Source organism: Panthera tigris, chromosome E2 (assembly GCF_018350195.1).
Source record: "Panthera tigris isolate Pti1 chromosome E2, P.tigris_Pti1_mat1.1, whole genome shotgun sequence".
Classification (NCBI taxonomy): domain Eukaryota; kingdom Metazoa; phylum Chordata; class Mammalia; order Carnivora; family Felidae; genus Panthera; species Panthera tigris.
This window is the reverse complement of record NC_056674.1, coordinates 9,509,119-9,632,989: the sequence shown is the minus strand read 5'-3', so window position 1 is coordinate 9,632,989 and position 123,871 is coordinate 9,509,119. Positions and strand designations below refer to the sequence as shown.

Here is a 123,871-nt window from a genome sequence, read left to right as displayed (position 1 = left end):
CCTTCCCTTCTCAGCCCCCGTCCTCTTTCCCTCTCACTCTTCTTCATCTTCCCCCCCGCCCCACCTCTCTGCCTCGCATAGAAGGAAATGCAGAAAAAGAAATACACAAGGATTAGGAGAGTCACGACAAGGAATTTCAAGTTGTTTCCACAGCCACAACCATCCAGGACCCAGAAGCAGTATAGACTTACCCAAGTCTTGGATCTTACATGGGCTTTATATGGGTCTTTGAAAGCCAGGCCCAAGGACTCCCCCAGAGAGGCCCAGGGAGGCTGTTTGGAGACGTAGATTTGCTCCCGGATACAAGCATCCCTGCGCACGCCCCATGAACCTTTGGTGCGGGATTCTGCTCTCTGGAGGGCCATGGAGATCCACCCAATGGGCCACAGGTGGCTTTGCAATTCTGAGGAATAAGCAACGCCACGTGTACGGGTCCCCTACAGTTCACAGCTCTGAAAAGTAAGACTGAATTCTGAAACACAGTCTCCGACAGTCTCTATTAATATCCTTTTTAGAAAATGTTTATATATTTATTTTTTTTAATTTTTTTTAACGTTTATTTATTTTTGAGACAGAGAGAGACAGAGAGCATGAACAGGGGAGGGGCAGAGAGAGGGAGACACAGAATCCGAAACAGGCTCCAGGCTCTGAGCTGTCAGCACAGAGCCCGAGGCGGGGCTCGAACTCATGGACCGCGAGATCATGACCTGAGCCGAAGTCGGCCGCTTAACCGACTGAGCCACCCAGGCGCCCCTATATATTTATTTTTGAGAGAGAGAGAGAGATAGAGAATGAACAGGGGAGGGACCGAGAGAGAGAATCCCAAGCAGGCTCCCAGCTGTCAGCACAGAGCCCAGTGTGGGGCTTGAACTCATAAACCATGAGATCATGACCTGAGCCGAAACCAAGAGTCAGACTAACCAACTGAGCCAACCAGGCACCCCTTCATTAATATTTTAAGTTGAAAGTACATCCATCATGTTGCCTCCTTTCTACTCATCAGTAAAGACGAGGATTTCTTTTGGAACCAATGACAAAAGAAAGGCTTGGCCTCAAATGACAGCCACCAAAATGTCAAGAGCCAGCAAATCAGAGGCTCTTAACTGGTGGCTTCTGCTCTTGCCCAATAGATTTTATGTTCATTTTTCAAAAATTTTAAAGACTTTTAAAAAAAGTAATCTCTGCACCCAATGTGGGGCTCCAACTCACAACCCTGAGGTCAAGAGTCACTCGCTCCACCCTCTGAGCCAACCAGGCTGCCCTGGGTGGTTCGGTCGGTTAAGCGTCCGACTTCTGCTCAGGTCATGATCTTGCTGTCCATGGGTTCGAGCCCTGCGTCGGGCTTTGTGCTGACAGCTCCGAGCCTTCAGCCTGCTTCGGATTCTCTGTCTCCCTCTCTCTCTGCCCCTCCCCCCGTTTGTGCTCTCTCACTCTCGCTCTCAAAAATACATAAACATAAAAAAATAAATGAAATAAAAACCTACTCAAGAGCTCTGAATTCCAATTCTAATTGGGAACAGTTGCTGCGTTTGCTTATTTCTAACACTGGTGTGTGTGTACACTGCTTCCTACAGTCACTTGAGAAAGTTTATCCCCAAATCTTGGATCGACAGATGTTCCCGTGGAACAATGCAGTTGGCATCTGGGGATTCCTATCGGCATCCACACACCTATTTCATGAAAACCACTCTCTCTTCTTCCTGGGACTTGAAACTGTACATTTCCCTCCAAGGAATACTTCCAATCTCAGAGCACAGCAATTTGTCACATCCTCGCCTCTGTTGTACCCGGATGACCGTCTCTGCAAGGTGGTGGCAGCCGTGGGTGGTTTTCCCTTTGTGATCCAGGGAGCCAGGAGATACTGTGTCCAGTGTCTTTGTTGTGTACGTAGCCTGCAAACGTGCAATAACCACTTCGTCTCCTTTTTGGAACATCTTTCAGCAAAATATGATAAGGCAGTTCTAGAATATGTTCCACAACATAGTGGTTGGTCTTTGGCTAAGAGTGGTTGGTCTTTTGGCTGTTGTTTTGCTAAGAGAGTCGGTACTTTAAAAAAAAATTTTTTATTATTATGTTTATTGATTTTGAGGGGGGTGGGCAGAGAGAGAGAGGGAGACACAGAATCCGAAGCAGCCTCCAGGCTCCAAGCTGTCAGCACAGAGCCTGACACGGGGCTCGAACTCACAGACAGTGAGCTCATGCCCTGAGTCAAAGTCAGACGCTTAACTGAGTGAGCCACCCAGGCACCCCTGAAAGTTCTTAATAAATAATTTTTTATACAAAACTAATGGTTTTCCAGATTCTTTCTCTCTCAGGTCTCTCTCTCTTCTCTACCCCTCTCATGCTTTCTCTCTCCCAAAAATAAATTTAAAAAAAAACATTAAAAAAGAGGGTAGATCTCATGTTGAGTGTTCTTACACACAAAGCAAAAACACAAATACAAAAACAAACAGAAAGAGACAGGAGGGAGCTTTTGGAGGTGATGTCATTACCTAGATTGTCGTGATGGTTTCACAGGTATATGCAAATTTCCAAACTTGTAATCGCACAGTAAACTATGCCCAATTCTACCTCAATAAAGCTGTTAAAAAAATACAAATGCTAATAGGTCTAGGCTGGAACCCGGGAGTCTGTATTCTTAAAAGCTCTCTGGTGATTCCAGTACACATTCCTATTTTAAAATAAATAGGTTGAGGGGCGTCTGGGTGGCTCAACCGGTTGAGAGTCTGATTTTGGCTCTGGTCATGATCCCAGGGTTGCGGGATCGAGTGCCACGTTGGGCTGCATGGAGCCTGCTTCAGATTCTTTCTCTCTGCCCCTTTCCCCACCACTCATGCATGTGCTCTCTTTCTAAAAAAATAAAAATTAAAGGGGCGGCTGGGTGGCTCAGTCGGTTGAGCTTCTGACTTTGGCTCAGGTCATGATCTCGTGGTCCGGGTGAGTTTGAGCCCTGCATGGGGCTCTGTGCTGACAGCTCAGGGCCTGGAGCCTGCTTCAGATTCTGTGTCTCCTTCTTTCTCTACCCCGCCCCCACTCATGCTTTGTCTTTCTCAAAAATAAACATTGAAAAAAATTAGAAAAAAATAAAAACATAAAAATTTAAAAAATAAGGAGCGGTTGAGGAAGAAAGAGAGGCAGGCTGATGGACTAAAAAAAAAGAAAGAGGAGGGGCAGAGCCACATGCACGTATTTATGGACACACATAGACACTAACACATACATGCCCATAAGTGTATACATATATATGCATACATAGTGAGACATTCAGGTCAGAATGACACACAGAGAGAGAACAAACCCAGAGACCCAGGGAGATAAAGAAGAGGAAAAAGCAGACAGGGTGGGAAGAAAAAGGGAGAAGGGGAAGAAAGATGGTACAAGAGGTTGTGGGAGAGTGGATCTCCAAGACACAGAGAAAGAAGGACAGATGGAGACAGAGACAGGAAGTAGATGATAGGAAGGAGGCAGAGACAGGAAGTAGATGATAGGAAGGAGGCAGAGACAGGAAGTAGATGACAGGAAGGAGGCAGAGACAGGAAGTAGATGATAGGAAGGAGGCAGAGACAGGAAGTAGATGACAGGAAGGAGGCAGAGACAGGAAGTAGATGATAGGAAGGAGGCAGAGACAGGAAGTAGATGATGGGAAGGAGGCTGTCAAGTCAGGAAAGGAAGACCTCAAAGCCTCTTATCTAGAAAACTCCCAAACCTATGCAATGAGAAACTGTCACCAAAATGACAATAAAATGAGACCCCAACCTCAGCTGCTCCAAGTCCCACTGTCCCCGCCTGCTTGCTATATGGCTTTTGGCAAGTCCCTAGGCACCTCTGTGCCTCCATTTCCTCATCTGTAAAACCAAGGAGTCCTACCTGTGATCAATTGCAATATTTGGTAAATCTCTATGGTGTCAATCCTGAAAGATACCAGGACAGGGCTGTGGACTTCTTACAGAGTTTTCAGAATGGTAGGATAGAATTTAAAAGTGAAAAATTAGGGGCACCTGGGTGGCTCAGTCGGTTAAGCATCTAACTCTTGATTTTGGCTCAGGTCATGATCTCACCATTTGTGAGTTTGAGCCCCATGTCAGGCTCCACGCTGACAGTGCTTGAGATTCTCTCTCTCCCTCTGTCTCTGCCCCTCCCCTGTGTGCTCTCTCTCTCTCAAAATAAAAAAAGAAACTTTTAGAGACACCTGGGTGGCTCAGTGGGTTGAGTGACTGACTTTGGCTCAGATCATGATCTCACTGTTTGTGAGTTCAAGCCCTGCATGGGGCTCTGTGCTGACAGCTCAGAACCTGGAGCCCACTTCAGATTCTGTGTCTCCCTCTCTGTCCGCCCCTCCCCCACTCACTCAAAAACAAATAAACATTAACACAAATAAAACATGAACAAATAAACTTCTTAAAAATGAGGAAAGAGTAGATGACGTGTTTCAGAGAGCTGGTGTTTTTGATTCTCCCACGCTTCCTTTCTCACTGGAAAATTCTAAGGCTCTTCGTTTTTCATTATTCAGGTAAAACCTGTCCACTTCCTGGTAGCCTCATATTCAGGGGCACTTTCTTCTCTGTTCATTAATATTCTTGCCCATGACCCCGTCCCTGAAAGATCCCATTAATAAACACATGATTGAATTTTATGGGCCTCATGGATATGCATGAGCTCATCTTGGGGCATCATTAACCATGGGGCTATTTCATCCAAACCACCCTGATTGTAATCACTTGCAGAAAACCCTCTTTGGGGAAGCTGCGGTGTCTTCCTACCGACAGGTTGGGGCCAAAACAGTCGGGCCAGTCCCCAAATAATCCAGAGATTTGGTGAGCAGAACCTTAAAGAGGGCTCGTGGAGACAGCTAGGGCCAAGAAGGACTCTCTCAAAGGTACACCTCAACCTAGAAACTTGGGAGGGGTGTGAGAGGCGGGACCTGGGAGCTCCCACAGCAAGGAAGGAAGGTTTAGAACAGCATTGTCCCCTGGAGAAAATAAAACGTAAGCCATAAATATCGTTGTAAATTTCATAGTAGCCACATTAAAAAAAAGAGTAAGAACAGGTGCAGTTTATTTTAATAATGTATTTTGTTGAACCATGATAGCCAAAATACTATCATTTCACATATGATCAACACACAAAAAAAATTCTTTGCTTTTCCATACTTCATCTTCAGATCCCAGTATTTTATGCTTACAACATGGGGCAATGAGAACTCACCACATTTCCAGTGCTCAAAAGCCATAGTGGCTGGTGGCCGCCATACTGGAAGGTGCAGTTATGGAGCTCTGTGAAAGAAAGGCCAGGGAAAGTGGGGAAGGAGGCTGTGGGGGCAGATTCCTTTCTCTGTAGAAACTCAAAGGCGTAGGTGAAGCCAGACCGCCTGACCAATGTAATGCTATGGAAGGCTGCCTGTACCCCAACTTTGGGGGAAAAGAGATGGAAGAAAAGAGAACTAACCTGGACAAACTGCCTAGTAAATTCCTGGTAGTCAACTACTATCTTCATGGTCCCATGAATATTTTTTGGCACCATTCCTCTAAGGTAAGGCTCACTCTGCCTGTTTCATGAAGGAGAAAGCTGAGATTCAGAGATCTTCCTGAGGTCCTGTCATTGCTCCCTCCAAAGACAGCCTGAATGCATAATAGAAGAGGTGCATTTGCATGTTTGTGAGGGGGTCTCACACTGAGGTTTTGTTTCACACTTGGAGACATCTGCTGCCAAGGAGCAGAAGGACTCAGTATTTTCAAGCCACACTAAACTCCAAATGCCTAGGCCCATGAGCTCCTATAATTCCCACAATAGCTTCCATAGTTGGATTTTTATCTCCACTTAACAGATGAGAACTTGAAAACTGGAAATTGGAGAGGTGAAATGACCTTCCCAAGGCCACCCAGCAGATAAATGGGAGAGGTGGAGTTTGAACCTGGGTTGATTGGGTGCCATTCTCTTCTCATGGGTCCATTGTGACATTTTTTGCTGAAGAGAATCAGTGAGTTGAGGCGGTGGGCTAAGCTGCCTCCTGATGACCCTCTCAGCACCTTCATACTACCTGGTGGCTGTTCTCACTTCCCATGTTGGGTGATAGATATTTGTGCCTATGTCCCATCTCTGACTTTTTTTTTTTTAATTTTTTTAACGTTTATTTATTTTTGAGACAGAGAGAGACAGAGCATGAACGGGGGAGGGGCAGAGAGAGAGGGAGACACAGAACCGGAAGCAGGCTCCAGGCTCTGGGCCATCAGCCCAGAGCCCGACGCGGGGCTCGAACTCACTGACCACAAGATCGTGACCTGAGCTGAAGTCGGATGCTTAACCGACTGAGCCACCCAGGCGCCCCCCCATCTCTGACTTTTGAGGCCAGAAATAATGTCCACTTCCTCTTAGTAGTTGCCCCAGTTCTATATGGATGGCAAGGTTCTAGAATACTTATTGGATGGATAGACAAAAAGTGGATGGTGGAAGAATGGATGGATGGATGGATGGAAGGATGGAAGGAAGGAAGGCTGGATGAAAAGACGGATGATGGGTCAAAAGATGGATGAATGGATGGATGGACGGATGGATGGAAGGATGGATGGATGGGTGACAGAAAGATAGATGAAAACAATGTTAACAATGTGGAATATTATTAAGCAAGGAAAGCATTTACTAGAAGATAACATTTTCCGAAAAGTTTGGAGGACGATAAATAACAAAAAGTAAAGGAAAGAAGAAAATCAGAACATTTCCAAGATAAGTTTACTTAATGAATTAATTACTGAGAGCCTAGCATGGTGAAGAGAAGACTGGATGTTACTATCATCATCATCAATATTATCAGTCATCACCATCCTTAGCATTAATGGCCAACATTTATTGTGATCTTCCTTTATAGCAGACACCATACTAAGTATTTTATATCTTTTGTTTAATTTGGTCCTTCCAACAAATGCGTGGAATAGGTATGATTCCCATTTTATGGATGAGTAAGCTGTTAAGTGCCTTGCATAATTATTGTTTTTAATTATGAAATCGTGTACACCTATGGAGAAAAATTCAAATAGGGAGTCTTGCAATTAGCCTTGATTGTTCATTCCCACTTCTCAGAGATCTTACCAGCCAACAATCTTGTGACAGTGGCAGGATGCCAGCCCCAACTACCCCACGGCCCAGGACAAAAGGTCCTCCACAAGCATTTGAATGTGCCAGTGATCAAGGAATGACTTGGTCCTCACTTGAATGTTCCAGACGTGGGTGTCTGGCTGTTGAGGCTCACTTCACAGTTCAGTCATTGTCTTGAACCACCCCCAAATATTTTCTATTAATGTCCATGGCTTGATCCAAGTAGGCTCATTAACATTCCAGAATATCGGTCCTTATCAACTTCTTACATTTGCACGGTGTCCTTCGTGGCACAAAGAAGCAAACCATGCAGATACCTGGGGGGAAGCATCCAGGTGGAGGGGAGAGCAAGTGTAAAGGCCCTGAGATGTAAGTAAGCTCAGCCGGTGCTGTGCTGGAAACAGCAAAGAGCCTAGTGCAACTGGGGCAGATCGAGGGAGAACAGAGTGATAAGGAATGAGCTTGGAGGGGAAGGCCGTGGTATGGACTATGGATTGTGTTATAAAAGTGACAGAGAAGTGTGTGGGAGTTAATGGATGCCACTTGTCCCCACTTTAATCTCTCCAGTGGCTTCTGTTAGCGTTTAGAATCTAAGGAAGGCTCTGTAGGGGTCCAGCACCATCTGCCTCGCCAAGTACCTCTTGGGCCTCGCTCCTCCCTGCTCGCACCTGTTCTGGTTGTTTAAATACATGTCAGCTTTTTCTCTCATCTTGCCTCTCCTGCCCAGATGAGCAAACCCCCTCCCCTGGTTCCCCTCATGCCTACATCCCACTCTTCCTGAGGGTCTGTTTACAAGTCATTTGCTTGCAAGAGCCTCGCCGGCCTCCTGTCACCTTGCCCCAGTTACTCTTTGTCTGTAGCCTTGGTCCTTCCCCTTCGTCACCATGATCATGAGTAAGAGACACATGCTTGTCTCTGGTTTATTCCCTTCCTGTCTGTCTCCTTTGTAGGCAGCCCAGCCCCATGAAGGCAGGGGCAAGGCCTGTCTCCCACTCTGCTGTCTCTCATCCCCTAACCCTGCAGCCCACGCATTGTACAGGCTCAGGAAATATTTGTTTCTGAATGAATGCTTGAAAGCAAGCACCAAGACCCCTGTGGACAGGACAGGGGAGAGCCTCGAGGCCAGGACATCGGTGATGGAAAGTGACAACTATCTGGGGGATAGAAGGTGAAAGCCTGAGTTTGCAGGAGCAGGAGAGACAGAGAGAAGGTGATGCGTTCACGAAGCCATTCGGAAAGCAGAAGCCACAGGGTTTGATGACTGATAGGACGTTAGGGAGGAGAAAGCTTTACTGTTGGGGTGACAACTTGAGGGGTGGGAAAGAGCATTGTCTTAGCATTTCTTTTTCGTGGTTCTGAAGGCTGGGAAGTCCAAGACTGTGGTACCCACAGATTCAGGGTCTGGTAAAAACCCACTTCCTGGTACACAACCATCTTCTCACTGTGTCCTCACGTGGCGGAAGGGGCGAGGGGACTCTTTGAGGTCTCTTTTACAAGGGCACTAGCCCCACTCATAACGTGTCACCCTCATAACCTCATCACTCCCAAAGACCCCACCTCCTAATGCCAATACCTTGGAGGTTAGGATTCCAACATATGAATTTGGGGGAGACACTTGAGCATCTGCCTCTTGATTTCAGCTCAGGTCATGATCCCAGGGTCATGGGATTGAGTCCCTCGTTGGGCTCTGCACTGAGTGTGGAGCCTGCTTAAGATTCTCTCTCTCCCTCTGCCCGTGTTCCCAGCTCTCACTCTCTCTCTCTCTCAAATAAAAGAAAGGGGGAGAATAAAATAGAATTTGACATTCAGAAGTTTGCCTGGAGAGCTCTGATATGAACAAGGATTTGGGTGGACATTTCTGGACTACTTAGACAGTGTCCCACAGCAGCTGAGAGCCCAGTCTCTGGTGTTAGGGTGTTGGGGTTCAGCTAAAAGCCCCAGCACTTATGAAGTTTGTGATCCTCAGCAAGATGCTTAAGCTTTCTGTGCCTCAACTTCCCCAAATGAGTAATGGGGGTTATATTAGTACCTCCCTCTTTGGGCTACTGTCAGGATCATAACGAATTTAGAATAGTGTATAGCACTCAATGAGTATTACCTGTTATTGTTTATGATCTCAGTTAATCATCATCACAAGCCTAAGTGGAAGTAAGGTTAGCACCCCCATTTTTTTAGAGGAGGAAGCTGAGGCTTGGAGAACTTAAGTAACTTCCCAAGGTCACCCAGGTGGTAAATGGTGGAGTCAGGATTTCAGTCAGGACCAGCTAGTTTCTGCAGTCAGAGGTGGGTCCAATTCTAGAGTCTGAACCACCAGCCAGAGTGAGAGCCATGAGTAGGTGGGCAGTGAATGAATGAGATATCGCTCAGGAAAAAAGCAAGTTTAGGGCTTGGTGCTGTGGTTAAGAATAACAAGAGAAATCAGAAAGACATCCCAATGTGTAGCAGGAAGGCAAGTGAGAGAGTGTGTTCTGAGACCCAGGTGCTCAGTAATGCCACCTACCTGTTCAAGGACCTGAATCGATGGCTTTGGGATTTTTTTCCCCCAATGGACCATTCAGATTTGTTATTAAGAATTGGGGCCATCTGATGTCTTTCCTGAGCTGCCTTGATCTTTGCCTTAATTACTCATAAACCCAACTAACAATTTACAATGGAAATGCCCTTTCACCTCAGCATCTCATCGGACCCTCACAGCCTCTCCCGGAGGCAGGAATTATTAACCTACACTTCTGCAGGCGAGGGAACAAAGGCCCATAGGAGGGAAGCGGTTTATGAAGCTTGAGAACTCTGAAACTTGTGTAGACAGGTCTGCAGTGGAACCCGAGATCTGTCCCTTACCATCTGTGGTGTTTGGGCAAGTTACTCAACTTCCCAAACTGTGTTTTCACTCTACCGTAAAGCAAAAATAATCACCCCTGCTCCTTAGGTTGTTAGAAGGTGGCATATAGTAGGTACTTAATAATTCGTAGCCAGCAGAGAAGCAGTGATAGAAGCAGAGCCTCAAGACAAAACCAGGTCACCAGGTCCAGCCCTGGGTTGTTTCTCTGGCGAACAGCACATCTTTCTTTCCTGTAAGAGTGAGTTACTCTTCACTGCCCTCTGGGGGTAGAAAGTAAAATGGCATGACACCAAACCTGGCAGTTAGTGGAAGAGGAAGGGGCCCCGCGGGAGCAAAATTTTTGTTTTCCTTCAGTCCAGAAAGAAGAGGCCAGTTGCGATGAACCGATGGTCCAGTTACCTGCTGGGATGGATGACCTTCCTCTACATCTGGGAGACAAGTGGAGGTGAAGGTACTGGGAAATGTTGGGGAGGATTTGGAAACCGGAAAGAACGAATGGGCCAAAGAAAGATTCCTGGATTCAGGTAGGGAGGAGATAGAGAGTCATCTGCTTCTGGACTACCTTGACCGCGGATAACTGAAACTATGGAAAGAGAGACCGTGGTTAAGCCGGGGACTGCTGTGCCCAGGACACAAGCACCTTTTGAGATGCTCAGCACGTGGTAGGGAAATGCGAATACGTTCATTGAAGGGGGGGGGGGCTCCATAATTCCAATGGATTGAGTCCTCAGACTGCATCTTGGACCCTCCCTTTCCACTCTTTTTCTTAAATCGAGGTAAAATGCACAGAACATAAAATTTCCCCTTTTAACCGTTTTGAAGTGTATGGCCAAGTGCACAGTTCAGTAGAAGTACACCCACAGCGTTGTACAACCAATAACCATGATACATCACCTGTACTCATTAAACAATGCACATTTCCCCCGCCCCCAGCCCCTGGGGGCTGCTTTCTGACACCATGAATCTGACTGTTCTACATACCCCACAGAAGTGGAATCAAACAATACTTGTCCTTTTGTGACTTTTATGTCCCTTAGCATAACGCCCTCAAGATTCATCCATCCATTGTGTAGCCTGTGTCAGAATTTCCTTTCCTTCTAAGGCTGAATAACTATTCCACTGTGTGTGTGATACATACTATGGACCTACCACGTTTTGTTTATCCATTCGTCCATGGATGGACGTGGATTGTTTCCACCTCTTGGCCGTTGTGAACAATGCTGCTGTAAACATTGGGTGTTACAAATACTTCGCGGGATATAACGAGGAGTGGAATTGTTGGGTCACATGGCAATTCTACGTTTATTTTATTTTATTTTATTTTATTTTATTTTTTGAGGAACTGCCATACTATTTTCCAAAGCAGCTGCACCATTTTGGATTCCCATCTACAGTGCACAAGGGTTCCAATGTCTCCACATCCTTGTCAATACTTGTTGTTTTCTGTTTAAAAGAAAAAAAGGAGGGGCTCCTGGTCGGCTCAGTCGGTGTGTGACTCTTGATCTCGAGCTTGTGAGTTCAGGCCCCACATTGGGTGTAGAGATTACTTAAAAATAAAATCTTTAAAAAATTTTTTAAATATTTTATTTATTTTTGAGACAGAGACAGAGCATGAACGGGGGAGGGGCAGAGAGAGAGGGAGACACAGAATCCGAAGCAGGCTCCAGGCTCCGAGCCCCCAGCACAGAGCCTGACACGGGGCTCAAATTCACAAACCGTGAGATCATGACCTGAGGCGAAGTCAGACGCTTGCCCTACTGAGCCACCCAGGTGCCCCTTAAAAATAAACTGTTTAAAAAAAAAAGTAGCCATTTTAGTGGATGTGAGCCTACGTTCTCAATACATCTAAGAATCTAACCACCTCCAGATGGTGTGGTAAACATGGAAGGAGAACAAAGAGACACCCTGTGTCATAGTTCACTTAAGCTATGGCGAAACATTCTCCACAATTAAAATCCTCTTCTGCCTGATGAGCCCTCTCCCTTCAATAAGGCTCAAGAAACACTTGTTTTCATGCCCTTTAATTCCATGAAGTCCTTTTTGAATGACCACATTCTGTATTCCAGAAATTCCTAAGGTGAGGTCACTGGGCTAGCACTAGAGTTCATGAAACCCTGGCTCCGTATTTCAAAGGGTATGTATTTATCAGGGTAGTGAGGATAGCTATTATAACAGAGAAGCTCCAAACTATTAGCAGCTTAACACAAAACATTTTATTTCTTGTTCCTACAAAATCCAATGAGGGAGCATCTGGTTAGCAAGGATCCATGCGCCTTCCACCGTGGGGCTCCACCATCCCCTAGGGTTCCAGGGTCCTCTGTGGATTCTTTGCATGGAGCTGGTAGACAAGGCTCAAGAGTCTTATGATCTTGAAGGAGAAGGGTTTTTTGTTTTTTGGGTTTTTTTTGGGCCAGGAAGTGATACCCGTCACTTTCTCCCACTTCCATTGGCCAGAACTCACAGGGTGCTTAGCTGCAAGGGAGTCTGGGAGATGTAGTTTTTAGCAGTACCTTTGAGAGGAAGATGACGCTGGTTTTGAACACCCAGCAGTTCTCTGCCACAGGGATGTATGGACATTTTCCTAGAGAGAAGATCTGGGTTCTCAAAAGAACTGACAAGTCCTGAAAAGGCTAAGAAGCCACACTTTATTCAGACAAGGAACAATGCCAGCTTTTCCAGTTAGGGTCTCTTTCTGGTCATACCTTCCTGAGACCACACCCGTATTCCTGTGGTGAAACTTGGTATCCCTAAGTCTCCTCTGCACATAGTTATGGACTAATTTATTCAACACACATTTGCCGAGTGGTTCCCGAGTGCCAGGCACTGTGCTATGGGCCAGAAACATAGCAATAAATAAAACTCATGCCCTGCTCTCGGGAGAGCTCACAGCAAATGGGAGTGATAGACACATAAGCAGATAATTATATTCTTTAAATATTCGGTAAGTACATTTATAGAGATCATCTCAGAGTATTATAAGAATGTGGAAGAGTATTAATCCAGGCTGAACCAAGTCGTATGGATGAGAAGCAGGGAGTAAAGCTAGGGACAAAGAAAAGAGCAGGATGAAGGGCATGAGCCAAACGTCGAAGACGAGAAAGAACATGGAGGAAGGTCGAGGAAATGTTAATCAGGCAGTGAGAACAGAGAGGTCAGCAGGGCCCAGATTATGGAGGATTTTAACCCAGTGAAGAAGATCAGACCATCTGCTGGATTACTTTGCAGATGGCTAATAGTATCTATTATGTGTTGGTTTGTACTAATAAGTCCCAAGGATAATCTTAATCCTGTGTACAGGGGCATCTGTCTTCCCTCCCCTCGTCACCAGCATCACACATACTGGTGGTGCCCATGACTGAGCATTATTGATGACGATGGTGATGGTGATGGTGATGATGACAGTTAACGTTGGTCGAGGAGCAGCCATGTTCCAGGTCCACTTCTAAACACTTTCCAGATATTAACTCGTTTCAACTTGGTCTTCAACCAAGACCACACAGTTCTGAGAGCCAGGGGTGGACAACGCAATGTGACTTAAGGACCTCCACTTGCCTCAGCCCATTGGCGAAGCTCAAAGATGGCAGTCTGCCTTTTCTGCTGTCTCCCAGCCTCACCCCTGTGATGGCCCAGGTCAGATTATACAGGATAAGAATCTGATCCAGAGCAAGAGATGGAGGTTCCAGGTTGAAGACAGAGATGATGTCTGGTTCATCTGTATTAGTAATAGACTGACTATCCCTAAATGTCAGTGGCTGAACTCAGTAGGGTTCATGTCATCTAGAACTTCAGTGTGGATGTTTCATGGGAAGCCACTTGTGTTGTGATTCAGAGACACAGACCCCTTCTGTATTGGGGCTCCACCATCCCACAGGGCCTCAGCATACTTTGCAGGGTCCTCTTTCTCAGACTTTCTCAACCTGGGCACTGTTGACATTTGGGACCAGATGACTCGGTTCTGGGACGTGTGCATGGTAAGGTGTTTAGCAACATCTCCAGCCTCTACCCAGTAGGAACCAGTGGTGCAGCTTCCAGTTCGCCCCTCTCCCAGTTGTAACAACCCGAAACGTCTCCAAACATTGTCTAATGTCTCCTCCACTGAGAACCACTGCTCTATGTCCAGCTGGAAGAGGAAGTAGGGAGCATAGGGTTCACCGGGGACTTTTCGTTTATTATTATTATTATTATTTTTTTTTAAATGTTTATTTTTGCTTGAGAGAGAGAGAGAGAGAGAGCATGAGCAGGGGAGGGGCAGAGAGAGAGGGAGACACAGAATCGGAAGTGGGCCCCGGGCTCTGAGCTGTCAGCACAGAGCCCGACGCGGGGCTTGAACTCACGGACCGCGAGATCCTGACCTGAGCTGAAGTCAGCCGCTCAACCGACTGAGCCACCCAGGCGCCCCCACCGGGGACTTTTCTAAGCGAGGAGCTGGAGAAGGTCATTTCTACCTACATTGCATGAGTTGCAACTGAGTCACGTGGCCCCACCTATTAGAGAGGCTGAAAAATGGGTTCATTTCTACCCACATTCCATGAGTTGCAACTGAGTCACATGGCCCCACCTAACTATTCAGCCGAAAAATGGGTTCTTGCTAGGAGTCCAGAAAGAAAAAAGAAGATAGGTTTGGCGAGTCCATGGAAGCTTTGCCTCACCATCTTTGGAACATGAGCACACACACACATGCACACACGTGTATGCACGCACATCAATAACCTATCAGAATATCTTAGTCATAGTATCCATAATTATGTCTTTGAGGGAGGGAGAAAAGAGGGAAGGAGGGAATGACATGATGAAGGGAGGGAGAAAAGCTGTGATCCTGGACCAGTAGATAAAAAAATGCTAGTTCTCATCCCAGTTCTGCTCAAAAAAGGGTGAAAAAAAGGTATTAAGTTGAAATGATTCCTTATCTTACATGGGTATTCACTTTCTCCTCCACAATGTGGGCTAGAATAGCATTTCTTTCCATTTTTTTAAATGTTTTATTTATTTTTCAGACAGAGGAGGGGCAGAGAGAGAGGGAGACACAGAATCTGAAGCAGGATCCAGGCTCCCAGCCATCAGCACAGAGCCCGACGCGGGGCTTGAACTCACAAACTGCGAGATCATGACCTGAGCCTAAATCGGACACTTAACACACTGAGCCACCAAGGCGCCCCACTTTTCCTTTTTTTAAAAAGTTTGTTTATTTATTTTGAGACAGAGAGAGAGAGAGTGGGGGAGGGGCAGAGAGAGAAAGAGAGAGAGAGAGACTCTCAAGCAGGCTCCACATTGTCAGTAAGGAGCCCGATTCTGGGCTCGAACTCACGAACCAAGAGATCATGATCTGAGCCGAAGTCTGATGCTTAACCAACTGAGCCACCCAAGCACCTGTAGAATAACATTTCTTAAGAAGTGTTTCAGGGAGGGGGACCTGGGTGGCTCAGTCGGTTAGGCACGGGCTTCGGCTCAGGTCATGATCTCACGGTTCATGAGTTCAAGCCCCACACCAGGCTCTGTGCTGACAACTCAGAGCCTGGAGCCTGCTTTGGATTCTGTGTCTCCCTCTCTCTCCGCTCTTTCCCCACTTGTGCTCTGTCTTTCTCTGTCTCTCAAAAATAAATAAACATAAAAAAAAGGTGTGTTTCAGGGACCATTAGTCTCCAGCACTATTGAGGAGTGGGGGGAAAGGACAATTCAATATAGTCCATAGCCTCCTGCTAATTCAGCACTCATTTGCATACTGACCCTTCTGATGAGTCCTTTGTTAAAGAAACGGGTTTAGCTTTCTTTCACGTGGCATTTTCCGAGCTCATTCCATTCTGTCAGTTCTTTCTGAAGCATCTACTATGAGCAAGTCACAGTTCTAGGTTCTGAGGATACGTTGTGTCAAAGACAAAGTCCTGTCCTCACACAGAAGAATACAAAAAGCACCCTGCAGTATTTGCCACATCTGCATGCCACCAGCACTCTCATTTACCCAACCTTCTTGAAATGTACTCTTTGACACCTTTATCTTCACTCTAACACCTTTATCTTTAAAGAATAGTTAACATTAGCTCTGTAATCTGTAAGCATTACTAACTTGCCATAAATAGAAATTGCACACAAAAGTAAATGCTATGAAAAGGAAATCTGATTCCTAAATTCTATTGGGTGCAACAATAAGGCTTTCAGCCTGGGTCCTGCCCTGTTTGTTGTTGTTGTTGTTGTTGTTGTTGTTGTTAAAAAGGGAGATTATTAAAAATTAGAGGCATGGTAGAGAAATACTCGCATTAAATTGAAGTCTTCTCTTTTGTGTAATCAGAAGGATTGAAAAAAGCATTGAAATGTGAGATTGTTTTCTGGTCTGTGTTGCAGCATTATTTGACGCGTGTCGCTCCATTACCTACTGTGATGTCATGACCCAAGAGTGTCTGGTGTGACATTGACGGTGCTCTAATGGTCTGGAGGAAAACTTTATTCCAGTTGCCTTTATGATTTATGAGACTCTTTCCCTGTGCTCTTGGTCTCCACGTAAACTGGACACACCCTTATTTGTCACAAGAAAGTTGGATGCCAACACTGCATGTGTCACCTTCAGAACCGCCCACGAGAACCAAAGCAAGACTCACCCTTGGCTCATTCATTTGTGATGAAACCCTTCTATTTGTCTCTCTGTCCTCCAGGTCAGAAGGATTCATGTGTCTTTCCCTTCATCTACAAGGGGTCTACTTACTTCTCTTGTATCAAAACCAACAGCCTGTCCCCTTGGTGTTCGACAAAAGCCGTTTACGATGGGCAGTGGAAGTACTGTATGGAGGAGGGTGAGTGATGCCATGCTGTCCCCTCAGCCGACCTCCTCAAATGATGGATTATAAAAGAGAATGTGTGGACGTGTAGAATGTGATCATATTTTTGAAGACGAGTTACGACATCTGTGTGTGTGCATAGAAAGTGCGGAGGCCACATACTGGATGCTAACAATGGCTAATAATACGACAATGATAGTGTTAAAAATGGTGCTTTCTGAATGAAAGAGAGGTTACAAGACCACAGGGAACCACTGTATTCTTTGTCTCTTTCTTAATTTTCTAAATTAATAAGGAAAAACAGACAACAAAGTGTAACAGAGAAGGGATTTGACAGACTCTGTTTACTGCTTCTGAAAGCCCAAGACATTTTTGACAATTAGATGATTTCTAACTTTTCTGCACAGGACAAAAGGCATTTTGTTTGTTTTAACCAATATCCTGTTGTTGGACATTTTAATTGTTCCTACGAGCAGCCAGATTTTGAATATTTAGGGTTTTCTTTTCATTTGTATCACTGTTCTTGACTCTCTTAGATCAAAGGCTCCCTTTGATAATAAGTATAACAACCCTTTCACTATACTGAAATAAAATGTATACATAATGTTACCTACTCCAAATTCATAATTTCAGAATAAATCAACACAATCCCTTAGCTGCAATATAAGACAGAAATAAAAGAGTAAATTGATAATAAAAAGCACCATGATCATAACTAACCTAAAAAGATATTAAAAGGTGGCCAGAGGCTCATACCTCCAAGCAGAATCTCTTTGATTATAAGAGCTAAAAATGACTACAAAGAAGCCCCATTACACTGGGGGGTGGGGTGGGGAATAAAAACACAACAATAAAAACAAAAACCCAAACTTGGAAGCAATACCACCTCTAGTTGAAAATATTGCTCTAGTTTAAATGATGCAAATCAGGATCTACTGGTTGAAATTGAACCCAAAAATTAGAAACAGACTTTTTTTTTAATTTCTAGAAAAGAGGTCCCCAAACATGCTAAGACACACAAGAGGAGTCAAAACTCTGCCCAAAGTGCGGGTACAGACACAATCAGGGCCTAGAGATTTAACAACCTGCATCTGATTAAACCTCTTTCAGCCAATCACAGAGGGCTCCTGTATAGATGGTTTGCCATTGGCATCTCCTCCCTCATCCCTGGCTTCTGAACTAAGAACTGCTCTTTGGACCCCTAGTGGTGGGTTTCTCACCACCTGTGAACAGCCCCAATTCTTTCCCTCCCACCCCTCATGTAATCCACCAATTAGCCTGTTAGTTCTACCTTCAAAAATCGATTCTAGCTTCAGTTTCTGGGAAGGAGCTGCCTCCACTGCTCCCATCCTTCTCCAAATCACCATCAGTTCTCCCCCCCCCCAAATTTGTTAACTGGGCTCCTCAAATCCCCCCCACCTCCCTCCAAATCAATTCCCCACACATCAGTCAAAGTAACCTTTTCGGAATGTGAAATCTTGCAATGCTACTCCCCTGCTTGTGCCCCTGCATGGCTCACCAGCACACTTAGAAGGATATCCTGAGCCCGAAGAGCCAACACAATCCGAAGAAAGGAAAACAAAGCAGGAAGCATCACACTTCAGACTATATTACACAGTTACAGTAATAAAAACAGTATGGTATTGGCATAAAAACAGACACATGGATTAATGGAGCAGATTGAGAGCCCAGAAATAAACCCATGCATATATGGTCAATTAATTTATGATAAAGGAACCAAGAATATGCAATGGGGAAAGAATGATGTCTTCAATAAGTGGTGTTGATAAAACTGGACAGCCGCATACAAAAGAATGGAACTGGACCCCTCTCTTATGCCATACACAAGGGTCAACTCAAAATTATTAAAGACTTGAATCATAAGATGCAAAACCCCAGAACTCCGGCAAGAAAACATGGGGCTAAGCTGGAAGACATCAGTCTTAGTGACGATTGTTTGGGTTTGACACCAAAATCAAAAGCAAAAATAAACAAGTGGCACTACATCAAACTACGAAGCTTCTGTGTAGCAAAAGAAGCCATCAATAAAATGATAAGGCAACGCATGGAATGGAAGAAAATATTTGCAAATGATATACCTGATAAGGGGTTAATATCTGAAACGTCCCAAAGAACTACAACTTGAGGAAAGGAGAAGGAGGAGAAGGAGAAGAGGGAGAAGAAGAGGGTGGAGGAGGGGGAGGAGGAGATGATGAAGAAGAAGAAGAAGAAGAAGAAGAAGAAGAAGAAGAAGAAGAAGAAAGAGAAGGAGGAGAAGGAGGAGAAGGAGAAGGGGAAGGGGAAGAAGAAGGAGAAGAAGAGGAAGAAGGAGAAGGAGAAGAAGGAGAAGAAGAAGAGGACGAGGAGGAGGAAGAGGAAGAAAGAGAAGGAGGAGAAGGAGAAGGGTAAGGGGAAGAAGAAGGAGAAGAAGAGGAAAAAGGAGAAGGAGGAGAAGAGGAAGAGGAGGAAGGAGAAGGAGAAGGGGAAGAAGAAGGGGAAGAAGAAGGGCAAGAATAAGAAGGAGAAGAAGAAGGAGAAGAAGAAGAAGAAGAAGAAGAAGAAGAAGAAGAAGAAGGGGGAGGAGGAGGAGGAGAAGGAGAAGAGGGAGAAGAAGAGGGTGGAGGAAGGGGAGGAGGAGATGAAGGAGAAGAAGAAGAAGAAGAAGAAGAAGAAGAAGAAGAAGAAGAGGAGGAGGAAGGAGAAGGGGAAGAAGAAGAAGGAGGAGAAGAAGAAGAAGAAGGAGGAGGAGGAGGGGGGGAGGAGGAGGAGGGGGAGGAGGAGGAGGAGAGGGTGGAGGAAGGGGAGAAGAAGAAGAAGAAGAAGAAGAAGAAGAAGAAGAAGAAGAAAGAAGGAGGAGAAGGAGAAGGGGAAGGGGAAGAAGAAGGAGAAGAAGAGGAAGAAGGAGAAGGAGAAGAAGAGGAAGAAGGAGAAGGAGAAGAAGGAGAAGGAGAAGAAGAAGAGGACGAGGAGGAAGGAGAAGGGGAAGAAGAAGGGGAAGAAGGAGAAGAAGAAGAAGGAGAAGAAGAGGAGGAGGAGGAAGAGGAAGAAAGAGAAGGAGGAGAAGGAGAAGGGGAAGAAGAAGGAGAAGAAGAGGAAAAAGGAGAAGGCGGAGAAGAGGAAGAGGAGGAAGATGAAGGGGAAGAAGAAGGGCAAGAAGAAGAAGGGGAAGAAGAAGAAGAAGAAGAGGAAGAAGAAGAAGAAGAAGAAGAAGAAGAAGAAGGAGGAGGAGGAGGAGGAGGAGGAGGAGAGGAGGAAGAAGAAGGGGAAGAAGAAGAAGGAGAAGAAGAAGAAGGAGGAGGAGAAGGAGAAGAGGAGGAAGGAGAAGAAGAAGAAGAAGAAGAAGAAGAAGAAGAAGAAGAAGAAGAAGAAGAAGGAGGAGGAGGAGGAGGAGGACGGAGGAGGGGGGTGGAGGGAGAGGAAGGGAAGAAGAAGAAGGAGACACCTCACCTTGGTCTGCAAAGCTCTACAAGACCTTGCCCTTCTCTGTCCTCACCTTCTTCCACTCCCTTCCTTGCCTGATGAGCTCCAGCTACACTGGCTGTCATGCTTCTTGAATATTCTGAACTCCTTCCTGTCTTGAACCCTTCCCACTTTTATTCCCTCTATCTGGACCTCAACTCCCCCCAATTTTTGCATGGCTGGCTTCTCCACATTGTGCAAGCCTCTGCTCAAGTGCCACCTGCTCAAGGAAGCCTTCCCTCATCCCTTCATCAATGACAACCCCTCCATCACCTCCAAATGACCCTGATTCCCTCACTGAGTGTGAGTAAATCCACCCACTATAAACATAATGTCCAAAACGATATTTGTTGTACTATCTGTGGTGGGAAATTCAATCTATGAAAGTTGCAATAAGGTACCAGCACCTGGATGATAATGTTACTATATTTTACTTCACTGATATTTGACTTTTTTTCAGTAATGGCAACTTTTTTTTTTTTTTGTATGCCAAGATCTTGACTTCACCTGTTGGTCGTAAACCATCAAAATTCTTTGTCTTGACTTGATTTCTACAGGTCTGTTGGTGATTCTAAGAGATTCATTTTTAAGACACTGAAGTATATTAAGTTTGTTCAGCAGGTTGGGGGGCGGCGTTGTTGAGGTTGGGAACCTTGTTGGGGGAAGCTTTGAGCATGAAAGTACACAAGTAGGCTTTCTTTACAACATGCTTAATAAAATGAATGAATAAAATATTTTTAAAACTTGATGCTTGTCCTGTATTTTGATGGCTGACGGATGAATGGATGAATGCATGGATGGATGATTGAGTGACTGTCCTGTGAATGACTTGAGAAAGTCAAAACACTCACAGACTCCTTTCCATACAGATTACCCACGATGCATCTTCCCCTTCATCTATCGAGGAAGGTACCATAACAACTGCATCACGGAGGGTGGCTTCTTCAGAAAGCTGTGGTGTTCCGTCACCTCCAGCTTTGATGAGAAGCAGCAGTGGAAATACTGTGAAACAAATGGTAAGGCACTGGAGCAGGGATGGGGGTTTTGGTGGGGAGGCGGGTGGGGGAGAGCAATGATCATTCTGAGGGGATGGTGGCATGGGGGAGAGCAGAGCATTGAGAGCAATACTTCTAGAAACTAAGTGTGTTCTTGGAGAATACATTAGGACAACCACAGGAGACAGGAATGTCCTAAGGCCATGTTCCCCCGAGTGCCTAATGTCAGCATGGAAAATCTGGTTGTCCTAAGAACCAATACCATGGGCTGCAGTCCTGACATTGGTTTTCAACTATTTCTGTTGCTAGACTTGGCAATACGTGGATTCACCCAGTGCTGGACCCTACCTGCATTTCAAAGTGGCTTCAGATTTCATCTTAATTCTATGCCTACTCTTATTCTTAAAATTTTTTTTAATGTTTATTTATTTTTGAGAGACACAGAGAGAGAGAAACAGAGTGTGAGCAGGGGAGGGGCAGAGAGAGAGGGAGACACAGAATCCAAATCAGGCTCTAGGCTCTGAGCTGTCAGCACAGAGCCTGATGTGGGGCTTGAACTCACGAACTGTGAGATCATGACCTGAGCCGAAGTCGGGCGCTTAACCGACTGAGCCACTCAGGTGCCCCTTAACTTATTCTTTTTAAAAATGTTTATTTATTTTGAGAGAGAGAGAATGAGCATGAGTGAGGGAGGGGCATAGAGAGAGGAGAGAGAGAGTATCTCAAGCAGCCTCCATGCTATCAGTGCAGAGCCCAATGCAGGGCTGGATTCCATGAATTGTGAGATCATGACCTGAGCTGAAATCAAGAGTCAGAGGCATAACTGAGTGAGCCACCCAGGCATCCCTACTCTTAATTTTTTTTTTTAATTTTAATGTTTATTTTATTTTTGAGACAGAGAGAAACAGAGTGTGAGTAGGGGAGGTGCAGAGAGAAAGGGAGACACAGAATCCAAAGCAGGCTCCAGGCTCTGAGCTGTCAGCACAGAGCCTGATGCGGGGCTTGAACCCACCAACAGTGAAATCATGACCTGAGCCGAAGTCGGATGCTTAACCGACTGAGCCACCCAGGCGCCCCTACTCTTAACTTCTTAATGACCTCCATTCATTCTGGAGCCCTCTCTGTATTAGACTCTATATACCACATCCCATTGAATGTTTCCAAAGAAGCCCTATGAGATGCTATTTTTTCCACATTCAATAAGTGGTCGCAGTAAAATTAAATCCTGTCCAAGGTCACACTCCTAGGTGATGTCAGAGTTAGGATTTGAATGCAAGTCCATATGGCTCTGATGCCCCTGCTCCCTCACCAAGCAGTGTTGCCTCCATTGAGATGAAAATTCACGTGAGGCACCTATCCATGAGCACACTTATTCCTGCTAAAGCCTTATTTAAGTTTATCCCTTAGCACTCAAAAAACCATAATGCCATATAAAACCTTGAATTTTATCTTTGTCGTAGCCATCCATCACTTGTATCCTTAACCCTAAACCAACGTTAACCTTAGATCTCACGATAACTCTGTTGATGAAGCCTGCAGAGCAACTCTGTTGTAAATGGTGTGGTTGTTGATGGCTTGGGTTCTCACTTACACGCAAAGTGGATGGAAATAATAACATCACCAGGAACTGAACTGGAGCATGTTCAATGTCGTGTTGCCTTTCCTGAGATAAAGCATGGCGCCTACTTGATGCATGATACATGGAAGCTCTTTTTGTTATCTCTTCTTGTCCCTGTGACCTTTCCATCATTATTTTCAGAGTATGGGGGAAATTCTTTCAGCAAGCCCTGTGTCTTCCCCTCCGTCTACAGAAATAGCATGATCTTTGAATGCATTGAGAGTGAAAGCAACAGACTGTGGTGCCCGACCACGGAGAACATGGATGAGGATGGGAAGTGGGGCCTCTGCGCCGACACTAGTAATACGGGGAAGGGGGCTGGGTGGGCATAGGCAGACTCCTTCACTCAATGACCCAGCAAACACTGACTCCAGCCCTACTGCGTGCCAGCCACTGTGCTGGGCGGTGGGCATGTGGTGATGAGTAAGACGGAGTCCCACCCTCGTGGATATCTGATGAGCAAATAGCATGAAAAATACGATAGCGTGATGGGCAAGATGCGGGCCGCTTAAGATCCAAGAGAAAGGGGTCAATATAAGGTTTTCAAAATGTGAAACACCTAAGTACTTGCTTGCACAAACATAGAGTAAATCCACGCTAAGATTTAAAAAAAAAATTGCTGATAAGGGAATAACAAGTGAAGCCAGTTCGAGGGACATTTTAAGAACTGCATAAAGTCAGTGAAAAGAATGCTGAGCTGAAGCAAGATTGTTAAGTTAGCCACCCAATCTGGTAACACCTAAAGGGCAATCAAGGGACGCCTGGCTGGCTCAGTTGATGGAGAATCCAACTCTTGGTCTCAGGGTCATGAGTTTGAGCCCCACGTTGGATATGGAGCCTACTTAAATACATACATACATACATACATACATATGTAAATACATAAATAAAAATAAAATAACACAAAGGGCAATCAAACCCTTGGGGTTGTCTACCAGACAGAAATTATCGGCATCTCTACCAAACAAAAATCATTCACAATGTATCAATCTTTTACAAGTTACAGAGTTGGGGCCTCCAAGCAATAGCAGGTAGTAAGTCAGATAAAGTTCTATTTCCCTACAGCAGGGGTCTGCAAACTCTCTCCTGCCTATGAGCTAAGTCTGGGCCAATGTTTCTCTTGGCCCCCAACCCAACTTTCTACACAGCCGAAAAAAGTCCAAAGAAGGATCCTATTTTGTGACGGGCAAAAATTATACGAAATTCAAATCCCAGGGCCCACATACAAAGACCGAGGCTGTATGAGGCACGAAGCTAAAAATAACTACCATCTGGCCCTTTCTAGAAAAAGTTTGCTGACACTGAGCTAGAGAACCAGATGGCCCTTAGGGACTGTTTAGACAGTGCTTTAGGAGGACATAAGGTCAGGATCTTTTGACCCCAATTGTGTGTTTTGGATAATTTTGTTAACAAAGGAAAACAAGTGTACATTTGGTGGGTGGTCAGGGAAGAAGCCCACGAGGAAGAAAAATAGAACATTTCTCTGTAAATGTGACCTGATGGGTCCCCATAAAGGACATCCCAGGCGGCCTGGACTTCAGGACCCTGGACAGCTCTTCAGCACTAGGCGCGTTTTGCTCGAGAGCTGCGCCGCACAAGCCCGGCCAGTATTGATTTGGGTTCCAAATCCACTTCAACGAGTGGAGAATTCGCACATTCAGGATCTGTGAATGAAGACGACTCCCTGTAAGATGTCCTCTCCGCGCTTCCCACTTGCCTCCCTGGCTCCCCTGCTGACACGACGCTGTCCTCCTCTCTCTCACTGCCAGGACCCCTTGTGTGTTCACGCTGCCCTTGTGCCCCATTTCCACACCCCACAGAGCTAAACTCAAATAGCTTCCCAGGGAAGAAAACCCCTCTGGCATTTAGGATTAAGTCAGTATTTCCTTCCTTTAATGGGAGTCTCTGAGCAGACCCATGGGCCATGTGGACCCAGTTTTTATTTAAACAATTTTTAATGTTTATTTATTTTTGAGAGAAAGAGAGAGAACGCGCACTCGCCCGCGAGCAAGCGGGGGAGGGGCAGAAAGAGAGGGAGACACAGAATCTGAAGAAGGCTCCAGGCTCCACACTCTCAGCTCAGAGCCCGACACGGGGCTTGAACCCACGAACTGTGAGATCATGACCGGAGCCAAAGTCAGACACTTAACCGACTGAGCCACCCAGGTGCCCCGACCCAGTTTTGATTTTAGAGGGGGCTCTGAAGTCTAAGCCTTCACCACAGCGTCAAGGCACGGGGGTAACCACTTTCCTATCCCCTTTTACTCCCTAGGAATTTCTTCACTGGTTCCTGGCTTTCCCTGCCACTTCCCATTCAACTACAAAAACAAGAATTATTTTAACTGTACCAGCAAAGGATCGAAGCACAACCTTACGTGGTGTGCAACCTCTTACAACTATGACCAGGACCACACCTGGGTGTACTGCTGATGCAAAGGTGAGGTGCATAGCATACCTGGGCAATGCCGCTGTGAAGGTGACATCCGTCCCTTCCAGCACGATTCGCTGGGGTTGCCAGCAAGGTGAGCTCCCTGTCCCAGAGATGAGGTGAAGTGGGGGTGGGGGAGGGACGGGGACAGCTTCCCAGATTAGTAAGAGGTGGATGAACCATTTTGGACCCAGAAAGGTGCCATGCCAAGTGTTAGGTCTGGGAAGCCTTGGGTGTGCAAAGTAGGAGAATGGAATTTCTCATACTGGGGTGTGAGAAGGAAAGATGACCTTGAAAGGAGATGACCAGGACTTCACTGGGCCCCAAAAGCCATGCACCAGGTTATTGACTTGCTACCCACTGAGTAGCCAACAGAGAAAAAGGTAGGGTTCAGTTCTCTTCCTCGTTGCATGGGTCCTTCCCCCACCTCTGCACGTAAGTCCTCAACTCTCTCCACAGGACCAACTTCTCTCTCCCTTCCAGTCTTTTCTTCTGATTTCAGTATTCTCCCCAGACCCCCTGTGTGGGTCCACTGACCTAATCACTCAGGATGTCTGGGATTTAACAAACAGAAGCCCTTTCATCAGATATGTGGACGGCTCTGGTGTTTCTGGCAATATTTGCCCTTATGATGCATGTGGCTTAGGGATGACACCAAACTTAGTGATTCCTCCCGAATTTTGCCTTGGCCATCAAAATCATCTTCCTGGAACAGAAGAGAGGCAACGGAATAGGTCTGGGGCTCTGGGTACCATCTTAACAGGGTGGGTATTAAAAATCACCCACAAGTCGTCCCCAGGCTTGGCTAGAATGAAGAACATTCTTAGTGCCCAGCCTCTGACTCTTGTCCACCAGAGCACAGCTCTCTCCTTTGGGTCTCTCTTTCAGCAAGTCTAACACAGTAGAGGTGAGGTTAAGGTGCTCAGGGTTCAGTGGCTTATCAGCCGCCATGAGCCAGGTGAGGGGCAGGGGTAGGTCTAACCACTCTTGGCTCGGCCACCTCCTCTTCTGACTCAGTCTTGGAAGCCAATGCAATACTTTTTTATTCACATCACACTTTGAGTCAGTGCACACTCGTCACCTGAATGCTGGCTTTTGATTCTATTTTCAAGGGGAGGAGAAACATCTTCAGAGGAAGACGGACATACCAAGTGTGGAACCTGCTTCGTCTTTTCCTTTCGAGCTTAATCACCTTTAGAAATACCTTGTCCGCCATTTTGCTTAATCACTTGGTCCTTTGTGAAGAACAGAGGGGGGAATTGTGGCCTAAACACCAGTAAAGGAGCGCACAGTTAATCCCCCAGGGGGCTGCCTTTGTGCTTCCTGGAATGGGATTCGGTGAGGGACCTGGAATGCATGGTGAATCTCCTGGTAGGAGGTCAGATTCTCAGCCCAGGAGCCCCTTGGAAGGAACTGCATCCTGCTATCTCTTTCCTGGAAACCATAGATTTGGGTGGAGCATTTTTAGGTACTTATGAAATCATTAATAAATAAATTAGTAGGTAAACATAGGGTAGAAATTTCATTGCAAGGGGGCCCCTGGGTGGCTCAGTCGGTTAGGGGTCCAGCTTCAGCTCCAGTCATGATCTTGTGGTCCGTGAGTTCGAGCCCCGCATCGGGCTCTGTGCAGACAGCTCAGATTTGGATTGTGTCTCCCTCCCTCTCTGCCCCTCCCCACTCACACTCTGTCTTTCTCTCTCTAAAAAATAAATAAACATTAAAAAAGTAAAAAAAAAAAAAGGAAAAGAAAATTCATTGCAAGACTACCTCAACTATTCCTTCCCCATGCCCATGGCAGACATGAGTAATTGATTACAGAGTCTGCTTCCCTGTGAGCCCAGATGCATCCTTGTGTTATTATTGTTCCTTTCCCCTCCCCTTCCCCCCTCCTCCTCTTTCATGAAACCCTCTGAGCAACTGCTGCCCCTATCCCACACTGCATGCAGACATCAGGAATAGATTTTCACCATTCAGCCTCATTGGGTACCAATCTGATTGTCTGAAACGAGGTTGCAGAGACATTTGAGAAGCCTGAAGATCCCATGGCAGATCTTTTCCACTGTAGATCAAGACCAACCAGATGACCCATCCTTCCTTAATCACATACAAACAGGCCACAGGAAACCTGGCTCTCCTGCCCCCAGCTGCCACACAAGACTTCAGAGACAGACAGACATACTTACTTCCCTTCCCTCACAAACTTTCCACCTCTGCCCCCTCAACCCAGGCACAGCCCTGTTCTTGAAGCTACCACTCTGACTCCAGCCTCGGTGCCTTGCTTGTGTGGAATCCCCCTTCCCTGGTCTCTGCTGAGCCACTCAGTGTTGGAGATGGAGATGTGTCCCCGGATCTCCCTTCTGCAGAGGACCTGCCCAGCTCTGGCCAATGCTGTCTGCAGGCAGCCATCAGCCATCAGTCCCAAATCAGGGATGTCCTCAGCTATGGAGTAACCTCCCTTGTGCAAGGTCATGCTCTTCCCAGGGCAGCCTGTGTGCAAGTGCTGACTGAGGGCAGGTTAAAAGTTCAGCCAGTTCAACCCCAGGGAGACAAATCAGAAGAGCTAGGTCAGGAGTTCCCGTGGGCTCAGCTGCAATGTGTGAGTTTGCATTCCGGTTCCTTCCCCAGGTATCGAGCCTAAGGACACTCCTTGATAAACCTCCTGCATACTCAGAGGAGGGACGCTGGAAACCCAACCTGAGATAGCCCATCATTAAGAAATGTCATTTCTGGGGGTGTCTGGCTGGCTTGGTTGGTAGAGCGTGTGATGCTTGATCTTGGGGTCATGAGTTCAAGCCCCATGTTGGGAGTAGAGATTACTTAGAAAAAAACAAGAATTTAATAGTCATGGGGACCCTGGGTGGCTCAGTCAGTTAAGCATCTGGCTCTGGCTCAAGTCATGATCTCACTGCTCATGAGTTCAAGCCCCACGTCGGGCTCTGTGCTGACAGCTCAGAGCCTGGAGCCTGCTCCCGATTCTGTCTCTGTCTCTCTCTGCCCCTCCCCTGCTCGTGCTCTCTCTCTCTCTCTCTCTCTCAAACATAAAATAAAAAACATAAAAATATTAAAACAAACAAACAAACAAAACTTAATAGCCACAGGTGGTGAGGGGCTCCCGAATGGACAGTGCAGATCTAGAACATTCCATCATCATGGAAGATCCCAGGGGATTGCGTGCCTCTAGAATGCAAGCTCCTTGAGGTCAGGTACCTTTTCATTACTGTATCTCCATGCTGGCATTTCAATGCCAGGCATATAGCAGAGACTCAGCAAATATCACATTGAATAGGTGAGTGGGATGGACAGGTGTATGGATGGAAGGGGATAGAGCTGAGACAGGAGGCAGAAACTGTATTTTAAAGGGTGATCTGGATTATGTCACTCCTCTGTTTAAAGCCCTCCAAGGCCCTCAAACGCCTCTAAGAACACACACGGTTTAACCTCTGACGGTTCTGACTCCTTACCACCTACCCCCCTCCAGCCACCACGACCTCTTGCTATCCCTCCAACAGGCCAGCTACATTCCCGCCTCAGGGCCTTTGCATTCACCCAACACTGCATTTGAAGTGCTCTTCCCCTCCATATGCCCCTGGTGCTCAGTAGACTCCTTGCCCCTACCGGGACTGGGGACTCCTCCTCATTCCCAGATCCCTTAACCACTTTCCTGCTCCACTTTTCTCTATATCTCTTTCCATCTTCTACCATACTAACTAGGATCATATTTACTCATGTATTTTGTTCCGTGTCTGTCTCTTCCCTTCATAATGTAAGCTCCTGGTGGGGGGGGGGGGTGGCGGCGGGGATCTGTGTATTTCATTCACTGAGATAGAGCTATTCTTGGAAGAGGGCCTTGTATGCAGCAAGCACTTCATACATCACTACTGAATAAATAAAGTGCCAGAAGGGAAGGGAGGGAGAAAGGGAAGGAGAGGGAGGGAGGGAGGGAGGGAGGAAGGAAGGAAAGAAGGAAGGAAGGAAGGAAGGAAGGAAGGAAGGAAGGAAGGAAGGAAGGAAGGGCAAAAGGGAAGTGGCCACAGCAAGAAGTTAGGAAATACATTATTCTGGTTCCACTCTATTAAATTTAAATTCTATAAAGCGAGGCTATTCTATAAACCGATGACCCATTGCATACAGCTACTTAGTGGGTTTCGAAAGTGAAATAAACTCGGTGGAAGGGTGTGACACGAATCCTGTACTTTGGGGACCTTGCGTTACTGGGGCATCCTGCCCATGGGCAGAGGTGAGGAGGAAAAGACCCTCTGGTTTCAGGGTGCAGGTCAGCATCAGGGTGTGAGGGCTGGCCTGACTCCCCACCTACCAGAGGCAATCGCCCTGAGCACCCAGGGCAGATAGACACGGGGAGGGCAGGGCAGGGAGCTTCTAGGAACAGTTTCCACACCACCTGGCCGAGCTGAGGATTTGAGAATTCCCCCATCCTCTTTCTCTTTTGCGCGATGACATTTTGCAGGGGATTAATTCCCCGGGGATCAGCTTGCCCTAAACCTCCGTAATCCAGATTTATGGTTTAATTCAGTGGTCTGAGTATCTTACCCAAGTTATCTTACACCACGAAGTAGGAGGCGGGAGGGGGAAAAAAAACAACCACCAGACTGTCCTTCCAGGAAATCAAGAAAACGGACTAACCTCACTTTGGAAGCCTCTTTAATGGAACCATTTCCAAGCCCGGTCTTCCCAGGAATCCTGTTTGTAGCCCCAAGATTGTCATGCCTCCCTCTTACCGACAGAAAGAAACCGAGGAAATCTGAAGCAGCTGAAGCAAGAAGGGGGAAGGGTGGACCATGGGCTGAGCTTTTTGAGAGTCTGACCCAAGAGGACACCAGGGAAGAGACTCTGCTGGGGTGTAGGCATTGGGGGTTACATGAAGTCAGGAGATGTCATTAACCTCTGGAATTGGTGGGGTGGCGCTGACCTTGGTCCTGATCTCATTTCTAGCTTCTTATCTCATTCTAGAGAGGTTCCCCCTCACCCCGCCCGCCATCCGGGCAAAGCCATCACTTTTGGTCCAGCCTCGACTCATACAATGCAAGGCCAGTCACCACGCACCCTCCTACCCTCTCTCCTGGACGGGCCCGAGGGGATCTGGTCTTCCACAAGTGAGGGGTCCATGCCGGCCTGGTGGGGAGAGACCGGGGGCTTCCAGAACCTCCTCAGCGAGACATCATCTTCACAAACTCTGCAAAGAAAAGCCCCTGGGTAAGGCGCCGATTTGTAAGAGCACATTTTGAGCCCTTTACTATGTGTCAGGAACCAAGGGTGATCTTTGGGAAACCCTCTGCTCCTCAGTTTCTTCGTCTCCAAAATGGGAATCACAGGATCGCCATATGCCTTACACAAGTTTTCCAGACGGTTGAACGACAGAATGCTTACAAGACCCATGAAGCGTTACACAATCGTTATGACTATCTTATTTCATCTTTCCAACCGATCCTGGAGGCGTAACTACCATTTCCCAGATAAGCAAACGGAGGCCAGTGAGGTTGACCAGTGCGCCTGAGGCCACGTGGACGGTGAATGGAAAACCTCGGAAGGAACGCACTGACTCTGCGGTGACTCCATGCCCCATGAACTTCTGGGCCTCACCCAGGTCTTGAGGTCCATCTGTCCTTCCCCTGCGCGGGGCTGGCCCGGGGATCTGTCTCTTAGCTCGTCCAGACTTTCAGTGATGCCCCTCGTTCACCTGAGCCTGGCGAGACCCAGCGGGCATCCCGGCAGTATTTCCTCAGTTACAGCCAGGCCATAAATGCCTCCTGAGTTTCCCTACTGGGAATTACAAGCTGATGGGTCAGAGAACATCCCTGACCGGCCTCCAGGATTTGACATCCCAGGAGGCCAACACAACTCAAGGCAGCGAGGTCTGCGGCGATTACGTCCTTTGAAGGGAGGGGGACAGGGAAGCCTTTGTAGGGCAACAGATATGGGGGATACAGCCAGCTGAGGACGAAGGGACGCTTCATGGCGGAGAACGAGCTGCGCCGATTCCTGAGGGATGGAGAACACCGGGGAAGGTACCGGAAGCGGAAGGGACGTCAGAGAGGGAGAAACAGGATTTAGAGAACACAGAGCAGGCACCCAGTGTGCACCAGAGCGCAGCGACCCTGAGAGTGGGGACAGAAGTGCGGCCGGGGGGTGGGGGTCACACCAGGGATGCACCTGAGTATCAGACCGAGAACTCAGCTTTTGTCCCCCGGCAGCAGTTAGATGCTGGGGTGCCTGAACTAGAGTCACCATGATGAGACTCTGACCCTCCCTGTTAGGTCTCCCACGAAAATGGTCTCCACTCCCATCCGCACAGGATTCCCACGGGTTCCCTTCCGCCGATCCCTCAGTACACGTGGGACGAGCTCTGAGCCAGGACCGGGGTGTGTAGGGAAGAAGGGTTCAGTCCGGGGCCTCCTCGGGAGGAAACAGGCGAGGCGCTATTACGAGCTCGGGTGATGTCACCCTCAGCGCTGCGGCGGAGGCACAAGGGGGCGCCGAGAGGAGGGGTGGGAGCACCTTCCGGTGGCATAACTGACACTGGGCCAGCGGGAAGGGGCAAGGGCGTTCCCGCCCGGAACGAGCAGCAGCGTCACGCGTGACTTCTCTGGGTGGCTAGGACAGGTAAGAGACGACCTTGAATTCGAACCCCGTGCATCTGACCCCAGAGCCCCAGCTGGTGACCGGTCCACTCTCCCGACGGGACATTTCGTTCTCGACAAAGGCGCCCCGTGAGCCAGGGAGGGACAGGCACGGGGGAGGTAGGAGTGAGCCCTGGCTCAGAAAGCCACCCGCGCGCGGCGGCTGCCCCCTCGCGACGTCACCTTCAAAGTCGACCGTGCCGTCTCCGTTCACGTCCGCCTCCTGCACGACCTCCGAGATCTCGCGAGGGGTGAGCTTCTCTCCCAGAAGCCTCTGCATGGCCTGCTGCAGCTCCCCGAGGGTGATCTCCCCGTCCCCGTTGGTGTCAAACTGCTCGGGGCAGAGGCGCGGTGTTGGCAAGGGCCGTGAGCACAACCACAGCGGTCGGGAGCTAAGCTAAGCGCCCGTCGTGCACTCGAAAATGTCCTCAGCTCCCGGAGGGCGGGTCATTTTCACGGTCGTGTTCACCGCCCCGTGGCAGGTCCCCCAAACGGTGCCTTCCCCACGGTGCAATATTAGTTAAACTAATGAACTATTTTCAAACCTCCATGCTGCACACCCTTAACCAACCCGCACAGAAAGTCTCTTCCGGGCTATCTCCCCAGTGTGGGGGGCGTGGGGGTGGGGTGGGGGGTGGGGGCAGCTAACCATCCTCGTCTAGCCGCGCTGATGCTAACCCGGCTGAAGCCACAATCGTCTCTTGCCTGGACCGTCATGACGGTCCCCTGATTGGCCCTCTGGATCCCATGGTGGTACACATCTCAGGACCTCCTGTTCCTGTTCACTTAAGACAGAAATCAGGGGCCCCTGGGTGGCTCAGTCGGTTAAGCATCTGACTTTGGCTCAGGCCGTGATCTCCACGTTCGTGAGGTCGAGCCCGACATCCGGCTCTGTGCTGACAGCTCAGAGCCTGGAGCCTGTTTCGGATTCTGTGTCTCCCTCTCCCTGCCCCTCCCCCACTCATGCTCTGTCTCTCTCTCTCTTCCTCTGTCTCAAGAATAAAAAAACATAAAAAAAAAAATTTAAACAGAACTCAGGGGCACCTGGGTGGCTCAGTCGGTTAAGCTCCCACTCTCAAGGTTCATGAGTTTGAGCCCCGCATTGGGCTCTGCGCTAACAGCACAGAGCCTGCTTTGGATTCTCTCTCTCTCTCTGTCTCTCTGTCTCTCTCTCAAAAATAAACTTTAAAAAATAACAACAACAACAACAACAACAAAACATAAAACAGAAATCAGATCTTGTCGCATCCCCTGCTGAAAATCGCCCAGTGGCTTCCTCATCCCCCTCCATGATATCCTGGCTCGTTCCGAGAAGCACAGACTCCTAAGAGGCTGGCCCTGCTTCCGCCAACTCTGACCCTTGTTGATCGCCTGCTACTTTCTCTCCAGCTCGGGACCCAAGCTCCAAGACCTTGCTCTTGCCCACATCTGCCTTCCTGCCTTCCAGCATCCGTCCACACCTGCTGCTTCCTCAGCCTGGAACATGATCCCCCACCCCCCCCGCCCCCAGAGCAGTGCCGTCCAGGAGAAATACAGTGCGAACTGCATTACTGATTTAAAATTTGCTAGTAGCCACGTTTTTAAAAAAAAAAAAAAAACGGTGAAAGAGAACAGCGAATTTTTTAAGTAGACCTCACACCCCGTGTGGAGCCCAATGCAGGGCTTGAACTCATGACCCTGAGATCATGACCCACGAGGAGATCAAGAGTCAGACGCATAACCAACTGAGCCACCCAGGCGTCCCACACGTAGATGTGTGGTAGAGCTTGATCTCGGGGTCGTGAGGTCAAGCCCCATATTGGGTGTAGAGATTACTTAAAAATAAAATCTTGAGGGGCGCCTGGGTGGCTCAGTCAGTTAAGCAAGTGTCCGCCTTCGGCTCGGGTCATGATCTAGCAGTTCGTGAGTTTGAGCCCCGCATCAGGTTCTGTGCTGACAGCTCGGAGCCTGGAGCCTGCTTCGGATTCTGTGTCTCTCTCTCTCTCTCTGCTCCTTCCCTGTTCGTGCTCTGTCTCTCTCTGTCTCTCTCTCTCAAAAATAAATAAACATTAAAAAAATTTTTTTAGTAAAATCTTTAAAAATTATTGAGCATTACATTTTTTAATTCGCACTGGATTTCGGAAGACTTAGCATACTACCATAGTAAGTACTTATACTTAGCGTGATTAGTTAATGTGCTCAGTGCACACATATGCTTAAGCCAAGGATACTAAGTCTTAATCCAGGTGTATTTTACCACCGATAGTGCCTCTCAATTCAAACACCAAATAGTATAGGAAATACTTGACCTGTATGCACCTTTTATACAATTTAGAGTTGAAAGGGTAGATCTACATGCCCAAGTTTTTCCAAACAAAATGTTTCCCAATAACTGAATTGAATATTTGTTTTTGTTTTATTTTACTTTACTATTTTATTTATTTTATTTTATTTATTTTATTTTATTTTATATTTTATTTTATTTTTTATATTTTATTTTATTTTATTTTTTATATTTTAATTTATTTTATTTTATTTTATATTTTATTTTATTTTATTTTTTAATATTTTATTTTATTTATTTTATTTTATTTTTTATATTTTATTTTATTTATTTATTTTATATATTATTATTTTATTTTATTTTATTTTTTTATATTTTATTTTATATTATATTATATTATATTATATTATATTTTATTTTATTTATATTTTATTTTATTTTATATTATATTTTATTTTATTTTATTTTATTTTTTAAATATTTATTTTATTTTATTTTCTATTTTATTTTATTTTATTTTATTTATTTATTTTATATATTACTATTTTATTTTATTTTATTTTTTATATTTTATTTTATTTATTTTATTTATTTTTTATATTTTATTTTATTTTTTAATATTTTATTTTATTTATTTTATTTTATTTATTTTATTTTATTTTATTTTTTTATATTTTACTTTATTTTATTTATTTTATTTTATATTTTATTTTATAATATTTTATTTTATTTTATTTATTTTATTTTTTTATATTTTATTTTATTTTATTTATTTATTTTATATATTATTATTTTATTTTTTTATATTTTATTTTTATTTTATTTTTTTATATTTTATTTTTATTTTATATTATATTATATTATATTTTATTTTATTTATTTTATTTTATTTTTTAATATTTATTTTATTAAAAAAAATTTTTTTTTCAACGTTTTTTATTTATTTTTGGGACAGAGAGAGAGCATGAACGGGGGAGGGGCAGAGAGAGAGGGAGACACAGAATCGGAAACAGGCTCCAGGCTCCGAGCCATCAGCCCAGAGCCTGACGCGGGGCTCGAACTCACGGACCGCGAGATCGTGACCTGGCTGAAGTCCGACGCTCAACCGACTGCGCCACCCAGGCGCCCCCTATTTTATTTTTTATTTTATTTTATTTTATTTTATTTTATTTTATTTTATTATTTTATTTTTATGTAGGCTTCACGCCCAGCGCAGAGCCCAATGCAGGCTTGAACTCACGACCCTGAGATCAAGACCTGAGCTGAGATCAAGAGTCAGACCCTTAGCTGACTGAGCCGCCCAGGCTCCCTGTGTATTCCTTTTTTAAATTCAAACAAATTGAATTTATATTCTGTTGAATGTCAAAGGAAATTAAGTAAATAATCGAACTGAAACTAACCAGAATTAGAGAAAATGAACAAATCAGTTCCTCAAGTCATACTGGCCACGTGTCAAGGGCTTGGCAGCCACAGGTGGCCAGTGGCTACCATTTTGGACAGAGCGTTCCTTTCTTTCTTTTAAAAAAAATTTTTTAATGTTTATTTATTATTGAGACAGAGAGAGACAGAGCATGAGCACGGGAGGGGCAGAGAGAGAGGGAGACACAGAATCCGAAACAGGCTCCAGGCCCTGAGCCATCAGCACAGAGCCTGACACGGGGCTCAAACTCACGAACCGCGAGATCATGACCTGAGCTGAAGTCGGACGCTCAACCTGACTGAGCCACCCAGGGGCCCTGGACAGAGCGTTTCTGAGATCACAGGCAGTTCTGTCGGACGATGCAATTCTAGATCTTTATGTGAAGCTGGGGCAGAAAAATCACACAGCTGAAAGGGGGAGATCTTCCTGGGATTGGGAACCCACGTTTGCACAGCTCCAAAGTCTTTCCTTCCAAATGCTATGCTGTTCTTTACTTTTGCCGCCTGTATTGAAAGCTCTGAGAAAAGCATTTTATCGGAGGATGAGCGCATTTCAGCAAACGCCTCACCCTCCCTGGGTCTCATGTGTTAAGCATCTGGGTTAAACCAGATTATCTCTCTGCGTTCCCCTCTGGGATCTCAACTTATTGGATTCCTTCTTCCCGTTACAGACAGCGAGATGAGAGGTCCTAACATGGGCTAGGGGACTGCAGGACCTTGGGTAAGATTTAGTAAATTCCACGAGCCTCAGTTTCCCCATATGCATGACTGAGATAAGGGGCTGCTTACTCCCACCGTTATTTGCGATGATTAAAAAAAAAGAAATCGGTGTGGGTGGGTTCTGTCCCCGCTTAAAGCCCAATCGTAGACCCCTGGGCTTTCTTCAACTACCTCTAGCATCGCGAAACTCTCAACTCACTTCCTTGAAGGCATCGCGCATCTCCTGGACGCCGATCATCCCCGCCGTTTCCGCGAGCAATTTGGGGGTCATCAGCTCCACAAAGTCGTCAAAGTCTACACGGCCACCCACTGGGGACAGAAGAGGCAGGTCTAAGTGAGATTCCGTGTGCCTAAGCCACCATTACCTTCAGGGTCTGTTCAAGGTAGACCTGTTCTGATCTCTCTGCCTTCTGAGAACCTTCTCTCTCGGCCAACCCGGGCCCCAGGGTCCCTTTAATCCAAACCGGGGCGGATGGGGTGCACAGGGTGGCAGTAAGCAGCTGTCCGTGTGACCTCGAGCAAATCTCTTAATTGATTCAGATCTACATTCGCTCCTCTGTTGGTCTGTGCGCGGGGGAGTGTGAATTAAACGGGAGGCACGTCCCTTCCAGATAGGAACACGATCCTGTCCTGGCGTTCGGCCTCCTTTCCTCCGTGACGTGCCCAGAAGCAAACCTCAGAGCGATTCTGGCCCGGCTTCCTTCTCGAAAAGCCGGTGGTGATGGCAGTAAACCTACATCCCTAACCAAGAGCCTGACCTGCGTCACCTCCTTTGTCGCAATCGCACAAGGAGTGACATCATTTCTGCCTGACAGGTGGGGAAACTGAGACTCAAGAGTGGGGGTTGACTCCACTTTTCAAAAGGGGCCACAGTCGGGGGGCCTGGGGGGGCTCAGTCGGTTGAGCGTCCGACTTTGGCTCAGGTCACGATCTCACGGTTCGTGGGTGCGAGCCCCACGTCGCTCTCTCTCCCCCAAAATAAATAAATTAAAAAAAAAAAAAAACCCACAATCAGTAAATGATAGAAATGGGCCTTGAGTCCAGATCCTGCCTCTAAGGTCACCGTTTTTATTCACTTCAAACGCTGCCTCCCCGAGTACAGCCTGAGCTGCTCGGACTCCCAGGGCCGCCTACCCTCTTCCTTACCTGCCGCTCAGCCTCCACATCCCTCCCGATTCCCCCCACCAGCCCGCCCCCAGCCCCAGTCCTTCTTCCCGCCCCCGGCCTCACGGTTCATGCGGATTTGCTGGCCCAGTTCAGTCAGCTCCATCTCTGTGGGCATGTAGCCCATCGTCCTCATGAGATTCCCCAAATCCTTACAAGAGATGAACCCATCTCTGTCCTTGTCGAACTCAAGAAACGCTTCCCGAAGCTCTGAAAGCGAAGAGAGAACTCTGGGGAGGGACTTGAAACGGTGAATGGGGCAGACTGGCTGGGGAGACTTGAAACAGTCAATGGGGCAGACTGGCATCCCTTGAAACCATCAGGGAGGTGCCAAATGTTAAAAAAAAAAAAAAAGGCATATGGGGCACCTGAGTGGCTCAGTCGGTTGATCGTCCGACTCCTGATTTTGGCTTACTCAGGTCATGATCTCACGGGTCATGAGATCGAGACCCATGCCGGCTCTGCACTGACAGCATGGAGCCCGCTTGGGATTCTCTCTCTCTCTCTCTCTCTCTCTCTGTCTCTCTCTCTCTCTCAAAATAAACTCATGCATGTGTCACTCCTGGATCTCCGAGACACCCGGGGATGGGTTTGCCTTCTAAACACGTTGGGAGGTGCCTAAAGTACCATGAGTTCCACAAATCATGGCTAAGTGGGAGGAGAGGGAGGTGGGACGAAAGGGTCTGCACGGAGATGCACAGAGAGCAGCTTAGTGGCAGACGACCATGGGGGGTCTTCTGGGGACAGAGGTTACCTTCGATCTCATCCTGTCCCAGCGGTCTTTCCTGGAAAGGAATGCAGGGAGAGGGAATTTGGAGAGGGTCAGGGATCCAGCATATCCACTTCTCCAACCATGTCCCCTCCCTCCTCTGAGCGATCCCTCTCCTTTCCTGTTTCTCCTCTGTTCTTGCTCGTTCCACCCACCCCTTCCTTCCCTTCCTTCGCTCACCTCCTGCCTCCCACCCACGGCTCTTTGCCTCTCGCTCTCTTGCTCATCGCTTCGCATTTCCTCTCTCCTGTCCTGGAATCTTGATCTCTCTCCCTCTGCCCTTCCTGAACGGACATCCATCCCGCTGTGCTGAAAGGGGGCCTTGGATGCCATGGAATCCAGTCCCCTCCTTTTCCAGAAGAAGACAGTGAGGCTTAGAATCAGAGCAAACGTGCTCAGAGTGCCAGCTCTGGGCCAGACGTCCACGGTCCCTTCATTTAAACCTCAGAACCACCCGGTGCAGGGTAGGACCAAATAAATAGCATTCCCATCTTTATAAAAGAGGAAGCGGAGGAACAGAGAGGTTAAGGAAACTGCCTGAGGTCACACAGCTCCTAGGGGCAGAGCCCCTCCCAAGGCGGGGAGACTTTAAATCACTCCCTCCAGGCTGTGCAGCAGGTCAGATGCAGCGGGCGCCTGAGATCTGAGTTCTGAGTCCGAATTCTTCCCGCTACACCCCCTGGATTCTTACCCCACCCACGCCATTCTTTCTCCCAAGGCTCAGAATCCCTTTTGTGGGGACCAGCGTTCAGCGACGGCGGGGCCGGAGGATCCGTGCCCCCCGCCACCGGTTCCTAAACCGGCTAAGAATTTCCAATCACCGTTGCCGCCCCCGTATCTGGGACACCGCGAGGGTCAGGCTTGGGGCCGTCGCACCCGACCTGGGAAATCCCACCGAGTGGCTGCTCATCTCTGAAAGCCTGACAGTAAAAAGCGTGCTGCCACCTCACCCGCTGTTTCTCGGCGATGCCTTTTCTCAGGAAGATGCAGGCGGGGCCCACGGGGACCTGCATGGAGGGACGGGGACGGCTCGGCAGGCACCAGGCTCAAGTCGGCTCCCCCTCCTTCCCGTCCCCCTCGGTGGCTCGGCCTCCTTATCTTCTCGGTCACTCCTCTGCCAACTCTTCCTGCCTCTCCCTCGGCCCCTGGTGTCCGAGAGCTGTGACAGCTGGATCAGAAATCTCTACTCGGGTTGGGGAGGGGATCAGAGCTGTGTCTGCCTCCCCATCTGGCTCGAGTGAGATGGGCGGGGATGGGGCGGGCGGAGGGGGGGAGGCCAGTCTCAGGCTCTGACCTTTTATCCCCAGAATAGGACTGGAAAGATCATCGCAAAAAACGGGGATTAGAGCCCGGGGCAGCCCTTCATTCACGTTCTGGGCGCTCACCGCAGGCCGGGCCTCTGCTGGCCTGTGGGCGGGTAAAGACGTAGAGGGCACGGCCCTGGCCGCCGGGAGCTGTGTGCCACCCGCGAGGGCCAGCTGGCGGATGCAGGAACCCAGGGACTGGGTCAGAACCCTGGCTTCAGGAAGCGGGCACGCATCGCGACCAACCGGGTGCTGTCTGGGCCGCTTCTGCTCGTCTCTCTCTTCCGTCTCCCTAAATGATTTGGGGGAGGGGAGGGGAGGAACGAGGTGGGCATCCATACTGGCGAGGGGGAGAAGTCATAGCCACGTGTCACCGCCCAAGGAGGCAACGAGGGTCTCCACCCCGGGGGTCGGGAGGGGATCCAAATAGGGGGAGGTGCCCGCAGAGAGGCGGCATGGCCCAGGGTGCCGGGTGGGAACGTGAGCGGAGTGAGGCGGCGTCTACAGGATACGTCTAGCGTCGGGGGCTTGACTTCTAAATAGCATTCTGCACTCAAAGGAACCGAGACCGGGAGACTCGGCCGCTCCCATGACTGGAACAGGACCAGCAGGCAGATGCGCCTAGAAACAAATCTTGTGCCGTGAGGCCAGCACAGCATCGTGGGGTCACAGCAAAGGAACACGGACGCCAGCCTGAACAAGCTCCACTGGCCAGGTCAGGGGCCATTTGGAAATCCAAAGAAAGAACAACAGATTACATAGCATAACACAGGACACCAGCAGTCCCCACAGACAGGAACAAAAAGGGCCAAGCTTGACCACATTTATTTACACGGCACAAAGTATCCCCTTACAACGTACTCATGGCACAGGAGAGTCGCTCTGTAAGGGGGACACCCAGCCGACACCATCTCGATCAAATGATTAAGACGAACATCACCGGGGGCGCCCGGGGAGCTCAGTCGGTTAAGCGTCCGACTTCAGCTCAGGTCATGATCTTGTGGTTCATGGGTTCAAGCCCTGCATCAGGCTCTGTGCTGACAGCTCGGAGCCTGGAGCCTGTTTTGGATTCTGTGTCTCCCCCTCTCTCTGCCCCTCCCCCTCTCACTCTCTCTCTCTCTCAAAAATAAATGTTAAAATTTTTTTTAATTAGGGGCACCTGGGTGGCTCAGTCGGTTAAGCGTCTGACTTCAGCTCAAGTCATGATCTCACAGTCCGTGAGTTCGAGCCCCGTGTCGGGCTCTGTGCCGACAGCTCAGAGCCAGGAGCCTGCTTCGGATTCTGTGTCTCCCCCTCTCTCTGCCCCTCCCCTGCTCATGCTCCATCTCTCTTTGTCTCAAAAATAAATAAAAATGTTAAAAAAAAATTTTTTTTTTTAATTTTGTTTTAAATTAAAAATAAATAAATAAAATGAACATCACCAGCGGGGCACGTGGGTGGCTCAGTCAGTTAAGCATCCGACTGCTGGTTTTGGCCCAGGTCATGATCTCACAGTTTCGTGGGTTTGAGCCCCACCTCCGGCTCTGCACTGACAAGCGAGGAGTCTGCTTGGGATTCTCTCCCTCTCTCTCTGCCCCTCCCCTGCTTGCACTGTTTCTATCTCTCTCAAAATAAATGAATGAATGAATGAATGAATGAATAAATAAATAAATAAATCCTTCAGTTACACTGGCTACATTTCAAGGGTTCGGCGGCCGCATACGGATAAAGGGCATTTCCAGCCCTGCAGATAATCCCACCGGAAGGTGCTGGTTCAGACGGTTCCCATCTGTCCCCCGCCGTCCACGTGGGAGCTCCAGGAGCCGCGCCCCCAGCACCCAACACAGACTCTGACACCACGGTGGGGGTTCAAGAATTATTTATTGAAAACACAAACGACTGGTGAAATCCCGGATCCCAACTTAAACTGTCCCCGCGCGCGCACACACACCTCTGACACTCAAAACCCACTCGACCGTGACGCCGGATTTGCTGAACAACAGAGGTGATGCCCCCGGTGCCCCGGGGAGGGTGGGAGCCTAGTAGAAATCTTCCGGGTCGGAGTCTAAGTCCGCGCCCTGCTGGTTCTGAATCTGACTCTGCTTCTTAAACAGAGAGGCCACCTGAGGACAGCGGGTGGGAGCGGGCGATCAGAAGCCCCGGGGGTACCCCTCCCCCCCCATTCCAGAACCCACCGCCGAGAAGCCGGCCTGGCCGGGCAAGCCCACCCGGGCCGAGGCCTCACCTGGGCACTGGTGGTAGCCTCCTCGGGCTTCTTGTCTTCGCGGACGCGAATAAACCGGGGGAAACGGAGGGAGATCCCCTTCTCGCTATCCACCTGGGGGAGGGGGCGATGATGGAGACGCTCCCGGGGTCTAGCCCACAGGCCACCTATGCCAGCAATTTCCTATCCAGCCTCCTCTCCGCTCCCTCCCCTCCGGCCTCAGCTTCCTCGTCCACACAATGGGGCCAAGCAACAGGTTATAAAAATTAAGTAAGGCAACAAAGTGCTTAGTTAGGACCATACCTGGAGCGTAATAGGTGCTTAAGAAACACCAGCTACCACAGCTGTTATTATATTATTATTCTTAGGGCCGAGAGGCAGGATAGCAGAGATGGGGTGCAGGTTCTAGAACCAGAGGCAGGGTGCGAATCCCAGCTCCCAACTCAGGAGCTGCGTGACCCCGGGCCAGTGACCTCCGCTCCCGGGGCTCTATTTCCCCAGCTGCACACTGGGGATGTTCAGTGTCGTGACGACAGGACGCGTGCGTGTGAGTGCCGAGCCTGTGAGCACAGTGCCCGCTTCGCACAGACGTTCCATAAACGCCGCTCCTGTCACTTGTCACCGGGGCACCCTGACTGTCTAGGGTGGAGCCTGAGTGAGAATTTTCGAAAAAGAAAGTCGATTTAAAAATAGGAGTCCCAGGGCGCCCGGGTGGCTCAGCTGGTTGAGGGTCTGACTTCGGCCTAGGTCATGATCTCGTGGTTCATGAGTTCGAGCCCTGCATCAGGCTCTGTGATGACGGCTCAGAGCCCGAAGTCTGTTTGGGATTCTGTGTGTCCCCCTCTCTCTGCCCCTCCCCGCTCACGCTCACTCGCTTGCTCTCTCTCTCAAAAATAAACAAACATTTAAAATGAATAAATAAATAAATAATAATAAAAATAGGGAGTCCCACTAGCAAAACTGAAACAGAAAGAAGTAGAAAATTTGAACAGACCCATAATCAGTAAGGAAATCGAATTAGTCATCAAAAATCTGCCAAAAAACAAGAGTCCAGGGCCAGATGGCTTTCCAGGAGAATTCTACCAAACATTTAAGGAAGAGTTAACACCTATTCTCTTGAAGCTGTTCCAAAAAAATAGAAATGGAAGGAAAACTTCCAAACTCTTTCTATGAAGCCAGCATTATTTTGATTCCAAAACCAGACAGAGACCCCGCTAAAAAGGAGAACGACCGACCAATTTCCCCAATGAACATGGATGACCGACCAATTTCCCCAATGAATCCTCAACAAGAGGAGCCAACCAGCTCCAACAATAGATTAAAAAAATTATTCACCACAACCAAGTGGGATTTATACCTGGGATGCAGGGCTGGTTCAATATCCACAAAACCATTGACGTGATTCATCACATCAATAAAGAAAGGACAAGAACCATATGAGCCTCTCAATAGATGCAGAGAAAGCACTTGACAAAATACAGCATCCTTTCTTGATAAAAACCCTCAAGAAAGCAGGGATAGAAGGAGCATACCTCGAGATCATAAAAGCCATATATGAACGACTCAACGCTAATATCAATGGGGAAAAACCGAGAGCTTTCCCCCTAAGATCAGGAACAAGACAGGGATGCCCACTCTCGCCACTGTTATTCAACATAGTATTGGAAGTCTCAGCCTCTGCAATCAGACAACACAAAGAAATACAAGGCATCCAAATCGGCCAGGAGGAGGTCAAACTTCCACTCTTCACAGATGACATGATACTCTATATGGAAAACCCTCAAGATTCCACCAAAAAACTGCTAGAACTGATTCATGAATTCAGCAAAGTGGCAGGATATAAAATCAATGCACAGAAATCGGTTGCATTCCTCTACACCAACAATGAAGCAACAGAAAGAGAAATCAAGGAATCGATCCCACTTACAGTTGTACCAAAAACCATAAAATACCTAGAATAATCTAACCAAGGAGATGAAAAATCTATATACTGAAAACTATAGAAAGCTTATGAAAGAAATTGAAGAAGACACAAAAACATGGAAAAAGATTCCATGCTCCTGGAGAGGAAGAACAAATATTGTTGAAATGTCGATACTGGGGGCGCCTGGGCGGCTCAGTCGGTTGAGCGTCCGATTTCGGCTCAGGTCATGATCTCACAACTCGTGAGTTCGAGCCCCGCGTCGGGCTCTGTGCTGACAGCTCAGAGCCTGGAGCCTGCTTCTGCTTCCGTGTCTCCCTCTCTCTCTGCCCCTAACCCCCTCGCATTCTGTCTCTGTCTCTGTCAAAAATAAATAGACATTAAAAAAAATTAAAAAAAAAAATGTCGATACTACCCATAGCAATCTACATATTCAATGTAATCCCTATCAAAGTAACACCAGCATTCTTCACAGAGCTAGAACAAATAATCCTAAAATTTGTATGGAACCAGAAAAGACCCCGAATAGCCAAAGCGATCTTGAAAAAGAAAACCAAAGCAGGAGGCATCACAATCCCAGACTTCAAGCTGTACTACAAAGCTGTAATCATCAAGACAGTATGGTACTGGCACAAAAACAAACACTCAGATCAATAGAACAGAACAGAGAACCCAGAAATGGACCCACAAATGTATGGCCAAGTCATCTTTGACAAAGCAGGAAAGAATATCCAATGGAATAAAGACAGTCTCTTCAGCAAGTGGTGCTGGGAACACTGGACAGCGACGTGCAGAAGAATGAACCTGGACCACTTTCTTACACCAGACACAAAAATAAACTCAAAATGGATAAAATACCTAAACATAAGACAGGAAGCCATCGAAATCCTCGAGGAGAAAGCAGGCAAAAACCTCTTTGATCTCGGCCGCAGCAACTTCTTACTCAACGCGTCTCCGGAGGCAAGGGAGACAAAAGCGAAAATGAACTACTGGGACCTCATCAAAATTAAAAGCGAAGGAAACAATCAGCAAAACTAAAAGGCAACTGACGGAATGGGAGAAGATATTTGCAAATGACACATCAGATAAGGATTAGTATCCAAAATCTATAAAGAACTTCTCAAACGCCACACCCAAAAAAACAAAGAATCCAGTGAAGAAATGGGCAAAAGACATGAACAGACACTTCTCCAAAGAAGACATCCAGATGGCCAACCGACACATGAAAAAATGCTCAACATCATCATCAACAGGGAAAGACAAATCCAAACCACAATGAGATACCACCTCACACCTGTCAGAATGGCTAACATCGGGCTCTACTCTTGACAGTGTGGAGCCTGCCTGGGACTCTCTCTCTCCCTCTCTCTCTGCCCCTCCCCTGCTCTTGCTCTCTCTCAAACTTAAAAAAATAAAAATAAAAATAGGAGTTCGCCTTTAAGTGGAAGTCCAAGCCCAATCGTAAAAGCATACGCTGGCTACGTTTTTGAAGGACCAGAAGAAATCACAAAAGAAATCCATTTTTAATTCAAGATTTCTGGAGGGGAAAGCAAAGAGCGACCCCAGCACCAGCCACAGGGTAGCGTGTCCCCCATACGCTGACCCTTGACAGCTGGTGTTGAGGACTGAGCCACGGGTGACAGAAATCAGCCCGGGGAATTTTAAACCTTGGTAGCGAGAAAATGGATTGAAGGAAGTGAAAAAGTGCCATCAGCTTTTACCCAAAAGAACCGTGTTTTTAAAACTCACTGAAGAGCCAAAGGTGAGATGATTATATTAAAGGAAACAATTTCACTGTTTACTTTCTAAACCTGGGGAATTGCTTAAAAAAAAAAAAAAAAGAAAGAAAGAAGAAGAGAGACTTTGACCCTGTTTCTGACACCCAAATAAAACCTAAGCTCAAGCTTTCCTGGCTATTATCAGCCTGGAAGCACAGGTGTGGGCTCCGTGATCCTCTGCCCATCCCCCATCTAGAAGGCTGACCCCAGGTCCCTCCCGCTGCACCCCGGCGACTCACCAGGCCCCGGGCAGCGGGGTAGATGGGGGACAGGGACAGATCGGCGCATTTCACCTCCCACACGGCGCTGGGGTCCAGCCAGTGATCAGGGGCCACGGCGCCGTCGGCCCGGACGTAGGAGCGTGGGGTGGGCAGCACCAGGGCCTGTGGGGAACAGCAGCGGGTGGGAGGAAGAGAGGGTCTTGGATCTCAAAGTCAAGGCGAGGAAAAGGGCAAAAGGGATAGACGGAGACACAGACAAGCCTTAACGTAAAAGCCTGGGTGGGGACAGGGGGGAAAAGGTGAAGGGAAGAAATGAAGGACAGAGGCCCTGGGACCTGAGTTAAGACATTAAAGACAGGGATGCCCGGGTGGCTCTGTCGGTTAAGCGTCCGACTTCGGCTCAGGTCATGATCTCACGGCTCATGAGTTCGAGCCCCATATCAGGCTCTGTGCTGACAGCTCAGAGCCAGGAGCCTGCTTCGGATTCTGTGTCTCCCTCTCTCTCTGCCCCTCCCCTGCTCACGCTCTGTCTCTGTCTGTCTCTCTCAAAAATAAATAAACATTAAAAAAAATTTTTTTTGTTAAAGACATTAAAGATAAAAGGCGCAAAGACAGGGACAGAGACCCAGAGAGAGAGAGAAGCGAGAATGTCACAGAGGCAGAGACACCAGCACGCCAGAAAGGGAGTCTACCCCAAGATGCCTGTGACCACGACAACAAACAGTCCCAATTACATTACCAGGGGCTTACCCAGCCACGCAGGGATCCGCTCAGGGCCAACTCGGGCACCCCTGCGGTAGCGCCCGCCCCGCGACTCATCCCCCATCAGCGGGGGCAGGAGCGGGGAAGGTGGTGGAGGCCCCATGACCCATCCCGTCGGCCGGCCGAGCTGGGACTCGAACCTGGACACGAGGGGCTCCCAAGCCAGCTCCACCGCCCGCTGCCCCCCTCCCAGCGCCCCGCCCCCACCCAGAGGGTGCAGGGAGAGGAGACGAGGCCGCACCGCGCTGCCCACCTGGAGGCTGTGGAAATGGTCCTCTAGCTCCTCGTCACTGAAGCCAGTTCCAAGCTGCGGGGGAGGACGGCGGAGGTGAGAGGCCGGAGGTGAGAGGCGAGCACGCAGGGCAGGCGGCCAGGCACTCCCCGCTGCTCCTGCCCCTGAGACCCGGCGACCTGCGCCTAGCGGAGGCCCCGCCCTCCCCCGGCACCCACCAAACCGCAGAGGAAGCTGCAGGGGGGAGCCGGGTGCAGACCCCGGAGCGGGGACGCCCTCTCCCTGCTCTGTTCCTTCTGCCCACCTGCTGCCCTTCGCCTTGTGGAGAAACCCTTGCTCCTTCCACCCCGCCTCCCGGGCCCTGGGGCCGCTCCCCCGGGGCTCCCCTCCCCCCCACCGGCCCCACAACCGGATGTCCTCTCCAATCTCAGCACAGCCAAAGCAGAACTCGCTGCCCGCGAATGTAGCCAGACAGCCGGCTTCAAACCGCAGGTAGAAAACCTCCCCGCCGGGAGGCCCGTTTGGGGGTCGAGAGCCTGAAACAGCTTCCTACCTGTTGTCCGACAATAGCTCTTTCGGAAAACTGTGTGCTAGGTGCGTTCACGCAGGGTGGTGGCGGGTTGGGGCCCTGAGATAATCGGCCAACCGTAAAGCCGCTTCGGCCACGGGTCACCCGGGCTGAGCATCGGTTTAGCGGACAGAACAAAGCCGGCCCCACGGTAGCCGGCCGACTACAGGGAGTTCGTTCCGGAAACGGGGGCGCGTGTTGAAAACTCAGCCGCAAGCGTTTGTCAACAGTCACGGGCCATGTCGCTGAAGCAGAGTCAGCGGCTAGTCGAGGGAGGACGCCCCCCCCCCCCCCAGTCAGTGACAGACCCCCGGGTGTCAGTTACAGGCCCCAACAGAATCCCCCACAGGGAAGAGCCATCAATTACAGGCCCCCGGAGGGAAAGAGGGAGTCTGCATCCTAGAAGACGTGACCGACCGCCCCCAGCAGCTCAGCCAGTGAGAAACTGTCATCCCCCCCAAACGGACGCTTTTTTCCCCAATGGGTTTTTGTTCAGAACAACCCCTTCTTCTCCATAGAATTACATTCCTCTCCTTCGTGGGACCAGCTGTGGTTCTGCCATTCTCTGCGTGTCCCAAGCTGCAACGCTCTGCTGCTTCTGAATAAACGCGTTTTCAAATAACCGTTTTGTTTTTTAGGATTATATTAGCCCATTCAAGTCGTGTTTATAAAAGTCCTGGGGACAAGTGCAAACACCCTAATATTTTTTTATCCCTATGATACTTAAGCGTATCTGACGGTATTTAAAATGGTACTTAGAGGGGTGCCTGGGTGGCTCAGTCCATTAAGTATCTGACTTCGGCTCCGGTCATGATCTCACCTCGTGAATTCGAGCCCCGCGTCCGGGCTCTGTGCTGACAGCTCAGAGCCTGAAGCCTGCTTTGGATTCTGTGTCTCCCTCTCTCTCTGCCCCTCCCCCACTCATCCTCTGTCTCAGTCGCTCAGAAATAAATGTTAAAGAAATAATAAAAAAGCAAAAAAAAAAAAAAAAAAGGTCCTTAGTGGGCAAAAAGTGCAAAAAAAAAAAAAACCCTCATATACAGAGATTACGACTTTGAAAAAGTGGAAATGAGACGTTTCCTCAAATATTAGTAATTGTTACCTCGAGGCACTGGAATTATGGGTAAGTCTATTCTGTTTCTGTGGCAAAAGCCTCACATTTGTTGGGTCAACGACGTGTGTGGCTTTAAACAAAAACAGAAGCCGCTGCATTTTCTAAGCTCCCTTGTGGATGGCGTTGGGAGCAAAATTCTGACCAATGCCACTTAAACAGAAGTTGCTTGCTGGCTGAGGCTGACACAGGTGGAACATCCCTTTGCTCAGGGGCCTTTCCCCTTCCTGATGCTTGGAGCGTGGCCATGATGGCTGGAGCTCCTGCAGCCACATTAGGAAGGTGAGATTGGAAGCACACGACAAAGCCACTGTGCGGGGCGAGAGAAGCTGGGTCCCCCAATGACCTCGGAGAGCTGCCTGCCCCCCTCCAGACTTCTCATTCTGTGGGAGAAAAACAAATCTCTCTGAAGCCATCACTATCTGTAGCTGAGCTCAGATATAGCTCATTCCTAACCTAATGTAGCTTCCTTACATCTTTCTATGCTAGTGTATTTTTCTACGCAAAGCAAGAGTTCCTTGTGGGATCAGAAACAGCAAATAAAAACTAGGAAAAAAAATAACGCTTCACAGAGAGGCCACGAGAGCCTCTTGGTTCAGGCCCCCACCACGTTGAGTCGAATCGACTTCCCTCCAGCCTCCTGGCACCTTGCATATGGCCTGGAGCTCCTCACTCTCCTCGTCGTAGGCCGCCAGCAGGAAACCCCCGTAGCGGCCGGCCCGCTTCCCACGGCCCAGGTAGGCGCCGATCACCACGAGGTCCAGGGTGTCGCCCACGCCATCGAGGTAGTCCTTCTTCAGCTGGGGAGGGAAGGCAGGAGGTGAGGGGGCGCGAGGCACGGACCTCGCTGCCGGAGGCTCATGGGTGGGTGGGAGGGGAGAGTCTCAGGAGAGCTCCCGGGAGAAGACCAAGGATGGCCACCAGGCCGGGGCTGGACACAGGCCGAGCTTCTAGACTTCCCGAGTGAATGGGAAAGAGGTGACCGAACCAGGAAGGGCTAGCAGAACTGAGGACAGGTCAGAGACCTCGGGGGTCCCCGTGGGTCCCCCCTTTCCATTGGGACGGAGGCGCATTCCGCTCTTTCACACAGAGAACATTTGCCATTTGTTCCAGAAACATTAACTCAGTGCCAGGCAGGGGCTCAGCCTTGGGCATGTGGCAGCAACAGTAAACGTTCCTCCCCTCCCAGTCTGGGGTGGGGGGGGGGCGGGGCAGAGGGACCACAGGCCACTAACAAACCCACAGGGTGATCCAGCCGGCTGCCCTCCAGCTGGCCTCCTGCTGCAGTCCTCCCGGCCCTCTCCAGGCAAGCCTCCTGCCCGCCGGCTCCCGTTCTGCCCAGCACCCCCCACCCACCGTGCCATCCGCCATTCACGGCCAGCCAGATGTCCTGTGCAACATGACAACCAGATCACGGGGCTTCCTGCCTAAAACCACCACCGGCTTCTCAAAACCCTTAGCAGAAAACCCAGCATATTTTACAGCGACCCCCAACATGCTGTGTGATCGGGGGCCCGCTCTCCACCTCGACCTCACCTCACACCTCGATCGCCGTGCTCCCTGCACGCGCCGAGCTTGTTCCTACCTCAGGGCCTTTGCACTGGCTGCCCCCGCCCTTCTGCCCCGCCCACCCTGCTCTGTTCCCAGATCTCCATGTGGCTGACCCTTTCCTGTCGTCCACGTCTCCACACAAGCGTCACCTCGGGAGAGGCCTTTCCCAATCACCCAGAGCACGGCGAGATCCTCGCTGGCCCCAACTCAACTTGCTCTCTTCACAGTGCTCACTGCCCCCAACGTCGGCTCATTTATGTCCTGGCTGACTCCCTTCCCGCTGGCCCCACTCGACCCAGGGGCCAAGCTCTGAGCCCAGAAACTTCATCCAGCTTCCACGGCGCTCAGGCTCGCGGCGCTGGGAGGCAGCGGGGACCGAGGAAAGGCGCCCGCGCTCAAACAGGGTGCGGTGTGGATCGGAAACCTGGAAGGCAAGATTTCCAGACTTGGGAAGGGCAGCCGGGGCGGCTCACCTTGAGCCAGTTGTGTGATCTCTTGGCGATCTCGTAGGTGGCATCGACGTCCAGGGTCTTTACCATCAGCCCCTCGCAGGAGTCTGAAGGAGACAGGGAAGCGTGGCCTTCGTGAAGCCCCGGGCTCAGGACGGCCAGCCGGCTTCCACCAGGGCAATCGTCCGGGACGGGGCGGACACACGGCGGCCGGCCCCAGGCCCCCTCACCTTTCACGGACTGCTCCAAGAACTCGGCGATCTGGTCTGTGTCCTTGGTGTCCAGAGAGGTGGCGAAGACGAACTCGCCCTCCGTCTGCACGAAGTTCTCCCGGAGCAGCTGTCGGCGCCGGGAAAGGGGCTCGCGCACCAGGGACTGAGGGGGCAGGAAGGGAGAGGAAGGGGCGTCACCGTGGGAGTAGAGAGAGGATAAACCCGACTGGGGGGAGACGGGAAGGCTGTGTCACACAAGCCACCACGCAGGGTACGACGATCGCCCTGAGAGGGAGGAGCCACACCAGCCCAAGGACGCGAACCAATTTCAAGTAGAGGTCAAGAACACCAAGGGGGCTGGAGGCCATTAGTCCTGTGACCTCAGGTGCGTAAGACGGGGCCCCGGCCCTGCTGGAGCCAGAACGGACTCTTGTCATTGTGACTACAGTTTGTTGTTGTTTTAATGTTTATTTACTTGAGAGAGAGAGAGAGAGCACGGGGAAGGACTGAGAGAGACCATCCCAAGCAGGCTCTGCACAGTCAGCACAGAGCCTGATGCAGGGCTCGATCTCGTGAACCGTGAGATCACGACCTGAACCGAAACCAAGAGTCAGACGCTTAACCCACTGAGCCACCCGGGCGCCCCCAAATGCTATCTTTCACATGCATCGTAAAAGTGGGTGGTTCAGGCACCGGCCTGGCGTTCAGCATCAGGACCTCGCCCGGCTTCCTCCCTCGAGGCAAGGGGCGAACCGGCCTCCTGGGGAAGGAACTCTGCAGACCAACAAGAGACTAACAAGAAGCCGCCAGACCGGTAAGTCACAGAAAGGCTGAAAAGATGCTCCAGTTCGTGAGTCGAGTGCAAGTGTTCGCCTTTCGGCTGCCAGATCGCCAAAGGCTAATTGCCCATAGGATGATGGTGGTGATGGCGACGCATTTCATAGAATAAACACTGGTAAGCGGTAAGCGTCAGCCAGCACGCCTGTGTCCCACGGGTCCCTCTGTCCCGGCTCCCTCTGTCCCGAAGCAGGCGGGGCAAGGAGCTACTGTGAGCTCTTTATCATGGATGAGGAAGCTGAGACTCAGAGAGGTTGAATCACTTGTCTGCGGCCCCACAGCCAGGGAGGGAGAGCTGGGCTGCGGGTGACAGCAGGTGGCCCGGCTCCAGATTCTTAACCCGTGCCCTGGAGCAGCGGTGCTCACACGTTCCGGTCTCAGGATCCCCTCATGCTTTTTTTTTAATATCTTACTTTTAAGCACTCTCTACGCTGGGTGTGGGGCTTGAACCTACAACCCCAGAATCAAGAGTCGCCAGCTCTCCTGACTGGGCCAGCCGGGCGACCCACCGACCTCACACCCTTGGAGTTTACGGAGGACTCACTCCAGAGAGCTTTTGTGTACCAAAAAAAAGGGTTATTCTCCCTGATATTTACCATAGAAGTGATACAGTATCAGCTACTATGGCCCATGTTCACACAGTTGCCGTATTAAAAGTGGGAAACCTTAACATTTATTAATTCACTTCCGGGGCACCTGGGTGGCTCAGTCGGTTAAGCGTCCGACTTCAGCTCAGATCGCGATCTCGCCGTTCTGGAGTTCAAGCCCAGCGTCGGGCTCTGCGCTCAGAGCCTGCGGCCTGTTTCAGATTCTGTGTCTCCCTCCCGCTCTCGCTCTTTCTCTCTCAAAAAAATATAACTGCAGGGCGACTGTGTGGTTTAGTCAGTTAAGTGTCCGACTCTTGATTTCAGTTCAGGTCACGACCTGTTTGTGAGTTCGAGCCCCCGCATCGGGCTCTGTGCCGACAGCTCGGAGCCTGGAGTCTGGTTCGCATTCTGTGTCTCCCTCTCTCTCTCCCCCTCCCCCCGCTCCCACTCTGTCTCTGTCTCTCTCAAAAAAAAGTAAAAAAAAAAAAGTAAAAAAGTAAAAAAAAAAAAAAAAAAATAGTAACTCCAATATGTTAACCCAACTTGCTTTTATGAAACATGCCTGTATTAGAAAAAAATGAACGAGAAGAGGGGCATTACTTTACATGTTTGCAAATTCTTTAAAGTCAGGCTTTTTTTTTTTAGTGTTTACTTATTTTTGAGACAGAGAGAGACAGACCATGAACGGGGGGAGGGTCAGAGAGAGAGAGGGAGGCACAGAATCCGAAGCAGGCCCCAGGCCCCGAGCGGTCAGCACAGAGCCCAATGCGGGGCTCGAACTCACGGACCGTGAGATCATTAAAGTCGGGCCTTTGACGGAGCCGGACTCCCGTGTGTTCACCTGCTGTGTACAAGGAGGGCACGCGGCCAGAGACGGCTGTGACGTGTCGCTCTGGCCGCAGGGCAGGAAGAGGATCTGCCTCCCCCAGCTATGGAGCCGGAAAGGCAGGCAGGGTCTCACGCTTCCCCAGAGAGGACCTCGGAGACCCTCAGGGGTGCTCAGACCACACCCTGAGAGCCGTGACCTGCGCGTGGCCTCCCAGCTCGGTGACGTGGAGGTCGGGAGGGAAATTCAGACCGCTGGCTCCCGAGCTCCCACGCCGCCACCCGTCACCCCCCAGGCATGCAGCCGGAACTCACCTCTCCATTGAGGTAGATGAGGTCGAAGGCATACAGACAAACCTGGACCTGGATGTCTGCTGCGTCCACCTCCTGGGTTGGGGCGGGATGGAGAGCAAGGGTGGAGGGGGGCCGGTGAGATGGGGCCCGGTTGGTTTGCCTCCCGTCATGCCTGAGGCCGACACCTGTCACTCTCTCCCCTTCTCTCCAGCCAATGGGCCACCCCCCCCCCACCCCACCCAGAGGGTGACCATGCTGCTGGCCCCAGGCTCTGCAGAGTGATGGCTCTCAGCTCATCCCAACAGCCTCATTCCCCTCTGCCAGGTATCTGCCCTCCCAGCCTCCCCTGCAGCTGACGGTGGTGACAGGACACAATTCTGGCCAATGAGAGGAAAGAAGTTTGCTGGGGTACAGGTGGTGGGCGGGCTCCTGGAACAGATCTTCCAGAATGAGACAGAGACATAGGAAAGGGGCTCTTCCCCCTTTGTACTTTAGCATGCTGGGATGAGAACGCAATGGCTGGAGCTGGGGCAGCCACCCTGCCAAAGGCCGCAAGAACCGCATCACGACTGACACCCCGTCCTCCTGGGGACGGGGCGGGGCTGGGAGGAAGAGAAAGCGGGGGACCACGGCAGGCAGCTCAGGGCGACCGGGGCTACCTTGCGTTTGCGGGTGGTGAGCACTTGGAACGGCTGGATCTGCTTCTTTTCCCGGTCCCAAGCCACGGCTTCCGTGTCCAGGATGAAGGATGTGACTGACGGCAGTTTAATCTGAAAGGTGGAGGGGGAGACCCCGGGCTGCTGAGAGGTGGGGGCGAGGCCAAAAGGCAGACGCAGGGACACAAATGGCCTTTCCCTGTTTTAGCTCCCAAGATGTGCCGACATACTGATGCCAACTCACGGACACGCGTACGAGCACAGACCCTCTCTTCTCGAAGAAGGAAAAAGCGAACTTTTCTAAGACTTCCTACTTGGTGCCATAAGCTGGGAACCCAGCGGCCCTTGTCAGGTCCCCGTGAACCTGTCCATTTCCCTTCCGAAATCTCTAAGCCGCCCATGGGCCACCCCCTCACTGAGCCCAGTCCGGCCTAGGCCACGTCATCCTACCGGTCTCCTTGCTCCCGCACGGACCCGCGCCTAACCCACCGTCCTCATGGCACTCAGTGGACTCTTAGCAGATGCCAAAACAGATCGCAGTGTATCCCTGCTAAAAACCACAGCTGTCCCCGTCAGTCCCCGGCAGCCCCCTCACCTCACCCGGCCCCCCTCAGGCCCCGCACCCCAGCACACTAGCTTCTCTGTTTTGTGGATGGGCTATGTTCCTTTAACCACCAGGCCTTTGCACATGCCGATCACCGTAGCATGCTTGTCCCCGTCCTTCACCTCCACTGGGAGGGCTTCTTTTCTCTCAGAGGAACGCTCCCGTACCACTCCAGGTGGCCCCATTCATCCTGCAGCCTGGGGCCGCGTGCGCGGTGGTGGCCTGCCTCACTGACACCGGGCCTAGGTCAAGTCTGACTCTTACAGAGGCTCCCAGAATGGCGGTCCTTTCCTTCAGAGCCCAGGTCTCCACACAGAACTACGGGGCCAAGAGCAGGACGCTCTGATAAGATCTGCCTGCCTCGTGAGGCCTAACCTCGGTGGAAGAAGAGACTTAATGGGCCCGTCCGTGCTACTAGGCCCCCAGCTGCCAGCACAGGGCTCAGGACAGAGCAGACGCCTGGTAAACCCTGGCTGAGAGAACAGGGAAAGGAGCCCCAAACTGTAGGGGCTTCATCCAAACACTCCCAGGAAGCTCCGATATAGACACCACCACCTGTGCCGACAAAAAGGCGCATCGGTGGCCCCCACCGCTCCCCGCTGCTCCCCTGCCCCCCGTAACTGCAGCCCCTGCCAGAGGGGAAGCGGGTGGCAGACGCCCACCTTGGGGATGCGGCTGATGATGTCCGGGTACTTTCCGGTATTGTCTTCCTGATTCCTGCTGAAGATCTTTACCTCCCCGCCTTCCAGGACATGGATCTGTGGCAGTAGGGGACGGGAGAGGGAATCAGAGCCCGGCCCCTCCCCGCCTCCCCGTGGCCCCTCTTTTCTCTTCTGACCCCACCTTCACCGGCAGAAGGTTCCAGAAGCTCTGGAGGAGGAACTGGTACAGAGACCGGAGTAAATCATCTCCTCCATCCAAACAGCGACTCCCACCCGTTTGTGGAAGCCCCCCCGCCCCGTGCCCCCTGGACCCCGCCATCACCTTCCTCATCCACCCTATCCAACCCCCACGCCCTGCCCCCACCCAGATGCCAAAGTGTCTTGCTATGTCTAAGAGGATTTGCCTGGTCTCAAGCCGTAAATATCATTCTGATTTTATGGTTAATTCATTTTAAAACAGCCTGGTCACGGTCCATATGTGCCGCCTTAAACGTACGTGATCTCGACAGCCGTGTGGGCGTGGGCTGTAACGTACAGGACTTAAAAATACGCACGTATCTTAAAAATCACGGTCACTACCGTAAAATCCTTTGGTCTCTTATCTTTTCTCAGCAGCCTACAGTAAAACCTTGGATTGCGAGTAACTTGTTCTGCCAATGTTCTGCAAGACGAGCAAACGCTTCTCGTCAGTTTTAACTTGGTAAACGAGCGATGTCTTGCACCACGAGCACTCCGTGACGCCGAACGTCCCATGAGCACAACTGAGCCAATGGTTCTTCTTCGTCTCTCTCTCTCCCTTTCTCTGTGGGATTGTGATCGTCTCCCATGCTCGGGTGCTTGGTCTCAAGCCACGGTGTTTGGCAGAAATCAGTGGTTTTTCAGAATATTGGAAGGTGCCCACAGCTGGCATTGGTGTATTTTTTGTCATTTCGAAGCACCTACGGACAGTCCTTTGCTTTTCCGTACGAGGGTAAGCTTAGAGGGGCGCCTCGGTGGCTCAGTCCGTGAAGCATCTGACTTTGGCTCAGGTCAGGATCTCACAGATCGTGAGTTTAAGCCCCGAGTCGGGTTCTGTGCTGACGGCTCAGAGCCTGGAGCCTGCTTCTGATGCTGTGTCTCCCTCTCTCTCTCTCTCTCTCTCTCTCTCTCTGCCCCCTGCCCCACTCATGCTCTCTCTCTCCTTCAAAAATAAACATTAAAACAAAACAAAAAAAAAAGAATAAGCTTAGGAACGCTTTGCTTCATTCTAGGTCGGGCTGCCTGTGGATATAGACCCTTTCCTCTGCTGCCTTATTGCCAGTTACGTGAAATACAATATACGACCAGAGTTCATCACTACCGTACCGTAGTGAAGAACCTCCGTGCGGGCGTATACGACGGCCGCCACGCAGAAAAAGGCTGAAAAGAAAGGCAGGAAGAAGAAGGACGTGATTACGCTGGAAGTTAAGAAGGAAATCATGGCGAAGTATGAACGAGGCAGGCGAGTGACTGAAATTGCAAGATTTCATAAGAAGTCTACGTCGGCATCTCACCTCCAGAGGAGGAGGAGAAAAGGGTGGAGGAACCCTTCACTTCAGATGAGATCCATGGAGCCCACAGACAGCAGTGATTAGTGACAGTGAAAGTGACAGTGACAGTGAAAGGCGTCCTACACAATAACCCTCCCCTCTCTCGTCTCCCTCACACCAGCCACAGAGGTTTTCAAAGGTAAGCGCAGGTTAATTTGTTTTTCTTTATGTTCTGTATCTTCCTCGTTATTTTGCGTTACGTTGCAGTATAGTAATCATTTTTTTATTTATTTTTGAAGGAGAGAGAGACAGAGCATGAGCAGGGGAGAGGCAGAGAGAGAGGGAGACACAGAATCGGAAGCAGGCTCCAGGCTCTGAGCTGTCAGCCCAGAGCCCGACGCGGGGCTCGAACCCACAAACTGTGAGATCATGACCTGAGCCGAAGTCGGACGCTCAACCGACGGAGCCACCCAGGCGCCCCCGTAATCATTTTTATATGAATGTTTTTGGGTCACGGAACAAATCACCTGAGTTTCCATCATTTCTTATGGGGAAACTCGCTTTGATATACAAGCGACTAAGCTTACAAGCAAGTTTCCGGAACGAATTATGCTCGAAAACCGAGGTTTTACTGTATTTTGAAGATCGACGATGCTGACTCTCCAAGTTCACTGCTTGTTAAGCACCACACGGTGTCAGCCCGACACCTGCTCATCCATCCAGGCGACAAACGCTGGCTGGCCCCAGCTGGCCCCGCCAGGACAGAAGAGACCCAAGAGGCGACCTTACAGACCCAACCAAGGGCCCACGGGCGTGCCTGGCGCTGGGTCGCACGACACGTGCTTACATCACCGCACCGAAGGCTGTATAGACGCCTCCCGTAATGGCTGTTACACTGAACCCCCTGCCAGCCGGGTGTGTCTAAAGCTGGCATTTCTCGAACACCCACTGCAGGGGTGTCGGGAATTTTGATGGCTTAATCAAATAAAATCGGCTTTCAGATATTCGGGGGAGGTGGGTGTTAACACACCCTCTACGTGAAGGTGGAAGTCTGCGGCACGAGCCGCTACGAGCTCGGGTCTGACCCCCCACCCCCCACCCCAGGCCCCGGCTCTCTGGCACTTTCCCTTCTGCCGAGGGAACGCGTCCACCCCCCTACCTGTGCCCTCTGCCCGTCGTATTTGTACTCGCAGGTGAAAGCCGCCTCCTCAAAGCGTTTCAGGATCTCGCTGACACCGCGGGTGGGGTGTGCCAGCATCGGTTTCAGGGGGACCCCTGGGAGGGGAGGAGTGACAGTTAGGGTGCCCTGGGGGAGGGCCAACCCCGGGTCAGGGAGGGGTGTGTGGCACAGACAGCCCGTTGTGCCCCAGGGCCCATTCTCCTTTCCCACCGCGAAGAGAACATGCCCTCCCGGGGCAGGAGAGGGGGGTGGCCTCCCAGCTTTGGGACATTCCCAGACTCCCTTGCAGCTAGGTAAGGCCACGTGATTAGGATGTGTGTGGTAACGATATGCGCGCCGTCGGGGTCACATCCTCACCCCTCTTCTCTCTCTCCCTCCCTCTTCTCGTTATCTAGAAATCCGAGCCATCCCTGGTCACGCACATTAGGGTGAAAACCTCTGGGAAACGAAGTGACAAGACAGAAACCTAGGTCCCCGGGGGCCCCTGGGGGTTCGTGGAGCCCAGCCACGCATCCTCCCTGATCCCTGCCTTCCTCTGGACTCTGACGGGGTGGGAAGAAGAGGCTGTGTGGCCAGACCCGCCGACTTCTGGGGGATCTCTTGTTACGGCAGATTCCCCCACGCTCCTCCTGATACAGACGGGGTCTCCAAACAAACAGATGCGCTTCAGCATGGGGAATGGGATTCGATTTTGGTGGTGAGAGGAACCTATAGGTTCTCAGGGGGACGAAGAAAGCTAAGCTGGGAGGAGGGAGTGGGGCCCGCAGGAGGGCCGGCCCCGAGCTCCGTGGCCCCACGGCCGGCTCTGCCCAGGGAGGGGCTGTGGTCTCTCCTGAGGGCCCTGTACCTGGGCTCAGCCTGCAGTGCTCCGGGAGGTGCTCCAGGCCGTGCTCCAGCAGCACAGGGATGATCCGGTCCAGGTCGGGCACCTCGCTGGGGCGGGGGCAAGAATGAGCAGGTGTCCTTCCAGAACTCCGGCAGCCTGGAAACCCTGTTCTCTGGCTCTGAGATGCGCCTCTGTGAGTCTGTCACCCTGTTTGTTCCCTCCCATCCCCGACTCCCCTGGTCCCAACTCTCACGACCCTCCCTCAGTGTCACTACACATCCCTCTGTTCCCCTCGGCTTGGGCCTGCCGTCAGCCCTGTCGTCGTGAGACCAGCGGCTCTCCACCTGAGCCACACATAAAAGGCACTCGCGGATGGAGTAAAAAGTTCAAGGCCAGGCTCCGCCTCCGGAGATTCTGATGTGGGAGTGGGGGGCAGGGTAGAGACGGCTGTCCTGGCCCGCGGTTCTGCAGGGTTCACTGCCGTGTGCCCGAGTGGGTGCCCCCAGGGTTTCCGTGCAGACGCTCGCGGGCCCTCCTGCCACTGTCACCGAGCAGTCACGGTCCTGCTGTGGCCAGGCGGCCCTCCCCGGAGCCCTTGCTGTCACTCCATGCACGTGCTAACGCCCCGCCGCGCGTCAGTCACAGGATCCCTCACCGTTTGCCACCTTCCTAATCTCTGTCCCCAGCCTTGTGTCCGGCCCCAGTCCCGTCCGGACCACCCACCCCGTGACGGTCACTAGCGCTCACTAGCCACCGGCCCCTCCCACGTCGCCAGCAGCCCTCGGTGCCGAGCCTCCCGCCCCTCCAGCTTCCCCCCCACCCCCCCTCGGCCCTTGGCCCCAGATCTCACCAGAACGTCTGCTTCAGGATCATGCCCTGTTCCTCCAGCCACGTCTTCCGGGCCTCTGCTGTCCGGCCCTTCCCAGCGTCCACAACAGCCGGGGGGAAATCTAAGACCAGAGCCACCGGCGGAGGCTTTGGGATGGGCCCGACCCCTCGGCTCCCCCAGGGCGGGCGGTGCTGGAGACAAGGCTGCTAGGGAAGGAAGGGGCCTGGAAAGGAGCTGGGGCGTGGACTTCGGGAAGGGAGGGCAGCCCGGGCTAACCCGAGCGCCAGGCGGAGACAGCCGCGGGGCCTCACCTTGGCCGGGGGGCGTGAGGCTCACGGCCTGGGCGAGGGCGGCCAGCACCGACTGCTCTGCCAGCCCGAGGCGTAGCCGTCCGCTCAGGGCTCTGGGGAGAGAGCAGGCGAGGGCGAGCGGGCTGGTCAGCACCGCCTTGCCCTCTACCCCTTGCGCCTGCCTCCTCTGGTCTCCCAGAACCCCCTGGAACCCTCTGGAACCCTCTTGGGACCCTCTGGAACCCTCTCCTCAAAGCCAGAACAATCTTCAGGGCTGGAAGGGACCTGAGGGGTCACACAGCCCCAGTGAACAGACAAGGAAACTGAGGCCAGCCCGTAGCAGCATGGCCGCTGGTGTTCTCTGGGGCAGAACAAAGTGCCTCCCGGGGGCCTTTGCGGCTCACCTCAGATGCCCTCTGGGGAAGCAGTGAAGCTCGGGGAGGGCGAGCCGGGGCAGAGCGGGACACAGACTGTGATGGGCAAGGTGTCCCCCACACAGGCCTCTCTCTGAGCCGGGGGTCTCGGGCGCAAGGCTTTTCCTCCTTGGGCCTCCCCTCCCGCAGACCAGGCTGAGGGCAACAAGGCCTGCCCGGCAGGGCCGCGGGGAGGAAGTATGACACACCGGGGACCCGAGAAACACCGCACGATGGGGGATGACTACAATTTTGTTTTCACTGTCGTGGCGACCGCTTGGCTCCCGGCCCGTCCTGCACCCTCCGAGGCCCCAGCAGACACGGCTGATCAATCACCGCACCTTTTACCCACGAGCCCCGGGACGACACGAGGAGAAGAGCTTAGTGGGGACGCCCGTGGCCAGTCCCCCGCTCTTGCCACCTCCCCCAGCCTCCCGGGCCCATGCCCACCTGGCGATGAATCGGGCTTCTGAGTGACGGCAGGCGACAAAGAGGCCTTTGATGACGTCGATCTTCTTGGCTGTGGACTGAGGCCAGGCAGGCCAGTGGGTGTCTGGGGCGCGGGGTGAGGACCCCGCCTCCTCCTGGCCAGCGAGCAGCCCCCACCTCTCCCCACTCCCAGCGCCCGGTCGCGCTCTGACACAGCGAGGAAGGCCGCGTCCGGCTCCCCTCCGTCCCCACCTTGATTCGGCCAGTGTCTACTGTCCCGTCACATGGTAGGAACAGAGCAGGTGTTGAAGGGCAAGGGGAGACCCCCCTGCCCGTCCCGAGAGTCCCCACAAGCAGGACTGAAGCGACCCGGCCGCCAGAAGCCCCCCTGTCGCCACCCGCCTGCCGTGTCTCCGGGTCCCCAGGGGAAGGGCCCAGGGTCTGGGGCCCGGGGTGGCCGCCTTGCCCACTCACAGCGCTGCCGGCGAGCCCGGCGATGTCTCGGAACTTGGCGAAGACGCCGGCGGCCGTGAGAGCAGGTGGGGGCAGCATGAGTCTCTGGGTGCTGCGGCTGTTCTCGGCCACCAGCCCCACGTCGCCCTTCTCGGCCGCCTCGGCCTTGACGGACTCCAGCTGCCGCCCTTGGGGTGCAGGGAGCCGGGGCTGAGGGGGCCGCACCGGGCCGCGGGTCCCCACAGGACCCACCCTGCCCCTCGCCGGCTCCCCCACATGCACGCGGAGCCCCGGGGGCCCCGCCCACGTTGTTCTCCCCACATCTGCCGCTTCCCTGGGCACCTGCTCCCTCCACACCGTCTTCCCAGCCCCTCCTCCCAACCCTGCGGCCCCGCCTCCAGCTGCGGGGCCTCCCTCACCGGAACCAGCGCCCCACCAGTCTGTCCCATCCATCCGGCTGTCTTCCCCACCTCCAGTCCCCTCTCCCATCCCTCACGCGCTCCCCACCTCTCCCCCTTCTCCCCCTGAGCCCCCTACGCTCCAAAGGCCACCACACGCCCTGCTTACCCGTGGCCTGGGCCACCGCCTTGAGGAGGACACCGTCCCCGACGCCAAGCTCCAGGCCCTGCTGGGGCGGCCCGAGGCGGTTGAGGCTGAGGTAGAGGATGGGGAGCAGGTCTGGGGGGGACAGGGCCACCACGGAGCGCAGCAAGTTGCTCAGTGTCTCCACCATCCGGAGCCTGGGGGCAAGGGGGGGGGACGGGGTGTGAGCCGCTGGCAGGTTAGGGTCAAAGCTGGGGGTGGGGGGGAAGGGACCCGGGAGAGAAGACAAAAGGCTTGAGCCCAGGCCCCGGCACAGCCACAGGCTGCTGGTAGGAGGGTGAGCCCGGTCCCTGCTTACGACGGAGAGGGGGAGGACCATCCACAGAGGATGATGGGAGCACGGAGCGCCGTCTAGGTGCCGGGGGCCGCTTCCAAGCATCTGTGTGTTTCCGCTCACTGAAATCTCACGGCTCCCCCATCACACAGACGCTCCTATCACCCCCACTGCACAGATGAGGAAACTGAGGCGTACAGCCATCATGGAACTCGCCCGAGGTCACAGAGCCCGTGCGACTCAAGCTGAGAGGTGACCCGAGGCCGTCCGCTCCAGGACCCGCGCTCCCAGCCACTGAGCTGCGCTGGCTCTAGAAGCACGACCACGTTAGGGACGCCCGGGCGGCTCAGTGGGTTCAGCGTCCCATTCCTCACTTGGGCTCAGGCCATGATCTCCCGGGTTCGCGAGTTCGGTCCCCGCATCAGGCTCTGTGCGGACAGCGTGGAGCCTGCTTGGGATTCTCTCTCCCTCTCTCTCTCTGTGCACCTCCCCTGCTTGTGCTCTGTCTCTCTCTCTCTCTCCGCCTCTCAAAATAAGCTTTAAAAAAAAAAAACACAAGTAAACGTACAACGTCTCTGTCCGTGTCACAAGGAGACACTGGGGGACCACGAAGCCCGCCGAGCAGACCCCCCAGACGTGACCGTCACGGGCGGACCCACCACTGGCTCCGAAGCTGGCGGAACGGCTTGCCCCCCAAACTGAGGTCTACCCGGAGCCTCACGATGGGACTTTACTTGCCAGTTAGAAAATAGTGCAGTAACGATTTCAGGAGTAGAAACCTCAACTTCCTTTTTTTTTTTTTTTAAAAAAGTTGATTTATCTTGAGAGAAAGAGAGAGTGAGAGTGGGGGACGGAGAGAGGGAGGGAGAGAGAGAGAGAGTCGTAAGCAGGCGCCACACTGTCAGCAAGGAGCCCAACACGGGGCTCAAAGCCAACAAACCGTGAGATCACGACCTGGGCCGGAAGCAAGAGTCGCACGTTCAGTTGACTGAGCCCCCCAGGCGCCCCGCCTGAATCAGCTCTCGAGGAAACGTCACACAGACCCAAAGTGAGACTTGTGCAAAGTCCCCGGACTCGTCGAAAGCGCCACAGCGGGCAGGCTGGACCAAGAAAGACCGAGGAGCCGTCGAGGATGGAGACAAGGAGACACGGTGACCACGCACCACAGGCAGGGGTCAGGGTCAGGGCGAGGGTCCAGGGTGGGTCCCGGCCTAGCAAAGCCAACGCAAAGGGGGAAACCAGCCAGACACAAATGACGTCTGCGCGTCACATAACAGCCCACGCTAACGCTGACATCGCGGTCTCGGTAACCATCCCCCTGCCGGCGTAAACACGTCAACGTTAGAGAAAGCTGATCACGGGTACGTGGGGGCTCGCTGTGCCATTTCTGCGATTTTTCTCGAAGTTTACAGTTATTTCTAAAGAGCCTAAAAAAAAAGTTGTAAAACCCTCCAACTGGGGATCATGGGGACTGGACAGTCACCCACAGTCCTCCTGAACTCAGTGACTGCCAACAGCACCTCCTAAAAGTACTTACTAGGCACCTCGCTGTGCCACCCTGGCACCCCCTCCGAGCAAACCCGAGACGGATGATCTTCACTTTCCTTACGCAGAGGCCGAAGCTCAGAGAGGTCAGGCCACCCGCCCACGGTCACACAGCCAGGAAGCAGCCGGGACGGGGCCCACTCCCAGACCTATCTGCGCCCGGGGCTGGGCACTGGCTCCACTGCCCACAGGTCTGGCCTTCCCGGCCCTTCCCGCACCCTCTGGGCCCCAGAGGAGGCGCCTCCCGTGTTCACAAAGACACACGCTGAAGCACTGGGAACAGCCTAAACACTCCGCGATGTACGAAAATGAAAGAATCCCACAGCGCGGTTAAAAGGGGTGAGACCTACTTAAAGCAACATGGAAAGATCCGGAAACAATGCTGATGGAGCATCAGGGACCAGAATGAGGTGGGCCCCCTGACAACACCGATTGAATACACAGGGATGGGGGGGTGGGGCGCAGGACGGGGTGGAACGGGGACCAGGTCCAGGCAGCCCAGGGCCCCAGGGGCCCTTGCAGCGCTCACTGGGAGTGGGGTTCTCGCTGTACCCAACACCCGGACCTCCTCACGGTAAGGGCGAGGAAATCAGCCGGGCTGCGGCGACTTCTCACCAAATGCGGGTAGACGGAGCTCACGTCATAGGGAGGAGGCGGTGTCCCCACCCCAGGGATCGGGGTTCTCTCCCCTAGCACGTCTCGTTCTGATCAACAGAAACAGACAGAAGCACGGGGCAGGGGCCTTCCGAGCCTGGGGCCCAAGAGGCCTCGCAGCTGCTCCCAGGGCCATGGCCACGAGAGGGAGGGAGGGTGAAGGGACCAGGCAGCAGGAGGCGTCCCTCCCCCTCCCCCCCCCACAGGGGGGTCCGACAGATTACCGAGCAGAAACCTCCTCAATCTTCTCAAATGTCCGGGCCACAGCCAGGTAAGGGACCCTGGGGGAGGAAGGGAGACACGGGGCAGTGCATACAACCCACGCCGTCCATCGTCTGTCCACCTGCCTCCCCACGCTTTCCACGCTGCTGCCTGTGTCCCCTGAACGTGGACACGAGGGACGTGGCAGTTCCCTCCAACGGAGGCCTCCAGGGAGAGGCACCCGGCGACAGGGGCGCGAGGAAGGCAGTCGGGGGCGGGAGAAGCCTCACTTCTGGCCCGGCTTCCAGCAGGCGTCGTCAACGGGATGGTAGTTGTTCTTGGCCGGATTGTAGCCGGGGGGGTCCAGGGGTCTGTGGAGGCAAAGGGGAGATCAGACACCTGGGGCAAAGCAGAGCCGCCCCTTCGACTGACACTTTCTGGAGCACCTGCTGTGCACCCGACACCGTCCGAGGCACGAGGGCACACAAAGGAACGAAAACGAAGTTGGTGAGCCTGGAGCTTCCACTCTAGTGGGAGAGTCAGGGGCAACGAGACAAAACAAAACACAGAAGCAAACAATTTCGATATTAAGAAACATTTAAAACCAAGTGGTGGGGGGGGGGGCACAGTGGGATAGAAGGTGCTAGATCTGAGGAAGAGGTGGGGAAGGAGATGTTTGGGCAGAATAACCTGAGGCGTGAGCAGACTGGGTATCGGGGAGAAGAGCACTCCAGGCACGGCAACAGCCAGTGCAAAGGCCCTGAGGTAGACACGCACGTGACACGTTTAAGGAATGGAAAAGGGGTCAGCGTGGCTGGGGGGGGGGGTGGCCAGCATGATCTGGCTGCTTTTTACAGTCCATTCTAAGAGGCTAGGGACCCCTCGGGTTTCCCAACCAACGTCTCCCTTACTTTCTCTGGATGGAACAGCAGGAAAAGGGTGCCGTCTCTGGGTGCCGCAAAGGGCCAGGCACTGTGCTCAGAGCACTGCCTCTGTTCGCAACGAGCCCCACCGGGGACTCTTGTAACCCTGTTTCCCAGATACTTGTAGGTGGGAGTAGCTCCAGCCGACGCAGGGTCGTATGACAAGCAGCGCAGTCCCAGAGATGGCGTTCCAAACCTCCCCGTTCTAAATGCCTCCGGAAATGCCTCACACTGACTCTGCCAGAGCCGCTCGCGGCCAGACTGTGCAGTCAGACCCATCTGGGTTCCCGTCCCCGTTCCCTCCCCGAGCAGCCGCGTCACCCTGAGAGCGCAGTTTCCTCTCTCTGAACCATGGTACCCTCGTCTGTACCACTGAGCTCCCAAGAGTTCCCCCCATCACACGTTGTCGTGAGGGTTAAGAAATTACGGTGAAGGGGGGCTGAGCGTCCGACTTCGGCTCAGGTCATGATCTCACGGTTTGTGAGTTCGAACCCCGTCCGTCTGTGCTGACCGCTCGGAGCCCGGAGCCTGCTTCGGATTCTGTGTCTCCCTCGCTCTCTGCCCCTCCCCCGCTCATGCCCTGTCGCTCTCTGTCTCTCAAAAGTAAATAAATAAATGTAAAAAAAAATTAAAAAAAAAAAAAGGAATTATGGTGAGGGGCGCCCCCTCCTTGGTGCACTCTATGGGGAGCTTTTTAAAAAAGTTTTAGTTAATTAATTTATTTTGAGAGAGAGAGAGAGAGAGTGTGTGTGTGTGCGTGTGGGAGGGGCAGAGAGAGGGAGAGAACCCAAAGCGCAGAGCCCGATGCGGGGCTCGAACCCATGAAACGCGAGCTCACGACCTGAGCCGAAATCAAGAGTCACATACCTAACTGACGGACCGACCCAGGCGCCCCTGTGGGGAGCGTTTTTAAAATGACCCGGACTCCCCAGCCTCAGGCCCGTATCTACCTCAAAACTGGGGAGGCACAAGAGGGTGGGAGAGAAGACTCGGGGAATTTTTCCAGCTCTTGCGCGGACTCTGATGCACAGACGGGGCTGTGCGGCTGAGCCGGACGGGGCGTGCGTGGGGCTCCTCAGGGGAAGCATTTCCTAGGTGGTGGTCGTCCGGTCGACCGTACGGTTCGTATGAGAGACAGCACAGCAGTTAAGAAATTCTACAGCCAGGCCGCCTGGTTCAAATCTCAGCGCGCGGGCCTCCCTCCCCACCCGTGACCTACGCGAGGCACCGACGATAAATGAATACTAACGGGAACAATAGTAGCAGCTACAGCCTGCCGAGCTTGGCAGTGGCCAGGCCCTAGCCAAACGTTTCCAACCCTCGGGAGGAAACTGGCACAGAAAGGCTAAGGCACTTCCCCAAGGTCACACAGCTGGCCAAGGAGGAGCTGGGACTTCTCACCCCTCCACGATACCGTCCTGCCTTCAGGCCTCACCTTCCCTGTCTGTGAAATGGGGATACCAACAGAGCCTATGCACAGTGACTGCTGGATGAAAGCGAGTGCGGTCACCGGTATCTCCCCATTTCCGAGGTGAGAAAAACTGGACGTCCCGAACGTTTGTCTGTCTCCTGGAGGCAGCCATCGGAGACGGACGAGTAATCAGGCTTGGAATGGAGTCGGAAGAATGATCTCGGTATCACGTGAAATAGGTAACAGGACGGGGGCGCCAGGGTGGCTCAGTCGGTTAAGAGTCCGACTCTTGGTTTCGGCTCAGGTCAGGAGCTCGCGGTTCGTGGGCTCGAGCCCCTGCATCTGGCACCACGCAGAGCCTGCTTGGGATTCTCTCTTTCCCTCTCTCGATGCCCCTCCCCCCCGCCCCCCACACACATGCTTTCTCTCTCTCAAAATAAACTTTAGGAAAGACAAAACCAACGAGGATACAGAGCCTTGTAGGCAGTGGGCCACCGATTTCGTCAGAGAAACTTTTTTCTGGACGCATAAGCACGCGCACGTACCCAGGAGGCCAGACGGGCCAGAACTGAGGAGGAGCACGCCCAGGATTCGGGGGGACCCAAGTCCTAGGCCCGGCCCTACCCCCGTCTTCCTGTGTGACCCAGGGAAGCTAACGCAGCCTCTCTGGGCTAATGGTTCCAATGCCTGTAACATGGCTAAAATGCCCTTTTTTGCCACGAGAGACCTTCAGCGCTCTACTCGACGCACAGTAGGTGTTCAAGAGGAGCCAGCGGTTCCCATAACGATGTCGCGTGCTGAAACGGTGCCCTTTACTCCCGCCAACAACGTCTCAACTGGGGCACAAAACTGACGGTAAGACTCCCCAAAACATTTTTAGCAGAAGAGTTCACCGGACGGAGGCTGCGTGGCTCCGTCGGTTGAACGCCCGACTCCTGACTTCCGCCCGGGTCGGGATCTCGCAGTTTGGGAGATCGAGCCCCCATCCGGCTCTGCGTTGGCAAGCGCGGAGCCTGCCTGGGATTCTCTCTCTCCCTCTGTCTCTGCCCCTCCCTTGGTCGTGCACGCCTGTGCGAGCACTCTCTCAAATCGACAAATAAACTTTAAAAAAAAGAAAAAGAAGAATTAACTGTAATCACAGCTTTTCAAAAAAGTCTTTGCGTGTTTTTTTTTAATTTTATTTTTGAGAGACAGAGAGAGAGACAGGGTGCGAGCGGGGAGGGGCAGAGAGGGAGAGGGAGACACAGAATCCGAAGCGGGCTCCAGGCTCCGAGCTGTCAGCGCAGAGCCCGACGCGGGGCTCGAACCCACGCACTGCGACATCGTGACCGGAGCCAAAGTCGGACGCCCAAACCGGCAGAGTCCTCCAGGCCCTACCGTAATCACAGATTTTTAAAGCTAAAAGGATTTTTGGTGATTATCGGTCTCGTCTTTACAGGGATAAAATCAAGAGAATTCGGACCCACTGCGCTACTCCCTTTAATGCCCTGTCCTCGCTACTCGACAGTCGATATCAACTCACCCTTTGGCCTCCTCCTTTCTAGGGGTGCCAGGTCCCTCTTCTTTCCCTTCTTTCTTGGTCGCCGGCTTCCGGGGGGCTGGGAATGAAGTCAGGAAACTGTGGGCCCTTCCTCCTGAGAGCCCCCACTGCCCAACTCCTCTCGCCCCATCAGGCCAGGAGAGAGGGGTCAGGCCTTCCGTAGGGCAGGGGTAGGGCAGGGCGTGCTCCTGAGAAAGGCCCACCGGCCTCCTCCCCGCGCGGCTGGGAGCTGATGGGCGGGAGACACTCACCGAAGAAACTGCTGACCGTCTTGGGAGCTCTGGGGGGAGGCTTAGCCTGGTCCCCCTCCCGTGCTTCCTGCTTTCCGGCCACCTCAGGCTCTGAGGTGCTGTCTGTCGGGGGCTCGGCTGCTAAAGCGAGACACAGGGTCAGCTGGAGACGCCAACATCCAACCCGAAACTTCATTTGTAACCCCAGGTCATTCTGACGCCCCAGGTGGAAAACGGCCCCCGTTCTGCCCCTTTTCTCTCCGCGCGTAAGTTTTGAGCCTCTCGGGCCTGCAGCTTTTGCGTCAAGTACTAAGGTTTCTGCTCGGCATCTGGCCTGAAACTGGAGACGTTACACGAACGGCGGTAAAAAGAAATCTCAGCACGATTAGAAGAAAACACTCCCGCTTCTCCTGCCGTTGCAGCAAATCGGATGCGATCTGTATCCTCAAAATGCGCCCATGGTGTCCTTTCTCACACAGGAGTCTCACGGACGCCCAGCTGTGGGCTTGTGCTCTGGCCTGTGAGGCTAACTATACTGTCTAACTTCATAAATTCCCGCTCAGTTAGCAGCACTTAGTACCTGTGATTTCGCAGAGATACAAATATCTTATTGGAGGACGCCCAGCTCTTTTTTCTTTACCCACACACACAGGGGGGAAATTATAACCGTAAGAACGGTAATAAAACCTACGGCTCCCCTAGAATTTGTATCTTTTTTAATGTTTATTCATACTTGAAAGACAGAGCACGAGCAGGGGTGGGGCGGAGAGAGAGGGGGACACAGAATCCAAAGCAGGCTCCAGGCTCTGAGCCGTCAACACAGAGCCCGACACGGGGCTCGAACTCACGAACCGCGAGATCGTGACCTGAGCCGAAGTCAGACGCTCAACCGACCGAGCCACCCAGGCGCCCCTCCTAGAATTTGCATTTAAACAACACATTTGAGGAGCTATGTCGAGTTGAAAATTAACTGGCCTCCGAAGACATCCGACCCAAAGCCAGAGAGCCGGGGCGGGCTGGAGGCAGAGGACTGGAAACTCACGGGAGGTCTCTAAGTGCTCAGCGGGCGTCGTGGGCCGGTCCCCTTCTGCTTCCTCCTTTTGGGCCAATTCAGGCTCTGTGAGGCTTTCTGTTGGGGTCTCTGCTTTGGATAACAGACAGAAAAGTCAGATGGCAAAAAAGAATCACTCTGACTCCCCCAAGACATTTCAAGTCCGGAGACGGTCAGCCCCCGGCTATTCCTGTGTGCCAGTCAAGCATATCTGTAAAGTGATAGGAGGTGTGACAGTCCGTTCTTGGTCAGCCCCAAGCACGGCGGGACCCCCAACACAATCCAAACCCTGTGTTCCTTTGCCTGGGCAACCAGACCTGGACACAAACAGTCAGTGCTGTCTTAGCAACTTTTAGAATTATTCACCGCAAAATACAACCAGAAAGAGTCCCAAACGCATGTGATAACCTGATATGGGTAAAAAGTAAAAATTTTTTAAACTGTTGGGGCGCCTGGGTGGCTCAGTCGGTTGAGCGACCGACTTCGGCTCAGGTCACGATCTCATGGTTTGCGAGTTTGAGCCCCGTGTCGGGCTCTGCGCGAACAGCTCAGAGCCTGGAGTCTGCTTCAGATTCTGGGTCTCCCTCTCTCTCTCTCTGCCCCTCCCCCTCTCATGCTCTGTGTCTGTCTCAGAAATAAATGATTAAAAAAAAAAAAAAAAAAAAGCATGTGAACTTGAGAAAAACTGCCTTAGTATCAAGAAGCTACCCGCCCTCCCGTGACCCCACGCACTAATGCTGGCTAAAAACGCACAATTCACAGTATGAATGGATACCGACTAAAAATGGCCAACAGGAAGTCACGTGTGCCCCGGGGAAGTTGAGCCTAACATACACTGGCAGTGGCAAAGGCTATAACTGGTAGAATCTCACACGGGCCCCCAAATGACCAATGGATCAGATCTTTACGGTGGCATTCCCCCCCCCCATTTCATATGCACAGAGCTGCAAGTCCCCCCCCCCCACAAGGTAGGATGGTTTAAGGTTCCAAGGGGAAATGGCGACATCTGGTGGACACTTCAGGAACTACTAGCTCCAGGTATCAGATTCCAGTATCCTTTGACCTCTATCCTTGGAGTTCCTGCATTACCTTTCTGCAAAGCTGGGCTTTTCATTGGTGGCCGTGGTAAAAAACAACAACAACAACAACAAAAACAAAAAACTTTGCACAAAAATCAATGTGGAACAGGAAACCAGGGGGGCAGTCTTCAATCGGATTCCACAGTTTGAGAGATTGTGCGGAGGCCAGGAGACATCCTATTTAGTCACTGATCGTGACTAAGGACGGACCAAAAAAATAACTGCTTTCCCTTTCGATGTGCGCGCACCATTTTCTCCAACGCCCAGGTTTCTAGAACATAAACAGTCGTCTGGACGTAACTACTTAACGGACGGAGCCACAGAGGTCGTGGCCTGGTTGGGGGGCGGGGGGGGGGGGGGGGGGGGGGCCAGAAAAAAAAATCACTGAGACACTAAGGGCGCTGTGAGAGGCTGGGGATCTCTGCTTCCTGATAAAAATCTCTCAGGCAAAAGACGTGATAGAGAGGAAACGATTTTCCATCCAAACAAACAGAAGATAAAAATGGGCCAAACTGTGTACGAATTAACACTAAATTGCAGCGGCCCAAGGAATGGATTTCAAAACGTTTTCACAACAGCGACGCCTAGGCTGGGGGCGGGGGGAGTGGGGGGTGGGCGGGTTCTGACGGCCACATCTGGATCCAGGGACACAGGCATCAAATCGGGGATCCTAACACCCTGTCTCTTCGGAGAGGCCCCCACCCTTCCAGATTCCCACCATATACACACTCTCTCCCTCTCTCTCCCTCCTCCTGGTGACTCACCTTCTTCCTTCTTCCTCTTTGCCTCTCTGTCCTCATCCTCGTTCTGTTCTTCCAGGATATCCTGAATCGGCCGTTTAGGAAGCTGCTTCCGAGCTGGGAAGGCAAAGGGCACGGTAGGGCTGACCTCGCTGGCCTGTCTGCCCCCCTCCCCAGTGAGCTCAGGCCCATCAGTGATGGGGGCCCCTGGAGAAGTCTCTGGGACCCCCCCCCCTTCTGCCCCGAGGCGGGCCTCATCCTTCAAGCTGTGCTGCCTCCTGGCTGTGTGACCCGGAGCAAGTTACTTAATTTCTCTGTGCCTCGCTCGTCCGCCTGTGCAGAGTGAAAACAACCCCCAAAAGTTAGTGACGCGGTGATGCGCTCGGCTCAGGACCCAGGGAGGACTCTAGCAGACCCCCTCAGTGCCCTGCCTGCACCCCTAAGACCTGACCATCAGTGTGTGTCCCGGATGGCTCTTCCGGGGCCTCAGACGTCTGCGAGAGGCCAGGAAGCAACGGGTCCCGCGACGGGCCCTCGCTAGTGACTCACGTAAACCAAAGGAGCCACCATGAACGCCCATCTTCTCCCGGCTGGGCCGCCTTCCCTGAATCCCTCACGGTCTGCGTTCTCTGTGCTTCCCAAAACAAACGACTCGCATTTGCACTCTTGTTCTGGAACTTCTGAGGCCGCTTCTGGAAGACCCCAAGCGGATGCTCAAGCACGGTGAGGAATTCACCGAAAAGGCAACTGCCGTCTTTTTTATCGCCATCTGTCACCTTCTCCCCGGCCTCCTGGACCCGGTGGCTCCTGCGCATGGCCGCAGAGGGACCTGCTCTCAGCCGCGGCCGGCACGGTCCTCCTCCTCGCTCAGAAAGCCGCCCGTGTCTCCCCACCAGCCATTGCAGGATAGAGTCTTTGGATGTGGGCCCCTGTCCTACCTCAGCTCTCTTCAGCTGACCTTCTAACTCCTCCCACGCCACATAACCCTTTCTTCCCCCCCCTCCCCCGCCCCCGAACTGCTGCTGTTCCCAGACACGCCACGCTGTGTCACAACTCCGGGCCCTGGCACGTGCTGCTGCTCGGTGGCCCTCTGGGGCAAAGTTCAGAGGTCATTACCTCTAAAAAGAATTCTCCAACCCCCCTCCCCCCAACCCAGGGCCAATCTCAGCGTCAGCCCTGAGCCACTCAGCTGTGTCGTCATGACCTCCCCCTCCCGCAGCCCTCCCGTGGCGCCCCAGCACCCCCAGGACGGGCCCCGGGCCCTTGGCCCAGCACGTGCGGGCCTCCGCGAGCCAGCCCCGCTCTCCTGTCTCCCCGCGCACTGCCTTCAAGGTCTCCCTGCTCCCCGAAGTGCGTTTCATTCTCCAGAAACATTCCAGGGTGTGCGATTCCCCGAGCACCCTCCCGAGGCCTCCGTACAGGCTGCTCTTGGCCGCATCGCGCAGTCAGCACCAATCCCTTTCCAAGGCTCAGCTCAAGGGGTCACAACCCCCGCGCTGGCTCAGTTCTGAGCTCCCACGTACGTACAGTGCCCTATTCCCACCGCTATTGTTTTTCTTTTCTTTTTTTTTTTTCCGTTAAAAAAAAAATTGGGAGGGAGCCTGGGTGGCTCAGTCGGTTGGGCAACCGACTTCGGCTCAGGTCACGATCTCGCGGTTCATGAGTTCGAGCCCCGCGTGGGGCTCACTGCTATCAGCACACAGCCTGCTTCAGATCCTCTGTCCCCCTGCCCCCAACCTGCCCCTCCCCCGCTCGTGCTCACTCTCTCTCTCTCTCAAAAATAAAAACAAACATAAAATTGTTTACAGCTTTTGTACGCGAGTGTAATTAACATACGGTCTGTTAGTTTCATGTGTCACACCTGCGACACCCGTCGCCTGCCATCACACGAGGGTCTCTCACCTGTGCTCCCCCTGTACAAGACCTTCCTGATCCCTCAGGGGACACAGCTGCCCCTCCACAGGCCGGCTTCCCATGGACCTTCTCCAGTGTCCCTGCTCGGCGTCCCCAACCCTGTGCGCTGAGCTCCAGCACGCCAGGGCATCGGCACCCTGAAGGGCCTTCCCGCTGCCTCCTTCCGTTAAGTCTCTTCCCTCCCCGTTCCCTGCTTGTTTTTCCTTGTCCTTCAGGGCTTGGCTTGGGGAATCTCCCTTCCACAAGCCTCCCTTGCGTCGTGGCCCCGGCCCCGTGCCCCCGCCGTGAGCTGCGCTGCCTCCACGATGGCACGTAACCACGGTTAGAATAACCAACACTTCCTGAGCCCTCACTACGGGCCAGGCCCAATTCCAAGCACTTTACGCCTATTTCCTCTTAATCTCTGGTCATCTCTGTCCTACAGATAAAGCAATTGACGCTCAGAGAAGGTAAGTCATTTACCCGAGGTCACACAGCCAGCGGATGGTGAAGCCATGCTCTCAACCACAACATTAAGATCAGAGCTGGGATGAGGGTGGCCGCCTGGTGCAGAAACCCTCGCGTGCACAAAGAGGAGCCACGGAAGGGACATCCTTCCTGTGTGTCCTTACCTGTGCGCCGCTTCGGGATCCCCGTTGGGGAGAGGCCCGCAGGAGAGGTGTTGGAGAGGGGAGGGCTGCCCTCGGGAAATGTGACAGGGCTGGGAGGGGAGACCTGTGGAGAGCCTGGGGCCGGCTTCTGGAAGGCAAAAGAAAGAGCAATTCTACAGTGAGGGGAGGAATAGGGGCCACCTCCTCGTCGAGGGTTCAGTCCCAGTTCAGGCCTCCTCCTCTCTTACCTGGGCCTCACTCCACCCTCCTGTGAAATTTCATGGTACCAGACTCTCCCCATCACGGACACTAATTTTTCTAAATGGACTCTTTCTTTCTCAAGTAGCAGAACTTTTGACTTTTAGCTAGGCATATGATGGCCCAACTAAAAACCCCATTTCCCAGCCTTCCTTGCAGCTAGTGTGGTCAGGAGTGTGAGAACCTCACTTCCCAGCCTCCCTTGCGGCTAGGTCTGGTCAGGAGTCTGAGAACTACACTTCCCAGCCTCCCTTGCAGCTAGGTGTGGCCAGGAGTGTGAGAACCTCACTTCCCAGCCTCCCTTGCAGCTAGGTCTGGTCAGGAGTGTGAGAACCTGACTTCCCAGCCTCCCTTGCGGCTAGGTCTGGTCAGGAGTGTGAGAACCTGACTTCCCAGCCCCCCTTGTGGCTAGGTCTGGTCAGGAGTGTGAGAACCTCACTTCCCAGCCTCCCTTGCGGCTAGGTCTGGTCAGGAGTCTGAGAACCTCACTTCCCAGCCCCCCTTGCGGCTAGGTCTGGTCAGGAGTCTGAGAACCTCACTTCCCAGCCTCCCTTGCGGCTAGGTCTGGTCAGGAGTGTGAGAACCTCACTTCCCAGCCTCCCTTGCAGCTAGGTCTGGTCAGGAGTCTGAGAACTACACTTCCCAGCCTCCCTTGCAGCTAGGTGTGGCCAGGAGTGTGAGAACCTCACTTCCCAGCCTCCCTTGCAGCTAGGTCTGGTCAGGAGTCTGAGAACTACACTTCCCAGCCTCCCTTGCAGCTAGGTGTGGCCAGGAGTGTGAGAACCTCACTTCCCAGCCTCCCTTGCAGCTAGGTCTGGTCAGGAGTCTGAGAACTACACTTCCCAGCCTCCCTTGCAGCTAGGTGTGGTCAGGAGTCTGAGAACTACACTTCCCAGTCTCCCTTGCAGCTAGGTGTGGCCAGGAGTGTGAGAACCTCACTTCCCAGCCTCCCTTGCAGCTAGGTGTGGCCAGGAGTGTGAGAACCTCACTTCCCAGCCTCCCTTGCAGCTAGGTCTGGTCAGGAGTCTGAGAACCACACTTCCCAGCCTCCCTTGCAGCTAGGTGTGGTCAGGAGTCTGAGAACCTCACTTCCCAGCCTCCCTTGAAGCTAGGTGTGGCCAGGAGTGTGAGAACCTCACTTCCCAGCCTCCCTTGCAGCTAGGTCTGCTCAGGAGCCTGAGAACCTCACTTCCCAGTCTCCCTTGCAGCTAGGTCTGGTCAGGAGCGTGAGAACCTCACTTCCCAGCCTCCCTTGCGGCTAGGTCTGGTCAGGAGTCTGAGAACTACACTTCCCAGCCTCCCTTGCAGCTAGGTCTGGTCAGCAGTCTGAGAACCTCACTTCCCAGCCTCCCTTGCAGCTAGGTCTGCTCAGGAGCCTGAGAACCTCACTTCCCAGTCTCCCTTGCAGCTAGGTCTGGTCAGGAGCGTGAGAACCTCACTTCCCAGCCTCCCTTGCGGCTAGGTCTGGTCAGCAGTCTGAGAACTACACTTCCCAGCCTCCCTTGCAGCCAGGTATGGTCAGGAGCGTGAGAACCTCACTTCCCAGCCTCCCTTGCAGCCAGGTGTGGTCAGGAGCGTGAGAACCTCACTTCCCAACCTCCCTTGCGGCTAGGTGTGGTCAGGAGTGTGAGAACCTGACTTCCCAGCCTCCCTTGCGGCTAGGTCTGGTCAGGAGTCTGAGAACTACACTTCCCAGTCTCCCTTGCGGCTAGGTCTGGTCAGGAGTCTGAGAACTACACTTCCCAGCCTCCCTTGCGGCTAGGTGTGGCCAGGAGTGTGAGAACCTCACTTCCCAGCCTCCCTTGCGGCTAGGTGTGGCCAGGAGTGTGAGAACCTCACTTCCCAGCCTCCCTTGCGGCCAGGTCTGGTCAGGAGTGTGAGAACCTCACTTCCCAGCCTCCCTTGCGGCCAGGTCTGGTCAGGAGTGTGAGAACCTCACTTCCCAGCCTCCCTTGCGGCCAGGTCTGGTCAGGAGTGTGAGAACCTCACTTCCCAGCCTCCCTTGCGGCCAGGTCTGGTCAGGAGTGTGAGAACCTCACTTCCCAGCCTCCCTTGCGGCCAGGTCTGGTCAGGAGTGTGAGAACCTCACTTCCCAGCCTCCCTTGCGGCCAGGTCTGGTCAGGAGTCTGAGAACCTCACTTCCCAGCCTCCCTTGCGGCCAGGTCTGGTCAGGAGTGTGAGAACCTCACTTCCCAGCCTCCCTTGCGGCTAGGTCTGGTCAGGAGTCTGAGAACCTCACTTCCCAGCCCCCCTTGCGGCTAGGTCTGGTCAGGAGTGTGAGAACCTCACTTCCCAGCCTCCCTTGCGGCTAGGTCTGGTCAGGAGTCTGAGAACCTCACTTCCCAGCCTCCCTTGCGGCTAGGTCTGGTCAGGAGTCTGAGAACCTCACTTCCCAGCCTCCCTTGCGGCTAGGTCTGGTCAGGAGTCTGAGAACCTCACTTCCCAGCCTCCCTTGCGGCTAGGTCTGGTCAGGAGTGTGAGAACCTCACTTCCCAGCCCCCCTTGCGGCTAGGTCTGGTCAGGAGTCTGAGAACCTCACTTCCCAGCCCCCCTTGCGGCCAGGTCTGGTCAGGAGTCTGAGAACCTCACTTCCCAGCCTCCCTTGCGGCTAGGTCTGGTCAGGAGTCTGAGAACCTCACTTCCCAGCCTCCCTTGCGGCTAGGTCTGGTCAGCAGTCTGAGAACTACACTTCCCAGCCTCCCTTGCGGCCAGGTCTGGTCAGGAGTGTGAGAACCTCACTTCCCAGCCTCCCTTGCGGCTAGGTCTGGTCAGGAGTCTGAGAACCTCACTTCCCAGCCTCCCTTGCGGCTAGGTCTGGTCAGGAGTCTGAGAACCTCACTTCCCAGCCTCCCTTGCGGCTAGGTCTGGTCAGGAGTGTGAGAACCTCACTTCCCAGCCTCCCTTGCGGCTAGGTCTGGTCAGGAGTCTGAGAACCTCACTTCCCAGCCTCCCTTGCGGCTAGGTCTGGTCAGGAGTCTGAGAACCACACTTCCCAGCCTCCCTTGCGGCTAGGCCTGGTCAGGAGTCTGAGAACCTCACTTTCCAGCCTCCCTTGCGGCTAGGTCTGGTCAGGAGTCTGAGAACCTCACTTTCCAGCCTCCCTTGCGGCTAGGTCTGGTCAGGAGTCTGAGAACCTCACTTCCCAGCCTCCCTTGCGGCTAGGTCTGGTCAGGAGTCTGAGAACCTCACTTTCCAGCCTCCCTTGCGGCTAGGTCTGGTCAGGAGTCTGAGAACCTCACTTTCCAGCCTCCCTTGCGGCTAGGTCTGGTCAGGAGTCTGAGAACCTCACTTTCCAGCCTCCCTTGCGGCTAGGTCTGGTCAGGAGTCTGAGAACCTCACTTCCCAGCCTCCCTTGCGGCTAGGTCTGGTCAGGAGTGTGAGAACCTCACTTCCCAGCCCCCCTTGCGGCTAGGTCTGGTCAGGAGTCTGAGAACCTCACTTCCCAGCCCCCCTTGCGGCCAGGTCTGGTCAGGAGTCTGAGAACCTCACTTCCCAGCCTCCCTTGCGGCTAGGTCTGGTCAGGAGTCTGAGAACCTCACTTCCCAGCCTCCCTTGCGGCTAGGTCTGGTCAGCAGTCTGAGAACTACACTTCCCAGCCTCCCTTGCGGCCAGGTCTGGTCAGGAGTGTGAGAACCTCACTTCCCAGCCTCCCTTGCGGCTAGGTCTGGTCAGGAGTCTGAGAACCTCACTTCCCAGCCTCCCTTGCGGCTAGGTCTGGTCAGGAGTCTGAGAACCTCACTTCCCAGCCTCCCTTGCGGCTAGGTCTGGTCAGGAGTGTGAGAACCTCACTTCCCAGCCTCCCTTGCGGCTAGGTCTGGTCAGGAGTCTGAGAACCTCACTTCCCAGCCTCCCTTGCGGCTAGGTCTGGTCAGGAGTCTGAGAACCACACTTCCCAGCCTCCCTTGCGGCTAGGCCTGGTCAGGAGTCTGAGAACCTCACTTTCCAGCCTCCCTTGCGGCTAGGTCTGGTCAGGAGTCTGAGAACCTCACTTTCCAGCCTCCCTTGCGGCTAGGTCTGGTCAGGAGTCTGAGAACCTCACTTTCCAGCCTCCCTTGCGGCTAGGTCTGGTCAGGAGTCTGAGAACTACACTTCCCAGCCTCCCTTGCAGCTAGGTGTGGCCAGGAGCCTCACTTCTACACAAGGCAACATAAGGGAAAATGATGCACACTTCCCAAGGAATGTCTTGCCCTTCTCACCGCTGAATATCGACATTGACTTGGACAAGAGCCCGGGTCTTCGACACGGAGAGACTGGCACACTCATCCTGGACTTTCTGTGCTCGTTAGAAAGAAATTCCTACCTCGTATCTTGGTTTCAAGTGCTACCCTACTCCTCTTACAGGGCCCCCTGCCAGTTATTAAGTGATTGCCCCTCAGCTCTCAGCCTACCCCGTCCCCTCTCCCTCACGACGCGGGGACTCTGAGAACCCCCTTCCCACTCTGCTGTGACGCCGCGCATCACGTGGTCCCGGAACGGGGCCCGCGCCAGCTGGATCCAACTTACGGTGTTTCCGACGCTCGCGGGGCCTGCGACGCGACGCCCCACAGACACCGGCCCCCTCCGCCCGGTGCCCCTTCCTCAAAGATCTGACCAGGCCTTCAGGGCACCACCTGCAAGCTCAGAGACCCCGGCACCCGCCAGCCAGCGTCTGAAGGTCTGAACTTCGGCTCTCCGCTTCCAGGCGTGGTGGCTGCCTCCTGCGGTGACTACCCCCACGCTGCCTGAAGGAGTTCTCCCTTCACCCCTGCGGTCCCCCACTCGCAAACCGCATTCCCGGTTGACCATTCTCTGTATTAAACTCTCCGTTCAAATCACTCGCGTGGTCTCCCGCTCCTCTTTGGACCCTCATGGATACGGGCCCCAAAGGAGTGTCGTGAAGGCTGCCAGTGACCCAACACCTCTTCCGTCTCTCTCCTGCTCAGAACTGGTCCAAGGATCCCCAGCAGCCCCAGGGCAAAGTCCAAGCTCCTGAAGGCGCCCCCGCTACTCCCTGGACCCCGTGAATATACTCAGGGATGTGGCAAAGGGCCATTCAGGCCGCAGAGGGAATTAAGGTTACTAATCAGCTGCCCGTTAAGTGACTTTTTTTTTTTAACGTTTTATTTTTGAGAGAGAGAGAGCGAGCGTGAGTCGGGGAGAGGCAGAGAGAGAGAGAGACAGAGGATCCAAAGCAGGCTCCGCGCTGACAGCACAGAGCTCCGCGCGGGGCTAGAATTCACGAACCGCAAGATCGCGACCTGAGCCAAAGTCAGTTGCTCAACCGACTGAGCCACCCGGGCGCCCTCCCCTTAAGTGACTTTTAAGCAAGGGAGGGACGGAAACAAATGTCTTTGGAAAAGATGAAAAGCCCTCTGACCTCCGGAGAGACCGGACATCTATTTTTGAGCCCTAAGTCTGTATCATGCGTTACTCTCAGATCCGTATGTGAACAGACCCCTCTTTACGCACACGCCCTGGGGGGCAGGCGCCACCGGGAGCTGATGCGAATTATGGCTCCTCCCAGAAACAGCGGGGAGGCTGGGGGGTGGGGGGGGAACCTACCTGGCCTTTGGAGGGCGTGAGGGCTTCGTCCTCCTCCTCCCCTTCACTGCCCAGGACCCGGGCCGCCTTCCGCCCTGGCCTCTTCACCGGAGAATCGTTCTCAGGCACCTCTCCGTTCCGTTCCTTCAGCGCCACCCTGGAGGGTGGGAAAATGGAGGCGTTCCAGCAGGCAGAGAGGGGGTATACTGCCCTGAACGTTCCAGCGCCTTCCCTAAGTTTCATTCCCTCCCTTTCCTTTCAAGCATTTAACGGGCTTCTTCTGGAGGCCTCCTTCCCTACACTCTTCATCATCCATCCATCTACCACATCCTACGTGCCCACCTCCTGCGATGAGCGATGCTGGGGAGCGGACGGGAGTCCCTGCTGAGAGCAGAGAAGGCCTCCCTTCTTCAGTCACACAAGCCCCTGGGACGTGGCGAAGGCCATGGCCTCTTGGCTAGAGACTATACTTCCCAGCCTCCCCTGCAGCTAGGCGCGGCCCTGTGACGGGTTCTGACCAACAGGATGTAAGGGGTAGGACTGATGCACGCAACCCGCTCCCGACTGCTCGTCCCCACGTTGTCTTACTGCTGGGACTCTCGGACCTGCCAACCGCCTTAACAACCCCGAGGTCCTGGATCCAGCCATGCCTGAAGCCGGACCTACCTTTGGACTTCCCAGTTACTGGAGCCAAAAAAAAATTCCCTTTAGGGCTCCAAGATATTCTGAGCGGGGCTCGAAACACCTAGAGCCAGGAGGGTCCTGACTGAGAGGAACAAATTCACCACGTCCTAGCCCCGTTACCTACTTTGGAGGTGGCTCTATCTCTCTGCTGGAGGTCTCTTTCTCCGGCTTTTTCGCTTTGCCCTCCTTCTTGGGGTGGAAAAATGACCTAGAGGAACACAGGAGGAGGGGAAAGCGGGAATGAATACAGCACAAATGAGTCCTCGGATCGGTGCCCCGTTTTATCGCTTCCGACTCGGACTGCTGTCCCAGCGCGCGTGACAACTCCCTTTGATAAGGAAAGTGACGCTCAGCTGGGATGGGGCAGGGGCGGGACGACGCTCTGCTTATATTTCCCATCCTGACACCCGACAGCCATGACGCATCCCAATTTTCCTTCAACAAGTACCAGCTAAGCACCTCCTAGGCGCCGGGGACCTGGCCGGGCCCCAGGGATTCGGCGGAGACCCAGACACAAAGCCCCCACCCCCGAGGGGTCGACACCCAGTAAAAGAGGCGATATTAAGTCGCTAAATATAAAATGTCAGGAGGCGTGAAGTGCTTTTATGAAGACAAACAAGGCAAGGCGTCCCCTCTCCACTTGAGACTGGGTCGCCCGAGTGGCTGGCTTCCGGAGACCGGAGTCCCGAGCAGGGATGGTGGGAACCCATTGGTGCAGGCACCTCGCCCACACTCTGCCGACCGGGTGAGGGAGGCCAGTGTCACTGGGGATGTCCCGTGCCCCCTACTACAGGGTGATGCCAGGCTGCTGCACTTCACTGCCCGTGACCCCAGTGACAACAACATCGGACAAATTTGGGGACCGTCTGCAGGCATCCTGACAAAGTCGGAGAAACCGTCCCCCAGAGTGACACCAAAGGGAACGGAGGAGGCATGGCAACGAAAGGGAATATGGGACTCCGAAACGCAGCCTGGAACAGAAAAAAGCGTTAAGGGATAAACCGATGAAATCTGAACATGGCGTGGAGTGTAGTCAACAGTAATGTCCCAGAGCCGGCTCCTTCCTGTGGCCGACGGACCAGGCACACGAGGCGTCAACCGTGGAAACCCGGGGCGCCGTGTGCAGGAACGGTCTCTACAGTCTGCACAGCTGTTCTGTACCTCTGAAACCATTCTAGAAGCGCCTGGGTGGCTCCGTCGGTTAAGCGTCCGACTTCGGCTCAGGTCATGATCTCGCGGCTCGTGAGTTCGAGGCCCGTGCCCGGCCCTCTGCTGACAGCACGGAGCCTGGAGCCTGCTTCGGGTGCTGTGTCTCCCTCCCTCTCTGCCCCACCCCGGCTTGTGTTCTCTCTCTCTCTCTCTCTCTCTCTCTCGCGCGCGCGCGCGCGCGCAAAGTAAAACAAATAAACACTTAAAAAAATAAATAAATAAAAATAAAACCCGTTTTCCAGAATGGCTGACTTTAAAGCAGCCAGTCAGTCAGCCGATCCAGCCAAGAAAGCCATCAGACACGCTGTCCGCCCAGGACAGGCTACGCCCAGATTTGTCGTCATGTGAGAAGAACCGAGCCTGTGATCTGTGACCTCCCAGGTCTCCGGGCTGGGGGTCCAGGACTGGGTCAGCCTAGAATCCATCCACTCCTTTTGGGAGGGGCCCCTCCACACTCTCCGACCCCCCTCAGAGTCCCAGTGAGAGAGTTGGGGCTGCTGGGTCCAACCGAGCGGTTTCAACTCCACAAGCCGAGCTCTTCCCCTTCTCGTTTCCCCGAGGCCGGCCTACATCAGGACAGGGTTTCCCAACCTGGGCGCTACTGATGTTTCAGGCCGCCCGTTCTTGGTGGCGGGGGCTGCCCTGTGCACTGTCGTCCAGCAGCGTGCCTGGCCCTTCTCCAGTAGATGCTGATGAGAAGCGCCCCCTCTCTTCCCCCTAGTTATGACGCTGCCGGCTGTTCCCTGGGGGCCGAACCACCGACTGCAAAGCACTGGGTCAGCACTTCTGAACCCCGTGGCTCAAAACTCTGGGTCGACACACTCCCTGTCCTACGCATCGCGCTCCCTGTGTTACCTTCTGACTCTTGGAAATTCCAATTTGAAGAGTGACTTGTGTTCTTCCAGGAAAAGGCACAGAAAGGGAGAGAGAAGAGCAGAGACCTTTAGAGAGTGCAGGACAGACAGGGCGGGGTGGGGGAGTTGTTTCCTTACATGATACTCCGCTGCATGGTGACGTCCGAATTCTCTCTCCCCCCTCTCCTCCTCCTCTTCTCCAGCCAGATGTTCCTGAAACAGAAATCCCAATAGTTGGTGAGAATACGGGTCGTGCAGAGACCGAAACACACGGCCCTCCTTCTTTCAGAGAGAAAAAAAAAACCCCACAAAGTCAGAAACATGAGTTCCTCCACCGAGATGAAACTCCCGTTTTTATGGACCAAAATGACTGGCTGGTGGGATTTATTAGTAAAGATGAAGTTCCGGAGGCACCTTGGGTGGCTCAGTCGGTTACGCATCTGGCTCTTGATTTGGGCTCAGGTCACGATCTCCCGGTCGTGGGATCGAGCCTGCTTAAGATTCTCTGTCTCCTTCTCCCTCTGCCCCTCCCCGGCTCGCACTCTCTTTCTCTCTCAAAACAAAAAAGAAAAAGCTCCAAGTCAGAACAAGATAAGAAGGCTCCTCGACGGAACAGAGCTTTCTTCTTATCTAATATGAACACATACTTAAGACCTACAGTTTGTTGTTGGTTTTTTTTTTTCAGTTTCATTTGTTTTTTTTTTTTTTGCGGGGGAGTTATGTTTTAAAATCAGGGGAAAAAAACTGTTTTGAGGTGATTATCTAATATCCGAAACGGCCCTGAAACGTGGAAGTCCGTTAAATTATATCCACTGGCGTATATAAACCAGCCGCTGAGCCGTTTCTAAGGTGTGCCGCTAACAGAAACCAGGGGCAAAATATCAGGCAGAGAATACCGATCTCAGAAAGTTCTGTACTGGGGCGCCTGGGGGGCTCAGTCGTTTGAGCGTCTGACTCCTGATCTCAGCTCGGGTCTTGATCTCGGGGTCCTGAGCTCAAGCCCCGTGTTGGGCGTGGAGCCTCCCAACAAAAAAAACAAAAACAAAAACAAAAACAAAACAGAGAAGAAAAGAAAGGAAGTTGTGTACTGTACTATTCCATTTACACAACATTCTCCAAATGACAAAACTCAGGATGGAGAAGAGATCGGGGGTTTGTGGGAGCTTAGGGACAAAAGGTGGGGAGCGGCCATAACGGGGAGCACAGTGAGTGCCTTTGTGGAGCTTTTCCACACCCAGACTGTGGTTGTGGTTACACAGATTTACACATGGGTTCAAAATGCACGCGCGCGCGCGCACACCCCCCCCCCCCCCCCCCCCGGACAAACTCTGTGGTCTAGTTCCCGGTACCGTCCCATGCCAACTTCCTGGTTTTGATATTGGACTCTGGGTATATGTCACCCCTGGGGGAAGACAGGGGTACTGGTTTTACAACTTCCTGTAAGTCTATAGAATTCTTTCAGTTAAAAAAAAAAAAAAAAAGGCAGAATGAAGATGCTCTCTACCTGCCGATGTAAATAGAAGTTCTAGGTATATGTATACTTTTAATTTTTTTTGTTTTATTCATTTAAGAGAGAGAGCATGAACAAGGGAGGGGCAGAGAAAGGGACAGAGAGAATCCCAAGCAGGCTCTGTGCTGTCAGCGGGGAGCCGGATGTGGGGCTCGAACTCGTGAATTTTGAGATCATGACCTGAGCCAAGACCAAGAAGTTGGTCGCTCCACCGACTGAGCCACCCAGACGCCCCAGTACACGTATACATATTTTTAAATGTTTGTTTGTTTGTTTTGAGGTGGGGGAGGGGCAGAGAGAGAAGGAGAGAACTTCCAGCAGGCTCCACACGGTCAGTGCAGAGCCTGACGCGGGACTCAACCCCACAAGCCGTGAGATCGTGACCTGAGCCAAAACCAGAGTCGGACGCTTAACCAACTGAGCCCCCCCCAGGTGTCCCTAGGAATACTTAAGTCACATTTGAAACAATAATAATAAATAAGAAAGAGGCAGAACGGTATACGTAATATGCTCCTAATTTTATAAAACAGGAGAAAATACGATCCTGTTTATTCTTTCGTATTGCTTTTATTTGCCAGATAGAAACTACAGAAGGATAATCAAGAAGCCAACAGGTGTGGCTGGGGGCACCCAAGGCGGCTGGGAGGAAGGGTGGGAACCAGACCTGTCATACCTCTGTCCCGGTTTCATGTGAAGCCCTGCGTATCTATTACCTGTTCAATTTCTAGGCCCCATGTAATTATTCAAATGTCATTATCCAGGGGCGTCTGGGCGGCTCAGTCGGTTCCGTGTCCAACTGTGACACAGGTCACGATCTCACGGTTCGTCAGTTCGAGCCCCGCGTCGGGCTCTGTGCTGACAGCTCGGAGCCTGGAGCCTGCTTCGGATTCTGTGTCTCCCCGTCTCTCTCTCTGCCCCTCCCCTGCTCACACTCTCAAAATTAAATAAACATTAAGACATATTTAAAAAAAAAAGAAAAAGAAAAAATTGTACTTACCCAGCCTCCCACTCCCTCTGGGAAATGCCCTCCCTGCCACCCCCAGCAGCCAGGCGCCCTGCCTGGCTCTGAGCACTGGATGAAAGTGATTTTACAAATGAGGCGAGAGAAGCAGAGAGGTCGAGTAATTTGCCCAAAGTCACACAGCCTGAGGGGTTGCAAAGACCCGAAGACAGGTGTCTGGCTCCGGAGTCCATGTCCTTAACTGCTACCTATTCTTTTTTTTTTTTTTCTTAATTTTTTGAACGTTTATTTATTTTTGAGAGAGAGAGCGCAAGCAGGGGAGGGGCAGAGAGAGAGGGAGACACAGAATCCGAAGCAGGCTCCGGGCTCCGAGCTGTCAGCACAGAGCCCGACGCGGGGCTCGAAACTATGAACCGTGAAATCATGACCTGAGCCGAAGTCGGACGCTTGACCGACGGAGCCACCCAGGCCCCCCGAAACCGTGCCGTGTCTTGAGCGCAGTGATCATCACGTAATTCGACGCGTTTCAAAACCGGCAGAACCATACGCCAAAAAGAGGAAGTTGACTCTACGCAATTTTTTTAATATTAAGGAAAACAAAACCACCACCACCAACTCTTGGAGTTACCAACGACTCAACCTCTTTCTCTCACGCCCAAAACTCATCAACCCGTAAATCCCACTGGCGCCATCTCCAAAAGATCCCCCACAGTCAACCCCGCTGCCACGAATGCTGTCCTAACCCCTCCCTCTTATCCTTCCCAGTATTTAGCACAACCGGACCTTATAGATTAGAATTTGCCCCACTCTCTAGAGCAGTGCCTCTAACACAATTTTCTGCACGATAGAAACGTTCTGTACCCACGTAGTCCAAAAAGCTCACTCTATCCACATGGGGCTTCAAGCATTTGAAACGCAGCTAGTGGGGCTGAGGAGTTTCTCATTTGTTTCTAATTTAAATTTAAAAATGTACATGTGGCGGGTGCCTGGCGGGGGGGGGGGGGGGGGCGGGCTCAGTCGGTTAAGCATGAGACCCCTGGTGTCGGCTCAGGTAGTGGGTTCGAGACCCCGTGTAGGGCTCTGTGCTGACACTGCAGAATCTGCTTGGGATTCTCTCTCTCCCTTTCTCGCAGCCCCTCCCCCGATCACTTTCTTGCACACTCTCTCGCAAAACAAATAAATAGATAGATAGAATATTTATATGTGGCTAGTTGCTACTCTATTCAGCAGTGCAGAGCTAAAATGCTGAGTTCCATAAAGGTAAGGATTTTGTCTACTTTGTTCAGATTATGGCCACAGGACCTAAACCAGTGCCTGGTCCTGAATGCATTGGCCCACACATATGCCTTTATTTAAAAAAATCAGGGTAACAAAAAACATCATTACTGAAGAATTACTAAGCAGGATCTTTCGATCTTTCAAAAACCTGGAAGCCACAGGGCAAGGAGTGAAATATAAAAGGGTCTTTAAACAGTTTAGTCTTTCTCTTCTCGTTAATGAAAGCTCACATCTCCTGACCTGTCTGCTCCCCTGACCACCCCCCCTTCCACCCACGGAAAATATTTTACACCGTTCCCCTAAATCCGCTACTCTCTCTCTCATCCTCTGAGGCTTAGAACAGCTCAATGTCCCCCAAAGACGCCTGGGGAAGCTGAGACAGGAGAAGGAAAGTGACTTTTTGCTCAGGGCCACATAGCCAGCCAATGATGGATACCAGGAATGGAGAGTGCCAGCTCCACGAAAGCCTGGGATTATGTTTACAATACCCCAGCCCACTGAATCTGAAGTTCTGGGAATGGGGGGGGGGGGGGGATCTGCAAGCCTAGCAAACTCCCAGAGAATCCTAACACAAAAGGATATTAAGGAGGTCTCACTTAGACTCCACTGGACTTTCCTTCATGCCTCCCTCAGGCTAACTAACAGGTGAGAGATTCAAATGGGCTGAAATGGGGACGGGGGGGGGGGGGGGGGGCCAAGAAGTGATGTCCTTGATCCCATTCCCTACCGTCTCTCCTCAATGGTTCCCCGCAGCTTTCAGATGCCAGCTCCCCTTTCCAAAGGCTCATCTCTACCAGCCACGTGCGCCCCTGCCTCGCCTTACCCTTCAAGCCGCCCCCTCACCTAAGGTCATCAACATCCTTCTCTCTCGGCTCCCCAGGCTCCTCTGACCTTCCCTCCACCCCTTCGGGCAACAATAAACCCAATACACCGAGACATTTGATTTACTCTCTCCAGGGCCCCCTCCCTTCCCTGGCCTCGGCCAACCCCACCTCAGCTCCGCTCCCTCATCAGGCATCCACAAAGCCAGACCTCTCCTTACACAGAAGGTTCCCGACCCTTCGTCTGCCCTTTGCCTAGACCTGGACCCTTCCACTGATCTCTCTCTCTGCCCCACCTCCGTCCAGCGGGATTCCCTCCCCACTTAAAGCCGACCCCACCTCTCCTGGAACCTTTTCCCTGGCCCCGCCTGCTAGCATCTGGCCCCGCCCAGTAACAAACTTTTCCCCTCCCCCCCTTCCCCACCCCCTTCCAGGTGGGCCCGCCTCCCCGGCCATTCAATCTCCATGGCCCCGCCCACCAAGCATTTCCGCCCCCCCCCGCCCCTCCCCTCGAGCGTCTACGACCACGCCCCCCCCGCGGAGGCACCGCCCCTCCAGGCCTCTCCTCAAACCCCGTCCGGTCCTGCGGACTCCGGCCCTCGTCTACCCTCTACCAGGCCCTCTCTCCCCCGCGGACGCCCCCCGCCCCCTCAAGCGACCCGCTGCGGGCGCTCTCCCTTCCCTGCCACGCTCTGGGCCCCTTGAGCATCTCCCACGCCGGCTCCTCTGCAGCCGACCGACCCCGCGGAGCCGTGGGCCCCGAGCGTACGGCACGCGCTACGCCCCCCAGTCTCCCAGCCCCGCGTCGGCAGCCCCACTTGCCTCGCGCCGGCCCCGCGCGCCGCTGTCTCGCGCGTCACACCCGGAACCGCTCGGCGCTCGACTGCGGTCCTCAATTGGCGCCACGGAATTCGCGCGCAGACTGGGGCGGGCGGGGGCGGGGCCGCGCCGGGGGGGCGGGGCCCGGGCGTCGTCCCCTCCGCCGCTGCCGCCCGGGGGACGCTGGGAGTTGTAGTCTCCCCGACCGGAGGCTACTAGGCAAAGGGGTGAAGTGGGGTGAGCCCTCCCGCAGAGCACGACGGGAAACGGCCCGCGCTTTCCCTCGCTCGGGGTGGGCGGATGTAGCTGTGGGTCCGAGAAGTGACTGACGGGGAAAGGAGATTCAGGGCAAGCCGCTGCGCGTGGCACGGCGGGAAGAGAGGCGGGAGACCGCGCGGGGCATCCCGGGAGCAAGGGCCGGGCCTGGCCCCGGCGCGGAGCATTGTGGGAGGTGGACGCCGCTCCGGGGCGGGTAGGTGAGTGGGGAGGGGCTGGAAGGGTGCACATCTGGGGGAGGGGAGAGGCACAGCTGGGTGGGACAGCGGAGATGGGAGGGCCCGCGGCAGGAGGGGCTGGGAGGGCTTGGGGAGACCGAGGCGGGCTGGGAGGGGCTGCACCCGGTGGGGAGGCGCAGCTGGACGTGGGGGGAGCATCTGGGGTGATGAAGCCCATCTGAAGACCAGGGGCCATGTCTAGGACCAGGATGCACATCTGGGGAGTAGGATAGCTGCGAATGGGAGGAGGGAACCACAGCTGGACTTGGGGGAACGTCTGGGCAGGAGGGACCACAGACAAATATCGGTGACACTTGTGAGAATTGGCCACAAGTGAATGGGGCACACACCTGTGGGCGAAAAGTACATACTGGATGTGGAGAGGACATCTGGATATGGGAGCGTCTCGGAGGCAGGGGCTACAGCTGGATGTGGCGACCCATGGGGTCACCTCTGGGAGAGGGGCAGCAGCTGCATATCGGAGATACATCCCGGGAGGAGGGAGCCACAGGTGCGTGAAGAATGTGACCGGGGTTGCGGGGTCCGTGACTGGACGTCGGAGCACATCTGGAGATGGAACATCTTTAGAAGAGGGCACAGATGGATGTGGGTTAGGGCCAAGAGGAGACAGAAGGGGGCGTTTCATAAGAACGGGGGCGCTAGAGGTGACGGCCAAGTGGAAGAGAGACATCAGGAGGGGGAGGAGGTCTTAACTGGAAGGAGGGAACACATTTGAGGAGGTGTCCACCACGGAACTTAAGAGTCCCATTTTGGGAGAGGGACCCCAGCTGTACCTAGGGGCACATCTACAGAGGAAGGGGCCAGAGCTGAAATTAGGGACCAGGATGACCGGCTCCAGTTGTCCCAAGGAATAATGCAGGGATGGGAGAAAGCCAGAGATGGAGCGTAGATTCATATATAAATATTAATGGGGGTGCATCCTGCCGTGGGCCCCACCTGGAAAGAGGCACCAGCACCAAAGAGGCGGGCGGAAAATGGAGGAGGCGGGGTACCCTGATGGGGACGACTCTGATATCCACGTGTCCCCTCTTCCCCTCAGGCGCCCCAGGATGGAGTCCCCACCCAGCACGGCAGGCCAGGAGGAGCAGGAGCTGCGGGAGCGGGCCTTCTTCTCGTGGGCCGAGTTCAGCCGCTTCTTCGACGCGTGGTGCCAGCAGCGGCTGGCACTCTTCTTCGTCAAGAGCTCCATGCACCTGGCGCGCTGCCGCTGGGCCAGCGCGCCCCCGCTCTACACGCTCATCGACGTGCTCAAGTACAGCTACGTGCGGCTCGTGTGCAAGGACGTGCGCGCGCCTAGCCGGCCCACTGTGGGGTGCGTGAGCTGAGCTGCCCCTTGCTGGGTGCTGGGGGGCGGGGGGGCGGGGGGGGGGGAAGGGGAGAGGGGAAGCAACGGGGAGGAGTAGGCAGTGAGCCCCCGCGGAGAGAGACCCGGAGGGAGACATGCCCACTAAAACTGCTAAATGCATACACCTTGCAGAGAGGCCGAGAGTAAGGGAGAAAGGGAGACAGCCAGTCTGCTGGCAGGACAAAGGCGCACACACAGTGAGTGACAGGGTGGGCTCCAATTACAGACTTTTTTTTTTTTTTTAACCTTTATTTATGTTTGAGAGACAGAGCACAGCAGGGGTGGGGCGGAGAGAGGGAGACACGGAATACAAAGCAGGCTCCAGGCACTGAGCCATCAGCACAGAGCCCCATGCAGGGCTTGAACTCACTGACTGCCAGACCGAGACCTGAGCCGAAGTTGGCCATTTAACTGACTGAACCACCCAGGCGCCCCAAGTTACAGACTTACATTTTTTTTAACGTATTTATTTTTGAGAGGTAGATAGAGTGTGTGTGTGCAAGCAGGGGAGGGGCAGAGAGAGAGGGAGACACAGAATCCAAAGCAGGCCCCAGGTTCCGAGCTGTCAGTGCAGAGCCCCACGCGGGGCTCAAACTCACAAACCTTGAGATCATGACCCAAGCCAAAGTCAGAAAACTGGGTGAGAGCCACGTTTGGGACACATAGAAAGAGACCAGAGCCAGACTGAGCTGCAGAGAAAGCCACAGGACAAAGAGAAAAAGATTCATCCACGCTTTCCGTAAATACGGGGCCAGGTCCCACACAGGGGCTAGCGATACCTCACTGGGGAGAGCTGGGGAGAGCAGGGGTTGAGCGGGACAGACACATCCCCTCCCCTCGTGGAACTTTCAGGCAAGACAGGGAGACTGACACATTATATGAACAAGCTCACAGTTTCCTATAAACATAATGTCACAAGGGGCAAGCGAAACACCCGAGAAAGAGCCAGGAGACTCACCCGGGTGGCCAAGGGTGTTTCAATCGACCCCACTTCTAAATCAGAGCATTCCCCATAAAATGTTTGGTTTCCGGCTTTTCTGGAAACACGGGAGGAGGCTGAGCCCACCTTCCTGCGAGGCAGATGGCCACTCCAGTTAGACTGGGTGATGGCGTTCAGGTTTGCCCCAGACCCCACCGCTCTCCATTGCCTCATACGTGGCCCCCGCCGCTTGTGTGTTTCACCCGCCTGGTCCCTGTGGGTGCATGAGTTTGAGACCCTTGGCTGGAGAGCCATGGGCAAGGACGGGGCACTTAAAGACAGGCTCCGTATTACAGGGCTGTTGTGAGGTTACCGTGAGACCAAAATGGGGGAAGGCACTTACCCGGTACCCGGAACACGGGCGGCCCGGTAAACGACAGCTATTCTAGAAGTCAGAGAGCACAGCCTCAAGCCAGCAGCCTAGCCTCCGACCCCCCAGGCCTGCTGCAGTTAGCCAGCGACACCGAGCAAGTGACCTCACCCTTCTGGGTCTCAGTCTCCTGCCTTGGAAAGTGGAGGAAGTCGTGGCATCGATCTCCTAGGTTTTGTGAGGATTAAATGAGCTAATGCAGGCACGTCGCTCAAAAGATGACGTGAGCACCTTCTGACAGCGATTCTGACCGTAGTTATTTAAACATTTATTGGGAGTTTACTGTTCTCGGTAGTTTACTCACTGCCTATGTAGAAACAGAGACCCAGAAGCAGAGCAGCGTGAAACACCCATCATCACAGAGAACTCTAGAACGCCAGAGGTTGCGAGCGGCTTGGGCCCAATCCTGGAATCTCTCTTCGTTAACAGAACCCAATTCCAAGTAACAAACACTTATTGAGCACCAACTGTGTGCATGCTCTTTGCTGGGCACTTTGCTCAGCGCTTGAGCAGCTGAGTACCTAATGGAGGAGACAAAGACCCCCCCCCAAAATGTTATTTTTAAGGGAAATGAGGGCAGTTGTGAGAGAGAGGAAGTTGAAGGGGGGAGGGAGGGGGATAAAAGAGGAGTGGGCAGCTCCATCCGAGAGCTTACGGGGTGCTCCTGGAAGCCTTCCTGGAAGAGGTGACCAGTCAATGAAAACTCCAAGGGCTCTCTCTGTTTATACACTTATGGATGTATGTATCTGACTTCAACACGCAGCGCTTGCTGGGCACAGGCACTGTCCCCAGTGCTCTGCAAATATCACAGGGAGCCAGGGGACAGGAGGGGCAGGGCTGGGGATTGACAGGCTGGTGGTGGCTTTGGGAAGACAGCAGGATGGTCCCGGGATGGGGAGCCCAGGAGGAAGGGGGGATTAGCAAGCCAGTTCAGGGATGATGACTGGGGGCCCACGGTTTCTGAGACCCTCTCTTCCCCCAACTGCTCAGGCAGCACCTGTCCGGTGTCACAACCCGGGAGCAGCCCATAGGCCAGGGTGCTATAGGGGGCGTCTGGTGTGTGACAGGGCAGCAGATGTGGGGGGAATGGTGTCAGGGTCTTGCCCGGCGGGGCTGAGTCCAGGGGCCAGGACTCATCTTGGGGGAGCCCTGGGAGGGCTGTGAGCAGGGGCAGCTCTGGGTTTAGGATGATCCCTCCGGGGGCCACGGGGGAGGGGAGGACGGACCGGAGGAGAGAGACGGGAGGCCAGGGAGGAGGCTGGGACCGAGAGTCCCAAGAACACACATCAGGACTTTGTCTCCTTGGTCACTCTGTCCCCCTTTCCCAGAGGATGGTCAGAGAAGTCTTCCTGGAGGAGGGGACACTGAGCCTGAGCCGTGAAGGATGCGTAGGAGGTAACTAGGTGCAAAGGAGGACGAAGAAGGAAAGAACCAAGTAGACCAGTGGCAGTGGGGGTGGGGGAACGTGGATGGTTGGACGAGGTTAGAAGGCACCATAGGCAGGACTTGGTGCTGGGTGGCTTGATGTAACGAGCGGGCTGCCTGGGTACTGGGGGGTTCGTACAGCAGGATTCCATCATTCCACGTCATTTATTTACGGGGCGCCTCCCGGCATTCTGGCATTCTCGGCGCTGGGAAGATAGCGGTTTGCAAAACAAAGATTCCTGCCCCCTTGGAGTTCACATTCAGAGGTGGGGGGCATTATTCCCCCCCCCACACCAGGTGTGAGGTAAAGAAGCTAGCAAAACTAGCTTCTGGAGGCTTCAGTAGCCAGTCCTGGGAGGTCCCGGAACCCCAGAGGGGACGTGCTGTTCTCGGGCGAGATGCACAGCTTCACGGAAGTGTGACCTCTCTTGAGCGGGGGGGGGGGGGCTTGTTCTCGGGGCTGAAACACTCAGGCCACAAGACGCCAGACCAGAGAGTTTCACAAAAAGCCCGTGAGTTATCCAGGGGGAAACGTGTCGGGTTAAGAGCCCCACGAACCGGCCGTTTCGGTCAATCAAAGATGACCGCACGTCGGAAACTTCCTTCAGTCCCTCCCGACAACACTGTGGTGGCTGGACATTTTTGTGTCTTGTGTATAACGACTTGTGTGCTTACGGTTTTTCCAAACTTGTGTTATTTTTGTTACTTTAAATAAGGCAAAGCGTCTCACGCGTTTTTGGCAGACTTTTACAATCTAGCAGGCTCCCTGGATTTTATCTGACCTCCTGCACAGAGGAGGAAAGGAACGTGTCGAGGGTCCCCTTCTGGTTTAATGGAGACAGTTCTGAAATATTTATCCTGGCTTCTGAGGAGCCTCACCCTTCTCAGGGGCCATTTGGAAACAATCTGGGAGCGTTTTAGGGAGTGCGCCTGGCATTTACTGCTTGGGAGTCAGGCTTCGTAATGACTCGCCAAGCCCTGGACAGCCTGTGTCACCGGGGTCGACAGACTACAAGGCCCTTGGCCAGGTGCACCCTGCAGCTCTTTTTCGTAAATAAAGTTTTATCGGAACACAGCCAGGCCCATGCATTTACATGGGCTCTATGGCCGTGTTCACCAAATAGAGTATATTTACTGTCTGGCCTTTTGCAGAAAAAGCGCGGCCAGTCCCTGGTCTGCAAACATAAAAACCCCCTGCCAAAAACGCTGCTAGCATCCCTCACGGAGAAACACGGAGCCTCCTTTCCAAAAGCAGATGTCAGTTTTAAGTATTATTATCAGGGAAATACACCCTGATTGTCCCCCAGCCCCGCCATTTCTCTTTCGTTTTTCACAACGCTGGTTGTACCCCCTCGATCAATTTCAGCTACGGGGCCAGGCCCTGCAGTCTGAGGACCATTGTCCTAGACAGACAGGCTCTTTTCACACACAGACGGGTGAGAGAGTTGGGTGTCATCAAAGCGTTGTTTGTAAGAAGAGAGAACTAGAGACGAACTAGAACTAGAGAACTAGAGGGGCACCTGGCCGGTCAGTCGGAGCGTGCAACTCTCGATCTCGGGGTTGTGAGTTCGAGCCCCATGTTGGGTGTAGAGATTATATGAAAATAAAAATCAAACAAACAAACAAAGCACCCCAACGTAGAGCTGGAAGAATTCCAGCTTCTAGAAGCACCTGTGATCCTGGGCTTGCAGCCTCTTCTGGGTTTGCCTCCAGCAGAGAAGCATTTCTCTCTCTCTCTCTCTCTCTCTCTCTCTCTCTCTGATTTGCCTCTCTTGCTTCTCTCTTCCCCTTACAAAGACCCTTGTCAGTACACAGGACCCACCTGGATAAGCCAGGATCACGTCCCCATCTCAAGACCCTTAATTTCATCACATGTTTAAAAAAGCACACGCAGCGTATGTATGCAACTCAGTGAATTTCCCGGAAATAATATGCATATGTAACCAGTACCCAGAACAAGGGATACACGCGTCCAGTGCCAAGAACCCCCTCACACTCCCCCCTCTTAGGGTTAACCACTCGAGGTCGTGACCTCTCTTTGATCTCTCCACAGCAGAGTCTAGCTTTCCTCTTGAAATTTCTTTTTTTTTAAATTTTTTTTTTAACGTTTATTTTTGAGACAGAGAGAGACAAAGCATGAACAGGGGAGGGGCAGAGACAGGGAGACACAGAATCTGAAACAGGCTCCAGGCTCTGAGCCGTCAGCACAGAGCCCGACGCGGGGCTCGAACTCACGGACCACGAGATCATGACCTGAGCCGAAGTCAGCTGCCTAACTGACTGAGCCACCCAGGCACCCCTCTTTTTTTTTTTAATGTTTACTTTTTGAGAGAGAGAGAGAGACTGAGAGAAAGAGAGACAAGGAGCGGGGAAGGGGCAGAGAGAGAGGGAGACCGAGGATCTGAAGCAGGCTCCCCTCTAATAGCAGAAAGCCTGAGGTGGGGCTCGAACTCACGAACCTAAGAGATCACGACCTGAGCCGAAATCAAGAGTCGCACGCCTACCCACCTGAGCCACCCAGGCGCCCCTGAACTCGCGATAAACGGGATGCGTGGTGGTTTATCATCCTTCACGTCGGGCTTCCTTCGTACGGCGGGTTCGGGAGATGATCCACGTTGCCGGGGACGGTAACGATTTGGTCCCTCTTCCTGTTGGTTAGTGCTGCGTTTGAGGAATATATCCCTGCTTACTTCCCCACGCTTGAGTGGAAATCCTGGGTCCCGGAGGGGCACATCCGTGATCAGCGTTAGCAGATCGTGTCACGCAGTGTTCCACAAGTGACTTAGGTTTTACGCGCCCGTGGTCTAGAAGTACGAATCGGGCCTGCCCCGCCTCTTGGCCTGCGCTCCACGTTTATTTCCTTTATTTCGTCCTGGCAGCGTGTAGTGGCATGTCCTTGGGGGTTGCTGTTTGCATTCCCTCGATGCCTGGTGAGCTGGAGCGCCTCGTCACGTAGACAAAGTTTCCGAACCTAAGAACCTACCTCCTGCTGCTTACGGGTACCTAAAAACATACGCAGGAAGGCAAAATACCCACTTTGGGAGGTGGCTACTTTGGGGGGCAGAGGAGGGAGGGGTCCTTTTTGGGGGAGGGCAGGTGCACAGGGGCCCTGCACTCGCGATGTTGTTACTGCTAAATGGGAAATGGCAGTGTTTTCTTTCTTAAAATTGAGATAAAGATGAGAAGCTAAATCGTTCTCGAGGTGCCGTGGTAGGTAAAGAGCCGCGGCAAACCCTGAGCGCACAGGAGGCCAAGTGCTTTCCATACATCAACTCTTTCAACCCTGACAACAAGCCTAGGAGACAGGCACCAAGCATATTATCTCCCTTTCAACTCAGGAGGAAACTGAGGCACAGAGGCTGGAAGCCACTCGCCCAGGGTCACACGACCGGCGGAATCGTGAGGCCCTCTCTCTTCTCTGTGCAGGAAACAATTCTTAATTTTAGAAAACAATCAGGGGCGCCTGGGCGGCTCCCGGGGGAGGGTCGGGTGAAGTGTCCGACACTTGATTTCGGCTCAGGTCATGATCTCAGGGCTGTGAGATCCAGCCGGAGCCCAGCGTGGGGCTCTGGGCTGAGTGTGGAACCTGCTTAAGATTCTCTCCCTCCCTCGCCCTCTGCCCCTCCCCCATTTGCGCGCGCACGCGCTCTCTCTCTCTCTCTCTCTCTCTCAAAAAATAAATTAGAAAAAAAAAGTATACAAAATGAAAATGTAAAAAAGGAGACAGAGAGAGAGACAGAGAAGGAGGACAAGGGCAGAGGGTGATGTGACGGCGGCGGTGGTCGTTCCTCCCGCAGGCCCCCCCAGCCCGGCTGCCCGGCCTTCATCATCGTCAAGCTGAGCCCGCTGCGGGACCGCCTCGTGGTGACAGAGTGCCAGCTGACCCACTCGCACCCGGCCTGCCCGCTCGAGTTCGCCTACTACTTCCGCCCGGGCCACCTGCTGGCCAACGCCTGCCTGCCCGTGCGCACCACCAACAAGATCTCCAAGCAGTTCGTGGCCCCCGCCGACGTGCACCGCCTGCTCTCCTACTGCAAGGGCCGCGACCACGGCGTCCTGGACGCCCTGCACGTGCTCGAGGGGCTCTTCCGCACCGACCCCGAGGCCAAGGTGGGGTCTAGGGAGAGGCAGCCGGGGGCGGGGGACGGCCACGCCCAGAGCCTCGCGGGTCATTCATTCATCCATCCGCCCACTCCTCCATTCGCTCCTTTCATCCATTCCTCGCGCCGGTCATTCGCCAGGTGCTTATTGCTAGGTGCTGGGGAGGCCGCAGCCTGCAAGACGCGTGGTCCCCGGCCGCGGGGACCTGGCCGGGCAGCGCAGCGCTGGGCCGGAAGAGCTCCCTGCCCCCACGGAAATGCGGGGGAGCGGGATTCTCCGGAACGGTAGCCCCTGGCCACGCGTGGCTATTGGGCACTTGAAAGGTGGCCAGTAGGACCGAGGAACCGAGCTTTAAGTTGCGTTTCTTTTTAACTAATTGCGATTGAAATAGCCGCGCCTGGCCCTGGGGCTGCCTTGCAGAGGAACGGGCTTGAATTCCCTCGCCTCCTCGCCTCCTCGCGTCCTGAGTCACACCCCAAGGTGATCAGATGTCAGTAGGGTTGGGGCTAGGAAGAAGACGAGTCAGAAGGGCAGGAAGTGCCCTCTAAAAGACATTTTGCAAACCTGGACGACACGCGTAGAAAACGCACAGACGCGAAGCATGTAGTCTGCCGAATGCCCGCAGAGTGGAAACACCCAGATCAAGGCTCAGAAGGGAGGGGGCTTCCTCACCGAAGGTGACGGGAAGGAGGTGGCAGAGTGAGGAGTAGGGTCGGGAGCATCAGGTGAGGACATGGAGAGGGACGGTTAGTTGGAAGGGCGCGGTTTTAGTTTGAGTGGTCACCGAAGGTCTCTCTAAGGAAATGCTGGCGAAACAGGGGAGACAACGGAGGCAGGCCCCCCCCTCCCCCACTCGATCTGCAGAGGCAGGGGAGTTCCAGGCAGAAGGAATAGCCCATGTAAAGGTTCAGAGGCTGGAGCATGCGAGCTGTTTGTCCAAGAGAAATCTTTCTGCTGCTTTCAGAGCTGGGGTGGACGTGAAGGAAGGGGGTGAGGGGGGTTGGGGGACTTTTCTCTTGTGCAGGGAAGAGGTCCCAAGTCAGGGCACCTGGGCGGCTCAGTCAGTTAAGCGTCTGGCTCTTGATCTCGGCTTTGATCCTAAGCTCACGAGCCAAGCCGTGATGATCGAGCCCCGCGACGGGGTCTACGCCGACCGTGCGGGGCCTGCTAAGGATTCTCCCTCCCTCCCTCCCTCTTCCCCTCCCCTGCTTGCACTGGAGGGCGCACGGGCTCGCTCTACCCACACCTAATACTGGTGCTAATGTTAGTTAACATTTGTCAGGCACTTAACCGGGGGCTAAGCACGACCCTAAGCGGCTGTACATTGAAAGCTCACCAGAGCCTGTGGAGGAAGGACGTCACCATTCTTACCTCCGTTTCACAGACGAGGAAACTGAAGCACCGAGAGGGCAAGCGAGTGGCCCGAGGCCACACCGCTACCTAATGACGGAGCTGGACTTCAGCCCTACACCGTCTGAGATGCCGGGATGTTCTCTTCACTGCTCGGCTACTCCCCAGTTTGGAAATGAGGCTCGGGCCCCCTCCCATCAGTTCTAGCCTCCGGAGAGTTGAGGGTCGCACCCAAGTCAGTTTGCTGCTCTGTCAAATGGGGCTTCGCACACACGCGCTCCCCACCCCACTGGTCTTTGCCGAGCTATTCTGTCCTCCACTGTCCACTATCAAATAAATCAGCCTCGGCTGTCTTTTCTGGAAACACCTGTGCTGTGTAGGGCTGCCTCCATGAGAAGCAGCTTGCTGACAGATGAAAGCTTTCAAGGTCAAGGGATTGTCCTTTTAACTTCCAGTTTGGAAGCTGCCATAGACCCCGGCTAAACCAGGGTCGGCTCCCGAGTCTGTGGTTTGGCCTTGACAGTTATTTTTTGTTATTTTTAAAAAATTTATTGAGAGAGAGAGAGAGAGAGAGAGAGAGAGAGAGAGAGAGAACGAGCAGGGGAAGGGCAGAGAGAGTGGGGGACAGAGGATCTGAAGCGGGCTCCATGCAGACAGCAGAGAGTCCGATGCAGGGCTCAAACCCACGAACCACGAGCTCGTGACCTGAGCCAACACCAGGGGTCTGATGCTAACCCACTGAGCCACCCAGGCACCCCCACCTTAATACTTGTAAAAGAAATGAGGAAGATGTTCTGGAACACCAAGAGACAGACTAGTGAATGGGTTATTCCTTTTTTTTTTTTTTTTAAGTCTTTCTTTTTTGAAAGTGAAGAAGGGAGGAGGATGGGTAAAAGTCAGGCTGCCAGCTTCCAGGAACCAAACGGGGGAAGAGGGCTTTGGGATGCCCTGTCCCTCATCAGATGGCCCTGTGGTCCGCAAGGCCAGGGACCCTTTCTGTTCTACGCTCTTCGCAAAAGAAACCTCCAGCCACCTGGGGATGAGAGGCAACTTGACCTTGAGAGGTCTAACTGCTTCTTAAACGGCCACCAATTTGTCTTTTTTGACCCCCCACCCTGCCTCGTGCTGCCAATTCCTTTTGAAGATGCTGCTGTCGGTCCTCAGCATTTTCCAGTTGCAGGTTCAGGAATCACGAGGTTTGGGGTTTGGGCTTTATTTTGCGGGGAGTGGGGAGCGATCGGCTTGTCCATCTGTTTTCCAGCTTCCTGAGTTTGGTTCCTGCTCTTTCCTTTTCTGTAGCTCCTCCCAGCCAGCTCCTGTGGGAGGGATTCCTTTTTTTTGGTTTGCTTTTGTTTTGTTTGTCTGTTGGAGGGATTACTTTGCAAAGCCAGATGCCCGGGACCCCCTGAGTGGCCGTGGCCCCGCTCGGTCTGGGGAGCGGACCGGACAAGAGTAGTGTGCCCCAAAGCCACTGCCACGGTTCGTGGGCAAGACTTCCGTAGCCGCTTCATCCGGGGAGGTGTTAAGACCTTTTATGATCTGCCCCAAGGCAGCGATGATGGGCTGAGGTGTTCCGTCACATCTCCATTACCTCATTTCTGGCAGGCTCTAGGGTAACCAGCTGGCCAACTGGCTTTCTGGGCAGAGAGGGAGCTGGAACAGAAACGTGGTACCTTCTCTCACAGGTATGCCCTGCCTTCTGAGAAAGGTGGCCGTTGATCTGAGTGTGCTACCTGTACGTACGCTAAAAGGTCAACCGGTACAGGCACAGTGGAGGACAACTGGACAATGTCCGTCCACACGACCGCTTTGGCCCCTCTCCCGCGGGCGGGAATCGATGCTGCAAACGACGCTGGCAGCCGATCCGAACAGATCGCTCAGATACGGTTTTGAGGTTAACGACACCGCGAAGCAAGGTGCAAAACTGTGTGTAACGTGCTGTTTTGTGCGCGGGAGGCAGAGAATGAGGCTATGTGGCTATGCTGGCTCGTGTTCACAGAAAGAACCTCCAGAAGACACCCAGGAGGTGGAACAGGCACAGGAACAGCGAGTGGGTTGGCGTGGGTGGAAAAGCAGGGGAGGAAGGCCGTGGCTGTGGAGCTTCATATGATTAGATTTCTGGACCCTGTGGACTTTTTTCTTTTTAAGCTTCTTAATTTAATTTTATTTTTAGAGAGAGTGCACGTTTGAGAGAGGCAGACAGCGAGAGACAGAGAGAGAGAGAGAGAGCGCGCGCGAGAGAATCCCAAGCAGGCTCTATGCTCCATGCTGAGCCCGACACGGGGGCTCGATCCTATGACCCTGGGATCATGACCTGAGCCCAAACCAAGAGTCGGTCGCTCAACTGACTGAGCCACCCAGACACCCCTGGACGCTGTGGGATTTTTGCACGTTCAAATGGTTCATTTTAGAAGAGAAGGTGAGGGGCGCCCGGGCGGCTCAGTTAAGCGTCTGACTTTGGCTCAGGTCATGAGCTCATGGTTCGTGACTTCGAGCCCCACGTCGGGCTCTCTGCTGTCAGCCCAGAGCCCGCTTCAGATCCTCTGTCTCCCTCTCTCTCTCTCTCTCTCTCTGCCCCTCCCCTGCTCTCTCTCTCTCTCAAAAATAAATAAATATTAAAAGAGAGAGCGAGAGAGAAGTGAAAATAGGCCAGGGTCCCAATGTACCACACTGATCTGTTTCTATGTAGAAAAGAAAAATCAGGGGGTGAGCGATAGAGTATCTTAAAACTGGGTCAGTCGGGACGGCCTGGAGTTCGCGGTGGCGATGACCGGACCTCGAGGAGCAGCAGCCCCGACGTTTATTCCCTGCTCACGCCGTGCGCCCGCTATGGGTTTTTGGTAATAGTTCTGCCCACCTGAGTCATCCTAACACGGTCCGCGTATGTATCAGGAAGGGACACGCCAGGTCAGGTCGCTTCCGCTTCCGCTTCCTTGGCCAAAGCCAGTCACATGACCCTGCCCGACTGCAAGGTGGCAGGGAGGTGCACTGCTGCCCCGTGCCCGGGACACCGTGACTTGGCACGTGGCGAAGGGCGACCGCGGGCGGAGAGAGGGCCGTCGCGCCCGGGGTCCTCCAGAGCCCTGCCCGGACCCAGGCTCGTGTTTCCCGGACCGAGCCGCTCGCGGCTCGTCTTAGCCCCTGGTCAGCGCTCCCCCAGGGCCTGTCCCCTGAGCCCCACAGCCTTGGCACACCAGACCAGCCGCTTTCTGGGTGCTCTGCGAAGAGCTAGACGCTGACTTTGTCGATGCCGTTAGGTGCCAAGAGCTGTAGGCACCTTCCAGCCAGGCCCCTTGCCAGCCGTGGGACATCCCCTGTGGTGCAAACGGCTTGCTCCCCGGGGCCTCCGCGTGTTCATCCGTAGAACGGGGGTAACAGTGCACACACCCCTTCGTAGGACGTGTGGATGTGTGCGTCCCTGCGGCAACACTGCCCGAAAGCCAGGAGGCCCTGTACGTTCGGCTATTGAGCTATTATCTTCATTCCCTCAGGTCGGGAATAGTCTAGAGACCAGGGCCGTTCCGATCGTGTGAAAAGGGGGCGCGTGCTCACACGGAGGAAGGGGTGTGGGTGGCAGGTGTCGCGAGCCGTGGTTTCCGGGTTCACGTCTGTGGAACCCACCGTCTACGGCGGCCGCATCTGTTTGTGTGTCTGAGATGACGCCCTGGCCGCGCCTGAGTCCTCACACCTGTCGGCCGTGTGCCCTTGAACCAGGCCCGTGGGATCGCTTTCGTGAAGGCCGAGGTGGTAGCGTGGGCAGGAACAGGGACTCGAGGCCCCAGCCGCCTTGGGTGCGAATTCCTGCTCTGCCGCTCACTGCCCGCGGGACCCCGGGCGAGCAGCGGAAGCTCTCTGTGCCTCAGTTTTGCCATCTGGAAAATGGGGGCGGTAACAATGGTAGCTGTTTCACAGGACTGCTGTGAGCGTTGGAGGAGGTGAGGCCTCGGCACAGAAAAAACCCCCGTCCTGTGTGGTGCCGACGCGGGGGCTCGAACCCACGGACCGCGAGATCATGACCTGAGCTGAAGTCACACGCCCAACCGACTGAACCACCCAGGTGCCCCTCACCTCCTCCTACTCTTAAGATGTCCTGATGGCACCCCCCTCAGTGCCCGAACTGGTACTTGGCACATCAGATTTGTTCCGTAAATATTTGGTAGCAAAACTCATATTTGGGGGAAACTGAGGTATCCCCCACCTTTGGCAAAGGCCGCCACACACACCCCCCCTCTGCAGCGTCCCCCACACGTCTCCCTCGGCTCCTTGCTTTTTTTTCCCCCCAACAATTTCAGGGATCTGGACTTGGATCCCCAGCCCCGTTACCTGTTAGCTCTGTGGCCCTGGGCAAGTCACCCCCCTCTCCCGGTGTAGTTGGGGACCCTAAGGCTGCCCTCAGTTGCCAGGAGGACTCACAGAGCTCAGCAACGCTGTTACACTCCCAGCTACAGCTTATTACAGCGAAAAGGACACAGATTAAGAATCAGCAAAGGGAAAAAGGCGCGTGGGGTGGAGGCGGGAGGACACCAGGCGTGAGTTTCCATTTGTTCTCCTGGCGTTCAGCTCTGCCAGCAACATTGTGTTACAGGCTTGGGGCATTGCCAACCGAGGAGGCCCCCCCGCCGAGCCCCGGTGTCCAGAGATTTTGCTGGGGTTCGGCCACATAGACGCGCCTGACTGCCTGAGTGGCCGCCCTGGGTCTCCAGCCCCTCTGGAGGTCAGGATGACACTGTGTGGCTCAAGCGCCCCCCAATCATAAATCATTCCCGTCTTCGCATAGACTATCTAGAAGTGGTCCAAGGCGCCCAGACACTCTTATCCGGCAGGACGTTCTTATCTCCCAGCAGCTGGGCAAGAGCCAGACCTTTCTTTGGAATACGCTGAGCTCAGACAGCCCAGACGGGTTGAGGTAATCCTTCACTGCCTCGGTTGCCCTATCTTCAATAGAAGGAAAATGATCGTCCCCTCTCAGCAATGGCCCTCGCTCACTCGGAGGTCCCCGCACCAACCTCAGTCCCATCAGCCTTTCTCTTGAGCACGCTGTCCGTGCGCGGGGACCCATAAAAACAGCCGACACTCAGCACATACTGATCTGGGACCAGGCACTGCTCTTCATGCTTCGTGCAAATGAGCCCATGTGATGGTGCGCCCCACCTTTGCAGGCACGAGCAGGGGAGGCCCAGAGAAGTTCAGACACTTGCCCTGAGCCACACAGCCGGTGCAGAAGCTCGCACAGCTGGTAAGAGGAAGCACCACAGCCTGGCTCCAGGGTCTGGAACGCTTAGCCGCCCTGGGTTCGTTTATGCCCGTGTGCCAGGCCCACAGTAGACTGTCCATCAACGCCATTTGATGAACAAACAGGGGTGGAAGGAAAGCCTCCGTGCCCTCTTCAGAAAGAAAACCCAAGATCAGAAATCTGAGTTATCCCTTGAAGAATGGAGATCAGGTTCAAACTCGCCAAGTGCCTGCCTGCTCTGGGAAAGCCTCTTGGCAAATACATTTTGCTTTATTTACTTTTCTGTTACTCCTGACTCCGGAGGAGAGACGGACAAGAACTCAAGACTATAGAAACAGGTCACTATTTTAAACCCGTTCCACTTAGGACAACTTTGTCTTTGCATTAATTTCAACACCAGCGCTGTCTGACAGGAATTTCTTTTTTTTTTTTTTAAGTTTATTTTATTTAGTTTGAGAGAGAGAGAGTGAGTGAGTGCAGGGGAGGGGCAGAGAAAGAGAGGGAGAGAGAGAATCCCAAGCAGGCTCTGAGCTGTCAACGCAGAGCCCGACGCGGGGCTCCAACTCACGAACCTGTGAGATCATGACATGAGCCGAAATCAAGAGTCGGACGCTTAACTGACTGAGCCCCCCGGGTGCCCCTGACACAACTTTCTATGATGGTGCAAATGTCCTGCGGCATTCAGGAGAGCAGTCACTAGCCTCGTGTGGCTAGGGTGAAATATGTGTAATGTGACTGATGAACTGAGTTTTTATAGGTTGTCAAATATTAATTCACTTAAATTTAAATAGTTACAGGTGGCTATACAGGTTGGACAGAGCGCAGTTCTAGATTGAAACATTTGCTGAGATAAATCGTCAAGCAATGATGTCAAAACTCAGGATAGGTTGAAAAAAATCGTAGGGGGATAGTAACTAATCAGCTGTAAGATTACAAGGCTTTTTCATAACATTTATTGAATTCGAACACTGGTTAAGATGCTGACTATAAGGCTTCTGGGTCAGGAAGACAAAATTTTTTTTCCCTTGGGACTCTACCAGACCTTTTTTTTTTTTTCAATTAGAGGATATTTTTTCTTTCCCCTTGAAAGCTAAGAACAATGCAGTGCTTTTTAACCACCCTGTAGGAAGAGGTTGGATGATGGCAGAACGGTTTGTGGAGAGATCTGTGCTTAAGTTATTCAGATCCTGCGGCTGGGGGTTGGCACCGACAGGGACCTGCAGGACGAGGCTGACCATCAACCCTCTGCCCCATTCAGTGGCTTTTGTGCGATGACGATGCCCAGAGTGACTAAGGCCGAGGAGGACAAGAAGGACCAGAAGATGAGGTCCAAGGGTCTGATCGCCCAGCCCACAGTGTGGCGTGAACTCTGGGGGTGGGGGGCTACCTGTAGTGGGATTGGGGAGTCCTGGGAAAGGAAAAGCTTTCAAGCAGGGGAGGGGGTGATCTGATCTGAAGTTTTGAAAATGAAACAGAGATGGGGCAGGTTGGGGCGGGGGTGGGGGGGGTGGTCAATGAGCATCCAGTATGGCTTGAGGCTGCCCACCTCTGGAGGGCGCTGGAGACGTCCAAGGGGCCGTGTTCCTGCAGAGGCAATCCAGTGGATGGATCTGGAGCCTGGAGATACAGAACTGAGACTTACCAGCTGACAGATGATAAAAGGCCGGGTGACCAGAGGCGATCGCCTGGGCAGAGCCTAGAGACTGGAAAGAGCAGAGGAGAGGACAGGACCGCAGCTCAGCAACATTTTAGAAGTGGGGAGTGGAAGAGGGGCGAGGCAAGCGAAGGAGACAGAGCAGGAGACGCCTGGGAAGAAGGAGGACAGCCAGGAGTTTTCAGGATGACAGAAACCAAGAGAGATTCGTGTTCCAGAAAGGGGGGCAGCGTCGTCCCTGTCCTCTGAGTGCTGCGGTGAATCAAGTGACACAGAAACAATAGCGGGATTAGATCCGCATCAAGCCTGGGACACAAATGATCTCATTTTGGCCTCTCCACGACCCTATTCTATAGACATCGCCTCAGTTTTGCAGTCAAGGAAAGTGCAACTCAGCCCAGGGTCCCACACCGGTAAGAGCCGAAGCCAGGTTGCAAGATAAGACTCTTCCCTGAACTCCAGAGACGTGGCCTGTGGCTATCGCTGCACGCTTTGTGCCTTCGTCCACCCCGGGGAGGTAGCAAGCTGATGCCACGGTCTCCATTCAACGTATCAGGAATGCAAAACACAACATCCCTCACCTCGTGGGGCTCCCATCTCCGGAAGGGTGAACGGGCAACAAGCAAGTCGAGATGTGACGTGCTTCGGGGTGATTAAGTGCCAGGGCCAACGGTGGCTAGAGAGAGCCGGGGTACTTGCTAGGAAGGGAGGGCCGGAGCGGGCCTTTAGGAGGACACGGTTTTGGGGGCAGGGGCGATAATCGTAGCGACTGCGAACGCTTGGAGAGCCCTTCCTATTTCTTGAGCGCCTATTGCCGAATGTATCATTTGTGCCAGGCAGTGTTCGAAATGCTTCCGTTCGTTTCATCCTTCCCGTCGCGGGGAGTATCTCGTAACATTCTTCCAAGGGGGTGTTGGTCAGGGAAGTGGTCACACAGCCAGGAAGTGGGGGCCCCAGGGTCTCGGCCTTGCGCTGGCTCTAGACCCCACGCTGGACCTGCCCCCCCTGAGCACGAAGGAACGCGTCTGCAGCTCCCAGACGCAGAAATGGGGGGAACGACGAGGTTAAGGAGGAAACTGAGGCTCGGAGAGGTTACGTCACAAGGTTAGAAAGTGATGGGGCCGGGACTCAAAATCAGGCGATCTTTCTGCGCAGCCTACGGCTTTATTGCTAGATAGACCGGTGGCTCTCAACCTGGAGCGCGCGTGGGGATCCCCTGGAGGGCTTGTCAAACACGGATGGTGGGGCCCTCAGAGTTTCTGACTCAGCGGGTCTGGGGTGGGCCTAAGAATATGCGTTTCGGTCAAGGTCCCAGCGGGCGCCGCTGCTCCCAGCCCTACACTTTGAGAACCTTTGCCCCAGCCTGCCTCTCAGCGCAGGAAGGAATGAATACCCAGCCCCCAGTAGGTACACTGAGGCTCAGAGAGGCTGGCCGGTGGGCAGAAACCCCACAGCTATTAGATGGCGGTGCCGGACCTCAAGCCCGGGCAGTCCGCCTCCTGAGGTCGCGTTTTTACACCAACCCCCCCCCCCTGCACCGCCGCCTGCCGGTCGGAGGAAGCAATGCCTGCACGCGGGAATGAATGAATTCCCATTTCCCCGTCGGGGACACAGAGCTCCGGGGACCGCCGGGCTCCCTGCCCCCCGCGCCCCCCCCCCGGGCGATCCCTGACCGCTTTCCCTGCCTCCCCGCCCCGCCCGCAGGTGAAGCTGGTGTTCGTGGAGGACCAGGCGGTGGTGGAGACCGTGTTCTTCCTGACGTCGCGCACCCGGGCGCTGCTGCGGCGCTTCCCGCGCATCCTCCTGGTGGACCGGCTGCCCGGGCTGCAGGGCGCGCTGGACCTGCTGGCGGTGCTGTGCGTGGACGGCGCGGGGCGCGCGCGCCAGGCCGCCTGCTGCGTGGCGCGCCCGGGCACGCCGAGCCTGCTGCGCTTCGCGCTGGCCTCGCTGCTGCAGAGCGCGCCCGACGTCAAGGGCCGCGTGCGCTGCCTGACGGCCGGGCCCGAGGTGGCGGCGCAGCTGCCGGCCGTGCGCCAGCTGCTGCCGGGCGCGCGCGTGCAGATCTGCCGCGCGCAGGGCCTGGAGACGCTCTTCAGCAAGGCCCAGGAGCTGGGCGGCGCCGGCCGCGAGGACCCGGGCCTGTGGCCGCGCCTGTGCCGCCTGGCCGGCGCCTCGTCGCCCGCCGCTTACGCCGAGGCGCTGGCCGAGCTGCGCGCCCACGGCCCGGCCGCCTTCGTCGACTACTTCGAGCGCAACTGGGCCCCGCGCCGCGACATGTGGGTGCGCTTCCGAGCCTTCGAGGCGGCCCGGGACCTGGACGCGTGCGCCCTGGTGCGCGGCCACCGCCGGCGCCTGCTCCGCCGCCTGAGCCCCTCGCGCAGCGTGGCGCAGTGCCTCCGCGACCTGGTGGCCATGCAGTGGGCCGATGCGGCCGGGGAGGCGGCGCCCGAGGGCCCCGACGGCGGGGGGCCTTGGCCAGAGGGCGAGCCGGGGAGGGGAGCCCACGTGGAGAAGGAAAGGATGAAGGGCCTGGAGAGCGGGGACTGGGCAGGGGCCCCGAGAGAAGGAAGTATTTGGCGAGGCGCCCAGTTGGAGAAGGAGTGGGCCCGAGGAGTGGAGGCCAGAGACCGGGGAGGGGCTCAGTTAGAAAGTGACTCGGGGAGAGGGTCGCAGGTCCAAGACTGGAGAGGGTCCCAGTCGGAGAACGAGCACTGGAGAGGGCCGGAGATCAGAGACTGGAGGGGGGCCCCGTTGGAGGCCGAGAAAGATTGGGGACCAGAAGGTTACGCGGGGAGAGGGGCCTGGTTGGAGGACGGTGGGCCGAGAGCATTGGAAGGGTATACCTGGAGGATGGCCCAGCTGGAGGGTGACAGCATTAGGGTGCTGGAGACCACAGAGCGGAGGGGGGCCCCGTTTGATCCTGAGAGGGCCAAGAGTCTTGAAGGGAGCACCTGGCGGGGGGCCCAGCTGCACGATGAGAGGGCACACGGACTGAAAACCAGAGACTGGAAGGGGCCTCAGCTGGAAGCTGAGAAGGGAAGAGGGCTGGAGGTCAGGACCTGGAGGGGGCACCATGTGGAGAAGCCCAGGGAGTTGGTCCCTGAGAATGGAGACCAAAGGGGGCCCCAGTGGGGAGATGAGAGGCAGAGAGGGCCAGAGGTTGGAGAAGAGAGGGAAGTGAGGTTGGGGGTCAAAAGAAGAAGGGATCTGGAAGACGTAGTTCTGGTCCATCTGGGGGACACGAGGGTGACAGGCCTGGAGAACGGAGAGGGAGCCCGGTCTGTGGGCCCCAAGGGCCGAGGAGAACAAGGGATGGGGTGTGGGGGTGCAGGAGGGAGGTGTCTAGGGCTGGGGAACGGAGTCCCGTGTGGGCCCGCCGTGGGAACTGTGTGTGAAGGCGATCCAGAATGGGCAGGGACGCGGAGAGTGTGCCTGGCCACTGGGGAGAGCCCGCAGGAAGGGGGTCAAGAAGAAGGTCCACGGGAACCAAAGAGGCCTTGCTGCCCCTCCGCAGAGGAGGAGGTGGACTGGGAGCCCCTGGCCAAGTTCCGAGCGGCCTGCGGGCCGGAGCTGGCAGAACTGGTGGCCGAAGAGCTGGCCTTCGCCAGGCAGCACGGGACCCGGGGTTTCCACTGGACTGGAGCTGGGTTTGCCCTTAAGGACGGAACCTCGGACTTCTTCCTGGACAGGGCCCTGACCCGCTGCAGCTGCTCTATCCACGCCGCCCGCCGTCTGCCCTGCCGCCACCTCTTTGCGGCGCGCCTCCTCACGGGGGCAGCCTTATTCCACATGGACCTGCTCAGGGACTGCTGGGGGAGAGCCCCAGAGCCCTGACCCATCGGGCCCCCGCCTGCCACCCTCCGCTGTGAGGGCAGGAGGGCGCTCTTCGATCCCAAAGATAACAGGGCTGAGGCCAAGGAGGCCACCTCAGTCCCTCTGGCCATTTCCTGTGTCATCCAGGGACCTCACCTTGGCCGTTTGCCTCTCTGGGCCCTAGGGGAAGCTGACAGTGGTCTCTGAGGTCCTGGAGGCACAGTGTGGAAGAGGGTGGCGGCTAGGACGGCTCCTGAGGGCCTCCCTCAGGAGAGGAGATGTGTGATGAGACAGGGGATAGAAGGGGGGGGGGGTCAGACGGGGGGCAGAAGGAAGGAGGGGACAAAGCTGGGGGAGGGGAGGACACCAGGATACGGGGAGAGCCCAGGCAGGAGCAGATGGTCCGTCCAGAGAGTGCAGGGGTGAAGGAGAAAGCAAAGGGGAGTGTCAGACAAACGGAAGGGGGGAGGAAAGAGGAGAGAAGCTAGCAGGGAGACCCGCGGAGAGAGGACAACAGAGGCAGAAATGGGGGAAAGCAGAGGGAGGCAGGAGAGAAGGAGGCCACGGTGGAGGACAGAGGGGGAAAAAAAAAAAAAAAAAGACGCATGGAAAGGAAAGGTATAGGAGGTAGGGAGAGAAGGAGCAAGAGGGGAGTGATTTGAGAGTCCCCAAAGCCTGGACGCTTGGATCCTCTTGGCCTTCTGGTTGGTCATTTCCAGAAGAGACTGAATGGGGGAAGGGGTATGGGGGGAGGGGCGGAGGCTCTCCAGTGGGAGAAGGGAACAGTCTGGACTATTGTGCTTCAAGATCGGAATAAAACAGTATTATTTTGGTTTCTGTACTGAGTTCCTGGCTTCTCGGGGAGGCGGGGAGGCCCAGACCTGGAGAGAAAGTCAGGTGGTCCAGCGGTCCATTCTATCGACAAGACCTCCTGGGGCCAGATGGCATGGAGGGGCCGGAAATGAGTAGATTCCCCCTGGCAGCTCGGGCCTCTTCCTCCCTCATCTGGACCGGTATGCCAAGGTGACAACTTGGCCGACATCGGTGGAGTCTACCCTCAAATGACTAGCCCAGGCCGATCTCAGCCACGGTGCCAGCGATTGGTTTAAGAAGGGCACGTGACTGAATCCTGGCCAATGGGTCTGCTCAGGGTGGGAGGCTACTGAAGGTTCTCTCAGTCCTAGGAAGAGGCCCCAGGATGAGGGGGTCAGGCCTAGACCTGCTTGCCAGCATCTTGGTAGAGCCTGGGAATGAAGCCCGCGCTGAGGGTGACAGCTAAGAGATGCCCTCTATGATCCGCCCCCCTCCCAACACCCTGGGAGGTGGACATTGTGCCCATTTTCCAGCTGTGGAAATTAAGTCACAGAATTGCAGTGACTTGCCAATGGACACACAGCGGAGAGTCCCCCGTCCCCCGAGCCAAACCTCCACCTCTGCACTCACAATGGCTCCCATTTGTTTTTTTGAAAATGTTTATTTATTGAGAGAGAAAAAGACAGAGAGCAGGGGAGGGGCAGAGAGAGGGAGGGAGGGAGGGAGGGAGGGAGGGAGGGAGAGAGAACCCTAAGCAGGCTCCCCCATTTCAGTGCAGAGCTGGACACGGGGCCCAAGCCCACAAACCATGAGATCGTGACCTGAGCCGAAATCAAGGGTCCGATGCTTAACCAACGGAGCCACCCAGGAACCCCAAGCCCTCAGTTTCTTGATGTGGAAAATGGGGCTAAATACTAACTCTGCTGCCAAGGCTGGTTGGAGAATTGAAAATAATGCCCTTATTCTCTCTAGTGCGTGCCAAGAACCCCGGTGATTGGTTGTCGTTATATACCGACTCTCCCGTTCTCTTTTTGAGAGACTGAAGATGTGGGTTGGCATTTGGTGACGCTGCATGGGGACGGTCTCCCATTATCTGTTAGACCAGATCAACATCACGATAAATACGAGCGAATTCTTCCGAAAATGCACCACGCATGCGCTTGAGGCGGTCGGAAGCGCGTGAATGGACCCGCGGACGGCTGGGTGTCTGGCCCGAAGGATGAGGATCGCAGCACTAAGTGGGGAGGGGACAGCGATAGGGAGGTGGCGAAGTCTGGGGAGACACCGCTCGAATCTGAAAGGCACCAGGGGAGCCAGCGGTGCGGTCGGTCCCTAAACAGGGACGCCCTTCCTGTGTCTCCCCCTCTTCGGGTAATGGTCTCGCCCGATTCCCGTTCCCTTCTGCCACTCCGGGACACACCAAGTTTCCAGCAGAGGGGTGGGAGAAGTGGGCCTGGGTACTGAAGGGACGTTTGGGCGGGCGGGACCTTTGTCGCGGAGGCCGGGGGTAAATGCTGGGGGGAAAAGGGGGAAGAGACAAACGGGTCGAAACAATTGGAAGAGGGGAGGCCTTCGGGGGAACCCAGGTTCGAAGGGCGGGGCGGGGCTTAGAAGACCGTGCCAAGGAAAGAAGGCGGGGCCTCTGGCTGGGCGAGTTCACCGTGTGGGGAGGCGCGAGGTTGGAGTGGGCGAGTTCATTGTGAGTCCGGGTGAGGGGGTGAAGTTGGTTGGGAGAGACCATCGTTTGTACGGGGGGGATCCGGGCCGTGCTTGGGGGTGACCTCTGCGTGTGTAAGAGGGGGGAGGGTCCAGGTTGAGTGTGTGCCTCCGGAGCAGGTTTGAACTGTGCCTTGTAGCAGGAGTTGGATTCTGGCCGAGGCTCAGAGAGGGCCTAACAACAGGTGCTAGCGCCCCTTGGTGGAAGAGTTAAGTACCTACTTGCAGAAAGGAGAGGCTGCCCTTGGAATGTAAGGACCACCGGCAAATATCTCGAGAGTTATGCTGGAGCGGGTGCGGGGAGCCTATCAAGGGGGCTGTCGCTGGCGTCGGCTGCTGGGGAGCCACGAGCAGGAGAGGGCAAGAGCAGCCTTGGGTGAAGACAGCCATCTGGGGCCGTGTGGGGGGTGGACTGGAGTGGGGACACTGGACAGGCGCTCTTAAGCTTCTCCCTCCCTCCTTGGGGCACCCGGGTGGCTCAGTGGGTTAAGAGTCCGGCTTGAGCTCAGGTCATGATCTCACGGTTCATGAGTTCGAGCCCCGCATCGGGCTGTGTGCTGACAGCTCGGAGCCTGGAACCTGCTTCGGATGGTGTGTCTCCCTCTCTCTCTCTCTCTGCCCCTCCCCCGCTCATGCTCTGTCTCTCTGTCTCAAAAATCAATAAAACATTAAAAAAATAAATTAAAAAAAAATAAGATTCTGGCCCCCTCGCCCGCTCACGCTCCCTCTCCCTCTCCAAAAGAAAAAGAAAACTGTTGGATATAGCGCATTTTAAATTCTTGTGCGCGAGGTGTGTTCATGAACACGGGTGCATTTCACCTGGTTTTGATGAACCCTCATCCGACATACTTAGTATTTTACTTGCTTATTTTCTGCTGGGCCACAGTAGAGGGGAGGGAGGTCACTGCTCTATTACCAGAATCTAGGGCAGTGCACGGCACATGGCCGGCAGTCAGGCTGTTGAATGGTGAGGAGTGTCCCCTCCCCCAGAGCTCCTGACTCGGGAATTGTGGGTGACGCGCAAATTTGAGCCTGCTTCGCCCGCCTTTCCCCACGATGCCGATGGGGGCGCTCTGAGCATCACATTTTGATCCAGACCAACCCCCTTGTTTCCCTCTGTGTTCAGAGTCTCGCTGCAAAGGGCATGTATTAGTTCCTTACGGCTGCTGTAATAAATGATGACAAACTTGACGGCTTAAAGCCACCCACACTCATTCTCTCACAGTCTGGAGATCAGAAGTTTGAAGTCCGTTTCCCTAGGGTCGAAATCAAGATGTTCGCAGGGCTGTGCACCCTTTGAATCTCTAGGGGAAAGGCCGTCTGCTTCCCTTTTCAGCTTCTAGAACTTCATCCCTCACAACCCTTGGCTCCGGCCCCTTCTTCCACCTTCAGAGTCAACAGCGGAGCATCTCGGTTCCTTGATCCCGTCGCCTTCACTGCATCGAATCTCCCTCTTATAAGAACACTTGTAGACATTTAGAGCCACCGAGATGATCCAGGATAATCTCCCCATGTCAAGACGCTTAATTTCATCCTACCTGCATAGTCCTTGTTTCCAAAGTCACAAGCACCTGAATATAGTTGGAGGCCATCATTCAGCCTACCACATGGCAGAAAACCCAAGCCAAGCTTGCTGAAGCAACAAAAGGTAATTCATTGCCTCACGCAACCAAAAAGTTAAGGAGGGGATGCTTCAGGCACAGCTAGATCTAGGTGCTCATCCAGAAGCTGTCCCTGCCTTCTCTGGGAGCTGTTTGTGTCTATGACAATTTCATTGCCAGGCTGACTCTACTCCCCGTGGATGCGAAAGGTGGACGTGGGCAGCCCCAGGTTCACATCCAAAGATAAGTGCCGTGGAGAAAAGTAAAGCCAGGAAGCAGGTAGGGCAAGACAGAAGGGTAGCGTGAGTTTCCATTTTAAATAGGTGGTGAGGAAAGGCCTCTAGTGAGAAATGACATTTGAACAAGGACCTGACCCAGATGAGGGGGAAGCCAGGCCGCTGTCTTGGGGAAGAGGGTTCCAGACAATGAGTCCGTTGAAGAGCCTTGAGGCCAATGTGGCCAGAGCCTAGTGAGACAGCGGGAGAGGGGGAGAGAGGACAGATCCCAGAGGGAACGCAGGGGGGTCACGCAGGGCCTCCTGAGTCCTGCTGAGGACCTGGGCATTTCTTTGAGTTAGAGGGGACAATGCGGGAGGGCTCTGGGCTGAGGAGGGACGTGAACTGATCTAGGTGTTAACAGGCACACTCTGGGGAGCCTACCTGGGGGTCGAGGACTGAGGCGGGAGGTCCAGACAGGCAACAGGCGTCCTCGCTTGGGGTCAGAGAGGATATGAGCTTAGGGGAGGCGGCCGGGGAGAGAGTGAGAAGTAGCCGGATTCTGGGCGTACTTTCCGGATAGAGCCAACATCGGAGGGATTCGATGAAGGGGTATGAGCGGGAGGAGCAGGTTTCTGCCCTGCAGGTGTGGGATGGAGATGACCAGGGACTGAGCCCTCTCTCCTCTCCCAGGCGCCCGGAGGAGGCGGGGCGGAGGCTCCGGCCCTGGTGCAGCTCGTCCACGAACACCGGGCGTACTCGATCCCTCGCCGGGTCCCCGACGCCGCGGCCGAGGCGCGCCTCCGCCAAAGTGGCGGCGCCCGGCTCTCTCGTCCCCGGCTCTGAGGTCCGGGCCGGGTGGTTTGGCCGCGAGGCCTGCGGGAAAGCCTTCAAGCGCGCGTGGAAGCTGCTGAGCCACGAGGTGGTGCACACGGCCGCGCCTTCAAGCGCCACTCGACTGCAAGGTGCACGGGGACGAGCGGCTAGCGCTGTGCTGCCTGCGGCAAGCGCTTTACGCGGGGCCCGCAACGTGTAGGCGGGAGCGATGGGCGGGGCTAGGGGCGGAGACAGGAGTGGGTGGCCGGGGAGAGGCGGGGCCTGAAGGAAAGGGGCCGGGCGGGAAGCGAAGGTGGGAGGGGCCTGAGGGAAAGGGGCCGCACAGTGGATGCGGGGCGGGCGGAGCCTGGTAGAAAGGGGCCGGGCGGTGGATCGGAGGTGGGCGGGGCCTGGGGGAAAGGGGCGGACGGTGAATCTGAGGTGGGTGGGGCCTGCGGGAAAGAGGCCGGGCCGTGGGCCGGAGGTGGGCCGGGCCTGGGGGAAAGGGGCGGACGGTGAATCTGAGGTGGGTGGGGCCTGCGGGAAAGAGGCCGGGCGGTGGGCCGGATGTGGGCGGGGCCTAGGGGAAAGGGGCGGGCGGTGGATCTGTGCCGCTGTGAACGGGCCCGCAGGGAGAGGCGAGCCTGCCCGGTAGGGCGAGAGCCTGGCTGGACCCGAAAGGAATGCGGGAGTGACCTGGAGAGGGAAGAGGGGTCACACGGATGGAGAGGTGGGCTAGAAGGTGGAAGTGGCCCAGGAAGGATGTGAGCGGAGGCCTAGAGAAAGTAGAGTGGCCACTTGTTTGACTTCTGAAAAGACAAATCTGTACGTGATGTGAAATTTTTTTCTCCTGTAGAGTATTGGATGACATTTTACCTCTAAACCTACATGATCCAAAATATGGCTTTTTTTTTGTTTTTTTTTTTACAGAAAATGTCACTTTAAACATGTGAAGTGTAGGGTGTATATTTGAACCTCTTTTGCAGAGTTTTGCTGCACTATGCAATTCTTCCAAGAAAATTATCGTATTAAACATTCACCTAATATAGACTTGCCCAAGTGGGGCCATTTCTTCACCACTCATGGGACAGTTGACAGTGTCCTGAGACATTTTTGTCACAACTGGCAGGGTGCTGCTGGCATCTCGTGGGCAGAGCCAAAGGATTCTGCCAAACACCCTACAATGTACAGAATTGTCCCCACAGCAAGGAATTTTCTGGTCTAAATGGCCATCATGCTGAAGGTGATAAATCCTAGTCTGAAACATCTATCATGTATCTTCCTGACTTCCACGTATTTGAAATCCACCTCCCTCCCCCCCCCCCCCCACTGAACATTCTGTTTATGTGCTTGTTATTGGCAACAGAATTGATAGGTTCACACATATAGTCAGGATACTATGGCATTCCTTAAGGCTGGCATTCAAATTCCAAAGGTTGTTACCTCAACAAGCTGGAAGCTAGACCCTGCTAGGAGCTTCTGTCTATTGTTGAGGCTGAATCATACCATATTACAAGAATCAAAGGCCTCCGCCTCATTCCCACCTCATTCCCACCTTCCCACCTCATTCCCACCAGGGGGTCCACTACCAATCCATTCTAATCCAGAACCTTACCGGGAAGGTACTGTAGGAAGTGTGGCTCTGAGTCAAGAAAGTGTCAGGCTGACAATTGAAATCAAGCATGGCTCATCCCATGTCACTTGCCCAACCATATCTACCCCCTGTTTCTTCTAGGTAAGGATAGCAGACAAAGTATACTTTCTTATAACATGATGCAATTATCTCTCAAAGAACTGAAATCACACAAAACCCTTTCCCCAAAGAAGCCCCATAGGTTTGTCCTCGTAACAAAGTTTGTCACTCCTATAACCTTTGACAGCCTGTAAGTTAAATTCTGTGCACAAGGCTCAAAACTATTAACAGGGCTTAGGTTAGAAATTGGGAGAAAGACAACAAGAAACATCATCAAGATTATATTTGTAATGTACAATATGTGCAATTCATTATATAATTTATATATAAAATATATATGTGCAAATGGAAGGAAGGTTGATATTGCCGCTAGGTCGGACACGCCAGTTAGATTATTATTCTTCTCAGGTGAAAGAAAATCGCTTCTGGCAGTCTTTATTAATCAAGTATAGAGAAAATAAATGAATTCACCAGATCAAGTACCAGCAAAACAGGTACCAAAAACTCTTGCTTTGCCCCAGCAAAGAAATCACGACTGGAGCAAAGGTACATTTAGAATCACTTCTCAGGAAATTCAAGACAATCTCTTGTCTTCTGCAAAATACATTTGTCTTCTGCACACACCAAATACCTGAGTTGATGGTGGATGTGGCAGGAATCACTACCCCTCCAGCTTTCAGATTCTTGGTAGTGACATTAAACTCTACTGTGTAGAACCTCTCCAAAATGGAGTCTTGCTTTGGTTTACTATTTCATTAGGTTGATGAGCCTATTTCATTAGGCTCTAGAGAAACCCACTGGATCTTTCCAAACAAAACAGGCTTGTTCAATCAGCAACCAATATGAGGATTCTGCTAATCATGTCCATGTTGATTACAACCATAAACTATGGAAGTGGGTAAATAACCATGGGGTGGGTTCATGGACCCAATGAGCTCCTCAAACAACCTGCATTATTATATGACTGATATAAGCCCTACTCTGCCCTGGGGGACTACGGTGGCATCTTGGATCCCCAGGATCAGAACCAGTGTCAATCAAGTCCCCAAATATATGGATATCTCTCTTTACCCAATGCAGAATAGCTTCAGTTGGGGCACCTGAGTGGCTCAGTCAGCTGAGCCTCTGACTTCTGCTCAGGTCATGATCTCATGGTTTGTGAGTTCAAGCTCCACGTAGGGCTCTGTGCTGGCAGTTAGGAACCTGCCTCTCTCTCTCTCTCTCTCTCCCTCTCTCTGCCCCTCCGCCACTTGTACTTTCCCTCTCTCTCAAAATAAATAAAATAAAATAAATAGCTTTAGGGGTGCCTGAGTAACTCGGCTGAGCGTCTGACTCTAGATTTGGGCTTGGGTCATGTTCTCAAAGTCCTTGGATTCGAGCCCCACATCAGGCTCCCGCTGGCAGTGTAGAGCCTGCTTGGGATTCTCTCTCTCTCCCTCTCTCTCCCCAGCACGCATGCGTGCTCTCTCTCTCTCCCTAAGTAAACAAAGTTTAAAAATTATTAAACATTTTAAAAAATAGCTCTGATAAAAGGTCAAATAGTTCCCTTTGGAGAAGGATAGAAGAAAAACTTACATACATAAACTTTTGTGAGAGTTTCTGATTTCCTCCTCAGAATGATTGGGCTTTCATTAATTCAGGGGTCTCAGAATCTAAAAATTGACTTGCATGCCTGAGGAACCATGACCCTTTATTGTGGTGGCTCAGGTCATATCAACACTGTTCACCAGACTATCACTGCTAGAAACCAAATATGACTTGAAGTCATATTTCGATTTCGATTTCGATTTAGTTCTAGTTCTTTCTATCTCTCTTAGTTCAGTGGACCTGTAACTATGACAAACCACCAAAGATCTCTGCAGATCAGACATTCTGACTACTCTTATTTTTTTAATAATTGTAATTTTATTTAATAATTTTTAAATAATTTATTTAATAATTTTTTAATAATTTTTAAAAATTTAATAATTTTTTAATGTTTATGTATTTGAGAGAGGGAGAGAGAGCGTGAGTGGGGGGGGGGCAGAAAGAGAGAGAGAGACAGAGAGAGAGAGAGAGGACCAGAAGTGGGCTCTGTGCTGACAGCAGAGAGCCTGAGGTGGGGCTCAAACCCACAAACCATTATTAGATCATGACCTGAACTGAAGTCAGACGCTTAACCAACTGAGCCACCCAGGCGCCCCCTGACTGCTGATAACTCGTATAGTAATCTACGTCCTCTTGCCTTTGGCAATTTGACTCGATTTGATTTGGTCACCACTTTATCTGTGTATTTCCTCAATCCTTGGTGAAGGAGGTGGTGTTCCTGGGGGGAGGGATATAGAGAGGGGTTTGTCGAATTATTATGAAAACCCATTTCATTATTGCTGTCTCCCTTAGCCTCCCTCAACAACATACCGAACAACACAGGACATCAAAAATAGACGATAAAGCAAAAAACAGCACAAACCTGACTCAACCATACCAATAATTACAGGACATGACGGGACACACTAATCAAAAGGCAGAGAACACAAGCCTACCATGTCCCGACGATGTGCTAATCTAGTTACATTTTATTTTATCTATTTTTTAAAAGGTTTTATTTTTAAGTAATCTCTACAGCCAATGTGGGGCTCGAACCCACAGCCCCAAGATCAAGAGTCACATGCTCTACCGACTGAGCCAGCCAGGCGCTCTGTAACTACCTTTTATTTATTTATTTTATTTATTTTTGAGAGAGAGAGAGAGAGAGAGACAACACAAGTGAGTGAGTAAGGGGCAGAGAGAGAGGGAGAGAGTGAGAATCCCATGAGGTTCAGAGCAGAGTTCAGTGCAGAGCCTGAAGCAGGGCTTGAGCTCACAAATGGTGAAATCATGACCTGAACTGAAGTCGGATGCTTAACCGACTGAGCCAGCGGGCACCCCCATGACTACAATTTAAATACAAAGACACAGGGGCGCCTGGCTGGCTCAGTATGCGACTCTTGATCTCCGGGTCATGAGTTCAGGCCCAACGTTGGGTGCAGAGATTACTTAAATAAATAAGCTTTAAAAATAAATCAATAGGTACAAATACACAAACAGGCCAAAAGCAACAGAATGAAAAAACATACACCATGCAAAAGCTAACCAAAAGGAAGCAAGCGTCACTATCTGAATAGTGGAAAAACCACACTCCAAGACCATTTATATGTGTTTTATAAGAAACACCAAAGAAGGGGGGCGCCTGGGTGGCGCAGTCGGTTAAGCGTCCGACTTCAGCCAGGTCACGATCTCGCGGTCTGTGAGTTCGAGCCCCGCGTCAGGCTCTGGGCTGACGGCTCAGAGCCTGGAGCCTGTTTCCGATTCTGTGTCTCCCTCTCTCTGCCCCTCCCCCGTTCATGCTCTGTCTCTCTCTGTCCCAAAAATAAATAAAAAACGTTGAAAAAAAAAATTAAAAAAAAAAAAAGAAACACCAAAGAAGGGGCGCCTGGGTGGCTCAGTCGGTTGAGCGCTGACTTTGGCTCAGGTCATGATCTCGCGGTCCGTGAGTTCGAGCCCCGCATCGGGCCCCTGTGCTGACAGCTCAGAGCCCGGATCCTGTTTCAGATTCTGTGTCTCCCTCTCTCTAACCCTCCCCCATTCATGCTCTGTCTCTCTCTGTCTCAAAAATAAATAAACGTTAAAAAAAATTAAAAAAAAAAAAAGAAACACCAAAGAAGAAATTACACAAGTTTTCAAAATAAAAGTGCAGAGAGGCACCTGGGGCGGGGCAGGGGGGGAGGGGGTCAGTCGGTTTAGCGTCCCGTTTCGGCTCAGGTCATGATCTCACAGTTCATGAGTTCGAGCCCCTCGGGGCTCACTGCTTTCAGCACAGAGCCTGCTTTGGATCCTCTCTCTCTCTCTCTCTCTTTCTCTCTCTGCCCCTCCCCTGCCGATTCTCTCCCTCTCTCTCTCTCAAAATAAATACATAAACTTCAAAAAATAAAATAAAAGCACAGAAGGTGACAAGCTATGTAAAAATCTAATTAACCACAAACAGCCACATCTTCTATAATAACAGACAATATATCGGGGCACCTGGGTGGCTCAGTCGGTTAAGCGTCCAGCTCTTGGTTTCAGCTCGGGTCATGATCTCACAGCTAGTGAGTTCCAGCCCCACATCAGGCTCTGCGCTGACAGTGCAGAGCCTGCTTGGGGTTCTCTCTCTCTCTCTCTCTCTGTCCCTCCCCTGCTTGCACACTCTCTCTGTCTCTCTGTCGCTCTTAAAATAAGTAAATAAACTTTTAAAAAGGTTAAAATCAAATAAAGAGAATAAGAAAATTAACAACACGCCTGTAAGACTCTGTGTCTTTCCCTAAAAGGAAGGAATAAATAAAATCAGAATTGAACATTTTTTTTTACAGGGCGGGAGCACCTGGCTGGCTCAGACAATGGAGCACGTGACTCTTGATCTCGGGGTCGTGAGTTCGAGCCCCACATTGGGTGTAGAGATTACTTAGAAATAATAAACTAAAAAAAATCTTTTTTAAAAAGAAACAGCAATAGAGAAGCTGCATATACTTTAGGGAGATGCTAAGATCAATTAAAATTAACTATGCCAATAAATTTGGGACTTCAGGAAATACGAAGACATGACTTGTCTAAGCATATAGTACAATAATAGAAAGTCATTCCCCGCACAATCCCAAGAATGCGTCACTGGAGGGGCACCTGGGTGGCTCAGTCGGTTAAGCATCAACATCAGCTCAGGTCATGATCTCACAGCTCGTGAGTTCTAGCCCCATGTCGGGCTCTGTGCTGACAGCTCAGAGCCTGGAGCCTGCTTCGGATTCTGTGTCTCCCTTTCTCTGTCCCCTCTCCTGCTCGCACACTGTCTCTCTCTCTCTCAAAAATAAACAAACATTTAAAAATGCTTAAAAAATAATAAACTTTAAATTTTTTTTAGACTTTTAAATTTTTTCGAAAAGGAGGAAGACAAAAAAGATGGCAAAAAAATTTAAAAGAAGGAAACATACATATGTCATAACAGATGGAATATGAGAAAAATACACATGAAAAAAACCCTGAAGCCTCTGTAAGGAAGTGTGGGGCAAGCACAGGAGCATTGAGGGGCTTCACGGGTCCCTGTCATTCTCCCAGCAAGTGTCACCAACTCCTTACTTAAGGCTGCCAGCTTCCCCAGCAAAGGGACACCTGCTGGGAAGAAAGGCTGGGTCTGATGGGCACAGACTGCATATCAGGGATGGGATGGCAGGACTGCTCCTCCCCGCGGACACTGATGTCACTCGCTGTCTCCATCAACTTGTTTATCGGGGATCTTTGTGAGGAGCCCACGGGAGCAGCTCATCACCTCCTGGTACAGAATGATTCTCCTGCTAAATGTATCAGGTTTATAGATGAGGGGTTCAAGTCCCTGTTGGAGGGTGAACATTTTCCCCAGTGAGCTACATCACAGTGTAAACTTCAGGCTCACAAAATGGGATCACGGGGCTGAGGGAAACTCTCACAGGTCTGGCTAGACGCGGAGCTCGCGGGAGCCCTGCAGAGGACACGTCCCCTCTTCCCGCTGGGCCTGTTGTGCCCCCGGCTTTCACAGCCTGTCTCCCTCCCTTCAATTCCGTAAATGTGAGCAGACAGCAGTTCCATGAGTTTCATGGTGGTACAACCATCACGGAGATCTCTTAGGATCGTGACATAGGTGGTTTGCTAAGGACTAGCTCTCATTTTATTTTATTTTTTAAGTTTATTTTTGAGAGAGAGAAAGCATGCACAGGTGAGGGGCAGACTCTCTGCCCCTTCCCTGCTCGCGCTCTGTGTCTCTCTCCCTCTGAAAAATAAATAAAAATTTAAAAAATCACTCTACACAACAAATAACAGTACTCAAATATATTTTGTGCTTTATATATTCTCCCATACTAGATACAAGAAACTAAAATTTGGCAATTTAACGATGCAAAATGGTATCTCCTTATAGTTTTTATATAAGATCCCTGCTAACTAGAAGTTGAAATGGTTTTCATTGATTCATGGCCCCTTGTGGTTCATGTTCTGCAAAATGTTACTTCATAACTTTAGCCTGTTTTGAACCAGGGGTTTTATTTTTCGATATTGATGCCCAATGCTTTTTTTGTATATTATAACAATAATCTGCTGTTCACATCTATTAGTTTGTGGATTATTTATCTGACTCTGATTCTGAACCTTAACACACTCAGATGTATCTATCTGACTCATCATTTTGTGCTTTTGAATTTTTTCTAATTAAGATGTTTCCGGTTTTGTTGGGAAATTTTTAAAGTTAAAATTCAAATTCAAGTTTGCTTCAACTTCAAGTTAAAGATACCAAAAATCACAAATTACCATTGTTCCCACTAGCACAATAATGAAGAGAGACAGGCTCTGGAATGAGGACTCATAGTCATATGAATTCCTATGCTCAAGCTTAACCTGTGTATACATAGATCTGGCCTTATTTAGGATTCTGAGAACTTTGAGAACTGAGGTAATGGGGAGACCCATGCCCAGTGCCATAGATACATACATAAGATAGGCCTGAATAGCCGGGTAAAGACTTTGAAAACTGGAAGGTTAGGGGTGCCTGGGTGGCTCAGTTGGGTAAGCAACTGACTTCGGCTCAGCTCTTGATTTCACGGTTCGTGGGTTTGATCCCCGTGTTGGGCTCTGTGCTGACAGCTCAGAGCCTGGCGCCTGCTTCGGATTCTGTGTCTCCCTCTCTCTGCCCTTCCCCCACTTGTGCTCTCTCTCTCTCTCTCTCTCAAAAATAAATAAAATGTAAAAAAAATTTAAAAAAAGAAAAGAAAAGAAAACTGTAAGGTTAAAAAAAATCCAGGGATGCACATCTGGCTCAGTCAGTGAAGTGTGCGATTGTTGATCTCTGGGCTGTGAGTCTGAACCCCATGTTGGGTGTGGAGGTTACTTACAAATAAAATCTTGGGGTGCCTGGGTGGCTCAGTTGTTTAGGCTTTGAACTCTCGATTTTGGCTCAAGTCATGATCTCGTGCTTCCTGAGAATGGAGACCCACTTTAGCCTCTGGGCTAACAGCATGGAGTCTACTTGAGATTTCTCTCTCCCTCTGTGCCTCTTATGATCTCAACATAAATAAATAAATATTTTAAAAATCTTTAATAAAATCTTTTTGAAAAATCCACAATCTGCCTTGCACATAAATAAGACCCAGCGTCTCATAACATAACATTCAAATGTCCAGAATACCAACCAAATTTACTCAAAATGTAAGGAAAAGCCACAAAAATCTCCACTTACGTGGAAAATAACAATAAACACCAAAAAAGTAACAATAATCATCAAAGAATGAGGTGACACCAATGATGGGATTACCTGACTGCCGGAGGCCAGCTCCAGCAGGTCCAGGGGTTTCCGAAGGATGAACGGCGTCGGCGAAAAAGCGAAAATAAAACAAGACTAAAATAAAAAACTAACATAAAAACAAAAAAAATAAAAATGGACACAGACAACAACAGTGTGTTGAACTGGCCGATTGATTGTAGCAAACGTGGCATTATATTCGCTGGTGATCTCCTTGTAGCATACGTCATCTACGTTTTCTGGCATTACCCAATTCTCAATTGTTCGTTTGTGTCATCACCCAATAAGGAATACCATGATTGTTTTCTCATAACGTCCCCTCCTGCCCTTTGCTTATTGATTAATTTCTTTCATTGTTTTTATTATGTGTCTATGCTTATCTATAATCCATAAAGTATTTGCTTTGCTGTTCTCATGAAAGGTCATTTATCTCTCAACACCTCGAGTGGAACAGTTACAGGGACATGACCTCTTGGTTGTTTCCCTGAACCATTCGTGGTTTTGAAGAACAAAAGTGTTCGCCTGGGTCTGAGGTGCCAGGAAGGGGCCAAGAGGGCCTTAGAAACCCACGCCTTGTACATTCTCAGAGAGACGATGCACCTAGGAACCAATGAACCATTCTGTCCCTTAACCGACTAGGTTCAATCATCATCTGGAATGCCTCCTGGGGGCCAGGTGGGCCCAGGGGTTAGAGTGACCTGAGTCCATAGATACACTCCTTAGTTACTGGAGTGGGGCTTTCAAATCCATATGTCTCTCCTTTATTGGCCTCCTTTGCTGGCAAATGCATGAGGCTATCCTTTCTGTAAGTAGAGACATCTCCATAGGGGGTGGCAAGGGCTAAACGTAAGGCCGCACAATTTCTTGCGGAACCTTCTTTTCTTTCCTAATGGCTCTTTTCCCAGGGGGCCTGTCGAGGGCAATTCCCCAACAGACAATACCCCAGGTAGTTTTAAGGCCGAATTACCTGAGAGCAGGAGTACAAGAAGCTTCACTGTCGCTGGGCCGCCTTGCAGTCGCCAATCCATCCACGGCCCGGGCCTTGCCACTCAGGCTGGGATAGCTCGGCTTCCAGCACCTGACAAAGATTTAAAAAAAAATTTTTTTTAACGTTGATTTATTATTGAGAGACAGAGAGAGACAGAGCACGAGCAGGGGAGGGGCAGAGAGAGGGGGAGACACAGAATCCAAAGCAGGCTCCAGGCTCTAAGCTGTCAGCTCAGAGCCTGACGCGGGGCTCGAACTCACAAACTGAGAGATCATGACCTGAGCCGAAGTCAAACACTTAACCAACTGAGCCACCCAGGCGCCCCTCCTCATGGGTTCTTAAAGCATACTCAGCAATTGCAAGTAGAAAACATATATAACATTTTTCTGTTTG

At 52.9% G+C, this 123,871-nt stretch overlaps 4 protein-coding genes across 11 annotated transcripts; 2 read left to right on the top strand and 2 right to left on the bottom strand.

Moving 5' to 3' along the window:
- Nucleotides 1–16,306: 16,306 nt before the first annotated feature.
- On the top strand, nt 16,307–26,565 carry ELSPBP1 (epididymal sperm binding protein 1). The gene is made up of 5 exons (XM_007074110.2): nt 16,307–16,710; nt 21,024–21,170; nt 22,909–23,067; nt 25,040–25,204; nt 26,308–26,565. Exons 1-4 carry the CDS (start codon nt 16,473–16,475, stop codon nt 25,195–25,197), a joined length of 702 nt encoding a protein of 233 aa, XP_007074172.2. The 5' UTR covers nt 16,307–16,472; the 3' UTR covers nt 25,198–25,204; nt 26,308–26,565.
- Nucleotides 26,566–29,855: 3,290 nt separating this feature from the next.
- On the bottom strand, nt 29,856–39,814 carry CABP5 (calcium binding protein 5). Of its 4 annotated transcripts, none has more exons than XM_042969118.1 (7): nt 39,551–39,814; nt 39,116–39,333; nt 38,151–38,181; nt 37,463–37,606; nt 36,432–36,541; nt 32,014–32,161; nt 29,856–30,386 (listed from the first exon to the last, which is right to left on the bottom strand). In XM_042969118.1, the coding sequence occupies exons 2-7, from the start codon at nt 39,176–39,178 to the stop codon at nt 30,361–30,363; spliced, it is 522 nt and encodes a 173-aa protein (XP_042825052.1). In that variant the 5' UTR covers nt 39,179–39,333; nt 39,551–39,814; the 3' UTR covers nt 29,856–30,360. The 4 variants fall into 4 exon arrangements, with proteins under 4 accessions (XP_042825052.1, XP_042825051.1, XP_007074173.1 ...); XM_042969117.1 differs by lacking the exon at nt 39,551–39,814 and adding an exon at nt 38,346–38,514 and having other exon boundaries at nt 39,116–39,166; XM_007074111.3 differs by having other exon boundaries at nt 39,116–39,814.
- Nucleotides 39,815–41,310: 1,496 nt separating this feature from the next.
- Nucleotides 41,311–87,648, bottom strand: LIG1 (DNA ligase 1). 3 transcript variants are annotated; one of them, XM_042969231.1, is made up of 28 exons: nt 87,543–87,648; nt 82,289–82,363; nt 80,212–80,295; nt 79,425–79,560; nt 73,647–73,773; nt 71,146–71,238; nt 69,294–69,395; nt 68,273–68,392; nt 68,004–68,079; nt 64,438–64,518; nt 64,171–64,227; nt 61,438–61,610; nt 60,892–61,058; nt 60,439–60,515; nt 59,597–59,688; nt 59,307–59,406; nt 58,478–58,563; nt 57,610–57,725; nt 54,943–55,038; nt 53,680–53,790; nt 53,042–53,113; nt 50,496–50,640; nt 50,290–50,372; nt 48,913–49,065; nt 46,608–46,661; nt 45,611–45,754; nt 41,694–41,786; nt 41,311–41,571 (listed from the first exon to the last, which is right to left on the bottom strand). In XM_042969231.1, the coding sequence occupies exons 2-28, from the start codon at nt 82,303–82,305 to the stop codon at nt 41,488–41,490; spliced, it is 2,739 nt and encodes a 912-aa protein (XP_042825165.1). In that variant the 5' UTR covers nt 82,306–82,363; nt 87,543–87,648; the 3' UTR covers nt 41,311–41,487. The 3 variants fall into 3 exon arrangements, with proteins under 3 accessions (XP_042825165.1, XP_042825168.1, XP_042825166.1); XM_042969234.1 differs by having other exon boundaries at nt 68,273–68,389; XM_042969232.1 differs by having other exon boundaries at nt 69,294–69,392.
- Nucleotides 87,649–87,943: 295 nt separating this feature from the next.
- Nucleotides 87,944–108,645, top strand: ZSWIM9 (zinc finger SWIM-type containing 9). 3 transcript variants are annotated; one of them, XM_042970120.1, is made up of 4 exons: nt 87,944–88,015; nt 89,094–89,366; nt 95,971–96,283; nt 106,216–108,645. In XM_042970120.1, exons 2-4 carry the CDS (start codon nt 89,104–89,106, stop codon nt 108,343–108,345), a joined length of 2,706 nt encoding a protein of 901 aa, XP_042826054.1. In that variant the 5' UTR covers nt 87,944–88,015; nt 89,094–89,103; the 3' UTR covers nt 108,346–108,645. The 3 variants fall into 3 exon arrangements, with proteins under 3 accessions (XP_042826054.1, XP_042826053.1, XP_042826052.1); XM_042970119.1 differs by having other exon boundaries at nt 87,971–88,011; XM_042970118.1 differs by lacking the exon at nt 87,944–88,015 and adding an exon at nt 88,201–88,544.
- Nucleotides 108,646–123,871: the final 15,226 nt, after the last annotated feature.

Bases quoted from the DNA above. Each gene is read 5' to 3' on its own strand.
- ELSPBP1 (XM_007074110.2), top strand. From the start codon at position 16,473: ATGTGTCACCTTCAGAACCGCCCACGAGAACCAAAGCAAGACTCACCC. The intron at 21,171-22,908 runs GTAAGGCACTGG...CATTATTTTCAG, and splicing joins GAAATACTGTGAAACAAATG to AGTATGGGGGAAATTCTTTC. The intron at 23,068-25,039 runs GTAATACGGGGA...TTTACTCCCTAG, and splicing joins GGGCCTCTGCGCCGACACTA to GAATTTCTTCACTGGTTCCT.
- CABP5 (XM_042969117.1), bottom strand. From the start codon at position 38,498: ATGGCATCCAAGGCCCCCTTTCAGCACAGCGGGATGGATGTCCGTTCA. The intron at 36,542-37,462 runs GTGAGGCCGGGG...TTCTGTCCCCAG, and splicing joins CCAGCAAATCCGCATGAACC to TGGGTGGCCGTGTAGACTTT. The intron at 30,387-32,013 runs GTGACGTCGCGA...TTTTCTTTGCAG, and splicing joins CGGCACGGTCGACTTTGAAG to AGTTTGTGAAGATGATGTCT.
- LIG1 (XM_042969231.1), bottom strand. The intron at 50,373-50,495 runs GTGAGGGGGCCT...TGTCTCCTTCAG, and splicing joins CTTGGAGCAGTCCGTGAAAG to ACTCCTGCGAGGGGCTGATG. The intron at 45,755-46,607 runs GTGGGCAGCGCG...TGTTCCCCACAG, and splicing joins ACCATTTCCACAGCCTCCAG to GCCCTGGTGCTGCCCACCCC.
- ZSWIM9 (XM_042970118.1), top strand. From the start codon at position 88,408: ATGTGGAGAGGACATCTGGATATGGGAGCGTCTCGGAGGCAGGGGCTA. The intron at 89,367-95,970 runs GTGCGTGAGCTG...TTCCTCCCGCAG, and splicing joins CCTAGCCGGCCCACTGTGGG to GCCCCCCCAGCCCGGCTGCC. The intron at 96,284-106,215 runs GTGGGGTCTAGG...CCCCGCCCGCAG, and splicing joins GCACCGACCCCGAGGCCAAG to GTGAAGCTGGTGTTCGTGGA.